Source organism: Micrasema longulum, unplaced genomic scaffold, assembly GCF_059751315.1.
Source record: "Micrasema longulum isolate JH-2025_06_02 unplaced genomic scaffold, ASM5975131v1 h1tg000800l, whole genome shotgun sequence".
In the NCBI taxonomy this organism is placed as follows: Eukaryota; Metazoa; Arthropoda; class Insecta; order Trichoptera; family Brachycentridae; genus Micrasema; species Micrasema longulum.
In genome coordinates this window covers 1-121,339 of record NW_028277992.1, presented here as the reverse complement: position 1 = coordinate 121,339, position 121,339 = coordinate 1, and the positions used below count along the sequence as shown (strand labels likewise).

The 121,339-nt window shown below is 33.7% G+C and overlaps 3 protein-coding genes across 4 annotated transcripts; 1 reads left to right on the top strand and 2 right to left on the bottom strand.

The window, feature by feature from the left end:
- Positions 1–3,336: 3,336 nt before the first annotated feature.
- LOC148278984 (uncharacterized) lies at positions 3,337–51,420 on the top strand. Its single transcript, XM_088230621.1, has 11 exons — positions 3,337–4,263; positions 4,996–5,164; positions 20,276–23,477; positions 25,032–25,285; positions 27,925–28,001; positions 39,509–39,669; positions 41,989–42,218; positions 42,882–43,012; positions 44,059–44,205; positions 45,349–45,509; positions 46,336–51,420. The coding sequence occupies exons 1-11, from the start codon at positions 3,337–3,339 to the stop codon at positions 46,451–46,453; spliced, it is 5,577 nt and encodes a 1,858-aa protein (XP_088086747.1). The 3' UTR covers positions 46,454–51,420.
- A 15,929-nt stretch (positions 51,421–67,349) lies between these two features.
- LOC148278983 (E3 ubiquitin-protein ligase LRSAM1-like) lies at positions 67,350–70,753 on the bottom strand. Its single transcript, XM_088230620.1, has one exon. The coding sequence runs from the start codon at positions 70,481–70,483 to the stop codon at positions 68,342–68,344; it is 2,142 nt and encodes a 713-aa protein (XP_088086746.1). The 5' UTR covers positions 70,484–70,753; the 3' UTR covers positions 67,350–68,341.
- A 7,703-nt stretch (positions 70,754–78,456) lies between these two features.
- GAPcenA (GTPase activating protein and centrosome-associated) lies at positions 78,457–119,677 on the bottom strand. Of its 2 annotated transcripts, XM_088230619.1 has the most exons (24): positions 119,545–119,677; positions 118,636–118,747; positions 117,777–117,963; positions 115,537–115,701; positions 113,004–113,038; positions 109,793–109,953; positions 108,797–108,919; positions 107,179–107,298; positions 104,506–104,772; positions 101,052–101,211; positions 100,032–100,122; positions 99,452–99,596; positions 98,993–99,181; positions 96,744–96,869; positions 95,128–95,238; positions 92,881–93,011; positions 90,628–90,749; positions 89,999–90,102; positions 89,671–89,793; positions 89,185–89,245; positions 87,186–87,295; positions 84,635–84,731; positions 84,022–84,081; positions 80,786–80,924 (listed from the first exon to the last, which is right to left on the bottom strand). In XM_088230619.1, exons 1-23 carry the CDS (start codon positions 119,614–119,616, stop codon positions 84,065–84,067), a joined length of 2,829 nt encoding a protein of 942 aa, XP_088086745.1. In that variant the 5' UTR covers positions 119,617–119,677; the 3' UTR covers positions 80,786–80,924; positions 84,022–84,064. The 2 variants fall into 2 exon arrangements, with proteins under 2 accessions (XP_088086744.1, XP_088086745.1); XM_088230618.1 differs by lacking the exon at positions 84,022–84,081 and having other exon boundaries at positions 78,457–80,924.
- Positions 119,678–121,339: the final 1,662 nt, after the last annotated feature.

Genomic DNA, 121,339 nt, shown 5'->3' with positions numbered 1-121,339 from the left:
TGCCCCAATGTCCAGAATGTGTAGATTAGTCAATTCGTCACACAACTTGTAATTCTTTAGAATAGAATCTTCCGGCTTTTCGTAAATCTCTTTGCCACTAAAACAGTGTGGAATGAAGATGGATTTGCATGGTTTAACTCGAAATATGTTTATCGTGTTTATTAATATATTGTATAGCGTTATTTTACTGCCCTTGTTCGTCTTTGCTACATAGTTTTATATTATTTTTGTTCAGTTTCTTGTACATATGTATATTTCTTCAGATAATTGTTGTAATTAGCTTAGTATCAGCAATATATTTTTTTCTTTATTCCCTTTCCGCACCCAATGGTGCATAGGGCACTGCATTGGCACACCAATCGTAGCGTATCTTGATCACTTTTGTTACATTAAGGTAAATAATCCAAAAAAAAAAAAAGTAAATGATCAGTCTTACGCTTCAGGTACCAGTCCAAGGACTATGAAATTTTCTTGAAAACACCCTTTTAAATAAATGTTTCATGACAACAGTGTCGGGAATCGAATCTGAGACCTCTTGCATGGTAGGCAAACGCGCCGGCCATTACGCCACGAGGCCGACGAGGCGCTGATAATACGATACCAAAAAATATATAGTTTCGATGTAACCTTTATTGATATAATTCTTCTGAACGTGTGATGTCACTGAACGGCTCTATACGGCTCGACCGATCTACGTGCGGTTTTCAGCAAAATGTAGATCTTTGCGCTGTGCGTGTTCGTAAATATTTGAATTTTCGATCGAATCTGTAAAAACAGCTAGAAGCATAAATCTTTTTTTCATTGACTTACCAGTTTGCTATTATTATTATTGTTGCATATACAAAAAATGGAAGGATTTGTTTTTTTGTGTTTGAAAAAAGTTTGTTTTTGAATGTTTACGATCATTCACTTTTCATGGATCCCAATCAGATTATTTCCTGAAATTCCTTACAATTTCTTCTTATTTATTTCTTTTTACTGGATTTTTGGGAATACTAAAATAATATTTACTGACATTCAATACATTTTTGAAAATTGCATTTGTGAATAAAGTGCACCCCTGTTTGTGAGAAGAGCCGATTTTGACATTTGCAAAAAGAATTCTATTTTTGAAAATGATTCTTTTAGTTTTGAAATTCAATCATGAACAAGTACCTAGGTACCGGCTTATCAATGAAAAGTATTTTTCCAAGGTAATAGCAGGCAATCCAACGTTCTAGCAGGACAACGCTGACGCTAGTAACTTATATTTACATTTAAGTTACTAATTTAAAATACTAGGTAAGCTTCCATTTATTTTTCGACGCGCTTTTACCCTCTAATGGGCATCACCAGTCTGAAGATAAGTTATTTCATCATTACAATGGGATTGACAGTAAATAATCTGAATCAAATATATATATTTTTTATTTTTGGCTTGGAGTGTTGTCAAGTTGATGAAAGTGTTGACCTCGCTCTTTCATGACATTGGTCGTAGGGAGTCAGAAAGGTTGATGCATGCCGCGGATTGGAGATTCTTACTGGATGTTGAAAATAAAATACGAAAATGAAAAATAATGAAAAAATCCAAAAGGCGATCATAAATTTTCGCGTATATAAATTAAATTTTGTAAATTTAATGTATGTGTATGCGCATTAGTGTGTGTATGTGCGTATGTATATATATATATGTGTCTATGTATGTATGTATATGTATATATATATATATATATATTTATATATTTTTTTTGTTATTTTTCCATACATATATTATTTACATAGAAATATAATTACAAAAATACACTTTAAAAAAATACATCTTAAAATTAAGCCTTATTGGAAAAAATGACTACAAAAACTACAGCGTCTAAGCGTGGGCCATTCCTTTTTTAATTATTAAAAAGTTAATAGCACATATATATGGTATGACTATGACTATGAAAAGAAAAGAAAAAAAATATAAAGAAAAAACCGAATTAACATATGCTGATATTACGAAAATATGATTTATTTGCAGTATGCATTTATTTATTTTATTTATTTATTTAAAGAAAACAACAGCCATTACAACAAAAAATACAGTATATACAAATAAACCAAAATTTTAGGCCAATTATAGTTTTCTATATAAAAACTAAATAGAATGTAAAAAAATTTAAAAAAAAAAAATAATAGAATAAAAATATTTTTCATTTCATTTTTTTTAAAGAATGTGTCTATCTGCTCCTTCAATGCTAATTCAAGTCCTCAAACCTACTTTAAACTGTACTAATATCAATATATGTATCCTAGTAAGTTTATATTTTATTAGTATGTTCTTTCTTTTACTTTGTAAATAATTATTATGTATTAAAATGTAATTGCCTAGCTTGGAACGGGGTATGTACCCTTGTTAGCTGGGCAAAGTGTACAAAAAAGTTTATGTAATAGTGTTGCCGACGTAAAAGTACATGCACCAACTTGGCGGCCCTTCCTGGGGTTTTAATGTAGCATAGGAGGCTTCAGTATGTGTAAGCGATCTACCACCTCCTCAATAAAGACTAGTATTTGTCACTTTCGGGGGTGGTGATCGCCATACTGAAGCCCACATATAGATTAGAATTCATGAAAATATTTGTATGCCCATAATGTGTTTTTATGTTGTTCTGTATAAGTGTTGATCGCCGCGCGGTCGGCGGGGAACTGCGGCCGGTAGCGGGAGGGTGGGGACCTTATACGTGGCGCGAGAGAGACCGATAGAGCCGGCAAATGTGCTCGCTATCTCTCTCGCCGCGTGATTGGTCAACCTAGCACCGCCCGCTATTGGCCTAGCCCACCGCCGCACGGCAAAATGTTGTATATATAGCCCCGCCGGGGAAAAATAAAGTCAGTCATCTCACCACACTACTAAGGCTTTCTACTCTCCACTTCACCTCCCTACCTCGCTTCAAACCGGACCTCATCGCCACCTGGATTCGAACACCGCTACCCCCCTGGACTTGGAACTCGGATACTCTTTGGATTGGATTTTGGACCCCGGATAATTTGGACCCTTGGATACTTCCCCGGAACACACCCCGCCGTTCCCACCGACGGAGAGATACCGGCCTTACAACCCGGTTGCCTGACTCAGGATTGCGGCCGCCAGCGCTACTCGCTAGCGACCCCGCAAGGGATCTCTAGGCGACGATACCTCCCCCGGAGCTTATCGTTCGTCGGCCGAGGCCCGCCTACGCCCGGCCACTCTGCGTTTGACACCAGCACCTATAGAAATACAGTTCTTGTGACGGGCGCGATTGCTACGGACGAAGCAGTGATCCGCCGCGTCTGTTACAAGTTGGTCCTTCGAGCCGGATATTCATCGCAGAGCGCCTAGAGATGACTTCGAGAACCCCTTCACTCCGCTCGGGTCGAGGAGGCACGGAACCGAGAGAAGACCCTGCTACAGATCAGGACTCAGCCGAGTCGGACACATCCGAAGATACAGTCCAGCGGCTGAGGACGCAGGTTCGAACGCTCCGTGCTTCACTACACGATCAAGACCGACGCGTGCCCTTGGAGACGAATCCCGAGCCCGCGCCGCGTACTACGGATATGGACGGCATCATGACGGTGCTGTCAAAAATGGCGATTCTACTAGAGGCTTCGCAAGGAAGAAGCCCGACTTCAGCCCCAGAGGACGTTAGCAGAGTCGGCGCCATGATAGCGCGCCAATCTACTGCCAAGGACCTACCCGCCTTCGCCGGAGAGCCGCAGGAATGGGCTACTTTCAAATCGCAGTACACTCAGTCGACGGAGATGTGCTGCCTTTCGGATCCAGAAAACCTCCTGCGTCTACAGCGTGCGTTAAAAGGACGGGCAAGAGAATCTGTGTCGTCATTACTAGTGGATCCAAGCCAAGTGAGGGTGATAATGAAGACGTTGGAGCTACACTACGGCCAGCCGGACATTGTAGCGTCTTCCTTGTTGGAAAAAGTGAGAAGGCTCCGCTGCATACAGAACGACGGATCTACGCAAGCATTAGTAGATCTGTCTAGCGCAGTTCGGAACGCGATAGCGACCTTAGAAGGCTTCGGTGGCGATTACATGTCTACGCCACAACTACTAAGTGAACTAGTGAGCAAGTTACCGCTGTGCATGAAGTCTCTCTGGTGGTACAGCAGAAGAGGAAACCGGGTGAGGCCCTCCGCGAAGGATTTCGCGCTCTTCTTGGAAGATTTAACGGAATCTTCGATGATAGGCGGCGGAATAGAGCCGCAAGTGTACAGCGGAAAACAACGCGAGAAGCCACAGAAGCGAGAACAAGTGCATACAGTGATTTCAACAGAGGGAAACGGGAAAAGTGTAGCGTCATGTGTTTTGTGCGGACGAGGACATTTACTACAAACGTGCCAGGAATACATAGAGTGTAGTATTCCGGAAAGATGGGACATAGTGAAGCGAAAGAATTTGTGTTTTTCGTGTTTATCGAACACTCATCGGGCGATAAAGTGTAGAAATGTAAAAAAGTGCGGCCTCGATGGATGTCGCCGAACACATCACAAGACATTACACGACAGAAATAGTGCCGATATCAGTGAAGCTCGGTCTAGCGCCGATATACGAGCGCCAGATAATAATGCCCGCCGCAACACGCCTGCAGCGGCGGGCGCCGGGGGAAACAGACCGACCGCGAACGAAACCCGCGCCGCGAGTTCAAATGAAAGAAACTACGATTACGGCCACAGTTCGCGGACGAATAATATAGTGACGAGCACCTACGCTCGGGAGGAACCGGTCCTCCTAAAAGTGATTCCCGTCATGTTAAGTGGTCCGCGAGGACGAGTGAACGCGTACGCGTTACTAGATGAGGGATCAACCGTGACATTGATTGACGCAAAAATAGCAAACGACATCGGCGCGCCGGGAGAGACTCGAGGATTAAAAATCCACGGTGCCGGCGGAATGTGCGTAACAGATAGTGCATCAAGAAAAGTCACAATTAAAGTACGCGGAGTTACGGAAGATTTATTCACTCTCCGCGCAAACACAATACAGAAGCTGAGTCTGCCGCTACAGCCCGTGATTGAAGGGGAAGGCAGGATGCGACAAGTGTGCCCGCAGTTACTCATCGGCCAAGATAACGCCTCTCTCATAGTGACGAGAGAGGCACGGAGATGCGGGGAATACATCGCCTCAGTGACAGCCTTAGGAAAGGTGATACACGGTGGGCGGACACGCCAGACTAACGCCAGCATACTAATGGCGCTTAGTACAGAACAGAGACTAGAAAATCTAGTTAAACAAAATTACGCCGTCGACGCGTTAGGTATAAGTTCGACAGCCAAGATATCGCGTCAGGAGGCGCGAGCCACAGAAACCATGAGAGCCACGACACGTTTCCTACCGCAAGGACAGTACGAGACAGGGCTACTGTGGAAAGACAATCGAATATGTTTACCGGATAATCGCCGTACAGCGCTGAATCGATTTTTAAGCATAGAGAAAAAGTTCAGTAAAAACAGTGAATTCGCCGCGGCTTACAAGTTAAAGATTAAAGAATATCTAGACAAGGGGTATGCCCGGGAACTGACGCTGGCTGAAAGACAAGACACTGCGAGTGGGCTTTGGTTTTTGCCGCATTTCGCAGTGACGAACGTGAATAAACCGGATAAAATACGGATAGTATTTGACGCCGCCAGCCGCTGCAACGGGAAGTCATTGAACGACATGTTGGCCAACGGCCCGGACCTTCTCTCATCGCTTATGGGAAATATAATGCGATTTCGCGAGGGAAAGATCGCGCTGGCAGCAGATATAAGGGAGATGTTTCTCCAAATTAAAATAAGAAAAGAAGACCAGAGGGCGCAGCTGTTCCTCTGGCGCGATAGTCCCGAAGAAGAAATTCGGGAAATGATTATGACGTCGATGACGTTCGGCGCGGCGTGTTCACCGAGCAGCGCACAGTACGTGAGAAATCAAGTCGCAGAAGATCACGGGCAAGAGATGGCCGCCGCCAGGGATGCTGTGCGAAATAAATTCTACATGGACAAATATAAGGAAAATTATATACGAGTGCCGCTACTGTCGAATACAGAAGGCCCGCCCGCAGCCTCCGCTCATGGGACAGCTGCCTGCCGGCCGACTCGATCATCACGTAAGGCCTTTTACCCACTGTGGGGTGGACATGTTCGGGCCCGTATACGTAACTATCGGAAGACGCCGGGAGAAACGATACGGGGCCCTGTTTACGTGCATGGTTACGAGGGCCGTGCATATTGAAATTACACCGTCGTTGAGTACTGACTCGACGGTGCAGGCCCTCAGAAGGATGGCGGCCCGCAGAGGACATCCGACAACGCTCTACTCGGACAACGGGACGAACTTCAGAGGCGCAGACAAAGAGATGGCGGCCGCCATGAAGGAACTAGCCCACGATCCCGAACTACAGAACGAGGCGACAAGGAGAGGGATCAAATGGGTGTTCAACCCGCCATCGGCGCCACACATGGGGGGAGCCTGGGAACGGCTCGTCCGGTCGATAAAGGGGGCGCTTATGGTGATTCTAAAGGAACAAGCCCCCCGAGAGGAAACGCTAATGACAGCGATAGCGGAGGCCGAGTACACAGTAAACACTCGGCCCCTAACCCACGTCTCGCTTGATAGCCGAGACGACGCTCCGCTGACTCCGATGCACTTTCTCATCGGGTCGAGCGGGGCCCAGCCGCATCTGGCCGATTACAGAGACGCGCCGCCCGAACTGTGCCTCAGAAAACAATGGCGGGTGGCGCAGAAACTAGCCGACGCATTTTGGAAAAGATGGATGAGGGAATATCTCCCGACGTTGGCACAGCGACGGAAGTGGCAACAGGCCGCCACACCGATCATGGTCGATGACCTGGTCATAATAACGGACGCCGCCCTCCCGCGGAATGAATGGCCGCGGGGACGCGTCATAGCAGTCACACCAGGGAAGGATGGACAAGTCAGGAGCGCCCGGGTCCAGACAGCCACCGGAACCTACACACGACCCGCCGTCAAGCTCGCCGTGTTGCAAATCAAGGACGACGTCGGCGCAGAGATGCCTCCTCGGCAGGGGGGAGTGTTGCCGACGTAAAAGTACATGCACCAACTTGGCGGCCCTTCCTGGGGTTTTAATGTAGCATAGGAGGCTTCAGTATGTGTAAGCGATCTACCACCTCCTCAATAAAGACTAGTATTTGTCACTTTCGGGGGTGGTGATCGCCATACTGAAGCCCACATATAGATTAGAATTCATGAAAATATTTGTATGCCCATAATGTGTTTTTATGTTGTTCTGTATAAGTGTTGATCGCCGCGCGGTCGGCGGGGAACTGCGGCCGGTAGCGGGAGGGTGGGGACCTTATACGTGGCGCGAGAGAGACCGATAGAGCCGGCAAATGTGCTCGCTATCTCTCTCGCCGCGTGATTGGTCAACCTAGCACCGCCCGCTATTGGCCTAGCCCACCGCCGCACGGCAAAATGTTGTATATATAGCCCCGCCGGGGAAAAATAAAGTCAGTCATCTCACCACACTACTAAGGCTTTCTACTCTCCACTTCACCTCCCTACCTCGCTTCAAACCGGACCTCATCGCCACCTGGATTCGAACACCGCTACCCCCCTGGACTTGGAACTCGGATACTCTTTGGATTGGATTTTGGACCCCGGATAATTTGGACCCTTGGATACTTCCCCGGAACACACCCCGCCGTTCCCACCGACGGAGAGATACCGGCCTTACAACCCGGTTGCCTGACTCAGGATTGCGGCCGCCAGCGCTACTCGCTAGCGACCCCGCAAGGGATCTCTAGGCGACGATACCTCCCCCGGAGCTTATCGTTCGTCGGCCGAGGCCCGCCTACGCCCGGCCACTCTGCGTTTGACACCAGCACCTATAGAAATACAGTTCTTGTGACGGGCGCGATTGCTACGGACGAAGCAGTGATCCGCCGCGTCTGTTACAAATAGTATAATATGTATAAATAAATAAATATTAACAAGTAAAAAGATAAAACCAGATAACTTCCTTATTCGTAGCATTACAAAATTATGTGTATTATTTGTTTTTGCAAATTAGATACACCGTGTAATTAAGGGTTTATAACATCAATTTATTTGGAATCAGAAATAATATATTGTGTGTACCAAATTAAACAATGCTAAAAATCCGGCTTAGAATATTATATTGCTTCTTTAAATGATTAACACGAACGCCTCGCCGCGCCGCGCCGTGTTGAAGTTCTATATAAACTTTTTTCTAAAGCTTTCGGCTGGAGTTTCCGAAGATTAAAATCTTAACTCCCGAAGTTTTGCACCCTGGCATTAAAGTTTCTTGTTATTTCGAGCTTTTTCTACAAGCGCTAAACTTATTTGAACTTCGTACCTATCGGAAAATGTTGCCTTAAAATGTCACTTATTCAAAACTTCACTTCACTTTACACAACTTGAAATGTTTATTTTTAATAACGTCTTAATTATTTTGTTACTTATGAGAAACTTTTGTTTTCTGTTATACAAGCAACTTTAGTACGAAATAAAAATAATAAAAACATATTTGAAGCACTAATCTATATACCTATCTATCCATCTTTATATATAATTCTTCTGAACGTGTGATGTCACTGAACTCCTCCTAAACGGCTTAACCGATTTACGTGCGGTTTTCAGCGAAATGTAGATCTTTGCGCTGCGCGTGTTCGTAGATATTAAAATTTTCAATCGAATCTTTAAAAAAAAAGTTAGAAGCATAAATCTTTTTTTCATCGACCTACCAGGGTTGCATTCGACGAGAATGCATGTAAACAAAATGGAGGGATGTTTTTTTGTGTTTAAAAAAGTTTGTTTTTGAATGTTTACAAACAAAATTAGCTTTTTATGGATCCCAATAATTGGGATTAGATTAGATTCTTTCCTTACATTCCTAATAATTTCTTCTCATTTATTTCTTTTTATGGATTTTTGGTAATACTAAAATATTATCAACTGAAATTCAATACATTTTTGAAAATAGCATTCATGAATAAAGTGCATCGCTGTTGGTGAGAAGAGCTCAGTTTGACATTTGCAAAAAGAATTCTATATTTGAAAATGAATTTCTTTACGTTTTGGAATTCAACAATAAACAAGTATCTAGATACCTACTTTAATTAAATATTTGAATTTTAATAATGTTTTTTTTTGGAATTCAACCATTAAAAGTACCTAGGTACCTACTTATCAACGAAAGGTCTTATTCCAAGGTAATAGCAGGCAAACCAACGTTCGGGCAGGACAACGTTTGTCAGGTCCGCTAATATACATATATATATACATATATTTTATATATTTATACATATATATATAATGGCTATTCTGAAAACGAAATTTTCTAATTTACGTCCTCAGGGTTTATAAGTAATAACATCATCAATATTAAATGAAAAAAAAATAGAAGCATAATATATGGGTTTTTCATCAATTTCGCAGGATTTCATTCGACTAAAATACATGTATTGAAAATGTGGAGGGTGTTGTTTTTTTGAATATTTTTTTTTTGTATTTTAACGTTTACAAAGAACAATTTTTTTTTAAGAATTCTAATACAACTAATTTCCTTACAATTTCTACATATTAACTTATTTTTAATAGATTTTTAGTAATGCTTAAATAATTTCAACTAACCTTTGATACAATTTTGAAAAACAAATCCCAACACAAAATGCACCACTGTCGGTAAGTAGAGTAGGGTTTTACGATTTTTAAAAAAAATTCTTTATTTGAAAATTAAGTTTTTACAGTTTTGAAATTCAATTATAAACAAGTACCTAGGTATGTACTTAAATTCAATATTTTAAAATGAATGATTTTGACTTTTGGAATTCAATCATAAACAAGGACCTAGGTACCTGAAAAGTTACACCATCTTTTTAACGTTTATCCGAACGGTTTTGAGACCCTTTTAGTTTTTAGTTTCGAATTAAATGTCAAGCTCACGTCGAAACCTGACTGGCGGTTAAAGAACGACTAAATACACGCAAGGCAGGAGTGAATGTTTGGGTATGAGTCTTAACTAATTCATAACTCATAGAAATAGGTTCGGTGTTCTTAATTAAAACCATTCACCTATTAATACACAAAAACGCACCCGGAACCCATTAAAATTATGACATAAGTGTTTGTTGTTCTAAATTAAAACCATCCATCTATTAATACACAAAGACGCACCTGGAACCCTCTAAAATTATGTCACTTAAATTATTATGAAAATAAAACTTTGTTATCAGTGTTACACAATTTTATTCTTTTACAAGAACACAACTATAGATTTAATTCTAAGTCAAAAACAGAGCTGCTAAACAAGAGTGGTATTTACCAGATATCATGCGAATGCAAAAAAGTCTATATTGGACAAACAGCGCGAAATCTTAAAACTAGGCTAAACGAACACCGCCGTTGCCTGACCAATAATAATTTCTCGGAATTCGCGAATCATATAATAGACAGTAACCACTCATTTCATAATCACACCTTAAAACTCCTGCACCAAGTAAATAACAAAGGCAGTAATATGAATAATTTAGAAATTATAGAAATTCACAAAAATTTAAATTCTGAAAACAATCTAATTAATAATCACACATTCAACCACCCCTCGCCTTTATTGACTATGTTCCCTTTGCGACCACCCTCACCGCACTCACCCTCTTAGACCCGCGTCTGTTAACACTCTCTTAGCCGAGCGATGTCTTCCCACACATTAAATCTTAGACTTACTTATTGCAACTTCCACTTATGTGCTAAATTTTAAGAAATAAATTCGACTTAATGTTTTGTCCATGTTTTCATATCTGTACTTAAGATAACCATCCATTCATTTGCCAACACCTTAGATAAGAATAAAAACCCCCTGCTCTAAGTTTCACTGATTAATCTGTTTACTTTTTTGTTTAGATTCGATGACATTGTGAACAATATTCTGTGTTTATTATATTAGTTTTATATCACCCGTCGATGGGAGGAGTGCTCTCCCGAAACTATAGTTGTGTTCTTGTAAAATAATAAAATTGTGTAACACTGATAACAAAGTTTTATTTTCATAATAATTTATAATGAAGTGTTACAAAGTGAATGCCGATTCAATTAAAAATATTATGTCACTTATGTCATAATTTTAAAGGGTTCCGGGTGGAAATGTGGGTGTTCAAACATAGGCGGAATGGTGAATGTTACACAGTGTGTAAAGTGGCCACTTAAACCAGCCAATGACAGATCAAAAGCCCTGTAAATGCCTAGACTCCCATATTCCCTTCTCAAAAATGTTTTCCCTCTCTGTTGCAACAAATTTAAATATCAACAACTCCTTAGAGAGAAAATTCAGCCAGTCTGCAAGCATTTGGACTTACTCAAAACATTGTTGAATTTACTACCTGGTAAAAGAAGAAGCATAAAAAAATGGAAATTGTTTTTGGGCGTTGCCTAGCAGGTGAATTGGTTCAGCCGGATGAATCTCACCCACATGATAAAGGTTTCAGCTCTTTTACATCACAAAAGTCAACAGGTGCTAGAATTGAAGAAATGTGGGTGTTCAAACATAGGCAGAATGGTGAATGTTACACAGTGTGTAAAGTGGCCACTGACAATGACAGGTCATAAGCCCTGTATTATTATCACATTCCCTTCTTAAATTGTTTTCCCTCTCTGTTGCAACAAATTTAAATATGAACAACTCCTTTGGGAGAAAATCCAGCCAGTCTGCAAGCATTTGGACGCACTCAAAACATTGTTGAATAGCAAAACATTGTCGGGTTCAGCTCGTAGTATGTATTACTTATTTTATATTATGTACTTACTATGTAGATACAAATATATTATATTTTTTACAGCTTACCTGCAAATAAAATAACCGTTCGCTACTGGTGTGCATATATTCTTTTTCAGGGTCGTACCGCGAAGCTTCGGGGAAAATGTTTTATGATGTATTAATATTAATTATAGATAACTTATAAAGCGCCATGTTCGTAGTATAATACCTCAAGGGCGCTTTACAAAGTGGTTATATAAAGATATAAATTTAATTTTAACTTTTGAATATAAGAAAAATAATGTACTTTTTCATATTACTTTTTCACCACATGCTAACTATTTATTTAAATGATTTAGAGAACAAGTGGGTTTCACTTCACTCTCACAGTTTCGGACTTCTGCTGGGAGAGCATTCCATGCCGTAGGGCCTGCGACCGCAAATGCACGTTCGCCGAATTTAGTGCGCTGTTTGCGTAGAGGTATAATAACTGTTCCTTTCGACGTAGATTTAGCTGATCTAAGCGTAAGACGTCTGTCAGCTAGTTCATCTGAAATGCAGAGTTCCCTTAGATATTCTGGAGCAGAGTTGGGTGTTAACGTGCCGTATTTTGCGAACGATATATATTTATTTTATTTATTTATTTTATTTATTTCATTTTATTTGGGATTTTTACAGCTATTACATAAACAAAATAATTAGAAAAATCTTAACAATACTAAAGCCAATTAAAAAAATCCACTGTAAATATAATGACACATAATATATAAGAAAAGAAGTTTAGTAATTGTATTTGTGTGACGTTTGTATTCATGTGTTTGTGAATGTGTGTATGCGTGAATGAATGAGGGAGAGGATACATGTGCGTGTGGGAATGAAAGAGGAAGAGGGTGCGTTTGTATGGGTGCTTAAGTATGAAAATAATATATTTGCTTAAAACTTGTAAATTGTATTAAAAATGGTACAATAAAGAGCTTAGTAAAAAGTTAGAAACCTTTTTGTTAAAATTCAAATGACGAAATGATATAAATTGTTTTTTTTTTTTTTTTTAATATGTTAAATTTCAAAACCGTATTCTGAAGAAAAAAAAAAAGCATTCTATTTTTTAAATTTAACTGATACACATGGAATGAATAATGTGGGACGAGTCCTATACAATACAGTAGGTAATCACAAAATGCAGTAAATACGAAATAATGACAACAATAAAATAAGGATTGACAATACGCGAACGTTGATTCAAAACGAACACACAAATGCATATTATATGCACCTACATAATATATAAATAAGAATAACATATAGAATCGTTCAGACTATGAGGCCCTGCTGTAATTGTTTTTTTATTTGATTTTTTAGGAATGTTTCTCTTAAATTTTCAGTCTGGCCCTGAAACAGCCACCGGTATATTTGACAATAACCAGATCTTTCTTATCTTATTACAAGGTGGAATTAATGTTGCGAATAAATTTGTAGGGAAAATAAAATAAACTCTTCCCTTTACCAGTGATAATAAACGTAACAATAATAGCGGGATTCAGAATAGACTCTCGCAGTATTTTCAAAAACGCGATACAAAAATCGGATACAAAAAAATCTTACGCGCAGTAGAAATTACAGCATTTAATTATACGTCATTAAATAGCACAAAAATGGATCATAAAGATCATTCTTAACTCGGCTTTGATGTCACACTAGTCGACATAGGACAGAAGACTTGATATATTTCTCTTATTTTTTAATACGGTGAATTGGTATTTTTTGTAATCTTCGAATAGATATTTTCATACCCGATTTGGAAAATAAAATTTGTGTAGCTTGTAAATACAAAAAATATTTATCCTTGCTACGCGAAGAATGCATGTCCGCTAATTCAGCAACACATCTATACAGATACCTTATACAAGAGAAAGCACGAAGATAGACGTCATAACAAGGAAGACAGAGGCGCTGTTCTTTGGATGTTGTCTAAAACAGATTCAGTCTTCATTCGGTTGAAGAAAGTTATGGGGGACGCACGCGCGGAACATAAGCGGCGTATTTGCGATTTTTGCGAGCTAAAAAATATGTTTATTTGCATAAATTATGGAAAATGAATTATTAAACCTGTTTCCATGTTTTTTTTTTCAAATGTCTGAACGTTAGAATATTCCGTCTTTTACTAGTGGGAACACGATGCTACATCACCGCGCGCAAAGGGATTATTTACCACAGTCTTTTAAGAGTTAAAAAATCCCTCGAGGTATCCAACAGAAGATCTGGGAGAGGCGATAAGACGCACCCTAAAATTGATCCATTCATTTAAAAAAAAAAAATGTTTTTGATGATAAGACGCATCGGTCCTTAAGACGCACCTAAATTTCCGGTTGAATTTTCCGAGTAAAAAAGTGCGTCTTATGGTTCGAAAAGTACGGTGGGTAAATATGATAAATAATTTTGAAAAACAAATATAGTTTGAAGCGATATAATTATTGTCTCTATTTGCCGCCATTATGTATGAATTGAACCAATTAGACGCTCTTTAGACTTCAGGTGGTGTATTTCCTTCACCCTCTCTTTATCAGATGATCTGGAAGTAATTCCTCAAACGCTCTGTCTCAAAAGATATGTGCTTTATAATACACAATACACAATACACAGCGTATTTTTGTCTCGAATGGGCATAAGTATATATAGGCATAGCTTTCAAGTGTACATTTATTGTTTAGAAATGTTAATAATAATAATAATAATAGTAATCATTGTTTATTAACCAAAATTATAATTATTACAAACACACTTAGGTAATAGATTTCTCTGGATCATGTCTAGTCTGCTTAACTAGGTACAACATGTTTTAAGGCAGACATTTATATGCAAACATAAACAATAACATGACTACCTACTCGTTAATCCTTACATATATAATTCCTCTGTACGTGTGATGTCACCGTACTCTTTCTAAACGGCTTAACCCGATTTACGTTCGGTTTTCAGAGAAATATAGATCTTTGCTTTGTGCGTGTTCGTAGATATTAAAATCTTCAATCGAATATGTAAAAAAAAAATTAGGAGCACAAATGTTTTATTCATCGATCTACTTGGGTTGCATTCGAGGAGAATGCATTTGCAAAAAATGGAAAGATGTTGTTTTTTATGTATAAAAAAAGTTTGTTTTGAATGTTTGCAAACAGCGTTTGTTTTTTGTGAATCTCAATCAGATTCTTTCCTTAAATTCCTTATAATTTATTTCCATTTATTTATTTTTATTGAATTTTTAGTAATAATAAATAATATTAAATTCAATACATTTTAAAAAATCGTATTCCTACATAAGTACACCACTTTGTTGGTGAGACGACCGGAGTTTGACGTTTACAAAAAGCGTGCCATATTTGAAAAATATTTTTTTTATGTTTTGGAATTCAACCATAAACAAGTACCTACTTAAATTCAATATTGTTTTAATATCAACAATATTTAGTTTTGGTTTGGTTTAATTTAAACACAAACAAGTACCTAGATGAAAAGTATTTTTCCAAGATGATAGCAGGCAAGCCAACGTTCGGGCAGGACAATGTTTGTCGGGTCCGCTAGTTTATTATAAAGTTATACAATATTTAAATATACAATTTATTATTTTAGAATGTTTTTTAGTAACTTTTCCGATTTTTCTCTACCTAAACCCAGTAACTGTTTAATTAGTTTATATTTTAACGATTATTAGATATTAGTTAATATTAGGACATTCATATATTATGTTTGTACTATTTTAAGACTAAAAAAAATTAAAAATTATGCGTTTTACCTTTATTATTTTAAAACAGTTACACAAGACAAATGTTTTCAACTCGATAGCTGCTCTCGGGTGAAAATCTTGAATGAGAAAATCGAGTGGGGATAAATCTGTTTCATTGTGGCGTTCGCCTACCATTCTTGTAGACCGGAGTTCGATTGTTGACAGGGTGAACGTGAAATATTGATTTTCAACTTTGTTTAAATGCAAAATTACAAAGTCCCTGGACTAGGACCTAAAGCGTAGGACTGATCACTACACCGTTATCTTTTTTTTATTTTTAAGTTAAATAACCCGCTAAGCCTCCGTTTTGAGGCTTGTCTGCAGGTGGGATAGAAGAGATATGAAAGGAGGTAATGAAAAATACACCACAACACCCAGACCAATTGAGAGAAAAATCTTTCTTGGATTTATTTTCTTGCAACTGGCGGGAAAACCCGCAACGCCAGTTTCATAATCAAAATACGCTGCATTTGTATCACAAATACAGTGCCCTATGCAATCGGGTATCTCCATCTGACACTTCCGCTTTTACGAAGCCACTTCGGGTGGAGTCCGGAATATCCCGAACGGATAGTGCGTATTTACGAATAGTGTACTATGGCACTGATGTTAATTCCAGTAGCCATATTGCCTAGGACTCGTGGGGACTAAGACTCCCCGCCCACTAGGCAGCCCGGCTGTGGCAGCCAGGCTGCGGCAGCCAAAATTTTGCTCAGCCAGTTATAACAGCCAGCCCGACGGTCAGTCCAAGTAAAATGGATGTGGAAGATGTTTTTGTTTACGTTTTATCTCGTAAGAAACGCAAACCAAAAAAAAGACATTGAATTCATCCTTTACTTGAAAGGGTTCATTTCGAAATTATTTTATGGATCTTCTGTATCAAAAGTCATTGGGAATTCGATTCACAAAATACGTCTGGCTGCTACGACCTACGACAAGTGCGCGGAGACTGAGGCAGTAACTGTAATTACAGTGGAACATCGTATAATATAATTTATATTCAACTCATTCTGTCTTATAAATGTTAAACATCTCTCAGATCTCTCGGACATTAATTAACTTCTGCGGATATGAAAAATATCAATTTTTTTCAAACCTTTATACTTCAGAAATTATTCAACTTTTTTTTCTGGTTTTCAAACTGATAATAAATTAATTGTCAAAATTCATAAAACGTGTGTTATTATTTTACAATACATTTTATTAAATCTAATAACAGCAAAATTTATTTCAAACTTGGCTTAAACATAATAAAGGACGACCGGATTTATTTATATATTTGCTCCAAAACCAACAAACCAGCCGGAAGCCAGCTGTGAAACTGCCGATACCGGTAATTAAAAAATACACACACCGCTTTCGAATATCTGTAGGTACGGGAATAAATCAATTTTAAATTTTGTGTATATTTGAACGAACATCCAGGGGTCGTATTACAGTTAACATTTATCTTCAATTTAAACAAAGTAAAATTAAGTTGTCTGTATAAAAAATAAAATTTGTATGCTTTTTTTCTAAGTATGTTCAATTACATCGGTGAAGATACTTTAAATTTAATAATATGGTTTGCATGTTGGTTTGATTGGTGTCCTGACGAAGAGACGGGTACGTCTCGAAACCGGTAGACATAGAAAAGTAGGAAAGTGGTTAAATACAAATATTCAATTACATTTAACAAAATGTTTATTATTGATGTTCAACCTGAAAAATATTAGGCAGTTTAAACTGAGGAAATACTCGTATTATGCAGTTTTCAGAGCTGGAACAGCAGAGGTAAAGGAATGCCTTTGAATAGTATGCAAATACAAATAATATCCTATGTTGTCGAGACAGGATCTATCTAGCAAGTCGGATAGTGCCCGGGAGTGTGGAATATTGTACCGTGAATGGTTCATTAGAGTTCCACTGAATACATTATCCCTACTATGTGTGTGTAGGAAGGCGGGCACAAGCGCAAGGCACAAATTCAAACAACAGGGTTAAATTAGGATGGATTGATTTTTATTTTATTATTGTGGGGACCAGGGAGTAAATAACGAGGACTTTACGTTGTCTATGCGCGGTGCTCAATGGACATATCGTGGTTATACAAGTAAAAGTGACCAAATTAAAGTATCACTCGTGTTTTATTTATATAATAAATTACAATGAACTTCCATCAAGAATTTTCACTTACAAACTTAAATGTTTTAAAAGTGACCATTTGCAAAAATGACGAAAGTGAGATTATAGACTTTTTGACATCGTATTAGCATAATGCTTAGTCGATTTAACACTCCAAAAAAAAATAATTTGTAAAATATGTGACCATTTGATAGAAGCTCACAGATTTTTGACAAGTAAAACTGACCAACACACATAGTCACTTTTATTAGTAAATTTAAGATCCGAAGAATCGACCAATGACAGTAACAGTTAGTCAATTTTACGTGTAGGTGATGTCACCAGTAAAGAGTTAGTTAGAGTTAGTAGTTAGTAAGTTAGTATACGTTTTGTATTTGACAGAAACGGTTTTTTTTATAAAAAGTTAATTAATAAAATTTATTCTTTAGATTATTACGTTACACTTCCTAATTATTTGTTCTTTTTCATTTATGTTGTATTTCTGTGTTTATTTAACCTTCACATTTATATAAAAATAGATTATTGAAATAAAAAATCTCAAAAACATTATTTAAAGTTACAAAATAAAATACTACCTCCCTCAATGAACGAAACAAAAAATATTATCTGCAAAATTTCTTGTCAAATTTTACAAGGAAAATTAACTAAGTTTTTCAATTGTTTTTATATATAAAAGTAATAATGTTTTTAAATACGTTATACTTTACATTAAAGTTAAAAATACTGTACATATAATTTAAAATTACCAACCACCTACTTGAAAAATCTGATCTTTGAGAAGCAATTGAACTGAACTAAACTGGCTCCCCTGAACATTATTGATTTTGTCACTTGGTCAATTTCTCTTGTATGCCCACGATATAACAGTTAAAGTAATAAAACTTTGTTATATATAATCAAATAGAAGCCAATTACAACTCTACTTTATGGCACTTTTTTAACAAAATTCATATAAAAAATATTGAAAGAGTTCAAGAAAATTTTATGAGATTCATTAATTTCAAATTACATGTTCCTATAAAACTAATTGACCATATGTCTTTGTTAAACTCTTTGAATTGACTTACTTTGGAGACAATTACAGATTTAACATTTTTATGTGAAATCATTAATTCTAAATTCGATTATTGCAAACTTCTGGATTTAATAAATATCAACATACCGGTACGTAGAACTAAGCAAAATACTCTTTATTATTGTCACCTTTTCAAATGTATATTTGTCACTCACCTTTACCGCGTATACACAGACTAGGAAATGAATGTATCTCTCATATCGACATTTTATCGACAATTTGAGTCTCTGTGAATTCAAATCATCTCTGTATAAATATTTTATGATGTAGATTGAGAATTGGCCATACGGTGTTGGCATCACACCTCAAAAGAACTTAAGTAGCGACCTCTGCTTTATGTTAATGTGAAGAGGAAGAGGAGACCGCAGATCACGTTCTATTTAACTGCAAATTGTTACCTAATGACGAATTTTTGATACACATTTTCTTACGGGGTCTATCTTTTCCACTTAATATTCAACTTCTTCTTTTCTTGAACTGTCCTATGGTCAATAGTGTGATAGTCAAACATTTAAGGGGGAGTGACCTGAAAAATGCTAAAATGTGATATTTCGATGGGATATTTAAAGTACTTGTAGTAGTCCTAGCCAAATTTTAAAAATACCTTGTCAAAATTCAAATTTTCTTCTAGAGCTTTTGCTTCTTTATTTTTATCTTATAAATTAGTGAAAAAAATTCTCAAAGATTATGAAATCACTGAAAACAGTCATTTTTCGAATAGATATTTAATGTATTTGTAAATATAGTACGACCTTATTTTTTAGTTTATCGTAATGCCTATATTCTCTTCTAAGGCTCAATATCTCGTTTTTTTTTTAAATAAATTTTGTTGGGTCATTATATCGTATAAACTGTCGTCATTTTAAGGGTGTAAAAATCCTATATAAATCCTCATACAAAAAAGCCAGATTACAAATATCGATTTATTCACGTTCCACTCGCCGAGGACGGTGAACGTCTCTGATATTGAGTCCACGCAACTTTTTTCAAACAAAAAAATATGGTATTTTTATATACATATACAACAAATCGCACAATGGGGAATCTTAGAAACATAATTCAGAAATATATATACATAAAAATACAAAAAAATATCTAAGACACGAAGTACCGCGAAACCGTCCAATTTTGCCCTGGATGGATATTTTGCCCAAACAGTCTAATCTATGATCAACCTTTAAAAAAACATATTTCCATTTGATTTCGGTTAATTTGGTACAAATTTCGCGGTACATATTCTTACACACTAAATAATTTACGAAATTAAATTTTTTTGAATTTAAATTAAATAAATTACTTATTATTATTTTATTGTTCAGCCCTGTTTTATAAGTTGTTTACGCGTGATTCGCTCGTTAAATATTGTCAAATCTTTCGTTAATTTGCAACAATTTTGCAATAAAAACATTGGTAAATTCGGGGATCGTCTCTAGATCGTACTACTGTTACGAAAATTTTCATTACTCACAATATGTAATCCTCAAACTGTGTTTTTGTAATAATTTCAATTGAAAAACATGAAACATTTATTCTTATATGCAATTCTCTTTTGTTTTAGGTCAACCCGGTTTCTACTTTGGTCAGCCAGACAACAGGTTTGTCCCCAGTTTCCAGAGCCAAACGGGAGGACCTTATTTTGGCCAAAATAACTTCGGCAGCCAGTTCAGACCCTCAGACTTCTCCCAGCAGCAAGTCTTCAATACTCAGGGAAATCAAGGATTTCAGAATACAGGGTTTGAAGCCAGCAGACCTTTGCCTCAATACCAAGAAACGGCTGGAAGATCGAGACAAAATGGGCAATATTATATACAGTCGGAGTTCGCTCCGTTGAATGAACAAAGCGGATTCCAAAATAGACCAGCCCCAACCAGCTATCAGGTCAATCATCCGGCATCAACGAACAGGCCAGAATTTTCGCCTTTCTCTCAAACATCGCATAACCACGATCCTTCGAAACCAGAGATGTTCTTGGGTCAGATCACAATCAACAATCCAGATCCCTTCCCCGATAATCCCGGAGATGTTCACAACTTTAACAGTCCAAGAATAAGGCAGCCAGGACAAGGGACTTATAATACCAACATTCTTCGAACTCCTCCATTAGACTTTGATTCAGATTTTCCCAGCGCTGCTGAGCCGGTAAACCAAGATATTTACGAGTACACTGAAAAACCTAAAATTTCAACTTACAATCCTAATAAGTCAGAGTTTTCAAGAAACAAACCACAAAATAGAATCCTCAACAACAAGCCGAGTTATTTCAACTCACCGAAGGAAGATTTTGGTATACCAAAAAAAGCCCAAGCGTCTAATGAAAACTACTTTAGCAGTAATGAAAACAGTTTCTCTAATACCAGAAACCGTTTCAAGCCAAAAGGTACAAGTACGATGCGACCGAGTCCTCAGACAGCCCGGCAAAATAGATTCTCCCCGTCTACTAAGTCACCGGGCAAAGCTTTGGCATTTAATATAAGGTCAAACAAACCATCGTTTAGTCCCAACAAACCACATTACAGTTCTACAACCGAACACAAACCCTTGTTTGACCTAGAGCCATTATTAGAAGATGAAATTCTTGAGGATGGCGATAGTTTACGAAAACCCACCAATGGTTCTGAAGATGTTGAAGTGATCAAATCAGTAGACATTACAACAAAAGAACCTTCTACTACTGAAAACGCTGAAGTCACCACAATCATTGAAAATATTTCGAAAGTCAATTCCTCTCAAAATACAACAATTCTTGATAGTGAACACAGTGCAAATGTTCAAAACGAAACAATTACGGAGTACGCAACCGAAACTTATATTTACGAAGATCAAACAGAAAGCGATGATGAAAACAGTCCTGAACACATCGTAGAAAGCAATAAAAATATTCAGACCTCTGAAGTTCCAGAGTATTATGATGAAGAAGTCGAGTACATTGATGAGTCTGAAAATCCCGACGACGATAGCCCATCTGTTTTGGACTCGACTACTCATGATCACTCGGAAATTCAAAACGAAGAAAATGAAGATTACGAAGAAGAAGAGGATGAACACAAAAAAGATTCGGGTGAAGATAAGTCTACTGTCAAAAGTGAGACCTTTGAAATTCTTACAATGAAACCTAAACAGACCATGGTCAAAGATGATAACTTTAAGGAATTTGTTGACAGCGCTCTCATTGATAATACTGAGCCTCCAACGTACGTCACCGAAGAATATGCGGAACCTGAAGTTACTTCAGTTTTTCCTGAAGAAATAACAACCGAACCACCATCAATATTAATTGGACAAGAAGTTGTTTCAGTCGTTACAACGAAAAGTGTAGTCAACGGAACAGTCTCGGTTCCAGAACAAACGCAAACCCCACCAAAAAGCACTGTGGAGATTAATTTACCATCAAATCATTCTGAGTCAGCTACTTTGTCAATTGAAGATGATAAAATTACCACCGTATCACCCAACTCCACGGAGAGCTGGGTTGTTGTAGCATCAGTTCAAACTAGCCGAAGTGTATCAGGAGCGAGGTTCTTACCTTTCCCGGGAGTTGCTCAAGATGAAAAGAAACAAGTCTTGTCAGATTTGGAGGAAGAAAATGAAAATTCAGAACCCACAAAACCTGAAGACGCCACAGTAGATAGTGTTACCACAACTGAACAAACGACTGATACGAATACGAAATCGACAGAGAGTATAATTGATAAACTAGATCGTGTCCAATCCGAACTCTCAAGTGGATTTTTATCTGGTTTCAAAGGTGACGCACAAGATTTTGCAGTTCTTACTGAAATGCCCCATGACAAGCCTGCCAAAGAAGAACCCACTACTCCTGCTCCGCCGTTACAAATATTCACAGTCAAGAGTACAACAACGACCACTTCCACTGAAAGAGCTACGCCAGAACCTCCCCCAGTGACCATCAAGAAGTTTTCTCCTTATTCCCGTCCTGCTACTACCACAGCAAAACCGAAATCCAAAATTCCAGTTCTAGAAACAATCAAACTAGACGAATTAACTGGGCTTCTCCCACCTGGATTCAAAGTACGTCAAAGTTTCAAAGATAGAAAGATCACAACAACAACTGAAAAGGCTGACGAAATCAAAGAAATACCTAGCTCTTTGAAAAACAAATTAGTGATTCAAAGTGACATATCTTCACTTTTACCAAAGGGGTATAAACCACCTAAAGAAGAACCACCACCTTCTATAGAAGATCTTTTTAAGACAGTCAAACCTGATTCTGTGGTTCACCTTTTACCCCCTGGATACAAACTAACTCCAGATGCTAGCACAACAGCAAAACCTAAAAAGGTTGATCTGTTAGCACAATCAATTCCAGTAGACGTTTCATCATTCTTGCCTAAAGGCTTCAAACTCCTGTCAACAACAACTGAAAAACCAACGACTATAAACAAACTTCTTGAAAAGGCGAAATCCGTTGATATTTCAGCCTTTCTTCCTCCAGGGTTTAAACCTGAATCAAAATCTGAATCTAATGATACAGTACCAATCAAGATTGCTGATATTTCTTCACTTCTTCCCCCTGGTTTTAAGCTTAACAAAGGGGAAAGCAAACCAGAAGTCAGTACTGAAGACGGTCCATCTACAGCGCAAGAACCTGCTAAGCCTGCGGTAAAGGATTTCAAAGTAGTATTCCCTTCAAGACCTGGTGCAGGAAAACCGGGCAAACGATTGACCACTCCGAAACCATCGAACGAAGGAGGCATGCCCGGAGGATCTACTCCATCAATGCTCAAGAAATGGCCAACCAGGTAGTTGAACAATAATTTTAAAATATATTTTTTTAAGGTGTGTGTTTAGGTACAAAGCACAATCGGAATGTAATTAAATTAGCAAATCTAATATAATACAACATTTATAAATATGTCTAATCGGGTTGTGGTCCCGTGGCTAGTGTCTCGGACTCACAGACCAAAGGTCCGTGGTTCGAATCCCACTCTACCCCAACTTGATTCCATTTTCTAATAGTGAGTTATTTACAACTCGTTGAGAATGGCCCTCAAAATTAAATATTTGGGTAAATTATAAGAACGCAAATATTTCTTTTAAAAAAAAAATAAAAAAAAAAAAAATGTATATATGCATATAACATGGTGATAAGACCGATAAATTGAACTAAAGAAAGTTGTTAGTCGCTGAATAAAAGAATATTAATTCACTTATAATATTGTAATAAAACAATACAAAAAAACAAAAAATTACAACTGGGATGGAGAACATTTTAGAGAAGGGAAAATGTAAGTCTAGGTATTTACAGGGTTTAAGGCCTGTCATTGGCTGGTTTATGTGTCCACTTTAGACACAGTGTAACATTTACAATTTTTCTTCTATTCTTCCATCTGTTGATTTAAGTGAAATTAAAGAGCTGAAACATTTATTGTGGTGAAGAGATTGATCTGATCGAATTATCTCACATACTAGACAACGCTTAAAAATAATTTTCCAATTTTTAAACTTTTTCTTGGACCAGTTGATTTTATTACAATATTTTAAGTTTGCCATAAGCCCTGCCCTGTAAATGCTTATATTTTCATATTCCCTTCCCTGTTGTAATCTATTAATCTTAACACTTTGTATTCCGGAGCCGTGTAAACACGTGATTATATAACCATGCGTTGTGTTCCGGTCCCGTGTTTTCACGTGGTTTACCAGCTGTCTAAAAAGTGCATTTTATGAGACCTGGTGACTTTTATTAGTACTTTTTTGCTGCTGGTAAAACACGTGAAAACACGGGACCGGGACACAACGCATGGTTATTATAATCACATGTTTACACGGATCCGGGATACAAAGCACAAAAAAAGGAGTGAGTCCCTGTATATGTGCGAATATTGCAATGCGCAATGTAGCTCTCCTTAAAGGCCAATGTTGGCAAAACAACCATACAAAAATGACTTATTTAATAATTTCAAATAAATCTGAGAAGTTTCAATTGATTTAACTTAGTATTTTCATAATTATGACACTTTTAAGAAACCCTTCACAAAGCATGAAATTTCACAAAAATGGGCCGGGCACAGGGTAAATTCTATGTGTATTCGGCCGGTGCTCAAAGTGTTAATGACTCCCTAGGGGGTGAAGTCCAGTTTTATGTCTACAAACATTTTGGCAAACTAAAAATACTATAACAAAATAAATTTAACTTTAAAAATAATTCTAAAAAAAATAAGTTAAATCCTTGCTATACGAGTATAACTTTTTTTTAAATGTTAGGTGTTAAATTTTGGCATTTTGGTTTAATGCATTTTTTTTATTATCTTTGTAAATTTATGGATATATATTGGATTTTAAACAATTATTTGAAGGGCAACGACTGAGTTCACTGGCTGGCCGACCCCTTCTACGACTCCGTTCTCCATCGAGAAGCTGCTGGAGGCCCAGAGAGCCGCTGCAGCTAAGAGCGCGGAAGAAGGCTCCGCCAACCCGGAGACTCCGGAGAAGACCAGCACGACTACAACCTCCACCACCCCCAGTACCACCACGACCACCGTGCAGCCTACAACTCCTGGGATCTGCAGCGGGGAGTGCGATCTGGCCGCCACTATCAAGATTGTCGGAGGTAAAACCAACCACTTTCCATCAACATCGTTGCACAAAAAGCTTTAATAAATATTATCATGAAGCCCCTGTCAGAGCGAGTTTCCTCGACAGATACAAAAAACTTAATGTTACGACTGTAAAACAAATTTATTAAAAAGTTTTACTAAGATATGAATACAAAAAATATTAATACCTCCCACAAAAATAATATGGATAGTGTATTTATTGATTTGGAGTTTATTTTGTAGAACTCTATAATTTAAAATTATTATGTAAGAAATCAAACATCTACTGAACACTTGATTTTATTTTTACAACTCTAAAAACAAAAATTTCGTCACAATTGTTTGGCCTTGTTAGGGCATTTTCGAACGAGTGTAAATATTAGATAGATTGAATGTCTTTATATAGTTATATAATTCAAGGCACTTAAGTAAAAAAAATAAAAGAATATTATGAACATGTACATTAATCATATTTGTGGGGAATTTATTAGTTAGGTACTCGTATTTATATTTTAATTTCGGAAAAAAAAGTACAACAAAGTAAGTATTTATTGACACACATGTATTTATTGTAAGATAATTAATAAAGCTTTATAGTTTTATATCTTTAGATAATAGTTGTGGAAAATATATAAATATATATTAAGAAATTTATAAAAACGTTAATTTATTTTTACCCAATATTTATATTTTAATAATTTCTAAAAATATACATGCAATTGTAAAATGATTCACCTATTAATATCTCATCGCGCAAGCGTGTACATAAAGGGGCATAGTGTAAAATAACAGTCTATATAAATATGTTTAATAGTGGTCCGAAATTCAAATATAAATATTTATCTAAACTCCCAATTACCTATTAAACACTTGACCTTAATTATTGGTTTTTCCCTCAATTGTGATTAATTTACATGCTATTGTTCATAAGATTATTTTTATTTTCTACTTAAGTATTATTTATAATTATATAACTGTGTAAGGACATTCAATCCATCTAATCTTCACATTCGTTTAAAAATGCCCTAACAAGGCGAAACAATTGTCACAAGTTTTTGTTTTTATATTTGTAAAAATAAAATAAAGTGTTCAGTAGACTCAAATCAGTGTTTGATTTATTTTATTATAAGTTTATATGGATAATATAGGTGGGATGCGCACGGATTGATGAGTGTATCAGGCCAAATAGGTAGATAGATGTTTTTATTTGTAGTGTTTTTATTTGTGAATTTTATGTGTTTTTATTATTCTTATTTTTTAAATTATTTATTAAGGGAAAACAATAGTTGTTATATAAGAATACAAAATATAAAAAATAGTACATACATCCAGTTAAAGTTTTTCACAAATATAATGAGAGAACATGTTACACAGTAAAGAGAAAAATAATATATTATACAAGACGAGAAAAAAAAAGAGCTCGTAAGAAGGTTAAGGGATGAGGAAATAGAGTGGAGGAGTGAAGGAGAGGGATTTTCATAATATAGTTGACCAATTCAACATTTTGATTTAATAAAATAAACATATTGAAAAGAACATAAACTTATTACACACTGACAAAATGTTTCAAAAAGTATTTTTTTGAAGGCACAAAATTTTGTATTAAAAATATCTAAATGGGGACAAAGTAAATTTAATTTGGAGCAGCTGTTTTATAAGTATTTTAGATTCTGATTGTATTATATTTAATTGGGCATGTTTCAAAATTTAATTTAAAGTCTCCTTCGGTATGGGAAACCCAACACCAAACCTTCAGAATTCTCAAAACGATGTTTTTTGAGTTAGTGGCTTTTGCCTTAACGACGACGAAATGTTTAAAAAACAAAAATAATAACAAGTTAAATAATAGGGAAATATCACATGGTACGGTTACCGTAAAATATATTTGAAATAGGTTTAGAATTATTAATTGTATTTTCAAAATCAATGTGGATATTAACATTATTTTGAGTTTGTCCAAATTTTTGAAGACAAGGACTAGATTCAACTCCCTGGGGAGCTGTTTATATTAACATATTACAACAGAGATGAAGAACATTTAAAAGGTGGTAATATAGAAGTCTAGGCATCTACAGGGCTTATGACCTGTCAATGGCTGGTTTAAGTGGACACTTTACACACTGTGTAACGTTCACCATTCTGCCCATATTCGAACATTTATATTCCTTCAATTCTTTCATCTGTTGATGTTTGTGAAGTTAAAGAGAAATGAAGAGAAATGTTTTCATACATAAATGTAAAAAAGAAATTCGATAAAAATATGTTAGTAGAAAAACGCGACGTGTTTGGCCTTGGTTGTCGTGACGTCAAGATTCATGAAATCGTTCTACACAAATTTCAATGACAGAAACAAATAAACATGAATCGTGACGTTTTAAGAGCGTGGCCAATGGAATGGCCGTTTTTGCGGGAATCCAAAATAACACATTTAAAAGTATTTTTTACGCTACTAATAATTAGCAAAAAAATATTTTTTTACAGGACATTGTTTCATAGACTGTTATTACTTTTAAAACGGTGATTTTTTTCCTTTTGTGCTTCTCCCACTATTTTCGGGACTTGTCACTTGAATTTGTGTTTCTTGACATTAAAATATCTACATAATTATATTGTGTTTACGATAAACTATTTTATAAAAATGTGACCTTTCTAGGTGTCAACTGGGTCCCAGAGCTTTTGGATCACAATACGAAGGAATGGCAGCTACTCGCACAAGATGTCTCCAATGAGGTAAATTAATATTTACATTTTTATAATAGAGACTTGAATAACTTCTCGTTTTTTCCTGACAGATGGTGTTAATCTTAGCATTTTTACATCGGACAATACTACAGCAAATATATCGTGAAGCTCCACCATTAGGCTTGAACATTGATATATTAATTCATAGACATGATAGAGTAAATATTAAAAAAATAAGTGACACGGAAACGAACACATACTTACTAAGTCTTATTGGTTAGAGTGGACCGATTATGTATGAAGTTTTTTTTATTTTTTTAGACATCAAAGTGAAAGAAATCTAAAAAGTTGCATTTTGGATCACATTGAACGTAAAAATTAAACAAACAAACAAACAAACCATCACGCCGTTTCCCCGTAAGGCTAGGAAAAAAGGATAAAACGTCACATCAATCTATATTTGCATACAGATCTCGCTTCCTCTACATTCATACATCTTCTCATACACGCGCGCCGATTATTCCGACTTTTGACATGTCCATCTTTAAGTATTTGTTGGATTTGGTCATGCCATGTCTTTCTCGGTCTTCCTCTATTTCTGCATCCATCAACATTCGCATTGTAAATATTCTTAGCCGTTTTTTTGCTGTCCATTCGTTCTACATGTCCAAACCAGCGCAGAGCTCCTTTCTTGATTTTGTCGATAATGCTTGTCTCAGCCTTACATAATGTACGGATCTCAACATTTGTGCATCTATCGTACATAGTTTTACCACATATTCGCCTGAGAGATCGCATTTCGACAGCATTCAGCCTACTTTCATCCCTGTTTTTCCAAGTCCATACTTCGCTCCCATACATCATGGATGGGACCAGGACTCCGTTGTGAACTGACAATTTTGCCTCTTGTGACAAGCATTTATTTGCCAAGTAAATATTATTTAAAAAAATATTCCATACTACTTTTGGCCTTTAACTGAGGTTTAAAGTTTATCACTGTCTGAACATTTTGTTAATTATCTATTGATTTAAAAAAAAATTGTCAGTAAAGTTATAACTTCACATTAAAAGTTCGAACACGTTTAAAAACTACCGAAATGTAAAAAGTGTACACTCCGCGGAACTGATTCCGTTGGGCGCCTGACCAATATTGATGAAAACAATGGCTCAATAAACCAATGCTACTCATTTATTACAAAACAAAGTGCAACTCACACCCTAAGATGCTTATTTAATAAGGTTTAATGCACATTATGAAATTTTGTTGGACTGATTTTCTTACTTAAATACGAAATGACTGCCGGCTTAGCGCAAAAATCGACTTTTTCGATCGAGGGCCAAAAGATCGAATATATTTTTTACATTCCGAGTAATGGTTTTTGGAAAAGGCAACTTTTTAGACCCCTTTCATTTCAAAATTCGTAAAAAAAAATTGGATCAGCCCACCCTAATGAATATGCTACCAAAAATTGGAGGATACTCATTTTTAGTACATAAAATAATTTGTATTTTAACGTTAACAATCAACATTAGTTTTTAGTGGATCTTAATACAGATTCTTCCCATAAAATCCTTATATTTCCGACCCATTTATTTCTTTTCACTGTATTTTGGGGAACGCAAAAATAATATTGACTCACGTTCATTATATTTTAAAAACATATATCTATCAGTACACCCCTGTAACTAAGAAGAGCTTCGCAATAGGGAAATATCACAAACTACGAATACCCATAAAAATATATGAAATGGATTTAAAATAATTAATTGTATTTTCGAAATCAATATGGGTTTTGTGGGGAAATGTTTTCATACACAAATTTAAAAAAGAACTTTAAAAAATACGTCGCTAGATAAACGTGACATGTTTGGCCTTGACAGTTGTGACGTCAAGATTCGTGACAATGTTCTAAACATTTTTTATGGTCGGAACAAATCAATATGAATCGTGACGTATTAGGGGCGTGGCCAATGGAATGACCGGTTTTGCGGGAATTCAAAATTACAAATATAAATTATTTTTTTATGCTACTAATGCTTGGCGAAATTTTTTTTTTACTGGACAGTTTTTCATGGACCTTTATCAATATTTGAATATTAATTGTTTTAAGCTTTGTTAATCAGTTATTTGAGGGTACTATTTGCAAACCCAGCAAAATCCATCTTTGTTTATTTTGAGCAAATCACAAAAAACCGATACAATACTTAACTTCACCTTTTTTTAATTTCCATTTTTTTATCATAATCAGTAAATATTTTATACGTAAGCAGTGGTGACATAAGCATGATTATGTCAAGAAACAGTCGTGAAATAATAAATTTAATTTTGTACATTTCAACTTTACAATACTCAAGTAGAGGTTGCCATGTTTGCAACAAACCCGATAATTTAAAAATTGAGTTCTTACAAATAAAGCCGTATTTTCAACTGACAATGTTGTAATTATTGTAAAAATTGTATTATGTATAAGTTTAAATTAATATCTCACATTTTTTAGATTTTGGATTTTGCCGGGTTTGCAAGTAGTACCCTCATTCAGCAATAAATGTTTACATAATTCTTTTTACAATGTTTATCCGAAATGTTTTTACCACGACACAAGCAGGCATTTAGGTTTTGATTGCAAACATCACGCCTGGCTTGATCGAAGAACGACTACATACTAGTTAAGTGTCATTTTTGAGGGCTCAGGGCATGCGGCATGCCTATGTGTAATAATATGTTAATTGGCTTGAAACACCGAACAACACGATCTTATGTAATCTGTGACTTGAAATGACGGTTATGTTATTTCGCTGAAATGTTGATAGTATAATTACGTTGTTCCGCCGACAAACTCAAAATATTGTAATTAATTAGGACGTTTGTCATTTTACCAGCTCGAATGCTACCAAACCTCAACACCCAGGAGTATTCCACCAGTCGGTCGGCTGGTTATAAATTACATAATTTGGATGTATATAATGCCAACCTAATACTGAATACTGCATGTAGATGTAGGCACATAATACATGTACACTGTATGGTCTTTGTATGGTATTTGTATGGTCTGTATGGTATTTATTACAATGTTCAGCTGTATGACCAATATTCAAAAGTAGTTTTATTTTTAATAATATGTATTACATTTCCATTTACAGTAATCTTGTGCGAATTAATGAAATAAAATTCCTTGTAATCTTTCATTACTCACATATTGCAACAGAGATAAAGAACATTTAAGAGAAGGTAATATAGAAGTCTAGGAATCTACAGGGCCTTTGACCTGTCAATGGCTGGCAATAGCAATAGTTATGATATGTATTAATAATAGAATTGTATATTTTTGCATGTCTTTTAGCGTTCCGATGACATGAAACAAAATAATTATTATTGAATGAAAAATTGTAATAATTTACCCAATGAACTGAAAACTATTAAAACTAATAGATAAAACACAAAATAAATTCAAAGTATTTTTTTTTTTAAACCCGAGTAAGAACAGCACACTATTTTAATTAGTGCTACGGTATTATCATTTCCCACTTTTTTCTTTATTTCGTTTTTTTTCTCATGTGTATTCGAAATTTAATAAATTCAAATGAGGAACTTCAGCCCTACGGGAAATTAGATACAATAAATATTTTCTTGCGCGCGATAATTGGAGCATTCTATTGTACGGCAAAGTTTCCTGAAGATGGATGAAAAAATAATCAAAAACATTTTGACAAAAACGAACTACTTTAAAAGACGCGTCTGGTTCATATAAATCAACCAATGATGAGAGAGTTATAGAAAATTTCCGGTTTGAATGGACCGATGGGCAGAACTGCCCGAGAATAAGCGGAAGAGAACCTCTGACGTCACGTGACAGAGTTATTTCAGAAATACAAACCTTTAAAAAATCGTAGCGCTAATAATGCGATATTAATTTTTTTTTACTAAGTGTTAAAAAGTTTTTGACTTAGTTTAACAAATGAAAAAAATAAAAAATACCACTGAACTTCCTCATTACTAAACAGTGTAATTCGCTCTCCAAGAACAAGAGCTGGTCTATTTTTTGAAAAGTTATAGTTATAACATTGACTAAATATATAAAAGTAGATACCGTTAGAAAAAAAAGTATCGTTTTATGGAACTATATTAAATTAATATTAAAAAAATCACGATTGCATAAAAACGAACGACTACGCGGACGACAACAAAATTCTCAAAATAATTCAAAATTTACAAGACTGCTTTCTTCTTCAATCAGACACTAACTCTTTTAACCGATGGTGTAGAGTCAATAAATTAGAACTAAATATTAAAAAATGCAAAATAATGTCATTTCATAGAACAAAACAACCGATTTCCTTCGAGCACCTATAAGAAAACTCCAAAATTGATGTAGTTAAGTCCATCAGAGATTTAGGAGTTGTTTTGGACTATAAACTGACATACAACGAGCATATAGATAATACAGTAAATAAATCACTGAAATTACTTGGCTTCATTAACAGAATATCCTCTGATTTTACTAATGTCCGTACAATCAAAACTCTTTATTGCTCAACTGTTCGCCCTCTTCTAGAATATGCCTCCGTGGTCTGGTCTCCATTCTATGTCAATCGCATAAATCACATTGAATCAGTCCAACATTGCTCGCTTCGAAAAATAGCGTGGATGCTCGGACTAGAGAGAGATAATTATTCTCATGCTGAAATAGAGTCAATGTTAAATATTTCTAGTCTACAAAAACGTAGAACTAATATTGACTCCATATATATGTTCGGCATACTAAATGGTATAATCGATGTTCCATCATTACTGGGACAAGTAAAATTCAATATTCCGACTCGTAGATTGAGAAACAATGAAGTACTGTTCATCGATCAGCATTAGAACAAACTACGGCCTAAATTCTCCAATGACCCGCCTTTGTCGTATTGTTAACTCAAGACAAGATCTGGACTTTTTTGGTTTAAGTTTACAACGATTTAAACGAGCACTAAATAAATAGTCCAGATCTTGTCTCGATGTCCCTTATGTTTGTCAATGCTTCTTTTCTTTTTTTAAAATGTTTTAAACTATTCTTTTCTTGTAATATTTAAACCTTATAAATTGTATACATGGACAATGTCCGTTAATAAATAAATAAAATAAATAAAACAGTTACGTAATGAAACATGCATGTATTGGCAAATACGCATTTCATAAATTTTTCTTATAGAAATCTTTTTTCGGGATAATATGCTCGCTTGATTATTAATTTTACTCACATTTTTCATTCTTGCTTACCGTTTACACTTAGTGTAAAAACAAAGTAAAAAAGTCTTCATAACAAAAAACTACGATGTATGCAAGAAGATTTGCTTATGAATGTTGATAAATTGAATGTGATGAAAATATAACTAAATGTGAGATCAGTAAAAACGGAGCTATTCTGAATCAGGTAGAAGAAATTGTGTGTCTGAGAAGTATTGTTACTAGAGATGGAAAGACTGAGAAAGATAATGAAAGAGGGTGAATGCCGGGAGTAGGGTGAACGGTGCACTGAAATCTACTTTGGTAAACAAATGTTTTTTTTTTATTTTTTTTATTAAATTGAAAAATATACCATACATAATTTTATATAATATTCTCAATGAGTATTTTTTAAAAAACACATTTAGGGACATGCAGATAACAATATATATTTAAAGACGTTTTTATATTTTAAACTATAACATTATTTACAAAAGCAGAATAAAAATTATGATACACTACAAATTAAAAGGGTATGAAAAAATATTTTAAAATAACAAAATAAACATAATACTAGGTATGGAAATAAATTCAAAATGATATATACATTATACAATCTGGGAAAGAAAAATTAAAAAATATAAAAAGTTAAAAAAGTTAAAAAAATTACATGTATGTATATATACAAACTGAACTAGTACGAGAGTGCAAATGTTAAAAATTACAAGAATAAAAAAGTTTTTTTAAATTAACAAAATATGCGCACCCAATACAGGTTAAAAAAATATCAAAAACGTATTAAAATTACGTATACATAATACAAGCTAAAAAAGTATTAAAAAAAACACAAATAACATTTTAATAGTATACTATTTTAATAACATTATATAGTTTATCTCAGGAGGCAAAATTAGGATTCAAATTAGGCAAAGTTAATTAATTCAATTACTGTTATTAAATGACCCAATACTTATCTTTCGATCAATATTTCCACGTGCACAAATTTTTTTTAAAGAAATTCAACATCCCATAGATTTTAAATGCGTTAGTGTGAGTTTTCTGAACGCGCCAGCTTAAGTTAAACCACCAGTAAGTAAAGTGGAAGAAACAGTTACCCCTACGTGAAACATCATACGGTTATGGGGTACATTCACGCCTCGAGTAGCATGTCTTACACGATATTATGTTTCGAGTTTCAAGTTTCTGATAACTTTCAGAACTTTCGCGTCTTTTTCAGCCTGAGACGAGCATAGAACATTCTGGAACACGGAACCTACTGTAAATACGGAGCATTGCAAGAGCTTTGTTATTTTGTGCCAGATGAGCTTCTGTGCCACAGGGTGACTTTTGCAGTATGTACATTAAACCCCCTCGCATAGAATTAAGAATAGTCCAGAAACCGCATACGAGCATCAAACAGAAGGCGACTTAACTACTCGTAAATGAGTAGGATTACGTTTTGACCCATTAGTTTCTTTGTAGACGTCGCTCAGTACGCAACTCCTGATTTGAATTCAACTATACCATGTTGTGTCCTTTTTAAGTTTAGAAATACTACTAGGATCTTAAAGAAACAGGATGGGATCACATTTCATGTGTAATTATCAAATGAATGTGTAAGAAGCAAATGCATCATTTAAAAATTGAAATATTTTTCGATCTGTCAGATTGTCGCAGAAACAATATAGATATTTCGTTAGTGTTGCTAGGGTAGTAATTTTTTTTACCCTACTTTGCTCATCTAATGAGAGAACTAATAAAAATTGGACCTCGGATTAAACAACTCTGTGGTAGACATTTGACCCTTTACTTATCTACTCTGTTGTGTCAATCAATGTTTCCGCGTATTCAATAAAATTTTTAAGAAATTAACAGATTGCTTTTTTTTTACCTTACATTTGTGTTATGATTATATTTTTTCCCAACTGGCAATATTACGCGGTGACTTCACGAATGCGCGCGGTGAAAGTGGGGCATAGTGGGGGATGATTAGACATAGTCCGATGTATTCAAATATGATTCCACGCTCCTTCTAGACTATTCTTAATTCTATGACCGCGAAGTTTCTTAAAAATGTGTGAAAAAAAACTGATTTTAATCAAACTGCTTTGAACAGCGTTACTAGTTTTATTAATGTTTTTTTGTAGATATTTCATGATTAAACTCTACAGTTAATGATTCAGATCCAATTATAAGTAAAATTATCAATAAAACTTGTCGGTTTAGTTTCACTTTTATTTCATTTTGACCAACGAGCGCTTTCGCCTAAGAAGGTATCTTTAAGACTGTTAAATTGTTTACAACATTTAGATCTTTTATAATATTTGTTAAAAAAACTGGGTATAAAAAAATCACAAAAGTATTTTTAAGGGACAGACAATATAAATATTATTAAAACTTGTTTGCCGGTAGATAATGTTTTTATCTTAATCGATACTTGTTTCAAATAGATATTTGAATGTTTAAAAACGTTTTATTTATTTGTCACCAGTACTTATTAGTCGTGAGCTATCTCTTGTCTTTGTCCTTCTCAGCTAGCTCGGGCGTGAATGAGAGATTCAAGAAAAGGAGTGACATACTGAATAGAAAAAAATAGATTAAAAGTGTTTTCTACGGGCGCGAGAGCGGTTAAGGATAGCACCGCTGGGGTGCAATTATGAATCTTATCTGTCCCCTAGAGAGTGGATAATGTTTGCTTCATATATGGCCACACTGATGATTAAACGTCAAAAAATATGAACACGTGAAATCAAACATGATGATTTTCATTTAGAACATTATTGCGACCATTACTTAAAACACTCGATTAGGTTTAATTGATCAAACCGTATTAGTTTTATTGCCGTTTTTGAAGCAGTTTTATACACCATTTGACGTTTAATCAGTGTGGCCATTATATGAAGCAAAGTTTCGTCACATTAAAAAAAAAAAATCTTCAAATTAATCTCTGTAGGGGGTAAAGACGATCCAGAATACCACCACTGGTATTGTCTAATACGTGTCACCGTAGTGGAAAATACCATGGCCTTCAATGATAAGAATAACAATTTATTTATTTTTTACAATTTACATAAGAGGTAAAACTGAGTATTCAAAAAATAAAGCATATTTACATAGCAAGGAAATACATATTAATAGTAAAAATACCAAACAAAAAAATCCCACAAAGGCATGGCCTGTTCGTGGGTACATAAGAAAATGTTAATTAAATTTTGCTCCTATAATAAATAATGAACAGTTATAATATTTTTGTGTAACATAAGAAAGAGAAAATAAAATATTCTGTGAAAGATTATATGATATTGTATTGTAATATTATGTACTGTATTTCTTTAATATGTTTGTATTTTATTTGTTTGTATTTTTTTTTAATACTTTTAATATCAAGCTTCTATAGCTTCTTTTTTATTAAAAAAAAAACAAGTGTACTTCTAAACACTATTCTATATTGTATTTTTTTACGTTTATGTTGTTTATTTTTATACCAACCATACTTCTAAACAATGTTCCTATATTTTTTATGTCTTTATTTATTTATTTACATACATAAGTTTATTGTACATTATTCGAGACAATAAGTCCCAACTCCATGGGACTAAAAGTCCTGTGTTGAGATGGGACGAGCAATTATATGACACAGACAGAGTATATCACCACAAATATAGGATTAGAAACATAAAAATAATTATAAAAAATATTTTTGAAAACATATTTGTGGCACACCAATATGGTTAACAGTAAACTCAAGCATTTAGAAAATCATCAAGGAGAATCATCATTTATACTGTAATTGAAAAATCATAATTTATATTGTATTTTTTTTAAATTTATGCTGTTTATATACTCATCAATTTTTTATACCAAAAGTTGGTAAACGTAAAGTACGTCTAAACACTTTTCAATCTTTTATTGCTTTATATTGTATTTTTTAAATTTTATGTTATACTCATGTTTTATATAACTTCCATGTAGGTATGTAAAAGCCTTATGGGCGTGAAAAAATAATAAAATAAAAAAATAAAAAAATTGTACCACTTTTTGTGTACACCTTGTACATTTATGTACACCTTGTACATTTATGTACTTTTAATAAGTTTTAGCTTTCTACTTATCTCTCGTAGTTTGTGTGTGATTATCATATGCTGAAAGCTGCTGTAGAATTGCTCAAGTTTCCACTCTCAAACTCTTCACAACAACTTATTTATGTTCTCAAGTTTAAAGTTCCAAGGTTTGTTCTATTAGGCTCTCCTTATTATTGAGAAGACAATGCTAACTTTTTACGTTTTGTTGCTGAAAATCAATATGAACCTACGATAAAATATAATATATCAATACAACGACATTGGCGCGCCACCGTAAACATTTTTGAGTAGAATTAGTTTTTATTGTTTTCAAAAAACATTTAATGAATGGATTGGCTCAGATTATGTCAAAAAGATTCTCGTATCCTAGTGAATGGAAAATACAGTTCTGTTTGTAAAAATTGACCAAATCCCTTGGCCCCGTTTACAATTATTATTTTCAATATCTATAAAGTAATATTGATTTTTTGTACGAAAATGTGTAACTGTGTCTGTAGTCTCATAAAAAGGTGTGATTTAGCCATTTTTAAACGCCAGTTTTTTTCAAAATCACGTTATTCAAAAAATTATGTAAACATGTATTAGATAAAAACAACAAATTTGAAGGTATTTCTGTTTAAAAATAAATTTAAAAGTTTTATATACCAACGAAGGCTTCATTACTTTTCGACTGGTAGATTCACTTTTTAAAATTTAGACCAAACTTTGGTATATTGATTCTTATATAAAGACTTGGTATTAAGAAATGATTTGAATATAATAAATTGAACGAAAGAATTGCCCTAGCATCTTAATTTTTTGTTTTTGAAAAGAAATACAATCATTTTAAATTATATTGTCGGCCTCGTGGTATAGTGGTCAGCGCATTTGCCTACCATGGTAGACTTACATGTAAGACCGATCATTTTACCTCAAGAAGAAAATGATCAAGATACGCTGCGATTTGTATACCAATGCAGTGCCCTATGCACCATTAGGTGCGGAAATGGCATGATGAAAATGATGAAGAATTACATCAATGTTATGATATTCTACGTGAAATTATGTCTTCAATTATCGTTTTAAAAAAATTAAACAACCTTTTTTATGGGGTAACGTATTTTATTTTTTTTCAAAGAAGAATGTGGAATGTAATTGTTTTTCTTTTTCGTTCTACGAAAACGCAGTTTCTGTTTTTTTATATTTTTATATTCAGTTGTAATTCCAACAAAGTTCGTGACCTTGCACCAATAGTTACTGAATCTATGCCTTTGATTGAAGAAGATTAATGCTTACATAATTACTTTCCAAAAATGCTTAAGCTTTACAATAAAGTAGGTACCTACCTAAAGATAGCTCGGTTGATGTATTCTCACAGCAAAGACAGTTATACAAAAAATAAATAATGAGTTCACTTATCGATAGGTGAAACTTACCGACAAGCGTTGACATATTAATACGTCAATGCCGACACGGCAATATCTTGTCTCTCTGGGAAAATGATGATTTATTTTTGTGTCTTTTTGTTGTTTATGGTTTGATGTTCTTTTAAACATATTTTGTAAATCTCATCAATTGATTATCATAAGAGTTTATTTATTTACGAACTTATTAAGTCCATTTAACAATGGCTAATACATTTTTTATAATAAATGAGGGTATTAGAAGCAACCTAAGAAATCTCGGCCAAAAACGGAAAATTAGTTAATGATGCCAAAATAAACTATCCATAAAAACTTCTCCATCTAAATAATAGCGTAATTCAAAACCGTCTCTAAATCTTTCAGAAACAGATTCCAATTATACTACTTTACACGGCAAACTAAGCATTCTCCATTGAGTTAGTGAAGCATAATTTATTAGAAATTGCCCCAATGTCCAGAATGTGTAGATTAGTCAATTCGTTACATAACTTGAAATTCTTTAAGATAGATCTTCCGGCTTTTCGTAGATCTCTTTGCCACTAAAACTGTGGAATGAAGATGGATTGGCGTGGTTTGGCTTGAAGTCTTATATATTTATCGTGTTTATGAATATATATTGTATACCATTATTGTATTGCCCTTGTTTATCTTTGCTACATAGTTTTATGTTCTTTTTGTTCAGTTTCTTGTATATATATTTCGTCATGTAACAGTTGTAAATGGCTTAGGCCGTATGTATAATAAATCAATTTCTCCATAAGTTAATTCAATAAATTAAACTAATTTAATAAATTATTAAGTTAATTTAATACACCTGTCGATCGGTTTAAGATAAATAAATAATATGTTGTCTCTCGTTTCCAGCTAAACTCGGTGTATTCGAGCTCTGCCGCCTTGAAGAAATGGTATAAAGGAATCAGGATTGACGGATTCAGCAAGGGATCAGTTCTGGTGGACTTCTTCGTGGAACTGAATGATGTCGGGGAGAAGGTAGACACGATGGAACTTAAGAAACTCTTCCACAAGTAAGACAACTATTACAATAAACTTTGCCTACCACATTCCAGTTTAAATGAAAAAGAAATAAAACATGTTTTAGTGGAACAATGAATACTTTGAATCAACCGGTTACTGCATGGATTAGAGAAAAAAATCATCGTAATTCTCCATCTGCGCCTAGTAGTACCTTCATAGCAGGGGCGAATCGTCTAAGTAAGCGATTATACACCATTATATTCGACTTTCGGTAATAATGTTTTATAGTTACCATGTTTATGAGAAAATAAATTAAAATAAGTTTTCTTTATTTAAAATCACCACCACCGTTTATATTTTACTACTAAAAAATATATATATAAAGTGGTGATTTGGTGATTTGCTTGTTTAATTGTTGATCGCGCCACTTGCCCGTTAGCAGATGCACGCTCGAAGTTGCTGGTTCGCGGGATGTATTATCCTTTATTTACTTTGCCACTGAACCCTAAATACAATTAATGCAATTCCTAGCTTGCACTGGAGTTCTGGTACCTTATTGTTTGTTACTTGTCTCGCGACAGTCAGGATCAAATCAGATCGTGGAGTCATGAAGGAGGGGCACTTGAGGTGGTTTCTTGATTATAATTATTTCACAACACAGTGGATAAAGTAAAGCTAGGGTTTCCTAGGACAGCGGTGCCCGTATTTTAACGGCCGTAGTGAACAGTGGTGTGGTGGATAACCGTCGTAACGGTGACTAGAGTGTGGTTTCCTAGGAAAACGGTGTTATCAACACCATTTAACACCGTTTCCCTAGGAATCCACTCTCTAGTCGACGTTACGACGGCTGTCTACCGCATCACCGTTCACTCCGGCCGTTAAAATACGGGCACCGCTGTCCTAGGAAACCCTAGCTTAACTGGTTCACGATCGCAGTGAGAAGAGAAAAAAAATATCTTAGCACATAAATCCCGACAGTTTGATTATATTAACAATTGTTATTTTGTTAAATGCATTTATGTAATTTTGAATTTGAATTTGAACACGTTGGGCCGGAGACAAAAATGTGGTACCTACCCACAGTAAGAAACGCAACATTTTAATCAGGGCCCAGTATGCAGCAAATAAATCCAATAAAGTAAATGAGGCGTAACCGATTGATTAAGTTTAAAAACTTATTATAAACTAAAAAAATGTACTACTTTTGTAAGTAAATATTAGTTACTTTGTATTTAAATATTGAATTATAACATGGATACTTTATGGGTTAATATTCATATTAAGTCGATCAGCACAGCACAAACTATGTCACGATTTCATTATATTGTAAACTCGAGAGAAGATCTGAACTTTTTCGATGTAAGCCTTTTTAGATTTAAACAGTCACTAAAATAGACCGAATCTTGTCTCGAGGCCGTTATTTTCGTATTTTGTACTGGCTTTAATGATTTTTTTTAATCATGCGTTTTATTGTTATTAACCCTTACGCTGCTACGCAGTTTTTCAAGAGTCTAATCAGAAATCTTATTATTAATACATTTTAAAAATATTTTATCGAATACGTTGTTTTCCAAACACACTACTGTTTTAAAAATTAATAGCAATTCCAAGAAAAATCTTCCATTTCATAAATATCTAATTCAAGCCCAGTGGAGTGAGCAAGATAGACAACTCGTGCCGCCCGCAACACATTCTCGTACAGCGGTTGTAAACCCTTTCTTAATCGAAAATAAAAACAAACAAAAATGATCTCGCACAGCAATCTCAAGGCGCATTGTTTTAATAGTTATTATTGAAACGACAGTATTATGATGGTTTTTTTGTTGATTGCGGGGCAAAGTGCCCTTATTATCAAACCTACCACTTCCATCAATGCATACTAAACAAAATTTTAGTAAAATATATCTTGGATGATTCATATGAACAAGTGACGTCGTTCAAAGTAGTTCGTTTTTATTAAAATATTTTGTATTATTTTTTATTAATTTTCAAGAAACTTTGCTGTACAATTTTATGTTCTAATTTTTACCGCGCGTAAGAAAACATTTTTGTATTAAATTTTCCGTAGGGCTGAAATAGGTACGAAACTGAATAATAACCCGTCGAATAAGTAATTTTTATGTTTTGAAAATGTTTTATACCACTGACGGTTAAGTGCAACAAGCAGTTCCCGAATTCATTTACCCTTTTGGGGATTATGACGTCAGCATCAGTCTAGTTAGAACTTTATGATAGGGATTAACAACAACGATATATCGTTGTTTAGCAGTGTAAGGGTTAAATAAGTCTACAACAATTATATAAATTTTGTTAATATTTCGAATGCGCTGTTTGTAAACCTAATAAAATAATTGATTTAATTTTTCTAGGTCTCTTACTGATGCTCGTCCAGGCAGTGTTGTGGAAGAGATTCCTATCGAGCTGGAGAGCCAACCGGACCGCCTTACAGGGAGGAAGATCGACGCCTTCGACCCGGACATGATGGTTGGAGATCAGCCTCCCGAAGAACGCAACGACTCGTTCAAGAAAGTGGACAAGTCCAAGGGGAAACTCGAGATTGGGAAGTTCATTGTGGATCCCATATTTACTGAATTCATAGGTAATTAATTTAATACATATTTTTTTTTTGTAAAAGATAATTTAGAGTCAATCAAAACTCCTAGATATTTTATGCTTTCAACATTGTCAAGAACCTTTCCATCTAATTCAACGCTGTATGAACCTCAGAGTAGCAATTCTCGAGAAGCTTTTAAGCTCTATTGCATAGAACAAAAGCGTTCCAAATGGTTTAAGTTTGGTTTTTAGTTTAACAACAAGCGTGTAATAATTGGTTTGCAATATTAATTTTTAAACCCATGCATGCAAATGACATGGTATAATAAATATGTTATTTTTCTACTGCCAACTACGGTTGTAGACTCTATTTTATAGGCTAGTTGCGCCGTAAAAAACTTATTTTTATTTTTTTAAAAGAGTAATCATTGTTACCTTTCGAAAAACGTAAGCTAAATGCTGACAAAATGCGATCTCTCCGGCGTGTAGTAAAATGATGTATGGTAATTACGCAAATGTTGAGATCCACACATTAATACTCGTATAAGGCTGAGATTACCATTATCAACTCAAGAAAGGAGTTGCGTTAGTTTGTTGGTTTGGGTACAAATTTTTAAATTTCTTCATAGATTTTTCATAGTACAATGTGTATTTTCTAGTTTTTATATCATTGCACTTTCATATTTTCACGGTTTATTTTCATTTATAGTATTACCAAAGAGGCTGGACCCAACGGTTGGATTTGCCGAAGACAACATGCTTCTTCCTCAATGGGGAATCGCTGTGATTGTCATCGCTCTTGCTTCGCTGCTCTTCGTAGTCATATTTGGAGTGACTGTGGTAAGAGTGCACTTTCGAATTTAGAAATATCTAAGGCTAGAATTTAGAAATATCTGTAATAACATGTAAATTAATGACATCAATGGAGTCACTTGATTTTTTACATGAGGCGGTAGCTTCTTTCTAGAGTCTGATCTTGGTTATTATTATTCAGAATCATTACTTAAACTCTACTGACATCCTTTATAACAGCAAAAAAATTATTAACACGGTTATTTATTTATTAACGCTCAAAGGCCTTTTACATATTAGAGGTTATAAACAATTTACAAGTATAAAAATTCATTTAAAAATAAAGAAAACAAACAAAAATACTCGGTACCATAAATTATTGTTTTAAAAAATTTGGTTTTTAAAATTTGTCAAAGTTGCAAAGTTGCAATGTTATTCCTTTGGTCATCTGTGTGTTTGAACCCAAGAGTGTAAATTACCAGGAACAGAGAATTAATGTGCGAATTTGACTTAGAAATACTAATATATCTAAAATAGAATCTACAATGTGAATCTAAATATTTGAGTTGTTCCTTTCTCCTTCTTCTTTCCTTCCCTATCTCCTCTCCTCTCTTCATCTTTCTTGCGGTGCCGTATCAGGTCCCCCCGACGTTGGTGATCACTACAGTGAAATCATCGTCCTGCGCTTCTCCGCAGCCAAGACAACTGCTTAATGGATATACTCGCCATAGTGATTCCTGGGAAAAGACGACCAGAGTGGTTTCCCGTTGCCTTCTCTGGGGGATTTTTTTGTCGGGGTTACCTTCCCTTAGCTGGTTGATCAGAACCAGAGGTTTGGAGGCGCCAGAAAATCAAAAAAAAAACATTTTTTTAGATTATATTTTTTAGATTATTAATTTCAGAAATACAAAACTTTAAAAAAATCTTAGCGCTGATAATACAATATTTGAAAAAAAAAATATTTTACTTGGTTTAATAGTCTATAAGAAAAAAGTTATGATGGGTCCATATGAGTGGATCCTATTAAAAAGAAGTGTCCGCGAACTCCTCAAATCTCTGCTTGGTTTAATGTTCTTACATCTCGTGTGTTTCAGCTGGTCAACCGCCAGAAGAACTCCAAGGTAAAGCAGCCGATCCCGCTGAGTGAAGATATGCTGAGAGAGCTGGACAAGTCCCACATGGGAGGAGACTTGTACCTTCAGGAGCATGAGCCCCCGTACCACAAGGTTCGCAGTAATAAGGTACGTAGTCACTAAGGAAGTATTCGTTAGTTTTAACTCTTACCCTGTTAACCAAACATGTCAAAATATTCCATCATTCGAAAAGTCATCTGTAGCGGGTATGATGAAACATCACATTGAGATCTTAAACAAATTACCCTCTCATGGGTGTGACAAGCTATGGCGTATTTTTTTCCGTATCATACGTGCGATTATTACACATAATGTTATTATTAATTACGCATAATATGATACATGATGCGATTATTACACTACTTTACACGCCTATAGAAATAATTACTAGCTGTACCTACATCCACACTCTTTATACAAAATTCCTCAGTTTAAAACACTGCTAAAAATTATCTCTCGAGACGATGCTGTAACATAGTGATACGTTAATCAAAAGCCATGTTTTTAAATAGAGGTATTTAAAAACAAAAATTTAATACATATGCTTTACTGTTTAACAATCTATTTTCCATAATTTATAAAAATAAGTAATCATATAATTTAGGACTGTTGTGGTAAAATATGACTTACTGGAAATTACAATGTAACCTGTTATTTTTAATGAAAATGTTTTACTGCAATAAATTTATTATAGGAACTAAGAGCCGTGCTTTTAAACTATTGCTATTTTTAACCTGAAAAATGATAGTTCTTCTAATACTCCAGTGGTATTTTTCGTTGATAAAAATCAACATATGTATTAACATTTAATTAACAATTAATGTTCCCCTGCCAAAAACATAAATTGATAGATACACAGTATTGCACTATCACAGATGATATATATTATCAAGTTTTGAATACACAGAATACCATGTACACTCATTTGATACTTTTTGTATTTTTAGCATTTTTTTGCCGGGAATCGAACCCGGAACCTTCAGAGCACGAGTCAAGTATCTTTGTATCTTAGGCATCACTCCACTAAAGTCATGATAAAAAATTTAAATAATTGTTTCCAATAATAATTCAATTTCATTTAAAACAATATTATTTGTTTTAAATTAAATTTGTTGCCTTTTTAAAAAATAGCAAATAAGATTATTTGATTAACAGAATTCGTATTTAAAATGTCAAATGGTTGGTCATATTAATTACCATACCTTTACCTGATTAGAATTTACAGTAACATTGATTGTCGATTGTTTTCAGCGCAATTCGGCCGCCATGTTGGATCCCCTGGCGTATCCCGGCAACCCGGGAGACTCGTGGCGCTCCGAATGGGGTCCTTACTACAGCCAGTACAGCACGTCCATGCAGCAGCAGCAGCACTATGCCCCCGACTCCGGGCGAGGCTCTGCCAACGGGAACGGGTAATTCATAATTAATATTACTGAATAATTTATAGAGCAGGCTAAGGGTCGAGACAAAATATGATTTTTCGTTACTTAATTCCTGACCTAGTACCTACATTTTATTCATTTCCATTTTGATCCATCACAAAGTTTTATGGATAATTATTTATTTAATCGTTCCGTGTTTAGGCAATTATTGGATGAGTGGTTTTGACTCAATAGCTACTCTCAGATAAAAATCCTGAAAACATCAATGGAGTGGAAAAAAATTTGCCTTGTGATAACTTACCTTTTCATTGTCAGAAGAGACCAAATTAAATGTTTGTCGAGTAGGTGGTTTTACACTAAATGTTTCACTGATGTGTAAAACTGGTCTCTTTATTCTTATTCTTTGAAGTGGAGGTCAGTGCTATATATAAGCTTCCGATGTCACTGAAGATCCATTGTGACTGGTTCCTGTGAATTAGTTCTTGCCTTCCGAACCCAGGTCTTTAAAGAACCTGGCCACTATGTGGAAAGCGAGATTTGCTAAAACTCCCCCTCCAAGCCCAGATCTGTAAAGAATCGGGCTATTAAGTAAAGGGAAAGCTCTTCAACATTCTCAGGTTGTCAAAACAGGTGATCCCCGAGGATGCGGCTTCTTTTATGGTATCAAACCTTACTTTTATGACTGATGATCAAGATATGCCACTTTTGGTGTTATGGTGCAGTGATTTTACAGTTCAAAGTTGACAGCATACAAACATAATAAAACTCTACGGCGAAATACTAAGATCGGAACCAATTGAATCATTGTGGATTTTTTAATCAACAGTATTTTCTGAAGGCTAATCTTTATTTTCAGTTATGGTTCCCAAATATATGGCTACGGAGGTGGGGGCTCCCAGAACTACGGCTACACGGGGGAAGGAGTCCGAACTTTGTACCCCAGAAGAAGATCTGACTTCGACAGCACCTTCTAAACACCCGAGTCAACATAATCTACTTTAAGTTTACATCCCATGTTAAATAAAGTGTATCGTATTTATTTATATCTCTGATCAATATGACTTTCCAAGACTTGACATTTCAAACATGCAATAAAAAATCAATAGTTGCAGTCAGTTAAAATCTGCATGAAATATGCTGAATTATAGAAATAAAGGCATATCAAAATTCCTCATCCTGGTTGCCTACAAGCAGCCTCTAGACCTTTGTATCGACTGCCAAATTTGTGTCCCATAGTTCTGACATGAACTGTCGTCGAGCAGTCAGCAGTGTACATCCAGGATGCTGGGAACCTGATGACTTGTAAAGTACGGTTAAGACTCTCAAAAGGCATCCAAAGTACATGGCTCAGCCAGCTGCATTGCCTCCGTTTGATAACGGTTGTCACTAGAAGCTGCTGTGTCTTTTCTATTTTTTTCTTCATTCCTCACAAAGCAAAACCACAGCACATCCAAAACTCTTCTTAGACAAAGTTGTTTTAATTTATTCAATCCCTCTGTGTCCAGGCGGATGAAGAAACAATTCTGTTGATCCTGGGCGGGCGTTCTTGAGTCGATGGCTGCTCTCAGAACATCGAGTGGAGATAAGTCCGCCATTTGGGTTCGATTCCTGGCTTTAGAGGTATTTTGAACTACAATATTTCATTGTTCCCTGGACTGGCACCTGAAACGTAAGACTGATCACCTTACTTCAAGTAACAGACGATCAAACTACACTGCATTTAATTTACGAGTCCAGTGCCCTTTGTACTACTTTGGTGCGGAAAGGGGTATGGTAATTTATTAAATAAATACTGAGTTACCTTGAATTAGCCATTTTAATATTTTGTTGAAATCAATCTTTTCAGTGATAAAAGTGACAATTGCAATGTATTTTCTTACATACAATCAGTAGTAAAACTTCTCTCGGTATGGTATTAACTACCGCATTTGATAAGGCAAATTACCTATTTTTTGGGTTTGTAAAGTTGACATGAAACTAACAATTTGTTAAAAATGTTGACACCTACACGTACAGCTGACTAGTTAGGGTCGCGGTGAAAGGGTTGAGCATTCACAGATTATTACGTATAGCTTTCATTTGAGAGTTAATAATTTCAAATTCATCTACCGAAAAGTCACATTTTCAGAAAGCGTCTTTTGTGCAGCTGTTTGTCAGAATACCAATTAACTTTAGAGGATTGTGGATTTTAAATGTCTCGAGTTTCAAATGTTAAATCTTGAATATTATCAGAGAAATCAAATAAATATGATTTAGGTGTTAATGTTATACATATACATTCAGTGTTAACCATAGTTATAAGGTGTTTCCTATATCCCCTGTAAGTACAGATCCTATGCATTGAAATATTTCAAATACTTGATTTAATTTTTAAAATATCTTACAAATAGTATTTTATTGCAGCTAGACTAGAGATAGAACATTAAATTAAATGTGTTCAGATCTGAACTGCTTGAATATATCAATTATTATTCAGTATGAAAATAAATTAATTATAAAAAATCCGATAATTGACAAATCTCAATTACAAAATTTGCATATTTGTAAACCGAATTTCACTTCATTTTAAATTTTCATTCGGATATGATTTTTTTCCCTTGATTAAGGTATAAATATTTTTAATTCATGGGATCTGGAATTCTGTGGTAGTACAGTCATTTCTACAAAGTGTTTTATAATATTAATTCATTTTACAGTTTAAACTAACCTAACCAAGTTCTGGAATATTTTTTTCTTGCGGTAAAAAAAATCATAAAGATTTGTCTGAATATCAAAAAAAGTTATTTTCTGTTTAAAACATTAAATAATAGCATAAATAATTTTATTTTGAATTGATTTTTGAAATTATTATATTAATTAGCAGCCATAATCAGGAATGCCAGTTTTTTAAAAATAATTTGTTATACCCACTATTTTGATACAACATAACAATTTGACAATTTTTTTTTTTTTTATGATCACTCATTTATGTATATATTATACATCAGTTCAGCTCTCAAATATATTTTGATTGCATTGAAAATTGATGTAATGGTCCAATCAGACTAAATACTACTTTTAAATAATAGGCCCTATGTAATATGGCATGGACTTCAAAAATTTTCCACTCTATATTATTTTCTTTACACAATCTCTTCAATAAGAACTGCATACACAATTGATTTAGTATTATTTCACTGTAAAGGGGGCTATGGAAGAATGAGCACTTTGTAAATCGACTGTTCTACCACCAACTTGTGTATCCTGCCATTGATATTAACTAAAGTAATTTCGCCCATAAAATGGGTAATTAATATAGGTGTATTTTTGTAACATAATATTATTCAATACTCATCACCGTGAGATTTCTTTATTTATAAAACTTTAGTTGTGTAATATTTTTATGTTTTTATTTTTTACCTAAATTTTCAGCATGTCGCTTAATTTCTATCGCCAACTCAGAAGGTATTTTAAGATATTTTCAAGGGGATAGTAAATATATATTTAATGGATTCATTTATGTTTATTTGACAGAAGAAAAGACATTCACTTAACTTCACAAAGATTTATTTATCTAATGAATCTCTAATATGTATAAAAACCATGAAATCTACTGAAATGTTTTTTTTATAAGTTTACACACAGTTTAAAATTAATCTGATTGTGGAGGTATATTTTTAAACTTTAAAACAAGATTTTTTAAAACTTTATCTGACCTGTGGACAATCAACATTGTTACATTACATGACATGTGCAACTTGAGATTAAATGTACCTCTAAATGCTTGCTACCCGTGAAAAACTTGGCAAGTGTCCGCAAGTCAGAAACCACACACTACTTGTGAATGTGTCAATTAATGCGTTTATTGGTTCAAGCCCACATTTAATCTATGACGAATCAAAGGTGATTTGTGCACAAAATACTGACACTGTCTTGGGACTTGACGCAGTTTAGACTGCATCAAGCTCTCGCAAGCGTCAGCGAGGCAAGCCAAAAGCCCAATCCACACGCTTACGCTTGTCAATACTCGGCAAGCACATGGAGCCAGAGCTGGACCTACCATAGGTTGGCACAAAAACCAGACACTCGCTTGAAATGGGAAAAAGAATAATATGCTAGTATTAATTTACAAACAAGTAAATTCTGGAACAGAACCAGAATAACGGATATCATGGATCGCGTAGCAAGACTGAAGTGGCAATGGGCTGGACATGTTGCGGTACAAGACCCCACAAGATGGACCCCTAGAATTTTAAGATGGAGACCTTGGGAATTCTCCTATTCAAGAGAGCCGTCGGAAGACCTCAAAAAATATGGTCCGACGACCCGTGTCTATTGCCTAGCGGCTATCCGCTGTGGGGGGTAAAAATTGGCTGCAAGCAGCAACCGGCCAAAAGAAATAGAAGGATATGGAAGAGGCAATCCAGCAGCAGAACAGAAGGCTGAAGAAGAAGAAGATATTCTGATTCCTTTTCAGAAAGTGACTGAGCGCCAGCGCCCTTTAGATCGGGCGTTGTGCGGAGCCACCTTCATATTTGGGCAAGAGTATAGAGAAAGAGTAGCATACTTTACGTGAAGCTCCCCAAGTGATATATATACTTTTTTATACCTATTTAGCCAAGGTGTATGTTTTAAACATAAATAATAAAATACATTTTTAAAACACATTTTAATTCAAATCCTCCTGTGTTATGTATTTATTGACTACAGTGTACAATTAACCCTTTTTTTGAAATGTATCCTATAAAATACATATTATATATTTTTTATCATGAACATAAAAAACACAGCATTCAGCTAAAACTGCAATACCATATTTTTCATTCTTAACTACATTATCACAGTTCATAATAAACTTTGATCAAAACAAAAAATCTTTTTGTTCTGCCAAGATAAGGATTAAATAATGTTTTAAAACTGTGTTCTTATAAACCTTGCTTTTGCAATTTGTCTATTTTTTTTGCAAAAAAACTTTGTCTTAGAAATTATGTGACAATAAGTTGTTATTATTCCCTGTCTCAAAATTCCAGTATTAATAATTGTATTTACTATGAATTTTGCTTTCAAATACTTAATAGTATTTTAGAAACCAATTATAAATGTGCTTATGAGATTTTTATTACAGAATTTACATAGATAATTCAATATTAAAAGTATGGTATTTAAATTATTAGCAAAGGAAATGATAATTCATTCATTAATATGAATATAATGTAATTTTCTCATGTGTCAAATGTAGAATTTTATCAATAAATTATACCCAATTCTTCCATCAATAATTTCTTCCAAATCAGAAATTCTCTTTGCCAAATTTTCGTGTAGTGTTATTCATAAAAAGCTCAATTTTCTCATCTTTTGATATGTATTTTTTTATATTAAATAATCTATATACTTATTTAACGCCTAATTCGGGCCTAATTCTGTAAATAATATTGTAACGAAGTATTTTCTTGTTGAACGTACTAATTTTATAATATGGATGCTATGATTTATACACTAATTTTATTTAACGAATATTATGTGAATTATTGTTTACAGGTGCATGTTAAAAAATCATTACATTATAATACTGATTTTAATAATTTTGTAAATAAAACATAATCTCTGTTTTTAATACAGCAATCTAAGGATTATTATTCTCTTTCAGTTTAATGTTATTTTTTTATTCGTAACAAACGCTATATAGCTCAATACTAGATCATAAGTCATAGACGTAAAACGGAGATAGAAAAATATTGTCTTGAAAGAGAACCATAGAAGTCTGATGAAGATTTTACTATTATAAATAATGATAATTTTTGTCTATGGTTTTAATATTTTTAAATGCGTAATGACGAAGCACTTAAAAATGTCAATAAAACTAAAGTCAACTATGAATATAATATACATTATGTGTAAGATGAATGTACGTATATTAAATGTTATCAATTTTAAATGATAATAAAGTTGATTATACACAAAACAATGTTTTTATTCTGATGCGAATTTTTTTTTCAAGAGTAATATGAATTATGTAATACCCAAAACCAGCACAACTTTTCCTTTATCATACCGAGAGTGTTTAATATTTTGGAAGAGTTTTAAGCTCCCAAGGACAAAATCTATTTTCAAGAGGAGTTCAGGACAGAATTTTCAAAGGGAGGGATTGAGTTGGAAGGTCCTTGATGATTATTTCAATTATTCATGAAATCAAACTATCATTGAGAATACACAAATTATTTATATCTGCAAAATTCAATAAACTATTACCAATGCGATCCGAGAAAACACTACCCCCAGCTAGGAGAATGTACATTAAAATCACCGAGAATAAAGATCAGAATGTCTAAGGGGTCATGTCGAATACAGCTGCAGCCAGTTATTCTAAAGTTGAAATCTGGTTTGAACTTTGTTTCGGACAGCGCTGCTATATCTATATCTTCATCTTTGAAAAGGGAAATCAGATCAATTTTATTGGGTATAGCACTGCGGGTATTCCATTGTAAAATATTTAGAGTTTTGTGCTGCATAATGGAAGATTTACTGGGTGATCGGCCTACCCCGAAGATTTGAGTGTTGGTTGATATCGTTCAAGTCGGTGTGAAGTTGTTTTGTAAGTTGATAAGTTGTTTTCACGGCATTGTTCAGTATTAGAGATGGATTCACTATAATTATAATAGATGTAATATGGGCAATTAGACTTGCCAGACTTTGTGAGACATCTTTAGTATCTAATAGGGAGAGAGGATTACTATAGAGAGATTAAAGACCAAGAATTAAGTTTTTCTAGAGTGGATTTGGTAATATTTGGAGACACAGTTAGCTGAGAGAAATTTTCTTTTTAAATTTTTCTAAATGAAACAGTTTTTTGTGGGGATTGGAAGTAACTAGTTTACTTTTGGATATTTTCTGCAAGTTTTCCAGTTTAGAGAGATTCAGCATAAGATTTACCTTTATTATAAGTCATTTTCGACGCTTCAAAAGAAGAAATGTTTAGTTTTGACATATTTTTAAAAATTATATCTTGACTTAAATTCCGGACAAACTTTATTAGTAGCCGTGTGACTACCGGAGCAATTTACACAGAAACTATTTTCAATCCGAGTCATGCAAGATTCCCCAAGATGTCCATCTCCGCATTTGTAGCAGCGAGGGTCGGATCGAAGAATAGAGTGGTTAAAATGGAGGCACTTAAAACATTGTATCGATGAAAAATATAATTTTTGACAACTACCAAGGATAAAAAAGAAAATACCTTTTCAGGAAGAGACTGTCCTTGAAATGTGAGGACTACCGTTTGGGTCAGAACCCATGCAATAGTCGAAGAATCTGGAGAAAATACCTTTCTCGAAGGCTGTCTACTTTTTATTACAACTGTCTGGTAGCTCAATGCTATTTACAATCTCTTCATAAGTCCATTCACTGGGAATTCCCCTGACGAGACCCATACGAGAAACCCTGAAAAACGGAATAAATGATTTATGGTTCAGTTGACTGGATTATTAACAAAATTATTTTCTGACCAAAAGTTTTGAATTAAATGGATATTCTACTGCGGCCTATCTTTTTTATACCCCTCTGGTAACATCATCTGTAATACCATTTGCATGAAGCTGTTTTCCAACCTCTATGCAGTTTATGGTTTCCGAAAAATTCCTTTGAACATGAACCAGAAATGGTGCACAATCTCTATCAGTATAATATGTTTGTTGTGTGTAAGATTCTTCCGATGGAACTAAATTTACAATTGGGATGATATATTTCTTCAAATTGATCAAGTCTAAGAAGGAATCGTGTGGTAGAAATACCACATTGTAAAATGAGGCTAGCACAGAGACATGCATATTTTATAGACCCAAATTTTTAAAATTATTTTTAACTGATAATATTTCATTAATCCCGAACTTTAAAAATGTTCTTTCTTTTTAAAACACGCACTAACAAACTATTCAAACTAAAGATTTTAACTCTTTTTTTCCCATGACATATTTTGTTGCCCTTTAATAAGGAATATTTTTATGTTTTTTTATATTTTTTTTTCCTTTTTTAATTACTAACAAATAAAAAAAAAACCTCTTAATCTTTTACATAACATTTTCTTTTCTCTTTCTTATATTATACAACAAATTTATACCTGTCTATTTACTATAGGAGCAAAAAATCATAAACATTTCTTGAATACCCACGAACAGGCCATGCTTTTTTGGGATTTTTCATTTACTATTCTTACTATTAATATGTATTTCTTCTTTTATTTAAAACTCTGTTTGATCTCTTATGTATATTGTAAAAAAAAACATAAAATTATAACTATACATAGAATGAAAAGAAAAAAAATAGTTTAAATTAATGTGTGAATAAAGTTCTTTGTGAATTTATTTTTAAAAAAAACAAACATGTAAAAAAATATATGTAAAGGATACTGATGCACCAAAAGAAGATTATAACAGTTTTTAAAACATAAAGAACACTTAAAACATAAAAAAATCACCAAAAATGGAGGAGCACTTCTGTCAATCACTATTCACAAAAATAATTATTGTTACAATTTGCAATCCCAGAAGTACCTACACACAGTAGGTTCACACTTGTCCAAATTTATTGTTTTAAATTATATACATTTATATACACACATCATCACTGTAAGGGTGGGTTGCCTAAATTAAAAAAAATACATATTACATTTATTAATTAATTTGAATGCCACTATTTTCACATAACCATTTTCTGCCTCGCGGTGAAGGGATTACATGTGACATCCCGGATTTGATTCCAGGGCCACGATTATAAAGGCTATCTTAATCGGTACCTACATATCGAAACAATATAAAGTGAAATCGATATTTATGTACGAAAATGAGTATATTTTTATGAAAATTTAAAGTATCTTCCTTGGTAACCTCTAATTGAACATGTTTAGAATTATTATACATAATTAGAATGCGGGCCCTGACAGGGTTGTCAAAAAGTGTAGGTCCCTGTTTGCTTCATGCATGGAGTGGAGGTCTTAGGTTCAAATCCTTGGTGAGATCAAAATTATGAAAATGTGATTTTCATAATACTCCAACACTATAGTCATAAGTCATACGCCATACCTCTCAGCTTTTTATTATTATTTCTTTATTTACATTTATCAAGGATAAATAAATTTCTTTATAATATATGCGGGAATGAGGATAATGATGCGTTCAATTGAAAAACAACTTTTTTCACCGAGTTTAAATATTTCCAGTCCATTCTTGATTATTAATTGGTGTCAATGTGATTTTTTGCTAAAATTCAATTAAAAAACTACTATTTTCATCATTATGTTTAATTTCAAATGATGCTGTATGTTACAAGTAAAAGTTGTTTAGATGCATAAAATATTACAGTCAATAGAAATTTTTAGTACCAGCAATATCAGTATAAAACTCTAAATTCAAACAAACCGCAAGAACATCTCAGTTTCAAAGTGGCATTAGTGTGAAGACAATAAATATTTAATTTTTAATTTCTAAAGTAATGACACATTTTCAGTCTTTTACAACTTTTCTGCCACTTTATGCAACCCTGCACAAAAATGCATATCACATGAAGGCACTCCACATAATAATGGTTGGATATTCTAAAGGCTTTTTTATGCAGGTTCATCAAAAATGGCCGACCTCAAAAATGTGAAACTGTCAAAATTTTATAATTACAATTTAACCAATGTTGATATAAGATACTGTTCTTATATATTTATACATTTTATTCGTACTTGATTTGTTGAGTTACAAAACCTGCTCTGAACGAATATTGGGAAAAAAAGAGATAAAGAATTATAATTGATTTTAAAAATCGACAAAACATGATGTTAAAATGATAATGTTTTTTTGACAATTTAGTAAATACAAACAAAAGATATTATTTATGTTTAAAGCATTACTATTCAGCATAAATATTAGTATATAACCACTTACCGACTTTCATTAACCAATCAGATAAATTTTCACCTTCTGCCCCTTTTCCTTCCCAACTTCCTACCAATTCCCCAACATACCACTAAATATTATCAACATAATTTCATGTGCTTGTTCGAATGCGGTAATTTTTGCAACCCCTTTAACTCTGCGTGTAATTTATGAACTCTTTTGTAAATACTATGTATACTACAGTGATGGTAAAGTTGAAAGTGTATTTTAGTCTAAATTTATTGCAATAGAGAGGGAAAACATTTTTGAGAAGGGAATATGGAAGTCTAGGCATTTACAGGGCTTATGACCTTTCATTGGCTGGTTTATAACTCCCTAGGGAGGAAACCCAGCCAGTCTGCAAGCATTTGGACATACTCAAACATTGTTGAATTAACTACCTGGTAAAAGAAGAATACTCCGCTCGCCGACCCCTTCCTCTTACTTCATACACGAGGCGGCAAAAAATCAGACTCAGCGTCTGAATTTTTATGGTCAAAACATTCTCCCAAGATCAAAACTGACTCACAATGTGACGTATACTTTCCACCCTAACTGATATTAATGTACTCCAAATTCAATATTCTGTGCATTGGGTTATTTCCTAGTAATAAATTATACGTAGAGTGGACTCCTTAGTTTCAGAAATTTATATTTATTTCAGTGCCTGAAATATGTTTACTTGAATAGGGAATTGTTTAGTAATAATTTTAATCGTATTAGCAATAGATCCGATGGTGTACTGTCAGTTCCAGGATGCAGAACTAAGTTCGCACAGAGACACTTCTTACATGTTGGTCCAAGATTCTTCAATCTTCTAACTAAGGAACTACAAAACATTAAATAACTGGTACAGTTTAAAGTAGGTTTGAGGTCTTGGATTAGCATGGAAGGAACAGATTCTTTTAAAAAAATAAAAAATAAATGCATACTGCAAATAAATCATGTCTTCGTAATATCAGCATATGTTAATTTGGTTATTCTTTTATTTTTCTATTCTCTTCTTTTCATGTCATACCATATTTATATGCTATAAACTTTCTGATAATTAAAAAAGGAATGGCCCACGCTCAGACGCTGAAGTTTTTGTGGGCATTTTTTCCAATTTATGTTATAGCTTAATTTTAAGATGTATTTTTCTAAAGTGTGTTTTTGTAATTATATTTCTATGTAAATGATATATGTATGAGAAAATAAACTAAAAAAATAATAATAAAGGGTTGTAGTCTAGTAAATACTAAAATATACCGTTTCAAGACGAAGCAATTCAAAAAAATATCCTTTAACATTTTATATTTGTCAATTTCTTACGTACTCTTCATACTCGTACTTTGCCAAAATGAGAAAGACAGAATTTTTGCGTGATTATTTAATAGGTAAAATCTGTTAATAGCACACATTATTGGATACCTACTTGCTTTACCGTACTATTGACTTCTGTCTTTGTATATAAAGACATTTTTTGCTGGCAGCACGTGTTGTCTGACGGAGTGCGACTCGACTGAAGATGTCATGTGCATTGCAAAAAAACGTATTTTGGACAAGGAAATAGTGTTGTTTATACATTGATATATTTTTATATTAAATCTTTTTATTCAACACGCCGTATCGTGAACGTGTGGAGTGTAGAGTACATTTTAGTGAGACGGAGCCTCACTTGCCTCATTTGCAAAATCACCACTGGCTTACACAAGCAAAATTTGTATGTTAACTTGGTTCACCGACAGGCACTAACACATTAACACAGGGTTATTAAACATTTGAACGCACTGTCAAACAATTGAGAGTACTATTTTCAAACCCGACAAAATCCATCATTCTTTACTTGGAGCAAATCACAAAAAACTGACACAATAATAGCTTCAATATTTTAATATATTTCATTTTTTTATTCATCATTTCCTTTTCGCACCTAATGGTGCATAGGGCACTGCACTGATACACCAATCGCAGAATATCTTGATCATTTTTTTGTTACATGAAGATGATCAGTCTTACGCTTCAGGTACCATTAAATATTCTAGTGTGAAAACACCCTTCTAAATAGATATTTCATATCAACCATGTCGGGAATCGAACCCGAGACCTCTTGCACAGTAGGCAAATGTGCTGACCATTGCGCCACGAGGCCGACTTCCTCTAAGATTAAACATTGTTAAGTATGCTTACAAAACTTTACTTTATAATGATAAACAGATAAACGTAAAAAATGTGGTATAACTTTTCATTGATAAGTAGGTACCTATGTACTTGTCTATGATTGAATTCTAAAACTTGAAATAATTTATTTTCAAATATATAATTATTTTTGCAAGTGTCAAACTCTGATCATCTTACCAACAGGGTTGCACTTTATGTAGGAATACGATTTTCAAAAATGTATTAAATGTTATTTTAGTATTACCAAAAATCCAGTAAAAAGAAATAAATAGGTAGATATTATAAGGAATTTAAGGAAAGCATCTGATTGGGATCTATAAAAAACAAATGTTTATTGTAAACATTCGAAAACAATCTTTTTATGTACAAAAAATAAAATCCTTCAAATATTTTAGTACATGCATTCTCGTCGAATGCAACCCCGGTGAACAATAAATAAAACATTTAGGATCCTAACTTTTTTTCATCTTAATAAATTGAAAATTTTTAGAGCTATAAATATGCTCATGGCAAAGATATACATTTCGCTGAAAACCGCACGTAAATCGGTTCAGTGGTTATTCAGTCTATTGAGGACACACATACGAACATTGCCTTTTATATATATTTAGATTTAGACTAGTGATGAAATAATCATGATGTGTCAAGAAACAATGGTGAAATAATTAATTTAATTTTGAAGATTGCCAACTTTGCAATACCCGAGTAGAGGTACCCATGTTTGCAACAAACCCGATAATTTGAAAGTCAGATCCTCGCAAATAATGTCGCATTTTTAACTGACAATGTTATAATTATTGAAAACAATTGTATTCCAAAAAAGTTTTAATTCATAACTCACATTTTTAAGATTTTGGATTTTGCCGGGTTTGCAAGACCGCATTGAATTTATCAACATTCTTAAATACTTTGATGAATTATATATTACAATAGTTCCGTGAGGCTCAAACATAACTTATTGATTACATGATAACGATTATAATTAATTATACAATATAATAATTTATTCATACGCTTTTGTTGACCTGCATATCGGAGCAGTTAATCATAATTCCCTTGCGGATACACCTAATGGTGCATAGGGCACTGCATTGGCACACTAAATAAATTTAACATATTTACATAAATTTAGAATAAAATGTACATGAATGTATATATTTATTACATCTATATATTTAGAATTCAGGGTTTTTGTTTTATCTATATACATTTTTTTTTTTAGTTTATTGCTGTCAAAGGTATTTTTATGCTGTGTGATGAACAAAAGTAAGCCAAAAGTGAATATTTGGTATTTGAAAAGGAAAATAAGGTTACAAGAGTGCATAACAAATATGAACGACAAATGTTTTGAGCAAGTAGAATAATTTGTGTCTGGGAAGTACATATTCGTGAGATGGAAAAATATAAAAATATGTTAAAAGGAGAGAATGCGAGCAACAAAATAAATGGCACACTAACTACCAGTGGCGAGCGGTGATTTTTTTTATAGGTAATCTACAAAAAAATGCTCATAAATTTTTACCTATATATAAGTACAGGTAAACGTTATTTTGCGTCGGTTCGATTTACGCCGATTTAAAATTACGCCGGTTGGTGCCAGCGCGAGATTCTCCGGTTCGGCCGACACCAGACGACAGTAGGCGCCGCGATTCAAATAGCAGACACACTTTTACGCATTGTTTTATTCTATTACCGTGTACGCGAGCAGCCTATTGTGTGTGAAATTGTTTCCGAGTTAGTTCTCATTTTGTTTTTAAGAAAAATAAAAAGGTATGATTATATTTTTTATTTTATTATTATTTAAATAAAAAGAATATTCACATCTTGGTAGTTTATGCTATGATTCTACAAGAAAGGAAGCAACAATCGAAGGGAATTTGATGCTTTTTTCAAAAAAGTGTGAGAATTTAATTTAGCACTGAGTGAGTAAGTATTTATTATTAAAAAAAAACATTATTTATATCAAGAGATTATTATTTATTTTGTTAACTAATTTAAACTGTATTTATTAAATGGATTTAAAATTTATTTCAAATATATATAGGATATGTATTATATAAACATGTTAGATTGTTCTTAGAATTTTGACACGGAACCTAACCTTATATCTTCCATTGTATTTGTGTTCATTTTACGCCCATTTTATCACGCCGGTGTCTCTCGGAACGGAGCCCTGGCATAAAACGACGTTTACCTGTAATATATAAATGGCTATTTTTTCGGTGGTTCTGCAAACATCATCCTGTTTCCGCTGTTGTCAACAGAAGAATATTACCAATAATCTATCAAACCAACTTTGCGATATATGTAGCTATATTCTACACTATTTCAATACTAGTTTATTACTAATGGTTAATGGTTTGTTTAAAAAGACCACAATGACACTCAGTAGATATTATATTTTAATTGTGATTGAAATGTTAACACGAAGCTCTGCGCTCTGTGCCGACTCCTACTAGAAATAAATAATGCCAAAAAGGGACCATGTTGAGCGCCACATGTCCTATGTATGTCGTATGTCAACTGAATAATATATAAGAAAAATAGGCCTTAGGAAATCATGATCGAAACACTATTTTTCAAATAACATCTGTAATCTGCAAGCTTACTTAAGGAAGAAATAACAGCAACTTGGTTTTACAAATTTTAATACAGTATACTCATACGTATTTCTATGAAGAAATAAGCTGAAGTAATCTGCTAGTTTCTTCTTTCACTGGGAACAGGGTGGGCGCTGAGCGCGCTTGATTGATATTTATAATAATATATTTCTGGAGGAATATGTAAACGGTGTAGGTAATTTATATTAAATGACAAATTATTTTATTTACTTTCCCATAAATATAACGACTATAAAACGTAATAAACGATAGTCAAATATAATGATAATCGCTTATATGGACGATTCGCCCCTGCTAAGTACAGTAATTGAAGACACTTATGTATGCAGAGTGACATTGGACAAAATGGAAATCAATATATGACAGGGTTACGAATAATTAAATCAGACGTGAGTGCAAATCTGAGGAAGGTGTAATTGATAAAATTAAGAGGGAGTCACTTTAGATCAAATGGATTTACAAAGAATGGTAAAATAGATATACATGGCGAATTAATAGTAATGCGGGACATAGAGAATGCTTTGCTTGCACATAATTTACATACTAATTATTCGCTAACAAAGTGCTCTCTATACCCGCGAGAGCGTTCAAAATTGGACCCCAGAGGTGCTGTTTTGAATCTTCTCACTAGGGTAGAGAAAATTTCTACTGTATATAACGTGTTTTAAGAAAATTAAGAAAATTTCTACTGTGTATAAATTATTCTAATGTTTTCCATATGTATTTGGGTTTCGTGTCGTTTGATTGATTTGTTTGTATTACTACGTTCTTCTTCCTTTCCGATGCGGGATCTGGAGCGTGCGGCCGCGGTCTCAATTTGGAACTAACACTGTATTCCTCCACTGTAATACTGGGAAATTAGAAAAAGGTGATTGTGCTGACCATGTGTATTTGATTGATCACAAACTGACAATACTGCAGTGAGGGGTACAATGAAAGTTTTTAAACTTTATTTGTTTTGTTATTTTCGCGGTTTGATTATAAAGAAATATTAAATTTTCGCTTAGTTAGTTTAAAAAAAAAAAAAATTGTTATTGATATGCGAAACTGAAGAAAGACTCAAGTCTTAATGAACAGTTTCAGGAAAGGGGTGGATGCTTTCATTGTATATAACGTGGGGAAAGACAGATGCTTGGTGTACGTCTAAGAAAAAGAGTAAAAAACGAAGAAATAAGGCGCCAAACCGGAGTCGTAGATATCATGGAATTGCAATAGGCAGGACACTTCGCGAGGCAAAATGATGGCAGGTGGACACCCAGAATAATAAAGTGGAGACCATGGGCAAACAAAAGAAGTGTTGGAAGGCCACAGAAAAGATGGGTCGACGACATTGCCTCTATTGCCGGTAAAACATGGAGGATGATGAAAGCGGGTGATAGGAAGGAATGGAGACGTTTGGAAGACGCCTTTATCCAGCAGTGGAGAGAATGGGACTGAAGAAGAAGATAACATGGGGATTTTTATTTTATGCATGCAATACACTTTACTTCATTTAAAGCCACACTGATGATTAAACGTCAAATTTCAGATTTGCAATCCCTCATTTTTGTATGTGTATTGACTACACAGCACCGGAACGCGCGGATTTTTTTACCACAGTAAGGGAAGGGTTGAGGTAAGATGATCAGTCTAGCACTTCTACAGCTTTGCTGCCAGTGTAAAAATACCTTTTTAAATGAACATTTTGTTATATGGACAATTATTTTTTTTGAAATTTGTAAATTTTCAATCTATTCTAAAATTTGTACATTTTCATTCTCACTATTAGATGTTTAGATGTAGGACCAACGCAGGCCAACAGTTTTTCAAGATCATTAAAAATACAAAAAAACTTACTTAAGATATTGTGAGCATAATAGTACATACAATGATATAATATATAATTTGAGAATTCATTCAATACTAAACATTAATTAATAAATACAGGCAATAAAATCAATAAATCATCCAGCTCATTATGCAGGTTCATAAGTATAGAGCACTCGCCCCTTACCTAATAGCCAGATACTTTGAAGACCAGAAGCTCATTTAAAAGTAACTATCGACATGCTAATAAGCGACGTGATAACAATTTATCACAATGGTTGTTTATCGTATTCGCGATCACAATGCAACATCCGTGAACACCTAATATTAAATGTCGAAATATTTACGTTTTGCAACGTATAATCCTGCTGCGCAATCACATATTTGAATATCACTAGTGTAAATATGGAAAATATTCCAAAACTGCTATTTTTATTTATTCATTTATTATTTATCATGCTATTTATTGCATTTAGCCAGCGGCAGCGGTTGGCAAGCCAAATGTCAAGAAAAGCATTTATTCATTTATTGTATTAGATACTCCTTACTATTTTGCAAATGCAATAAATTGTGTTATTTTTATAAACGCTGATTTTTCGCCAATTAACTGTATTTATTTACAAGGAAAACAAAAAACAAACCGACATGAGCGTTGACTGAGAGATTACACACCCTTTGACTTATGACTGCGATAACTTGAGCATGTTCATTATTGTTCATTGTGATCACTCAAATGCTTAGCATGTTTTTAAGCACGTCGATAATTATTTGTGATTGAGCTACTGGGCATGGAGAGAGTATTTAGCAATACGAGAACACTCGCCCTAAACTCAGCAGCCAGGCTCTTTAAAGACCTGGGTTTGGAGGGAGAGAACTAATCAACACAGACCCGTCACAATATCAAAGATCTACACAGGTTGCAGCGACGTCAGGAACTTCGAGTCATAGATAATAGTTAAATAATAAACAAGCATACCCAATCCGGGGTTTACTTCTAAACTATAATCATCAAAGTACCCTACCCGCAGCAGTAATAAACTGGATGATCCATTATACAAAACAACTCTATTTACGCATTTGTTTCATACAGGTTCTAACATTTGTTTTCTTTACTGAAACCATACAACAAATTTAGTTTTACTGTGGTAACAAACATACACAAAAAATATCAATATCTTAGTTCCAAAGAGTGCCAAATAATGGCATTTAAATAAAATGGCCGAAAAGCATTCTTGAAATAAAAGGCGCTTTGTTTTTCAGAAAATTTAACAAAAAAATGAAAATATATTTATTTCCATATATTAAAAGCTATAAAAAATAGAATAATTAGGCTTTGTAGATTGTTGTGACGCAAAAAAAAAACTTGACATCCCAAATATTGACAGGTTATTACAACTCATGTATATTGATAGTTCTTAATATAACTATTATTTTAGAAAATGTACAATTGCAAAATGCTTTAAAAGCTGTCTTTTTAAAATATTAATTGAATAAAAATCAGACAAAATTGTACTGAACATAAAAATGGCACAGATTTTAAAATGGCACTTTGTAATTTTCGTTACATTTTAAAATGAAAAAATCACATCGCAGACTTATTTACATTACAAATAGACATATGAGGTACAAACGTTAAAAACAATTTTTTTATTTAAATTTAACTCTACAATGCCAAGTGTAGACGATCTGCTAAATATCGATTATCGGAGTATAAAAGTGATTTCAAACATTTTTATCACTCGGCTACAATATTGTTTACATACTACTAGCCTTTGTAATTTATTTCAAAAATCGCAACCAGGGTAAAACTGTTCGATAAAATTAGAAACAAAAAGTCTGTAGCACGAGTTCTGTAAGTAAAATTTAGCTAGTGTTCAAATGGTTATTTCGAAGATTTGAAGTTATAATTGTTTCCGCAACTTTCATTATTAGATAAAAAGATGTTCATAAAAAACATTATTTCTTGTTTTCCTGTATATTCGAACCTTCTATGCCTGATGTAGTATATTGTCTACACACCTGAAATATGAAATTAAAATTTTTCATTATTTTTCCAGTATTTACGTCAAAAACATAGGCATTTATATATTTTTAGTTAGAATTAGAAAATTTGGAGAGTAAAGAGTTATTAATAATTGTATGTAGCATAAAACCCAGATTCGGCACCGTCAGAACTAAAAGAGCCCTCTTCGAAACAGCGAATTAAGATACTCAGAATCATAACTGGCAAAACTCTTCGCCACAGAATATGAAACAGAGAAATTCAAAGAATATGCGAAGTCGAGGATATCGTAAGATGGAGAAGGCAGAGATGAAGGTTTCGGGGTGAGAATCAGACCAGAATGGCACAATAAAGAGCCATAATAACAGCTCAAGGAAGCAGACCTCAAGGATAAGCTCCAAAAAGATGGAAGGGCAGCTGGCAGTCCACCTCTCAAGAGGGAAATTGATGCAGAGAGTAACAGGCAACAGGCCTTAGAAGAAAAAGAATTATAATCTAAATATTGCTGTGAATACTTCTACAATAGCTACGTGAATCTGATCAAATAAAAGCAATAGAAAAGTTTACCTATACTAATTTACATTGTATAAAACTAAACAAAATATAAGGCAGCACATGTGGTGTAATAGGTAAGACGCTTGCCTCACACTTCTCTGTTGTGGATTCAATTCCCAGTGAAATCACAATAATTCAACGTGACTTTTCTCAAGTTGTAGTGTTCTAAGCTGTGGCAAAAAAGAATTAAATATTTAAACCGGAACCTCTTTTTACATAGTGGATACGTTTCATGCAGTACCCATGTAAAAAACAAAAAATATTGGATAGGTTTCCTCGTATAAAAACCAATCCCGGATTTCAAAAAAATTAAATTATTTACTTTTATCGTACCTTAATTTTATCGAAAACATATAACATGACAGCAAAATACTTTAAAAAATCGTAACAAAGCTGGGTAATAATCCGCTCTTGCTTAAGAAAAGCCCTTTGGCTCTTTTGCAAAAACAAAACTTTCCAAATTTTTGGTTTGGTTTTTAGTTTAACAACAAACGTTTAACCGACGGTCTCGGTTTGCGTTTGTAATTCTCGACCTGAGTACCTACGATCCTTGTACTGCTGTAGATTGTAGCAAACTTTGTTGGTTATCATAGAATGGTTTTTGTCAGTGTGGGTGACTCTGGCGAAAGACTTTTCACCATATATATTATACACCTATAGTCCTTAAAATATAGCTTGATTGAAATGACAGCTGCCAAACTAATGTCAATAGTGATGGGAAATTACTGATCACTGATCACGTACCGATCAAATAGATTTTATCAGTTTTTTCATCCAAACATGAAACTCTGTTTCAGAAAATTGATATAAAAACGCAAAAACAAGCCTATTATAGTGTGTTTAAGACAATTATTCACCAAAAAATAAGACATTTATACTTTTTTGGTGAACAAAATCAAATGAATTATTTTTTTATTAGATCGATTTACATTATTTAATTTATCCCATCTCTAATATTTTTTGCAAAATGACGTAACCTTGTAAAAACTTCGTTAATAATTAGGTTTATTTTAATATTGTTAATTAAATCGGAATTTACTTCGTAACACTTCATTATAAATTATTATGAAAATAAAACTTTGTTATTAGAGATACACAATTTTTATTCTTTTACAAGAACACTACTACAGTTTCGGGAGAGCACTCCAACCATCGACGGGTGATAGTTTTTTATATCATTCGTCGATGGGAGGAGTGCTCTCCCGAAACTGTAGTAGTGTTCTTGTAAAAGAATAAAAATTGTGTAACACTAATAACAAAGTTTTATTTTCATAATAATTGAGGTTTATTTTAGTTTTAAAACTGATTTTATATATTTATGTTGATTTATGTCAAGCATTGTATTAAAAAAATACATTGACATGCCAAATACGAATGATTTTTCGTGTGTCAATAAAAATCACTACTTAAGCTAGGGTTCCCTAGGACAGCGGTGCCCGTATTTTAACGGCCGTAGTGAAAAGTGATGCGGTTGACAGCCGTCGTAACGGTGATTAGAAAGTGGTTTCCTATAAAAATGGTGTTGATAACACCGTTAAAAAATAAAACCACTCTCTATTCACCACTACGACGGCTGCTTACCGCATCACCGTCCACTACGGCCGTTAAGATACGGGCACCGCTGTCCTAGGAAACCCTAGCTTTAGACATTACGACAAAGTTATGTTGTCACTTTTCCTGACAAATGTCATTTTAATCAAGCTATATTTTAAGGACTATAGTAAGTCATAGAACGATGTAAGGTATTCCAAAAATGCATTATAAAACCAATGTTCAAAAAATGTTTCATTAAATTTTTGTACTGTGTTATTTCAAAACTGTGTAAAAAGTAGAGAAGAAATGCATATCATGTAACTATCCGGTTTGCGGCCAGATACCGGATGGCAGCTCAGTATCTGGAGGATACTAATATCGACAGTGGAAAGGCAAAATTTACTGAGCGACATGTAGCCAACTTTACAAACGAGCCAAGTTTTTTTTTTTTAATAATAAAAATCTCACATTTTAAATTTACATTTAAATTATGTAGGAATCACGCCAATGATTTTTATTTTATTTAGAAAAATAATTTATTATTGTATGATATCCTGCCAAACTACTATCAGTTTCATCACTAGTAAAAAGAGGTTCCTGAATATTATTTTTTTCATATTCTGTAGCCCATTTTTAGGGAAACACGATTTGAATGTAAATTCCTCATATTTGTAATTATCAAATAAATACAATATTTGAGTTTGTCCAAATTTTTGTGGACAAAAGACTAGATTTCAACCCCCTCGGGAGTCATTAAGATTAAAAAATTACAACAGGGATGGAGAATACCTTAAACAAGGGAATTCAAATATTGTAATAAAACCAACTGGTCCAAAAAGAAGTTTGAAAATTGAAAAATTGTTTCCAGGCGTTGCCTAGTATGTGAAATAATTCAGTCAGATGAATCTCTTCACAACAATAAAGGTTTCAGCTCTTTAACTTCACTCAAATCAATAAATGGAAGAATTGAATAAATATGGATGTTCAAACATAGGCAAAATGGTGAATGTTACAGTGTGTAAAGTGGCCACTTAAACCGGCCAATGACCGGTCACAAGCCCTGTAAATGCCTAGACTTCCATATTCCCTTATTTAAGGTACTCTCCATCCCTGTTGTAATTTGTTAATATCAAATAATTATTCATGCATATCGACGGTGGTACCGCAATACCGCGTAACTGTTTTTTTTACGAAAACATTTAACAGAAATAAATTCACTATAGGGACTGAGAGATGCAGGTTTTAAATTATTGCTATTTTTACTCTAAATAATGATAGTTCTTCTGATACTCGAGCGGTATTTTTGGTTCGTTAAAATCGCAAGTAATAAATTAACGGAATGCTTTTTCAGATCCCCTGCCAAAAAATTCAATCAATAGTAACGCGGAATTGCAATATCACCGACGATATATTTTTTATTGCCATATTTTAGATTGTATTTGACCTCATTTGGTACTGAAAATAAAAATAAACTTAATTACATCCTATATACTGCGTCATTATTTCATAAAGAGATTATTAATTAAATATTTTTTAATATTTTTCCCATAATTACCAAACAAATGTGGTAATTTAATATATGTAAAGAGTTCTGTGTTTTTATTGCAAGTTAAATTTACATTTAAAGCTTTTTTATACTATCTTGTGATAAGCAAGTAGCATAGAATTTGATAAAATGTTTTATAATAAAAAATATACAGATTAAAAGGAACAATGTAAAAGTTTAATTAATGTATTTAGAAATATTCGCATTAGATCAGACATGTTGGAATTTAAATGACTATTATATTTTTTGTTATAATTTACTTGTGTGATTAAATTTTTTAAGAAATGTGTACAAAATTGATTAAGAAAAACAATGTAAAATTTGTTTTCAATATAAAATATTGCAATAGTAGAGAAAGCGTTCACAAAATATCAAACGTGTCAACCGTCCATTTCGGAAGTCAAACATTTCCGAAGAAAATGGCAATTTCAGTTAAGAAAAACAGAATTAAACGTTAATATTATCTGGATCATTATTTCTAAAAATCCTACTAACAAAACAGACATTTGGCTCTCATATTCAATCACCGTTAGTAAAATAAGCGCAAATCAAGAGTGAATTAGAATTTAGATGACCATTTGAATAATAGGATTTTTTTAACAACTTAAAATTTGCGATTCGGAGAGGTCTGGCTTACGAATCGGATGATTGATGTATTTTTTACATTGTGCATATCGGCGTACAATGCATATAATTGATAAAAATTATTATTTTATTTGATTCAAAAATTGAATATACATTCTGTGCTAGGCTTGTATGACTCTTATCTTGCGTTCGATTTCCCCGCGGCACATGGGACAGAGCAACTCCACAGCGTCGGAGCATTTGACGCAACAGCAGAGGTGGCCGCATGGAATGAAGACGACAGCGCAAGAAGTTTCCATGCACACGACGCACTCCGAAACATTGGGATCGGAAGACACCTCTTGTCTCGCATTTGGTGTTTCAATGTTGTCATCCGCTTGCAAGCGGCTTTCCGGAGGCGCACTCGGTAATCGGGAAGTACCGGGACCTAACTTGGATTCCTCAGCCTCCGTATCTTCTAAGTAGAATTTAATAGCTTTTAGAATATTGTCACGGTCCGACTTCAACCTTATCCCTTGGTCTTGTAAGACAACGGAATCGAGCGAAGCTAATTCTTGTTTCGAAGATACATATTTGACCAGGAACGGGAGGCAGTGAATGACGCCCTCTTGCAGAAGATAGTTTGCGAATGCCGGATCTAGCTGCTGCTGCGACGAAACGATTACTTCCGGAACATATTCCAACAACTGCTGGTAGCGAATAAGCCAAAAGTGTGTGGATGTTTTCTTCTCCAATTCCATCGCTCGAAGAGTGTCAATCAACTGATTTCTCCTGAGTTCTTTCTGTTCTAAAAGGCTGATCAAAAGCGAAGACAGCTTGATTCTTTGGTCGGCCAAGCCGTCCATGTTGTCGTGCAGCTGTAGTTTTCTGCGTCCCAGTTCGATCGTGGAAAGCTTCGCGAGGTGGGATTCCACGAGCGTGATTTCCTGAACGAGGCCCCAAGTTCTGGCGTCGCATTTCTCCAGCAACGTTCCGACCGCGGCCTTTTGGACAGCCTCGTCTTCCAGAAGTTTAGAGATGAGACTGTTCTGTAATTCGTCGCGAACTTTGAGGACGTTACCAAGTTTTTCGTTGCACTTTGATTCGGTCATCAAGAAGGATTGTTTGACTTCGCTCTGTGATTCTCCGTACAATTTGAGAGATTTCTCATACTGGCATTCTTCTTTCAGTAAACTCTTCATGGCGTTCAGAGTGTCGGCAGTTTTAAGGTTGGTGTAGTTTGTTCGACACATTTCCAGCAGGCGGTCGTATTCCTTCTGGTCGTGTTCAACAAACTGTTGGATTTGTTGCGGATTGGTGGCATTCATTTTGAGCAATCGTGTAACGACTTTTTCGACAAAGTCTTCTTCCTCTCTTATCTGACTGACGAGTTTTTCCCTTTCGCGATCTCGTTCTAGCTGTATTCGACTCAAATCACAATCCATTTTCAACTGCTCCCGAGTGTAATCTACGATAAACTTTTCTTTTTGTTTCCTAGCGGTCTCGTGAATTTCGATCTGCAGGCGGTGCAGCTCCTCGTCTTCCTGCTCCCAGTTGGAGAACTGTCCGCGTGGACGGTCGTTCCCGAGCGGGCTCAGCAGCGGCGGGCTGTTGTCGGTCATGGAATCGTTATCCGCCGAGTTAGGAGGAATGTATCGAATGCCGCAAGCGTCGCAGAGGTATTTCATTATTTCGACCGTGCCTCGGGCGGTCACTTCGCTCGGAGGAAAGGTAAAGTTAGGAGCGTCCACCTCGATGAGCAGTAATTCCGTGGCGTTGCATATCTCGATGCACAGGACATTCAGGTCCTTGTTCCCCGTCAGCAGTAATTTCCTTAAGCGTTTCAGCTTCCCGATGGAAGGCGTCACTCCGGTAAGGCAGTTGTTGGAGACGTCGATCAATCTCAGAAACACCAAATCCCCCAAGCAGTCGGGTAATTGCTTCAGCCGGTTGTCGCTCAAATGAAGCTCCCTGAGGTTGATTAGAAAACGAATATCGTTACTTAACTTATGAAACTTATTCCTGTTAATATTGAGCACTTTAAGGAGGTAAAGGTCACTTAGATTTCCGCCCTCGTCTAGAGCAACGAGGAAATTGCCTTCCACGCTGAGCGTCTCCTTTCGGAACACTTTGCAGAGGGAGAATATTCCCGCGGGAAGCGCCTTGAGGCGGCAGTCGCAGAGGTCGAATGTCGCGTCGGGACTCTCCCGCGCTAGATACAGTTTCCTCTCTAACTTCGTTTTGTAGTCCTCGGCGCTTCGCCCGTTCGCTCGCCCCAGAGAAGTCATAATAGAATGAAATCCGCTCGTTATGGAGCAACCCATCTATGGAGACGCACGTCGGTAATTAGTAAATTGGTCGCGAGATAACGAACGACGATCCACACATTCCTTGTCAAGATGACCGGAAATCGCGCATTTAAAACCATTAAAATACGTATATTACCGACCAAATATTATCGCTAATGAATCACATTATATTTAAAGACTATATCGACTGTTAATTTGTCAGAGAAAATTATCCATCGTTATAACAAGAACATCTTTCAATTTTCCGCAAAAGAATCCGTCCAATCTGTCAAAATACAAATTCCATAGATTATATATTTTGTCAACAGTCAATCCAATATTCCATGGAATGTGTTGCTTGAGCTTGCCCTGCCTCGTTTTTTTAAACGGGGTCTAAAATTGTTATGTTATCTTTTGGGAAAAATTTTGTAAAAAAAAAAAACATTTTCTTTTGATACACGGAAATGTATTTATACTTGCCATTGGTAAGGAGGACGACTTAATCTCCAAAAAGGACGACAATTAGAAACTGAGAAAAACGTTAAAGATTTTTTTTTGAGAAGTGTTTTTATTTCTTCATATTTTTGTGAAATTAAAAAAAAAGCGGTTATTTGTTATTATTCCTAAATTCAAATGCACTTGTATATCCTAGTATATTATACACAATTTTGTTTTCGCTCAACTGTGACAGATGTAAAAAAAAAACATCCTAAAAGGGGGCAAAGGGTGATATTAGAAATGTGAAACTAAAAGTTACAGTGTAGAATGACTAAAATCAGCCAGAGACAGGTCATAATCCCTGCAAATGCATAAATTTTCAGATTCCCCAATAATTCCTTCATCTTGAATGAGATATTATCATCAAATCCTCGACCGAACCAGATGGTGGGAAGAGTACTGCATTGTTGAACCAAATGCAGTGTGTGTTCATTTGTTACAAGAAGGTAAAGTGATCAGTCTTATCCATCCAAGGACATAGAAATATTTGTTTGAATGTAAAACCACCTATAAATATACTATGGGTACTATTGTGTACCATATTTATGTATAAACTTTTTTTTTTTAATTACTTTAATTGTTGATCTTAAAGAAACAGGATGGTATCACATTTCATAATTAGCAAACGAATGTTTAAGTAGCAAATGCATTACTTAAAAATTGAATTATTTTTCCATCTGTCAAGATTGTCGAAGAAACAAAATGGAAATTTCGTTACTGTTGCCAGGGTAGTATTTTTTTTTTTACCCTACTTTGCTCATCTAATTAAAATTAGACCTCGGACTATTATTATATAATTAGACCCAACGCCTGGGGGACATTTGCACGACATTATCTTTTAAGCATCAAATATTATTTAACATAATATAAAAATATCTATTTTATGTAAAATAAAATTTGTTTTATATTTTAAGTTCAAAGTTCATCAATTAAATTACTCTTATTAAATGACCCTTTACTTATCTACTCTGTTGTGTCAATCAATGTTTCCACATGCACAATAAAGTTTTAGAGAAATTAACAGATGGCTTTTTTTTTACCTAACATTTGTGTTATGATTATTTTTTTTCCCATCAAGCAACATTACGCGGCGACATCACGAATGCGCGCGGCGAAAGTAGGACATAGTGGGGGGATTATTGGACACAGTCCGATGTATTCAAATATGATTCTACGCTCCTTCTGGACTATTCTTCATTCTATGGATCCTAGCAGTATTTCTACACTTTAAAAGGACACAACACGGCATAGTTGAATTCAAATCAAGAGTTCCGTACTGAGCGACGTTTACAAAGAAACTAGTGGGTCAAAATGTAAACCTACTCATTTATGAGTAGTTTAGTCGCCTTCTGTTTGATGTGCGTATGCGGTTTCTGGACTATTCATAATTCTATGTTTGTACCTCTTGAAGAAAAAAATGTTAAAATATTTTTTCTTTTAAAATTTTATCTGCACACATTGTTTAAATATTTTTTTTTATATCTAAATATGTTTTTTATATGAAACTGCTGTTATGGTATTTATGTAACATAATACTTTTCAATTTGATTTTTATGTTTTACACATTATATTGAAGTGTTCATATTTTTTTTAATATGTATCTTTGTAAGGTAAAAGGCACTGCGTGTCGTGTATATTAATAAATAAATAAATAAAAACAAAAAAATATTTAATGACAAATCTTCCCAGAAAACCGGACAATCCAAGCACGTTAGGCGAACACAACAACCACTACACTACGAGGCAGACTTATCTCCACTCATTTATTTATATATTTATTTATTATATATGCGGCCTAAGCCAATTACAACAGTTACATGAAGAAACATAAATGCAAGAAACTGAACAAAAAGAACATAAAACTATGTAGCAAAGACAAACAAGGGCAAAACAATAATGGTATACAATATATTCATAAAAACGAAAGACATAAGACTTCAAGCTAAACCATGCCAATCCAACTTCATCCCACACTGTTTAGTCGCGAAGAGATCTACGAAAAGCCGGAAGATTTATCCCAAAAAATTCCAAGTCATATTCTTTTTCAGGAGTTTTACCTGAGAGGGTTATTAAGGGTTATTAATTAATGTATAACCATTGGGTATTAAAAAGGATTAAAAAAAGTGTTGCCTTTATAGAGAGTATTTATTATAACCAAATCATTTATTACATTAAAATGAGTAAAAAATAATCACAATGTAGTAATAAATATTATACATTAAATAGATATATTAAATAGTACAATTTTTGGATAAATTGCACAGTTAAATATGGCGGAATATTTACTCTATAGTAAATATTGACATTTCTATGTTGATACCCACTGACGCATAATAAATAGACACGATATTGCCTCACTGGCCGCATATCATATTTAGCAAATACACTGGAACCCTCCTTTACATGGGGGATACGTTTCACACTATACCGTGTAAAAAAAGTATGCTAAAAAAGACCAATGCCGGAATACGTTTCTTCCTGTAAAAATACATTTGGGATTTTAATTTTTTTTTATCGATTTACATGACATCAAAATACTTAATAGTAGAGAACAAAGATTATCCACTATAACTATCAGGGGCATGAGGTAAGATTTTCGCTCAGGGACGCGGTCACTCGGTACTTGGTACACTAATTCGATTCCTACTACCAACACAGTAATTAGAGTGCTTTGAAATAAACTGAAAAGCAATTTTATGCCATAATTTCAACATAATTTCATAGCTTAATATTATAATACCATTTTGTCAACCAATTTAAGTGCTAAATTTGTTATAAAACAGTCACAATATATGGAAAATAAACATGGACTGGTTTATTAGAACTGCTTCCACAGACTTACAAGATTTTAATTTGCAAGTGCATGGACTTCAGTACTGAACGACCGCCTCATAGGAACCCACAGATTTACACATTTTTTAGAAGTTATTAATGAATGAACATCGAGCCCGTCTCAGATTGCTATGATTAACAACAAATTAATTAAAAAATATTTGTTGTATTTACTAAAAAGATTAGTTGACTTATGGCTGATATTATTACACAAAAAAAATCGGTACTGATTGTTAAGACGCCACTAAAACTCTTGGGTTTTGTTAGCAGGACATATAGTGACTTTACTAATATGTTCACAGTTAAAACACTACATTGCTCACTTGTTCGTCCTCTTTTAGAATATGCCTCCGTGATCTGGTCTCCTTTCTATGTAGGCCGGATAAATCATGTCGAATCGGTGCAACATCGTTTGCAAAGGAAAGTAGCATGGATGATTGGCCTCGAGAGGGGAGACTACACTTATGGAGAAATGGAGTCGATGTTAAAAATCTCTAGTCTACAAAACCCTAGCTATCAGTGTTATTTTTTATGCATGTAATTTTAAATTAAGGACAACAAAGAAGGAATCGATTTATCTGTACCATTTTTCATAATAATCGCCAAGTTATTAAAGCATTTTCCCATCACATATGACTGCATTTTTCTGCGTGACATCATGTCTGATCACGACAAAGTCCATTAGGGAATGAAAGCAAGGAAGAAAATCACGCTTGAATGGAATTTGCTCTTATAACGTGTCTATTTAAGATAGCGTCATTGTTTATAACATTCACATTGTATACACGGTTTTTCTGGGCCAGACTGCAAAACTTCAGAGGAACATTACTCATGGTGAGCTTTAAAAAAATCCTAATAATTTTTTTCCAAAATCATTTTTAAAAAAAAAGTATGATCTCAAAATGGAGTAAATCTTTGATTTTTCAGACTAGCATCCCACCCCTACCCCTCCCCGACAAAAAAAGGGCAGTAAAAACATATTTGACCAATGAAGCAATACGCACCAGACGCGGACAAGGGAAGCGGCTGGGTAGGAGAGGGGTGGGGGTTTGTGGAGGAACTGGTTGTCCGAGAAATTAAGGATTTACTACATTTTGAGAATACAATTTTTTTTTTTAAATGACTTTTGGAAAAATTTATTAAGATTTTTTTTAAGGCTTACCATGAGGAATGTTCCTCTGAAGTTTTGCAGTCTGGCCCTGAAAAACCGTGTATGTAAAAATGACACATAATGACATTTGTTGGTTGAGAATGAATGTCCAAAAAATCATTTGCTACATTTCTAATTTCTAATCTCTATTTATTTTTCCAGCAGCGTGATTTTTTAATTAAATAATGGAGCATGGCCAAAATATATGGCCAACATACATAGATATACTTGAAAAATAATCAAACCCGATTGACTTGTATGCATTTTCAATGTAATATTGAGAATATTTACAGTAAGAATATTTCTAAGTCTAATCCTCGAGTAAAAATTAACATTTTAATTATTTACATGCATTAAATTATAATAGTGTTGCCAGCATAAAATATAAATGCGAAAAATCATCAAATGGCAAAGGAAAAAACCCTTCTTATAAAGAGTTTTACGGAACAGAAATTATTTTCAAATTACATACAATAATGACATTAGTATACCAAAACAAAAGAAAACTATCTAGAGTTTGTTGGAACATAGATAATTACTATAAAATAATTCCATAGATGGCATTAATTATACATCTATAACAAAACAAAAGAAAACTCATCTAGCCGAGTATTTAAATTTTCAAGAATTATAAAAGATATTCATATCGAGCAAAAAGGTAATAATTTTTGTTATTTAAATTATTCTATGTGGGTAAATATAAAAAATCACATAAATAAACTTACGTTACATTTTGCATTAGAAATATATTAAATTTACGCTTATATCGGAAAATACTTGTGTAACATTTTTCTTAAATTTTTTACATTCTTTACGTAACGTTGGACATTTTGTTTATTCAATACGTAAAAAAAATATTCATACTTATTTTGCTAGACGATGAAAATATTACTAAAGCGGTCTAGTTCATTACAATGTTAAATTTAATCCTGATGTAGAAAAATATCAAACGGCACTTTTTAAATTATCCGAAGAACATATTATTAATAAGATTTTACAGTTTTTAGAAGTTTCAAAAAGATATTTAAATCTAAAGTTAAAAATGTTTTAAACGATTTATCAGTCCTGGAGATGCCTGCTCAGACAAAAGCGTCCGTTGGTCAAATAAAACAAAATAATAAAACTTAAGTTTTATTGATATTAATACTAATGAAACATAACTGAAAACAAGCGAGGGTTATCACTAGAGCCCGCCCAGGGCGCTGCAGATTGAATAAACACCCTGCTAGAATGAACCTTTCTGAAACTTCTAGACGTAGCGGACGACGAAACACCAATACACATTCTATGTGGCGCTTTATATCATAAAAGAAGCCGCATCCTCGGGGAGCCACTGGTTAAATCTGACGATGACAGAGTGCTCGTCCCCTACCTAATAGCCTGATACTTTAAAGACCTAGGAGGAGATTTAGCAATATGAGAACACTCGCCCTCCGCTCAATAACCAGGCTCTTCTAAGACCTGGGCTTTGAAGGGCGAGAACTTATTTACGGGGACCCGTCACAATAGATCTACACAGATCACAGTGACGTCAGGAGCTCATATAACACAGACCCCCATAAGAATAAGTATAGAGTTTTATCAAGAAATATTTACAAAAAACATCAACATTATGTTAGTGTTTGTAATGTTATTTTTAATGAGGAAGTTCAGTGTTTTATTTTTGTATATCGCATAATCACCACTATGATTTTTTAAAGTTCTGAATTTCTGAAATAACTCCGCGTGTGACGTCAGAGGTTCTCTTCCGCTTATTCTCGATCAGTTATGCCTATTCGTCCATTGACGGCAAGCAAACCGGAAATCTTCCATAACTCTCTAATCATTGGTTGATACACATGAACCAGTGACGTCGTTCAAAGTAGTTCGTTTTTATTATTAAAATATTTATGACAATTTTTTTCATACATTTTCAGGAAACTTTACAGTACAATTTAATGCTCCAATTTTTACAGCACGCAAGAAAACATTTATTGAAATTCCTCATTGTACAATGGTAGATTTAGAAGACATTTTACAAAATCACAACATAATGGTCAGTTAGTTGATTGGGTTACTTTAAATTCATATCATTTGCATTCTAAAATTAAAAAGAACATAATATATAATTTTGAAATAATGCACAAAACAAAGAAACATATATTAATTAGCTACACAAGAACGGTTTCCTTTCAACATCTAGATATATAATCAACTTTTCCTACATTCACATATAATAATATAGACTCTTCATTAACACACCATGCTATAATTTGCATCATATTGAAACAGTAATTCCTTCATCTAGGCTTTTCTAATCACAGATATAATTTTCCACTTCTTAAAACAATTTTAAAATAACGATACATTGTTCCCCAAACATTCGCCAACTTTGAATATTGAAGGAACAGAAAAGTTTTAGCAATAATTAACACAAATCATTTATAAATATTGACTAAAAAATATAATATTCGCGATCAAATGAAGAAGTTTAGTATTTTAATTAGTTAGTAGTCGAATTAATCTATTTTTTTTTCAGTTTGTCCTAATTTTTATAGATATGGACTGGATTTCACTTATGCCAGCCAACGACAGGTCATAAGCCCGACAGTTCTCCAGCGCTGTTATAATATGTTACGAAAAAATAGCATTTATTTTTCAATCTGACAAAATGAAAGGGAACGCAAGATATAAGTAAAATATATATCATTGAGTAATGACTACAACTAGGTAACTCAAAATCAGCATTTTTGAGTTACCCACTAAAAATACATTTTCGTATCTTCCTCCGTGAATACTACAAATAGCAGGTCGTAATTGATTAAAACCATATTATGATGATTTGAATGTATAACTTTAAGCCCCTCATTATGTAGTATTCTCACTAGGCTAAACAATTACGATGTAAAATTAATATTTGAAGCACTAACTTCGCGATTTTCCATGTTAAATAATATAACTACGTAATTAGTTTATTTAGTAAAATTACTAAAATATATTTAATATGCCGATCAGTTTCAGAACATGACTGGTCCTTTGCAAAGGCTTAAAAAAACTAACGCTAAATATTCTACACCCTGCCAAATAACAAGTACACACTGTACATAAAATACATCCGCTAACATGTGTTCAGTGTTTTGCTTCCAGGGTACAGATTCTCTCGCTTCAATCCGTGCCTAATGTCTGGGGATGGTGATTACGCCTGATTTCGGGCATGGCTCGTCTGTGGACAGTCTCCCTCCATCTGGAACGGTCTTGTGCTCTTCTATAGGCATTCGTCAGTAATGATTCTGATAATTCAGTGACTATGCCGCTCCATCTTTTCGGTTTTAATCGACACTTCCCGAGAGAACAGTTTTCTCCAAACTATCAGAGGAAATATGTCCAAAGAACTGCAGGATTCTTTTCTCGCACATGGATGTTAGTCTTTCTCTTATGTCCAGTTCCTGGAGTATAGATGCATTCGTACGTCTGGCCGTCCACGGAATCCGCAGCATTCGCCCCCACCACATTTCGAAAGCTTGGATTTTTTCTTTTCAGATTTCTTCAGTTTCCAACACTCCACACCGTACATGAACACTGAGAAAACCGAGGCCTTCACCAGTCTCTTTTTGGTGTTAATGGTTGTACTGCGATTCTTCCAAATCTTCAAAAGCCGACTCATCGCACTTTTGGCAATACCAACACATCACCGTATTTCACCTTCACACCCACCGCCATCGCTGATGAGAGAACTTAGATAAATGAAATTGTTGACTCTTTCTAAGTTGCGCAGTAAGGATAATGGGGCTACTTTATTAGCTCGATCAATGGTCGTAAGCTTAGTTTTGCTCATATTCATATTTCGAATTCTTCGAACAGATTCTCAAAAAAGGAATAAAGGGTAGGCAGTAGGTACCGGATTGGATGATATTTTTAATGAATTCAATTTCAATATGGTAATTAATTATGGGAAGATTTATTGACAACTTTTTAAAATTTTTCATAATAAATGACCGACCGAAGTTCCTGTTTTGGCCAATAAAAAAACTAAATATGTAGTTATATTACTTAATTACGATACATGCAAAGCTTAATAAACTTCAGATACAGAAAAAACTAACTTAAATTACATAATATATGTACATACATACACCTTAAATTAACTGTTTTAATATCATAAATGGCATTTTTAAAAGGATTTTCGCAATCTAATTTTCAATTGTAAAAAATATACAAAAGCATTTTCCGACTCAAAACCTGTCTTCGATAATACGCAATAGCTAAGCGTGTGCGAGCGCAGATTTGGAATAAAACATTTTTAAAAATCTTGAATCAGAAAATGGATGGATTTTACTCACTTAACAAATCGACACATTATTACCTTACTAATCGCATCTCTGTGTCCAAACAGATGAAAAATACAGTTGCATTATGAAAACACGTCTATTTGTTATATGACTTAAAGGGACTTATTTATACAATTTTATTCATAAAAAAATCTCTATCGAATTTTATCTTGTACCTTTTTAAAAAAATAAAAAAATTAGCATTTTTACCATTTATCCAAATATTTCAATTTTGGGGCCATGTTCAACGAGTCATAAATAACTCATTATTAGAAAATGGTAATCGAGTCAATGGGAATAGTTCGAACTTATAATTTCTGATCCGAGAACCTGCAACACTACCACGGGACCACAACCCGACAGTGGCGAGCCGTGATTATGTAAGTAATATAATTATAAATGACATTTTTTTCTGTGATTCTATAAAAATCAACTCAAACAACGACAATTTTTATTCACCACGCGATATACGTAGCTTTATTCTACTCCGTGGCAGGCAAAACCAACAGCTGTGAGGTTGACAGGTCCAAACTCCGCTTTGGCCAGCAACGCGTAGTCCGCTGCAACGTCAGCTTGAACAAGATAATAAAGACCGTGCATCGGAAGAACTCGTTACATTTCATCTTGGCATTTTGTGTCGCCCGGCCACCAGCTCTCCACCACTGTTTGCTATTGTAAATTCCTTCTGTACAAAATAATAGGATGTAGCTCGTGCGTAACTATTTAATAAATAACTTCAATTGTAATCCATTTTTCTCATTTAACCTCAAATCACCCATCCTATAAATGGTGACCCCGATGTGATTCATTTTTCTTGCTCAATTATCTTAATTAAACAGAAATTTAAATCATGTGAACTGTCGTCAGATATTATTAATAGTTTAAAACACATAAAAAATTATATCCATCCTTTATATCTTGTACCCTTCTGATGCATGAAATATTTTTTGATAAATTTCCCATGGGGAATAAATGAATTTTTGAGACTAATTTCTGTTGTCTTGATTTGACCAAAATCTGACAAACTAGGATCAATCATTGACCCCCAGATATACATAGTCGATAGTGTATCTTCCTAAATTTATCTTTAACCATATCATCATTGTGAAGATATGGCTTCTGCATCTTCTGATTGAAATCACCTTCCTGATTTACATCATTTTTAATGACTAAAGACTGTTCGCACCGCTGTGACGGACGTCCCGCATATGGTGGCATCGATGTTTCGACGTTCTGCTCACAGTCAACGCTCTCCAGGAAAGCAGCGCCATTGATTTATGCAGACGACATTTTAATGACATCATCCGCCGCCCTGTGACGGCCGCTTTTCTAGGAAACCATAGCTTTACTCTAGCTCTACCAATGTCCTTTATAACCGAATGATTTAGACAAGATTCAATTAACGCTGCTTATTTGCCTACTTTAGTCACAGCGAAATGATCGGTAATGTATGTGGAGGTTAGTAAGTGGTTTTTGGTGTGGTCTGGTACGGCCCCCTAGCCGAGATAAGGGCTGGCGGAGTGCCGCTGGCCGGGCGGGGGCAGCACGGGGGCGGACTCTCTCCGGGCCAGCGCCGGGGGGCGCAGCGCCTCCTGACGCCGCAGTACCGGCCCTGACTCGGCGCTGAACCCGGAGGAGAGGTATGTCTGAAAGGTGGGGCGGGAGTTCTGGGCAGCTTCTTTTATTGAACCTGAAATTAAATTGCAACTCAATCTTATATTCAAATATTTAATATAATTTTTTTTTTGATAATTTATCCTTATTGGGAACAGAAAAAGCATTTTATCAAAAATTGGAGATAAATCACCGATACAGTAGAAAGTTTACCAATGTGTAGCATGTTGCGTACATAGTAAAAGAGTAATCCTAATATATAATTGTTTCACACACTCTTTACATCTGTCTCGATAATACAGGTATATTCGGGAGCGAGAGAGACAATTTCACGCGTCACACGCGCACAGCAAAGTTTCTAGTACATCTCCCAGACGCCCGTAAGTAGCTACCCGAATTTCGTCACGGGTGGTTGCTTCGCCCGCGCTGTGAGCATGAGCTAATGATTTTTTCATGTTTTTAACAATTAGATTAAAAACATTATCACTTTTGACGTCGACTATATAAATAAATGAAGCAATTGTTAATATGAATATTGCATTTTCCAATTTAAAATCTCTCATTTTTTGCATGTGTAATGACAGTAAGGAAAAGGTAGTTAAATAGTTGATTTGGGATAAGCTTTTTTTTTTTTAAATAAATATTTGCGTTCTTATGACTAATGACCCAAATATTTAATTTTGAGGGCCATTTTCAACGAGTTCTAAATAACTCACTATTAGAAAATGGGAATCAAGTTGTGGTAGAGTGAGATTCGAACCACGGACTTTTGATCCGTGAGTTCGAGGCACTAGCCAAAGGACCATACACAATTTTTTTTTTTTTTTTTTCCCAAATTTTTACTTTAAATGTGCAATATCTCACAACTAGTACAATGTAGTTACCATTTTGTGCCAGAAACCCGACAATATACTCTAAGGGTGAGAGATGCAAGATTGACATGTTTATATTTTTCGGATTGTATATTTTATTCGATATTTTATAGTTTTCTTATCTTAAGCGAATAATTTATTATTATAAAGGTTCATAACTTAAGTATTCATTAGGTGTAGCGGTAATAAATTCCTACACTAACATAAAAAGAAATTGTAAATATTTATGTACAGCCGGCATTAAATAAAGTACATCGGGCTTCAGAAAGAGACTGCCGGCGTAATGGATATTCGTCAACAATATTGAGGTCAGTAGCGGTCACACATCTCAACAGGGAAAAATACGCAAGGGTTTGTCATGTTCATAATACTAGACACTCCAATGAGGATCTGATTCTACAGAGAGGAGTTAATACTTTTTTGGCTCAAAGGCAGCAATATTATTTAGGCCCGAGGGTATATAACCTTATCCCAGATTCGTGAAAATGTGGTGGGATTGCCAGGCTGAGGAAGGTGTTGACTGTATTTTTAATCCATATTGGTCGGAGGGAGTCAGAGAAATTGTTGTACGATGTGGAAGGACGTAAGCTGGTTTCTTGTTTTATTAGTAATGACTTAGGATATAGAGATTTTGGTATTATTTGTGTTTTCTCTGGATATTCATTGTTTACTTTTAAGACTGAAAAAGCATACATTATGATAAAACTGTAATTACTTTTTAATATTATTATAAAATAAATCATTTACTGCCTTAGAACGGGGAAGCTATCCCTGGTTAGGCAGTTTAGATGACCAACAGCAAAAATAAAAAATATATATGTTTACTTTTACTACCTTATTAATATGTTGTATAAATATTTACTTGTAAATTGCTGTAATAAATATGTAAAAAATAAAAAAATCCGCAAACTGCGGCTTTGTAGAGCGTCGTCTTTGTCATACATACATGCATACAGATACCGAACTCCTGTGACAGAGACGACGCTCTACAAAGTCGGCAGTCTCATTCTTAAGCCCGATGTATTTTTATTTACTGCCGGGTACGGGACATACTGTTTGTTTACCCAGTAAAATAAATAAATATTTGTTTCATGCAACGTCCGATAAATTTTCTAGAGAGGTTTAACATATGCATATTTTGAATTACCCGTAAATGAGACGTTTCGTGCCACAAACACGTGGGACAAACGGCATTATGATGTTTTGGCGCCAAGCTTGTATGAAATGTTTATAAGAAGCGCAGTCGACGGTCATAACGCGTGACGTCAAATCGACGTAATGCAAACGGTGAGCAGTTTTGTATGAGCTCATTTTTAAACCAGAAAATTAAAAATTAAAACTTGTTTTAAATATGTCATCATTTTCACGCCCTTTCCGCACCCAATGGTGCTTAAGGAACTGCATCGGTACACCAATCGCAGCGCACCTTGATCAGTTTTGTTACATGAAGGTAAGATGATCAGTTTTACGCTTCAGTTACCAGTCCAGGCTATGAAATATTCTAGTGTGAAAGTACCTTTTTAAATAGATATTTCATATCAACCCTCTCGCGTGGTAGGCAAACGCGCTGACCATTAAACCACGAGGTCGATATTGAATACATTGATAGTTATATCATTAGAATTGTAAAAACCCGATTTAAATACATATTACATTTTTTATTTAATTCCAGTCTTGTGAAAATACCCTATTCCCACTGAACATTCCATCGACTCCTTGCCTCTAGACAGAGAATCGACAAAAATTAGTTTCACAGTTTTGTATGCAAAAAGCTTTAGTACTATGGGCACTTTCAACACCGGCAACACTAGGTGCCAGGCCTGTCAACGCAGCAATGTAACACGCCACCAGCGGCTACAAAACTATATTCAGACGACCCCCGTCCAGCGTTGTTTTCGGTTCTTACGACACGACATAGCAACGACTTTCAACAATAACGTAAATTAAATTCATATATCAAGGTTAGTTTCAGCCAGCATTGTCGACCTTCATTTTATTGTATATTTCCTTTGTTATAGTCAATTAAGTCAATAATAAACTCCAAATAAATATATTAGTGAAATCTTTCATTTAAAAACAGTTTGCTATATAATTGGTCACGTCAGTTGCAAGTGTTTAAAGTGCCCATAGCACCATATCCCATTGCCCTGAAACCCTCGAATACATGATTTTGTTAGGCGACTGTGTAGTACATACGAACACAAAAGACAATGTGTGCAAAATATGAGTGAAGTTATGTTCCTTCGCCCTGCCTATGGAATGAAAGAAGCAAAACACATTAACAGCCAATCGGTGACTTACTAAAAAATGATTACGGTTCATCTTCTTGCGATTGTTATTAATTTTAGGGCAGACCTCGACCTAAAATACGAACGTAATACATATACATAATTACACTTAGACTTTCTCGTCAATTGTAATAAATGGATAAGGCAAATAACAAATTGGATACTTAGTTTTAATATTCTAAGATAAATTGTTAGTTTTTATTATATAAATAAAACACGAGTGATACTTTAATCCACAAATTTGGAATATCCAGTGACCGGTTTCATCGCTTTCGCGACATCTTCGAGACTGGTATCTTTATTAAAAAGTTAAATGTATTTATACAGAACAGAGGTAAGGATACATAATTCAAAGTTATATGTAAGTAAATTAAATAAAGTTATTTTTATCTTAAGGATCATTATCAACAAATTTTCTATAGGTTAACTAATGAATTGATATAATGCTATTTTAATGAGTTTAAGTATTTTATTTTATTTTTGGTGTCTCATCCTTCGTGAGTGTGGTTTTGTAAATAATGATTTCTGACTCGTGTTTTATTTATATAATAAATTACAATGAACTTCCATCAAGAATTTTCACTTACAAACTTAAATGTTTTATAAATTGTTAGGACGAGACTTACCAAGAGTTCTGGAGAGCCAAGGAGGCCACGACTGCTTCTGATTTGCCATTGCGGACTGGCAGTCGGATACAGCTGTGTTTAGTTGGTGCAGTAATTCCTAAAAATTCATGATGAAACCTTAGAGTATATACATCTGTAGAGGGATAACAACACATTTTACCAATCCAATGCATGTTGCCTATTATAGCTGATTTATTTTTTACAATATGTTCTAAATGAGAGAAAGGGAGACAAAAAAAAACTGTGGGTACGGTCCTCATTTTTTGTTTTGTAGTCGATTTCAGAATTTGTACGATGCTCATTTTTTACATATGCGGGCAGTATTGCTTCGAACTGTCAAACGCTCTGTCGTTATTTTGATATTTGTTACAGTTTTTGATATTTAGTGCTAATTACATCAAAATTAATTATGCCGACTTGCGCCATGAAAGGATGTTCAAATAGAACTGGAAAAGGGAGAAAACGCTTCAGTTATCACAGGTATTAATCAAATATTATAAATTTTCACATTAATACGTTTTTTTGGTAGTTTTCAACATAAATGCACCACAAACATTTAATATCATTTGAGCAATTATTATAGCATTTGTTTCTGTGTAATACAAATATCTTATACATTGGATAATTGTAATTTAAATAAAAATTTCAATCGTTTAAATCCAAATATTTCTTTAAATGTTCAAGAAATGCAAACTCTACCTTTTACCGAGTCAACCGACATCTGGAAATAATTCTATCTCTTTTTATCTCACTGAAAGAATGTGAAATTTTCATTTATTGAATGTAACTAAAAGAGATGACAATACATCTGCGCTGTTTTTGAATGGTATTTTTATGACCACATGTTGAGGCAGCTCTTACAATTAAGACTGCCAGGGCTGTGCATTACCTTAAAATATTAAGTATTAACTTAAATATAATTTATAAGTGTAATCATTTTATCATTAAATTTATAAGCATAATATAGTAAATTAAGGGTTTTTTTTTGGATTCCCGATAGATGAAATAAGGTGAAATAAATGGATCCATGCGACAGGGCAGAACCATTGTCCCCTTGAAATAAAAATTGGGTGTGTTCCAACCACTTTCTATCCATTAATTTGGACAAAAAAAAATATTTTGTACGCGTAATAAATGTTTTCAAAAACCTAACTCACTATGGGTAAATATACATTTATTTCATATTTATATACCACAAAGTCAGAAAAATCTGTGTACGTGCATGAGAAGATGTATGAATGTAGAGAAAGCGAGGTCTACATGCAAAGACAGAGTGATATGGCGTTATATCCTCTCTGCCTACCTCTTCAGAGAAATGGTGTGATTTCCCCAATTCACCAAATCGGAAGTGGCATCTTCACTCTATCCAAAGATATAAGTTTTGATATAAAATTTAATAGAGATTGTTTTCAGTTCTCAAATCAAACAATAAATTTGGAAAATATTTTGGAATTGAAGACCCCGTTTAACCAGTTTTTAATTAAAGATGTAAGTTATAACTTACCGTCAGAGTGAGACAACATTTCAACAAATTTGTTAATTTTCAAATCAATAAATTTACTTTATTTCATTTTTACTTTTTTTATTATAACTGCACATTTGTTCATTAAAGTAATTTATGTACCCAACAATGTCATTTATAATGTTTATTATTGCTTACTTTTATTTATTAAAAATGTTTTTAGTTAACTTGTTACTAAATTAAAATAAACGTTTTTATTGTACTCCCTACTCCTTACCAATCTTTGTAAAAATTCGCCTAAAGTCGTGCGTTTGTGACAACCTTGTTTTATAAACATCTGGAAACGAAAGACGTCTTCACTAAACATACGACCACGCCCCCTTTTCAAAAATTCTTACAAACTTTGGAATAGTACGGACTCAAAGATGTATATACTCTCAGGATGAAACAAAGTGAAAATATCACATACTACGAATACTGGTAAAAATACATGAAATGTATTTAGAAAAATTGATTAACAATCGTAGTAACCTAACCTAATCTAACCTAGCCGTGCAGTTGTGCCAGCCAATGGCTGTCCACGAATGAATCCAATTACTCAGCTCGAATTGATAGTATAACATTCCGTTTAGTATTTTGAAAATGTTTAAAACACTGACCTCTGTAGATATACACCGGAAACTCTTTTTACATGGTGGAAAAAATTTGTATAAAAATCTCTTCAGGATTTAAAAGAAATGAAAATGTACTTTATTTGATTAAAAAATACAACTTGAAAAAATCATAACTAAGATTATTTACTCTATCAAGCATTGTACGTCTAATAAGTAAACAAGTAATTTAGGGAATTCCAAAACGAATATAATTATATTTGATTTCTTCTTTGCTAGCCACATTCATTTCACTGCAGGACATAGACCTTTCTAAACTTTTCCAATACTTCCTATCCCGGGCTATCTGCTGCCATCTACGACCCACATGATCGCTTGCTTGCTTGATTGTATTTTCAAAATCGTGAAAGTTTGTTATTGTACCTAAATAAGATAAAAATTTAACAACTAAGCGTAGATGAGTAAAAAAAAAACAAACCTGGTTAGTGCACTGTGCCTCCACGTGGGCCAGTTTCACTTGGGCCAACTCCAGCTCTAATTCTCTCACTCTTTGCTGGGGTCCAATATCCACCTCCGATATTGATTCAACTAAAAGATACACAGATTTTTAATTAGCAATCAAAACACCTAATTGTTTTCAAATTGTCTGTACTGAAAAGTAGGGTTTTTGGAGATACAGTAGTTTACCTCTCGCATACAGAGTTGTTGTTTCGGACAAAAATAAATATAAATAAAAGAAATATTAATTACAGAATACACACTTTTAAAGAAAACATAGATAAACTAACTGTATTACAAAATAAAGCCTTTAGAATCATTTTGAAAAAAAACAGATACACAAGGGTAAAGTCGATGGTAAATGAAATGAAATTATTAACATTTAAACAAAGAATATTTTACAATACAATGATATTTGTTCATAAAATTATAAACTCTAATACAAAAACAGAATTTTGGAAAAAAATTGATTGGAACCAGCATGAACACGATCACAATACTAGAGAAAAGAACAAAATTAGACATCCATTTAGGATAAAGGCAAAGTCACAAAATTCAATTTTATTTCAAGCAATTAAAAAGTATTACGAAATGGAAAAAGATATTTATGAAGAAAAAAACATATCAAAATTTAAAATAATGGTCAAGACATATGTGATAAACAACTTATAAATTAAATATATTTGCAATGTTATTATTAGAACACACATAACAATATGTATGATATGTGTGCCCTACTTTAAGATTTAAATAAATAAGATTTAAATAAATAAATATACAGTAAAACCTCGTTTTTACATCCCTCAATTTTACGTTTTCCCGCTTTTTACACCGATATGTTCAGGACCCGTTTTTCTTCATACATTCTCATGCAAATATTCCCCCCAATTAATGTTTTTTACATTTTTCATCACCCCGATTTTACACTTAAAAATTTTTGGAATTCATTTGATGCGTCAAAAAAGCCAAAGTTATCTCGTAATAACGATGCCGCGGCCACGCGAATGAAGAATAAAAACAGGTAAACAACTAATAAATCAAAGGATAAATTACTTTCAACCTAAATTCAAAGCAGGTGCAGTGTAATTGACCTTTTTGTTTAAGTGTCTTGCTTTATTAGGGTTAGTCTTAGTTTTCATTCGAACAAAAACGTCATATTGACTTGTACAAATCATGATACGCAGTTGACAAACGTTTAGAAACAATGAAGTTTTAATATCATTAAATTGCGATGTTTAAAATATAACAATAGAAATATTTAAAGTTAAAAAAAAGATGGTCTAAAACGTTGTCATAAAAGTCGAAACAATTTTGCCGCGAATACGACAGTGATGCCATAGAAAAAAAGTGATACCATGTAAATAAACTTTCCCAACATTTAGGGGAAAAAAATTGTATGTCTGGCGGCCTCCGTGGTGTAGTGGTCAAGGCGCTTGATTCACGCACGGAAGGTTCCGGGTTCGATTCCCGGTGAGAACACAAAAATTAAAATGTGATTTTTCTCAAGCCTGGGTGCTCTGTGATGTAATTCACCACTGTAATTAGACATCCTGGCCTGTTGCGGTGCAAAAAAAAAATGTAAAAAAAAAAAAAAAATGTTGTTTTATGCAAGTTCAAAATTTTATTTTTGTCATTTTTTATTTCACATAAAATAATTTTATCATACTGTTTTTAAACCAAATAAAAAAAAGATATAATATTGTTTGAAAAAATATAAAATTATTTTTAGTGAAATCATTGAAAATGGGTAAAAAAAATATTGACGATTCCCACACTAAATTGTACACTATAGTGTAGCAAATCAATTTTATTTTTATGGAATTCCCATTTTTTCCATACATTTTTCATTTCCTCAGTTTTACACTTTTTTTCTTGCTCTCTTGAAAAACGTAAAAAGGGGGTTTTACTGTAGTAGTTTTTTCAGTTAAATCTTCTAGCCACCAAGCAACGATGTAAATATAATTGCTTTGAATGCATACCTTTTTTATTGTCAGTAGAATCAAGTTTAGCATTGCACGCTATGCAACCTCTGATAGCTTCCTGAAAAAATATTAATTTTAAGTAAAAACAGGTATTAATTAATTAATTATATAGAAGGCAAAAAGGCTGTGACTGATGCGCCCTTTACTGGTAACCCTCTTGGAACCTGTCTACCGCCTTGTTACCCTACAAGGCGGTAGACAGGTTCCTATAAAATGTTGTTATGTGAAACCATGTTATATGAAACTCGTACAGAGTACAAAAAGAAGGTTAAAGAAGAAGGTAAAAAGAAGGTAGGTTTCAAAAAGTTTCCAAACAGTTTTCTTGTAATTAAAAATTTAATTTAAGGCAAAATTAACAGTTCACTATGGAGTCCCGGTCCCGGCTCTGATGTATGAGAGCGAAGTATGGACTTGGAAAAACAGAGATGACAGTAGGCTTAATACTGTCGAAATGTGATCTCTCAGATGAATGTGTGAACAAACCTTAGTTGTAGTAAGCTGTTGATCCAACCGGCTACATATATCTTTGTACTCCTTTAGTATGGTGGCACTTCTCGTTACTTCTCCCAAGGATCTTTCCGTCTCTTTCCGTAGTGCTTCTCGCAACTGAAAACATGTACAAATATTATTCATTGGGACTTAAGTCCCATGTCCTGATGAAGAGACGGGTACGTCTCGAAACCGGTAGATATAAAAAGTCGGTAAGTGGTTTTATAATAATATTTACCAACATTAATTAAAATGTTTGACCACAAAGTTGATGCTAAGTACATAAAGAATATTCCAGAGCACAAGCTTAGTAAATGCTTACCTCCAAAATTTGTCCATTCATAAGATTCTTGTCTTGTACTAACTGTTCATTGGTTATGCGAAGCCGTTCCAGTTCATCGTTTAAATGCTCACTCTCGGTCACTTCTAGAATTTTAAAAAAATGAGGAAGTTCAGTGGTTTTTATTATTTGTTTTTATTTGTTAAAAGACTATTAAACTAAGCAAAAAGAAAAAATGTATCATATTATCAGCGCTATGGTTTTTCTGAAATTCCTCCACGTGTGACGTCTGTAGTTCTCTTCCGCTTCTTCTCAGTCAGTTCTGCTGATTGGTCTCATGTACCGTAAACTGAAAATCTTTCACGACTCTCCTCGGTCATTGGTTGATTCATATTAACTAGAAACGTCGTTCAAAGTACCGTATTTTGCAGACGGCAAGATGCACCCCAAAATTTATCCATCAATTTTTAGAAGAAGAAAAATGTTTGATTTGATTTGAATATTTTTTATTATTTTTTTCATTCATTTCGGAGAAACTTGGACGTAGAATGAAATGCTCTAACTTTTACGGCGTGTAAAAAAACATTTTTACATCTAATTTCCCATAGCGGCAAACCTCCTCATTCAGACACAGCAGACCTAATTGTGAAACAACGTTTAAAAAAATGTACCTTTGGTGAGATTTTCAAACTCCTGCTGGTATTTGGCGAGACGTTTAACTTTAAAAGCGCACGCTTGCTTCAGAATCTGTCTTGATGCTTCTTCCGCTCGGCACTTCTTGGGTAAAGTCACTCTGAAATTAAATAAAAAAATAAATCATTCAGATCATCGATCACCAATCAATCAGAAGTGAGTCAAAGTTTTTTTTTAGATAAAATATCTAACATCGATGGTAACAGTATTATTTTTCCGTGCAACGTGGAAAAATTTTCTATGGTGGTTTAAAGTACACAAACATATTGTTGGTGACACTGCAATACCACGTAACCTGTTTTTTTCTAAAAAATGCTTTGCTGCAGTAAATTAGCTATAGCAACAAAGACCCGTTAGTTTAAAATTATTGCTATTTTTACTCTAAATAAAGATTGTTTTCAGACTCCCCAGTGATATTTTTGGTTGAAAAAATTCATAAGTAATATCTGTACCTTAAAGCTGAAAGGCTGGAAGTCACATTTTTTGCAAAATTGAATTAGGAATGTCATTTTGTTAATATATTCAGATTCTATTAAGGCTAAAAAAACATTGGAGTCCTCCGGTATACCACTATTGAAATAGCTTGTTCTAAAACACCAGTAGTGCAGTAATAATACTCATGCTTTCAAAAAAATTCAACGATCTGCTGGTATTAAAGCAGTGGATACCGAATAAATTCCACATTTTTTATAACAAACTACCTCTGACATGGCGAGGGATTTTGCACAAGATTAATACCCGTATGCATAGACAAACCTTAAGGTGAGGAGAGTACATTCTATTGTCTTCACCTTCGGGTTATTCTCTGCATTTGAAATTAGAATGTGCTTTCCTCACCTTAAGTTTTGTCTCTGCATACGGGTATAAGCCTTACTGTCATAATCAACCGTACTTAACCATTTTATCATTTCTTTTGCCGTTAATTTCATTATTTTACTTTGCTTTTTTTCACATAATGTTAACTTTCAATTACTTTTTTATTGCTATTAATATTATGTCATTCATTTTATATTTACCTGTTATTTTCATAAATAATTCATTTTTGAATTGATGGCACGTAATTTAATGTTTTTGCCTAAAGAAAGTTTTATAAATACATTGTTTTTCATTCAATATTCTACATTACTTTTTATACTAAAGGAGGAGGAATTAGGGCGCAGGCCCGGGCGGTTGGAACAAAAAACATTGAAGTCCCATAGTGATTTGATAGTCCATACTTTAAATGTTTTTTTTCTTAAATATTCTTATCAAAAGCATATAAATCCAAAAAAAAACAGCAATAAATTGTGTTTTTACTTGGAGAGATACTTTTGAAACAGTTTTACAACTTCAAACTGCTCTGCTGAACAATTGACCAAATGTGAGTTCCAGCATTTCAGCTTAAGGTACAGATATTTAAGAGAATGCTTTTTAGGTTCCCATGGCAAAAAATTTAATTGATAAATTGCAATATCACTAATGACATTTTGAACTTCTTGAAAACGGTACCTGTTTCGGGGCCTATCGGACAAATGCCACTTATTACAATACTGCGCCATACTTGTACGCAATCTTTGTTAGAAGTGCACTCGACATGAGCCATGAGACCAACTATGAGCCATTGTGTATTTGTTTGTTTTTAAATGCAAAAATTATGAATGAAAACCCGATTTTTTTATAAATTGATAGTTGTATAATTATAATTGCAAAAAATAGCTTTAAATATTTAATATATTTTTAACATTATCATGTGATGACTGAGATACAGTATTTATCTACTGAACGCTAAGAGGAATTATCTAAAGTTACAGTTCTTACTACTTAGCAAATTCGTAGTTATAAAAGATCTGTTACATATTTCAATTTTGCAATAGTAAAATAGGATAAGATTCATTAGTTAAGTGAACCTTGATAAAGAAGCATGTGTAGCTTTTAAACCGATCAGTAGAAAAAAAAAGTGGTTAAAAACAAAGTTGTTTTATATTTATTTTACTCTATTGAATTACCACAAAATTAGTGCGTCAAATATAAATTTTATATCAAAATTTATTTAATACTTATTGAACAAGTATAGCTCTACTTACACGATTTTAGACTGACGCAAATTATTTTAGAACAAATTAACTGCGTAAGTCGAGAACCCACTGTATATTATTTTTAAGATGCTGATTAAGTCTGAATTGCATCTTCGTTTCGCAAGGCTTAAGATATTCACAAGCATATCCAGTGGGAATAAGAATAGTCAAATTTACCTGAAGTACTTGAGAATGCCTTCGAAGTCCAGCTGCATGAGGTCTTTCTTGGATCTGGCCAGCAAGGCGAGGGCTACTTGGAACAGCGTGTCCATGCCTTGCAGTAGAAACACGTCTACTATGTGGAATACCTAACACGTAATCAGAATTCGGTTAAGTCCCGTAATATTTGTATTTTAAAGAACAGAGTGAATATTTTTATTTAATTCAATGAGGAACTTCAGCCCTACGGGTAATTGGATACAAAAAATGTTTCCTTGCGCGGGGTAAAAATTAGAGCATTAAATTGTACTGCAAAGTTTCTTGAAAATGTACAGAAAAAATAATAAAAAATATTTTGATAAAAACGCACTACTTTGAATGACGTCACTGGTTCACATCAACCTATGATCTGAGAGCTATGGAAGATTTCTGGTCTGCTTGTCGCTTCTGGACCAATGGGAAGAACTGAATGAGACTAAGCGGAAATGAACCTCTGATGTTACATGCGGAGTTATTTCAGAAATACACAACTTTAAAAAATCGTAGCGCTGATAATACGATATACGTTGCGTTGGGAGGATCATTACCGCGCTTCTTCTACAGGTAAAATCACTAAAATGTTTTTCCCAACGCTGGCTGATGCAGCAAACTTCCGTCATCATCACCAAAGTACTTTCGAAACGACTCAAATTTTTAACGTACACGGAGCTATGAGAAGTTATCTATATAGGTTTAAATTAAGGAATGATGACTATTGTCCATGCGATGATATTTCTTCGCAGAGTATCGAACATCGGTTATTTCAGTGCCCAATTTTCAGTTTGCAACGCCATAATCTTGAAGCAGAATGCAGGAAAGATGGAATATCCTTAACAGATATCCACACTGTAGTTAAAAGTAGTTATCACGCGCCATTGTTCTTGAACTTTGCAACAATGGTGATTGGACTCATAAAGGTAATAAATCAAAATCAGTGATCGAACATCCCATTTCCAAGATAAACAAAAACGTTTTTTTTTCCGAGTACCTTAGCCTTGTACATGACACGTAAGGCTACTAAATACAGGGGTCCAAATATATAAAAATAAAAAAAACGATATATAAAAATTGAAAAAAAAACTTTTGACTTAGTTTAATAGTCTATTAACAAATAAAACAATAAAAAAAACCACAGAACTTCCTCATTAAGCTAACAATTGATAACAAAACAAATAGCTTACATAGACAAGATTGAAAACATCTTGATTATAAAAATAATACAGTAAAACCCCCTTAATTACGTTTTTCAAGGGACCGACAAAAAAAATGTATATGGAAGGAAAATGTAAATGGAGGGTGTGAAAAAAAATCATTTAGAATTATTTGTTATTGAAAAAATTATGGAGCAATGTTTAAACCATTTTTTTATTGGAAAAACATAATTCTGATTTTTTTTTCCCAATAAATAAATGATTTAAACATCGCTCCATCATATTTAAATTAAAAATAAATCTGCATTATTTTTTTTCCAGCAAAAAATGGTTTAAACATTGTTCCATAATTCTTTTAATAAAAAAAATTCAAAATATTTTTTTATCGAACTTTTTTTAAATATTGTATTAGATTAAGTTTTTCTACTGACATGTCATGGTGGAACTGCATTTTAATTATAATAATAAAAATACGTATATAGCTTTATTCCACTTTTATTTTATTTATTTATTTTTGAAACCAACACATTCATAGTAATAAACAATGCCTAAAGAATAACAACAAATAACAAAACAAATCATGGGTTTCATATAGGAACAAAAATATTCAAAAAATATATACAGGGTGTTCTTTAAACCCTGTCACATCCGAAACCACGATGATCAGTATGAGTAAGAAGACATAATGGCACATTAAAATATTTTTTTAGAACAAATAAAATTTTTAAAAATAAAGTATCAAAAAAAGCAAATGGTTAGTTACTTCTGCAGGGGAGAAGCGATGGTGGCACGGCCGTGCGGTTGACGGTGTGTCAGACTCCCTCCTCCCCCTCCTTGTTTCACCCCTGCAGAAGTAAGCAACCATTTGCTTTTTTTTATATATTTTTAAAAAAAATATGTGCCATTATGTCTTCTTACTCATACTGATCATCGTAGTTTCGGATGTGACAGGGTTTAATGAACACCCTGTATATATAAATATTTCTATGGTATCAAAAAGCGGAAAAACATAAAATTGAGGAACGTAAAAACGAGGTTTTACTGTATTTATAATTTCCTAAAAAAATGTACTCACTAGTGGAAGGGGGAACCTGGCAGTGAAGAGAGTGAGGAACCACTGGGAAGCAAACATATGTGGTTCTACTCCCATAGCTGCGAAGTGCGCGCGGAGGTCTCCCATTTGCTCCTGAAAAACACACAAATATTCTGTTTATTTTCATTTAAGCCTGTAATTTTTTTCAATTTCGACCTCTCCAGAATCACCTGGCGAGAGTAGAAGTAGAAGTATAAGTTTTGGAAGAGGCTCAACTGTGGGCGCTAATGTCAAAATGGGAGGTATTGCTACTGTTGGAATTTGTCAGGATTTGATTAGATTTAATCGGTTGTTATTTTGAAGGTACAAACAGTTATTATTAGTTGCGGGGTTTGATTAATAAAAATAAAACATAAAATTTAATAGAATACCCTTTAATACATCCGTAAACCAGAAATCTTTCACAACTCTCAATATTAGTTGATTCATATGAACTATAGTCCTTAAAATTTAGCTTGATTAAAATGACAGCTGCCAAACTAATGTCAATAGTGATGGAAATTACTGATCACTGATCATGTATCGATCAAATCGATTTTATCAGTTTTTTCATGCAAACATGAAACTCTGTTTCCGAAAATTGATATTAAAATACAAAAACAAGCCTGTTATAGTGTGTTTAAGACAATTATTCACCAAAAAAAAAAAAGACATTTATACATTTTTCATGACATCAAATGAATAATTTTTTTATTAGATCAATTTACATTTATTTATTTATTTATTTATTTACTTAAGTTAGTTAATATTACATTGTATATTAACTAATATATTTACAATTATAACAAATACTTATTAAATATTTCTTACATAACTACATTATTACAATAAACATAACATTTTTTTTTTAAATCCGTAAGTTTTCTTTCATTCTTCATACTTTCAGGCATCTCATCATACAGTTTTAACCCTTTATACATTAAGCTATTTTGTGATTTTGTTTTTTTCTTAAGTTAACCCTTTATACATTAAGCTATTTTGAGATTTTGTTTTTTTCTTAAGTGGTAGTCTTATCCTATTTCTATTTCTTGTCCTATATTTATGTACATTTCTATTTAATATAATTTCACTTATAAAATACTTTGGCATGAGATTATTAAACACTTTATTTATTAAACACATTGATCAATTTGTTCCATCTCTAACATTTTTGCAAAATGGTGTAACCTTGTAAGAGCGTCGTTAATAATTAGATTTATTTTAGTTTTTTTTTAGTTTCAAAGCTGATTTTATATATTTATGTTGATTTATATGTCAAGCATTGTATCAACAAAATAAATGAACATGCCAGATACAAATGATTTTAGTGTGTCAATATTAGACGTCACTACAAAGTTATGTAGTCACTTTTGCTGACAACTGTCATTCTAATCAAGCTATATTTTAAGGACTATAGTGACATCGTTCAAAGTAGTTTATTTTTATTAAAATATTTTTTATAATTTTTTTACTTTGCTGTACAATTTAATGCTCTAATTTTTACCACGCATAAGAAAACATTTTTATATTAAATTTCCAATTTTACACCTCATTCTTAATAACTGTAATTAATTCACATCGAATTAGGATCATCAAACGGATCATATCCTGACAGTTACCTCCATTAGTCGATGTAGCTGGTACAGCCTCAAGGTGAGCACCTCGAAGCCATCCTTGTAGAGTTCCCGAAGACCATACCCGTACATGAGCCTCACCAGCACACAGAAGGCTTGTTCCTCTGGCATCTAAACAACATTTATGGGTATAATTAAACCTTTTTTATCTCAGACTGAAAAATCCTTAGAAAACTTTGTTGATGTGATAATTGATATAAACTTAATTAATGAGTGTCGAGTTGAGTCTCAAAAGAAACATATTCTCAACAGCTTTCGTTGAGCAGACATTTGTCTATAAAGATTCGGACATACTTAAATACTTGTTAATCAAAGTTGATGTGGTTAACAATAGTAAAATTTTTATTTTTTTTTTGAATCGGCATTCACTTCGTAACACTTCATTATAAATTATTATGAAAATAAAACTTTGTTATCAGTGTTACACAATTTTTTTATTTTACAAGAACACAACTATAGTTTCGGGAGAGCACTCCTCCCATGAAACTAGTTTTATATCACCCGTCGATGGGAGGAGTGCTCTCCCGAAACTATAGTTGTGTTCTTGTAAAATAATAAAATTGTGTAACACTGATAACAAAGTTTTATTTTCATAATAATTTACAGTAAGAATTAATGATGTAAGTGGATGAAGGCATTCTGTCACAATTTTATTATAAATACAGTAAAACCCCTGTTTTATTTTTTTCAAGGGAGCAACAAAAAAAGTGTAAAACTGAGGAAAACTTTAAAGTGAGGAAATGAAAAATGTATGGGAAAAAGTAAATTTCATTAAAATATAATTATTGTACAAGACTATACTAAATATACTGCAGAAAAATTGTAAGAACTGTCATGATTGGGGATTATTCATATTTACCAATGATTTAATAAAAAATATCTTGTATTTTTTCAAGCACTACTACGATATGTTATTTTTTATTGAATTTAAAAAAAACATGTTTAAATAATTTTATCTGGGTACTTAACCTTTAAAACACAAAAATAAAAATTTGGATTTGCATAAAATGCATACAAATTTTTTTTCCCTAAATATTGGGAAAATTTATTTATATGGTATCACTTTTTTTAGCATGACACCACAAAATTACAATGGTCATTTACATCGCGGCAATTTCACACTTTTATGATAACTGTTTAAACTATCTCCTTTTCACATTATGTATATAACATCAAATAATATTTATATTGCCAATTTTTTAAACATTCTGCATCGTAATTTATTGATGTAAAGACTAATCTTCCTAAACATGCGTCAACTGCATGTCACTGTTTAGTAAAACTGTCAAAATTAGAAACTTAAACAAAATGGTCAATTACACTGCACCTACTTTGAATTTAGTCTGAGAGAATAATTTACACATTTTTTTATTTACCTCGATTTTATTTTCCATTCACGCGGCGGCGCGCGGCTCGTCTTTTGACAGATCGAATGAGTTATGGAAAAATTTCGACGTAAAACCGGGGTTACGAAAAACGAAAAAAACGTTGATTGGGGGGAATATTGAATGAGAATGTATGGAAAAAAAATGGGACCTAAATATTTCGGTGTAAAAAACGGGAAAATGTAAAATCAAGGAACATAAAAATTAGGTTTTACTGTACTTTTTTACGTACATGAAGATTTTATGTACATTCCTTTCACACAAAGCCAACTAAACCACCATGTACAATACAAAATTTTAAAATATAGATTACACAAACATCACTATGTCAGATTTAAAATTTACACTAAAAATGTATTATGTAACTTAGTAGACATTATAATAATAAATATGTACATCTCCCCTCCCCTCCTTATCTTCTCTTCAAGCATGTTTGTCCTTATCCCGCCCAATTTACAGTAACTTAATGTTCTTAAAATAAATATTTAAAAAATCTTTGATTATTGAGTACGTGAAAATAACATTTTTATATGTATAAATTGTATGTATTTATTTGATATGTAATATATTTTCTTTACTAACTTTGTATGCTATGTGGAAATCTGTTATTATTTCTGAGTTTATACACTATATCTGTTTGTTTACTAAAAATATGTATGTAGAACTGTTGATTTCCCAAATAAAATAAATAAATAAATAAAATAAAAAGTAGCAGCGAATTGATTTTAACAGTGAGTGAAGGGGTTATGTTATCAATAATAATACTGGTATTCAAAACTTCAATCCAATATATTTGCTTTTTTTTGTCACATAAAACCCTCAACCCGCTCGTCTTAAATTATCTCTCACGTGCAGGAGTAGAGTGGCCGCCACGAAGCTCAGCCCCTGGCAGTAGCCGACCTCGGCGTCGTGCACGGCGTAGGCCCGAGCCACGCGCAGCAGCGAGTCCTGGCCCAGGCCGCCCGCCTCGCGGAAGTGGTCGTGCGCGGGGAACGTGCGAGCGATGTCGCGCTGGATCACGCCCTCGCACGGACAATCCTGTCGGGAGTGAGGAAAGATTACAATTGACAATATTAAAAACATTTTTTTTTACTAGCTCTTTATACGCGAATGCAGCCATAGAACCGGCATGCCTGCTAATCTATTACTTGAGTACCGCCGCTATGAAATAAAGTCATATTTCTCAATATTTATATAAATAGAATTAGATTGAGAAATTAGAAATAAGTCATTCAAATTTCTGTTAGTAGTCATGTTTACAATTCAAGGGTAAGGTGCATGCAAATCCAACAAAAGGCAGTCAGATACCTTGGTGATGAGCAGCCTGTAAGTGTCCATAAGGTACTGGTACCGGTCAGTGTCGGCTAGCCGCTGCCAAACTTCTCCGCGCAACGCTTCCGGAACCCCGAGCCGGACAAGGGAACTGAGAGCCTTCGGTCTGTCTCCATTCCAACTGAAAACAAACATTATTATTTTATGGTCTATTTTAGTGACTATTTCAATCTAGACAGACAAAAAACACCCAGATCCTGATGCGAGTTTACAATATGACACAATTGGGACATCGTTGCATGCAAGCCATGGTTTCTGCTGTGCTGATCGAGGAGCATCACATTGTTATTTTGCAACCAGCGGATAGGAACATTAAATGCTGCTTCTTCCAGTAACGATGGTAAACAAATCGTGAATATGGGGTCCATATTATTTAAACATTGATTTTTAACACTGACTCCATATCTCTCTAAGTATAGTCTCCCCTCTCGAGGTCAATCATCCATGCCTCTTTTCTTAGCAGACAATGTTGCACCAATTCAATTATTTATCCGGCCTACGTAGAAGGGAGACCAGAATATGGAGGCGTTTTCAAGAAGAGGACAATCATATTTACCATCTTAAGACCTGCGCCCAATTTTCGAGAACTCCCTCGCAGCAATCTTTGGACACCAAACCAGTTCCACTGAGTAATGGTTCATCTCCATCTGAAAAGAAAACTGTAGGTTTTGGAAAAATATATATGACCCAATACTCACTTAAAAATGCGAGCCCTTGCTGCTACAAGGATCCATGCGTTTGACATTGTAGGGTCGGTTATTGAACTATGTTTAAATTATTTTTCTTCATTGCAACACTGTTTGTCCTACAGCCAATGAGAATTTCACATCTGCCATAACACAGAGCTAATTTAATAACAGTTTTCATGATTTTTGACGTGATTACAAAATGTTTTTGGTAATGTAGTAGTGATTTAAAAAATAAGTATTTTTATTGCGATTCTGAAATAGTTAAGCATTGGTGAGTAAATGCATTCCCTATTTAATATATCGTTTGTAAGCCGTTTAATAAATCTTGAAAACCTGCCGGTTATCATATAATATTGAAAGCTAATCATTTCAATACCCTCTAGGCCTTAAAATGTATTTTTTCTATCGTCACTTTTTAGTAAAGTCAAGCTAAAGCATGAACTATTAAACTACTGCAAGAAAAGTGTTGGCTTCATGGTGTAATGGTCAGTGCGTTTGCCCACCATGCAAGAGGTCTCGGGTTCGATTCCCGACATGGCTGATATGAAATATATATTTAAAAGGATGTTTTACACTAGAATATTTCATAGTCCCTGAAACGTAAGACTGATCATCTTTATGTAACAAAAATGATCAAGATGAGCTGCGATTGGTGTACTAATCCAGTGGCCTATGCACCATTAGATGCGGAAAGGAATGATGATGATGATGTAAGAAAAGTGTTCATTAAAACAAATATGGATTTTTCTGAAGTGAAATAAAACTTTACCAAAAATTCATTGCATTTTTTTTACCTGGCGATATTTTATCAAATTCTCATGGACACACAAAAAGTACTTAGTATAATTACTAATCTCTAACATGATTAATGATTATTATGTATTTACCTGAGACGTCATCATCCGGACTAGGCGGGGCGGGTTGTGACGAGAGGGGTGAAGGCAGGAGGCTCGACAGACTAAGGGTCAGATTCAGCCTACTGCGGTCCAGCTCACCAGAGGTTTCTAGACTCAGCACTTCATACGATGTGCCATACATGTCTGTGGTCTGCAACAATCCCAGGGGGGCAATTACAATCGGCAGGTACGAAAGCCATACCTTCACTATGACAGTATGTTTGAAGATAAATTCTCCCGAGCGATTACGAAGATACACAACCGACCATGCATTTTCAAGTTTTGAGTCAAGTACAAACATTGACATGTACCGAGGGTATTAGAATCTACATATTTTTTCACAAAAATTTTGTTCAACCAAGCCTTAATTGCGATATAGGTGGCCATCTGACCATAATGGCGGCCTCCGTGGTGTAGTGGTCAAGACGCTTGTCTCACACACGGAAAGTTCCGAGTTTGATTCCAGGTGAGAACACAAAAATTTTAATGTGATTATTCTCAAGCCCGGGTGTTCTGTGACACATTTAACCACCGTAATTGGGCCTCCTGGCCTGTTCTGGTGCAAAAATAAATAAATCTAGTGAGTAAAGTTTGAAATGTCAGGCTACGAGCGATTACGAAGATACACAACCGACCATGCATTTTCAAGTTTTGAGTCAAGTACAAACATTGACATGTACCGAGGGTATTAGAATCTACATATTTTTTCACAAAAATTTTGTTCAACCAAGCCTTAATTGCGATATAGGTGGCCATCTGACCATAATGGCGGCCTCCGTGGTGTAGTGGTCAAGACGCTTGTCTCACACACGGAAAGTTCCGAGTTTGATTCCAGGTGAGAACACAAAAATTTTAATGTGATTATTCTCAAGCCCGGGTGTTCTATGACACATTTAACCACCGTAATTGGGCCTCCTGGCCTGTTCTGGTGCAAAAATAAATAAATCTAGTGAGTAAAGTTTGAAATGTCAGGCTAGTTACAGCACATGCATGAGATCAATCATCACCCTAAATTGTAAATCGTAAACTCGGAAAAAATATTGCCACTGTGAAAATTACATATTTTTTTTATCTTCCTGAGAACACGCATCGACATGTCAATAGAGCGGCCTTCGTAATACCGAGGTGGATAGAGGTAGAAGAAAAATTATGCAAATCATCTCGGAAATTATCAAATGTCATATCAAATTCAAATTCATTCAAAATCATGTTTAACCGAGCCCATTTTGCTTTAATTGTGATTTATTTTAATTGTTTTGAGGTGGCTACTTTGTGATGTTGGGCGACCAAGGCACTTGATCTTGATTAAGTGAAAAGCGCAACAACACAGCGGATTTAATAAGCTGGAATAACAAACGATTGTTGCGCAGTACAAGGATCAAAAATTACTTATTGCTAAAACTTTAAAAAAAAATAAAAAAAACAAAACAAACCATCACGCCGTTTCCACGTAAGGGTGGGCAGAGAGGATAGAACGCCACAACACTCTATCTTTGCATACAGATCTCGCTTCCTCTACATTCATACATCTTCTCATGCACGCGCGCCGATTATTCCGACTTTTGACATGTCCATCTTTAAGTATGTGTTGGATTTGGTCATGCCATGTCTTTCTCGGTCTTCCTCTATTTCTGCATCCATCAACATTCGCATTGTAAATATTCTTAGCCGTTCTCTCGCTGTCCATTCGTTCTACACGTCCAAACCAGCGCAGAGCTCCTTTCTTGATTTTGTCGATAATGCTTGTCTCAGCCTTACATAATGTACGGATCTCAACATTTGTGCATCTATCGTACATATCTTAAATGGTTGTGCGAATACTCAATGACATGCACTCGCCTTGACAGCTCGTATCTTACTGCCGGAGAAACAAAGAATGGCTACCCACAGTGAGAATTGTAACATTCTTAATTGAGTTTGGGTAATTTTTATTTAATATAGCAACCTACATAGTAATTGTGACGTAACTATTCAAGGAACAATTAGATGCTCTAATTTTTACCACATGCAAAAAAAAATAATTTTATATCCAATTCTCCATAGCACTGTACTTTTTTCATCGGAGCACCAACCACCAACCTCCCATGTTGATTATCAAAGATGCTGCTGAATTTTAATACAAAATGAATACATTTTTTTAATTTTATTTAATGCACAAAATACACAATTTTACATAGACACAATTATATGTTTTTTATTTTATTTATTTTTTATTTATTTACTTAAGTTAGTTAATATTACATTGTATATTAACTAATATATTTACAATTATAACAAATACTTATTAAATATTTCTTACATAACTACATTATTACAATAAACATAACATTTTTTTTTTAAATCCGTAAGTTTTCTTTCATTCTTCATACTTTCAGGCATCTCATCATACCGTTTTAACCCTTTATACATTAAGCTATTTTGTGATTTTGTTTTTTTCTTAAGTGGTAGTCTTATCCTATTTCTATTTCTTGTCCTATATTTATGTACATTTCTATTTAATATAATTTCACTTATAAAATACTTTGGCATGAGATATGTCTATGTATATGATATGTCTTTATGTCTCGACTTGTTAGAAAATTCCGTGTTAAGTCGAGACGCTTTGATATATAAATCAAAAATATTTATTTACATATCAAAACATTATACAAGTAATCAAAACAATATGCAAAATAATCACTACAACGACCTACCTTACTACTTGAAAACTTTTAATGGAGACAAATTTAAAATCAATCTGAAAAAGCACATGATGACTGAACTAACTAGACTAGACGAAACATAAAATGACTAGACAATATTAAATTTCTAATGTAACCCTAACGGGTTTTTTTAAATTGTAAATAAATTTTAAAAAAGCAATATACAAAATAATAATAGAAAAATATAATTAATAAAAATTTATACATGTCAAAAAATGGAATGTAGAAAAGTTATATAATAATACGTATGACAGTGATGATATACAAATATACGTATATGGATAATAATGAAGACAGCGACGATGTTATGTATTTATTCCCGAAGCAATCTCATACAGTGGTCTCAACCCCTCGATACAATCCAATTATGGATCTTCATCTTAAAGATAGACGTTGTTTTGGAGAACTTAATATGTTCATCCAAGACATTGAACACTCTTGGAGCTATATTTGAAAAGTGTCTCCGAGCAAACATCGTACGCGTTCTCGGTATTAAGAAGTTTAGGTTACGCGAAAACCTCGTTACTCACCTTATACTGGGGTTCTCTAACCTCATTGTTAAAGGTCTTAGCGGCGGACTCTGTGGGATGCACGACACGGTGGGGAAAATTAACAGTTATTGTGCGGCGCAACGATCCAAAATGACTTATTAGCAACACTAAAATGTCTTTTAAGTGGTTGCCAGTTGGTATCCACCTCATTGTCGGAAAAAAAAGGATGAATCGCAACATCAAGATACCAACCTCTCTCATGTTGACGAAGAACTGCTGCAGCAGCGGGCCGCGCGAGCAGACCCAGAAGCGCTGCGCGGGTGGGAACACGCGCGCGGGCGCCTGCACGGCCAGGCGCAGCGGCTCGCGCGCGCCGCGCAGCACCAGGTCCACGGCGGCCGTGAGCCACGAGGCGGGCGGGTCCGGCGCGCCGCCCGGGGGGCCCAGCGCCGGCGCGCCCGCCACCCACAGCGCGCGCACGCTGCAGCTCGCGCCACCGCCCGCCTGCACCGGCCCCACCTGGAAGGAAACATTACCTTTGATTCCCTCTACGTGCAGAAACTTAAGATTATTCACCTTTGACAGTTTGTTAAATCTAAGGTTGAGAAATGGGAAAATCTCAGGGGTGGCCCATAATATAGTTAAGTCAAACGGCCAAACATGTGTTTTGGCATTATCCCTTACTGAATCAGGAAAAGGAGGTTATGTTGGACAGTTTAATGGATGTTGTCAGACCAGTCTGCAATTCAGAGTAAAAACGGTAGAAATTTCAGATGGTCGAGAAATGGGAGAGTCTCAGTGGTGTCTCATAATGATCATCATCATTTCCCTACCTGCACCTAGTGTGTACTCCAATAGCAGCTATCTTGATCATTTTTGTTACATTGAAGGTAAAAATGATCAGTCTTACTTTTTAGGTGCCAATCGAAGAACTAAACATCTTTGCGGTATAGAACCACCTTGAATGAAAAATATTTCATGTCCACCTTAAGTCCAGAGCAGCCATCGAGTCTAAAACCCTCATCCAGGGTTCTGGTTCTATTTTTTTATTTTTTTTTATTTAAATCTTCAAGTAGGGCACACATATCATACATATTGTTATGTGTGTTCTAATAATAACATTGCAAATATATTTAATTTATAAATTGTTTATCACATATGTCTTGACCATTATTTTAAATTTTGATATGTTTTTTTCTTCATAAATATTTTTTTCCATTTCGTAATACTTTTTAATTGCTTTAAATAAAATTGAATTTTGTGACTTTGCCTTTTTCCTAAATGGAAGTCTAATTTTGTTCTTTTCTCTAGTATTGTGATCGTGTTCATGCTGGTTCCGATCAATTTATTTCACACACAGAACTATATTTTTCATCCACCTAGACAGAGAAAATGGCGTAATAGTAAATAACACCCATTTAATCAGTGGTCTCCCGAGGATGCAGTTTCTTTTGTCATATAAAACATTTACATAGAATGTGTACAGGCATTTTCTCATCTGCACTGCAGAAACTTCATGTAGAAGTTTCAAAAAGGTTCATTCTTGCAAGGTGTTTATTTAATCTGCAGTGACCTGTAAGGGCTCTGGTGATTTCGGCCGAGTTTCATTAGGTTATAACTAAACCTTTACGAATACCCCTTTAACCACCTCCGCGTGGTACTTTTTGCCAGAGCATTATGCTCTACTTCCAGGCCCTTGTCCTAAGTTCATTGCGAGAAGCACATTTGGGCTGTCTCAGCTCCCAGCCTTGCCAATTTATCAGCCATCTCCATACCGTCGATGTTAGTTGACTGGATTATTTATTTATTTAATTTTACAATACGCCCAAGGGGCGTTTACAAAAAATATACAGGTAAGTACAAACATAGTAAGTTATAATTTAAAAGATAAAAAACGCTTTTTTGTATACATGTAGAAACAATAAAAAGCATACTGCTATGCAAAATAAAAAGTGAAACTTTACATAAGAAAAAAAATATATTTGGATATAAGAAAAGTAATTGAATTAAAAAGCAAATTGTTAATAACTTGTTGAGAATTTAAACAAAAAAATATATGCATTTACATATACTTATACGTATAAAAAAAATGGAGTTAACAAATTATTTTTAAAAACAAATAATAAAAATTAGTTTACAGTAAGTATATATAAGATAATAACATCATATCTGGTTCACAAAAATGTTTGATACATTAATTTCAGAAAAAGATAATAATAAATAATAATACACATCAAAAACAGAGAAAAAATTGTATGAAAAAGAAAGTTTTATTACGACATTAATAATTCGTTTCAAACAGTGCATTTAAGAACGTTTTAAAATGGATAATTGTCGTATTAAAAGTGTCTATATCACAAGTAAATTTGTTGGCTAAGGAATGTAAACGCGGAATCGGAGAGTGTCGTGCAGAGTTAGTAGCTACGTATGTACTCGTAATTGCAAACAACTCCATACTTCTAGTGACTCGATTCGGTATTTTGAAGTTAATGAGATTCAGGAGTTCACAACAATCGAGGTCCGAATTTAAAATCTTGAATAAAAAAAGGTCATTTATTTTTTTACGATCTAATAAAACAAAATTTAAAGTGTCTAATAGACACGTGTAATTTATGTTATCTAAGAGAATATTTAATTTAAAATTTATGAATCTCAAATACTTTTTTTGAATTCTCTCTATGTTTCTAATGTGTAATTTATACTGAGGAGACCAAACAATGGAATTATATTCTAACTGACTACGAACTAGTGCTACATACAAAATATTTATTAGTTTAAGTGAATTAAAGTATTTAACAGTGCGAAGCAGGAAACGTAATGTTTTCATGCTTTTGTTGTTATATTGTTAATATGATTAACGAAATCTAATTTTACATCAAACACTATCCCCTATATATGAACTAATAAAGAGATCACGCAACATACCATCTCGAGTAGCTGCATATCTGAGTGCTTGACATTCCTCCCCGGGGCCAGGAGCACACCGAAACATTTCTCGATGATCAGTCCACCGCCAGACGGGGATGGTTGCGATGTACTCATACTCTGAAACAGTAAATAAATATTATTCCGTGTGATTCTAAAGGCATTGTATTCAAATATAATCACCATATAATTTTTTACAGAATATTTTATTTTCTCTTTCTTATGTTACACAAAAATATTATAACTGTCTATTTAGTATAGGAGCAAAAATTCATTAACATTTTATTTATTTGACACTTTATATACATATACAATATAAATACATATAAGGGCGGGCATATTGCCTTAAGGCAATTTCTTCCTACCTACCCAAACCATTCAGTTTGAGAAAATTATAAATACATGGACATATTGAATCTTACAATTTTATACAAAAAAACAAAAATTAAAAGCAAAGATTAACAAAATAAAAATAAAATAACACTACACTATGAAGAGAGGAGAGGGGATGGGAAAGAAGGAAGAAGGATAAAGGAACAATTTAAATATTTAGATAGTGACATTTCAATCTTGACTTAAATGTAAATAAAGAAGGGGGCGTCTCTAACATTAGTGGGTAGATTATTCCACAATCGAGCGGCTACTACTGTGAAGAGAAGAACATTTTCTTGTATACCCACGAACAGGCCATGCCTTTGTGGAATTTTTTGTTTACTTTTTTTACTATTAATATGTATTTCATTGCTATGTAATTATCTTTTATTTTAATATTCTGTTTTACCTCTTATATTGTAAAAAAAAATAACAAAAAAAAAAATTAAAAAATAAATATCAAAAGGGGACAGTTGAAAAGATTATTCAATAATATAACTTCCTTCACAATCTCTTATACTCCTGAGTATCTTGCTAAGAACTTTATAGTGTCTATACGAGGGTTGTCTGAAATGTTTCCGGCCTCAACACGATGATGGCAGTACTTGTCAACAAAAATTAGGGAATGTGTTTGCGCATGCGTTGAAAGGTACCCATAAAAATTTCGGCCGTTTTGGACGCGCAGTTATTTTTTGACAGTTGTTTGAGTGAGTTTCTATAAGTGTTTGTGTAAAAATTGAAAAATCGAGTATCGAGCTGATATTAAACATTTATTTTTGAAAGGCAATACTCCTACGCAAATTGAAGATGAATTGGACACTGTGTACGGGGACTCTACTCTATTGTATACCACAGTAAAAATCTGGGCAGCTGAATTTAAACGTGGACGTACCAGCTTGGAAGACAATGAACGTTTGGGACAACCAAAATCGGCAACCATTGAAAATAACATCGACCAAGTTCACCAAATGGTGCTTGACAACCGTTGGATTGAGGTTAGAGAGATAGCAGAGTCTATGAACATGTCCAAAGACCGTATTTGTTGGATATTAAAACAAGATTTAGGCACGAGAAAACTGACCGCGCGCTGGGTGCCACGTTTGCTCACTCCGGACCTTAGTCTACAAACATTTGGACATACTAAATCCCTAGTACGGTGCTGCTACTAGCGACACTATACTTTTCCAAAGATAACCCAAGTCTAATTTTTCAGTCTTGTAAATAAAACAAATAATGATTTGCTTACCTGCGTATCGCCGGCCATTTGTGTGTTGGGTGAAACATGCTGGACAGTTATAACTATCTGCTTGTCGATCCCAGCACGGAGCTTAAAGCCAACTCTTTCCTTAGGGACGGGGCTGAATGAACCCTGAAAGTGGAAGTTTATTATCATTAATATTGAAAGCATTACCTTTGTGGTCAAACATTTTACTAAATGTTATTAAATATTTGTATGTAACCACCACTTACCGACTTTTCTATGTCTACCGGTTTTGAGACGTACCCGTCTCTTCGTCAGAACAATTAAAACAAATGCAAAACCCCCTAATTCGTGTTCTGGGAAAATCTCGTACAAACAGATTTATTTATTTATTTAATCGCTGAGATTTATTTTTTTTTATTTTTATTTATTTGGATAACCAACAGCTATAATTATATCATATTTATATAACAAAACAAATAACAAATAAGCCAATTACAGGTTTTCACAAGTAGCATCACAGTAAGTTAAAAAAGATTCTCGAACATAAAATGAATAGTAGTTAAATGTAAATTTAAAAGAAAAGAAGAAAATACTACGAGTTATTTCGAAAGCAAACGCCGCACGTTATTAAGATTATTTTCAAATAAATCTATGTTAAATGATTTATTTATTACATTAAAATTATTAAAAGTTCGCCATAAATATGAATTTTGCCTATAATTAGATGAAACAAGAGGTATGTGAAGAAGAGGGTTATTTCTTAAAACTTTGGAAGGAACATTGATAGAAAGTTTGCAAAGTAGTTCAGGACAGTCAATTATGACTGTTTTACAATTTTTGTGCAGTTTTCATTTCCTCACTTTAGCGTTTTCCTTAGTTTAACACTTATTTGCCTGCTCCCTTGAAAAACGTAAAACAGAGGTTTTACTATATATTTCATAATAAACCACAAAGTTAGCGCTACAAATATCCTCAAACAGAAAAATTACTATTTCCTTAATTTGTACAAGTGCGTAGTGCGTACTGAGCCATCTTTACCTTAGTATCCGCCTCGAGTATTTCCATACTGCACTCCAGCACGTGCATGAACTGCCGAGTGGTGGGGGCGGCCGACAGCGTGGACCCACTCATGGTACACGCGCTGCTCACCGACGACACCATAGAGCGTGGCACGCGCTCAAACGCCTTGGCGAAACAACCTAGGCAAATAAAATCCGTGAGGCGAAACACATGGGTGAAGGTGTATATTTTCAATTCTGAGATATCCTGCCGGTAAAATAACTGGTCTCCTGTTTATAAATTAAATATTAATAGAATCGAGAGTGTTCAAAAAAAATTCATGAAAAAACTAGAATACAAATTTCATTTGCATTTTCCAAATTATTTAGCTTCATTAAAATTTTATAACCTTGTTTCATTAGCACACAGAAGAGATATGTTTGATCAGATCCTGCTTTATAAAATTGTCAATAATAAATTCGATTCCCCGGAACTCATTAATCTACTTGCTTACCGTGTCCCCTCCAGGCCAACTAGACTCTCTGATATTTTCTATATTCGTAAATTTAAAACTAATCATCGGAAACATTCTACAATCCCTCGTATATGTGAAACATTTAACAAAAAATTTAATAGTCTTGATATATTTAACACTCCATACAATATGTACAGAAGAGAATTAATAGGCTTGATTCATGCTCTTCATTCATAATTCGTTTAATCATTAAATCAAATCCAATTTTCCACTCTCACTTTCCTTCAATCATCCTTTACCACTCCTTATCAATGTCCTTCTTTTCCTTTCCACTATCTCCTTGTTTTGTCCATATTTATCTTATTTTAATAAATAGTATATTTATTATTTATATAGTTTAAACTTCAAGCCGTCGTCGCTTTATTCCAGTAGTATTTAGTGAATACATATAATTGGATGGCAGGCCCTACTATGTATACATTTTATATAAAAAAAAAAATTTTTAATATTCATTTAACCTGTACATCTGTTTGTATTCGAAATAAATAAAAAAAAAAAATTAAAAAAAACTCACAATACTATAGTCCTTAAAATATAGCTTGATTAGAATGACAGTGGTCACCAAAAGTGACGACATAACATTGTAGTAACGTCTAAGGAGTAATTTATATTGACACGAAAAATCATTAGTATCTGGCGTGTTAATTTATTTTTTTAATACAATGCTTGACATATAAATCAACATAATTATATGAAATCATATTTAAAACAAAAAAGAAACTAAAATAAACCTACAATATTTGAGTTTGTCCAAATGTTCGTAGACAAAAGACTGGATTTCACCATCTCAGGAGTCATTAAGAAGTTTAAAAATTGAAAAATTGTTTTCAGGCGTTGCCTAGTATGTGAAATAATTCAGTCAGATGAATCTCTTCACAACAATAAAGGTTTCAGCTCTTAACTTCACTAAAATCAACAAATGGAGGAATCGAAGAAATATAAATGTTCAAAATGGTGAATGTTACACAGTGTGTAAAGTGGCCACTCAAACCAGCCAATGACAAGTCATAAGCCCTGTAAATGCCTAGACTTCCATATTCCCTTATTTAAGATATTCTCCATCCCTGTTGTAATTTGTTAAAATAAACCTAATTATTAATGACGTTCTTACAAGGTTACATCATTTTGAGAAATGTTTGAGATGGGACAAATTGATCAATGTAAATTGATCGAATAAAAAATAATTCAGTCAATGTTGTTTATGAAAAAAAGTATAAATGTCTTTTTTTTGTGAATAATTGTCTAAATCACACTATAATAGGCTTTTTTTTGCGTTTTTATATCAATTTTCGGAAACAAAGTTTCATGTTTGCATGAAAAAAACTGATAAAATCGATTTGATCAGTGATCATTAATTTCCGCTGTTCTGCAGCTTTCAATGGAAAGGAAAACATAATTATGTGCAGTGGCCCTCATTAAAAGATAGAAAACAGCAATATGTCCCATCATAAATAGGATCATTGGATGGGGTGTGGGGTTAATATTTTTAAAAAAAAGAACAATTATGTATGTCACCGCCGAATAGTTAAATCAAGCCACTGAACTGAGCGGCTAGGCTATTCATTAAATGGCATTCAACTGAATGGCTGGGCCGTTTGTTGAATGAATTAAGATAATGTTCAGCATGTTGGCTAGTTTAAAGGCTAGCCCTTTGTAAATGTCTGAACCAAAAGCTGACGGGTTAGATTAAGTTAAAAAAAAAATTAAATATTTTTTTTACCTAACCTAATCCTTAATTTTACTTAATAATTAACTCCTTAATAAGTTAAGTCGAAAAACTAATTTGTTTTCATTATTAAAATTAACTTAACCTATCCTAATCTGGTGGCGTTTTTTAGGTATTTAAAAAAAAAAAATAAACATAAGAGGTAAAACAGAGTATTCAAAATAATAATAGTTACATAGCAATGAAATACATATTAATAGTAAAAATAGTAAACAAAAAAATACCACAAAGGCATGGTTTGTTCGTGGGTATACAAGAAATGTTTATGACTATTTTGCTCCTATAATTTGTTTTTATTTTTATTTTTGCACCACAACAGGCCAGGAGGCTCAATTACAGTGGTGAATTACATCACAGAACACCCAGGCTTGAGAAAAATCACATTTTAATTTTTGTGTTCTCACCGGGAATCTAACCCGGAACCTTCCGTCCGTGAGTCAAGCGTCTTGACCACTTACACCACGGAGGCCGCCATAATAATAAGACAGGTATAATACTTTTGTATAATATAAGAAAGAGAAAATAAAATATTCTGCAAAAGATTAGGACGTACTTTTTTATTTTTTGATTATTAAAAAAAAAATAATAATAATAATATTCCTTATTATTAAAGGGCCGCAAAATATATCATGGAAAAAAAGAGTTAATATCTTTAGTTTGAATCCAGGATAGTGCGTGTTTTTCAAAAGAAGGAAAATTTTGAAAGTTTGGGATTGACAAAATATTTGGTTCGGCTGTTCCAAGGGGCTAGCTTACAACCGGCCAACACATTAAACGTCGAGTTATCTTAATTCATTCAACGGCCTAGCCATTCGGGTGAGTGCCGACATTTTAAGAACAGCCTAGCCGCTCGGCCGAGTGGCTGATTTAACTATTTGGCGGCGACCTATATACAATTAGTGAGATCTATATAATATAAAACAATTGTCAAATTTGTTTTATAAATAACGGCCACATGGTACTTAGAATTTTATTATCAAGTTACTTACTGGAAACTTGGGTCACGGCCTCTGCTATATGGCACCTGAAATAAGAAAAATAATATTTTATTCATAAAAGATTCAACTCTAAATATCAACAATATCGTAATAAAACTTTCTTTTTCATACAATTCTTTCTCTGTTTTTGATGTGTATTATTATTATTATTATCTTATCTCTTTCTGATATTAATTTATCAAATATTTTTGTGTACCATATATTATATTATTTTCACATATATACTTACTGTTAACTAATTTTCATTATTTGTTTTTAACAATAATTTGTTGATACCATTTTTTTTTTTATACTTATAAGTATATGAAAATGTATTTATTTTTTGTTTGAATTCTTTACAAGTTATTTACAATTTGCTTTTTAATTCAATTACTTTTATTATATCCATATAAAATTATTTTTTTCTTTTTTACTATGTAAAGTTTCACTTTTTATTTTGCATGGCAGTATGCTTCTTATTGTTTCTAAATGTATACAAAAAATCATTGTTAATCTTTTAAATTTTTACGCACTATGTTTGTACTTAACTGTATATTTTTTGTAAATGACCCTTGGGCGTATTGTAAAATTAAATAAATAAATAAAAAAAATAAGAATAAATATTTTGAGTTTAAATGATTGAATTTGTATACTGACATTTTTAGGTGAACTGTATTTTAATTACAACAAATATCATCATCATCATTTCCTTTTCGCAGCGAATGGTGCATAGGGCACTGTATTGGTACACCAATCGCAGCATATCTTTTTTTTTTAAAGGTAAGATAATCAGTCTTTTGCTGCAGTTACCAGTCCGGGGACTATGAAATATTCCAGTGTAAAAACACCCTTCTAAATAAATGTTTCATATCGTACTTCTGCTCCCAAAGAAAAAACAAATTACAGACAAAGGCATTATACTTTTCTGGCCCCTAAGCTATACAACTTTTTAAGCAAGGACATATTGGCAAACAAAATGAAAAACAATATTTTCAAAGCTAGAGTACATAAATGGATTGCTAAAAAGACTAGACAGGAAGCTGAGGAATATATTTCATATATAAGAATGTAATTTTAGTTTCTTGAAAATCCTTTTTCGTTTTATTGATGTGGGTATGTTTTAATTTTTTAAAATTTTTTATTTCTTTTGAATTTTTACACAATTGATGAGAAATTATGTACAATTATGCATAAATAAATAATACACTGACACTCCGGAACGTGCCTGTGAGCCAGTAAAAAAAAAATATATATATTGAATGTACCTACCTATTGTATAAACATTTTTGTTAACTATGTATTTGTATTTTATATTGGATTAAATAAATAAATAAATAAAATAAAAATATCAACCATGCCGGGAATCGAACCGAGACCTCTCGCATGGTAGGCAACGCGCTGACCATTACACTACGAGGCCGATTACAAATATAAACTTGTTTATTTATTATTAAAAATACCTAAATGATACACAGCTAAAATGGACTCATACCAATTTTTCCATTTTTTTAAATATTTTTTTTATTATTTATTAATTAATTAATAATGGAAGAGAGGGGACGTGATAGAAATTTACAAAATACTCAATAATTACTACAACCGCCCCCTGCACGAGACGTATCAAATAAATCTCAAAACAAATTTAGGGGGTCATAACTGGAAGCTCTATCGTCCCCAATTCCACCTCAATACCAAGAAAATATCCTTTCCAGCAGGGTAGTTTTAGAGTGGAACAAATTGCCAAGCCTAGCTGTCCATTCCATTTCAGTCAACCAGTTCAAAAACCATTTGAATGCGTTTTTGAAGGAAGAAGAACATGGACAAAAAGCAGTACACGAGATATAGGCTGCCTGCCTATAATGAATATGTTGTTCGTCTTTTTTTATTTTTTTATTTATTAATTTATAAAAATTTATAAAACATATGTTCGTCCACTCCTGGAGTATGCCTACCAAATCTGGAGTCCTTATTTTAAAAAAGAGATAGATTTGTTGGAGAACGTCCAGAAAAGAGCAACTAAAATAGTAGTTTCTCTAAAAAATAAATCATACGAGGACCGCTTAAGGGAGCTCGAGTTAAGTTCACTGCAAGAGCGGAGGCAGCGTGGTGACTCGATTGAAACATTTAAGATCTTAACTGAGCAATATAATGTACCCAAGTTGAAATCAATGTTCACTATGAATGAAAATCGCCATCTCAGGGGTCATTAATTGAAACTAAACACTACCTCCTTCTCATCCAGCCCCGGGAAGAACTTCCTGACAAACCGAGTTGTGGAGAAATGGAATGGCCTTCCCGAGAAAGTGATCGGTGCTAGTTCAGTGAATCTAAACTAGATGCACCCAGCAATGTATAATGTTTAATAAGCATGTACACTTGATATACACGCATCAGCTTGATAGCTGCTAGTGTATTATTAATAATAATAATAATAGTAATAATCAATATTTGCTTTCATTTATTTATAATTTAAAAAACCCCGAACTCTCACCAAGAATTTTTACTAACAAACTTGAATGTTTTGAATGTATAATATCGGACTTACTTAAATACATGGCATTGAAACACGGCAGACTCTTTGGTGTCTCCGTGTGACCAGGTGAAGGCGAAGCAGGCGGCCTGCGGAGTGCCCGCAGCACCGCGAGCGTAGAACAGGATGCGGTGGACGGCATAGCGCGCCATCACGCTGTTCGTCGCTCCATCGTACAGACTGAAATGCAGAATAATGAGTCAAGAATAATCAAATGGGTGTGAAATTAGAGCAGTTCTACTATTGGTATGTAAATTAATTACTTGGGAATTAATTTATTCGGTATGAAGTTGGAGCAATTCAATGATAATTCATTCGTCCACAAGGTTGTAGCAATTTTACAATCTTCATTGTTTTCAGCGGTTTTTTAAAAATAGTTTTATTTGTTAATAGACTATTGAATTCATAGCGCTGATAAAACTATTGTATTATCAGCGCTATGATTTTTTCAAAGTTTTGTATTTCTGAAATTACTCTGTGTGTGATATCTCAAGTTCTCTTCTTGGTCAGTTTTTCCGTTAGTTAATTAGTCCGTTGACGGTAAGTAATCCGAAAATCTTCCACAACTCTCTTATCATTGGTGGATTCATAGAACTTTGTTTTTTGAAGTAAACAAATAAATAACTATCCCTTTGAAGTAACTATAAACCTTGTACATGATATACAAGGTAAAAAATAAAGCAACTCTTGTATGAATTTTTTTTTTGGATAATTGGTGTTTTACTGTACTGATAAAAATGATCATATAAAAAATAAATTGTTAACATATTTCATACAAAAAACTTAATTTTACTTTGTAGATAAAATTTTAAATAAATTTTAACTTCTCGTTGGAATACAGACCCTGCTTTTACACCCTGCACGAAGCCAGCAATTTAAAAAATTGACTGGTATCTTTATAAAAAAATTCAATGTACAAAACTGAGGTAAGGATAGAGAATTAAAAATTATATGAAAGTAAATTTGTTTTTTTTTGTCTTAGGGATCATTAATAAAGTGTTTCGGGTTAACTAATGAGTTGATATAATGATATTTTAATGAGTTTAAATATTGTATATATATTTATAAAAATAAAAATGATATTTATAAAAATAATTTATATACAATATTTAAACTCATTAAAATATCATTATGTCAACTCATTAGTTAACCCGAAACACTTTGTTAATGATCCTTAAGACAAAAATAATCTAATTTACTTTTATATAATTTTGAATTCTCTAGACCTTACCTCTGTTTTGTATAAATACATTGAATTCCTTAATAAAGATACCAGTCTCGAAGATGTCGTGAAAGCGATGGAACTGGTCACTGGGTATTACGAATTTGTGGATTAAAGTATCACTCGTCTTTTATTTATATAATAAATTACAATGAAATCAAGAATTTTCACTTACAAACTTAAATGTTTCAAATTTACTAATCGAATTCTTCACGTTGGCTTGAGATGGTGCATAATGATGACTGAAAAATGTGCAACATTTTCAGACCGTCTCTGTAAAGATCTCACCATTTCGGTAGTTAATTTTCACAATTTCTATGTGTTGTTCAACTAAAAAACGCTGCATGACTTAACCTCAAACTTTGCTGATGACAATGAGGAAGTTCAGTGTTTTTTTTTGAATTTTTTATTTGTTAATAGACTGTTAAACTAAGTCAAAAAATTTTTTTTTAATTTTTTATATATCGTATTATCGGCGCTACGATTTTTCAAAGTTTTGTATTTCTGAAATAACTCCGCGTGTAACGTCAGAGGTTCATTTCCGCTTATTCTCATTCAGTTCTTCCTATTGGTCCAGAAGCGACAAGCAGACCGGAAATCTTCCATAGCTCTCAGATCATAGGTTGATTCACATGAACCAGTGACGTCATTTAAAGTAGTGCGTTTTTATCACAGTATTTTTTATTATTTTTTCTGTACATTTTCAAGAAACTTTGTAGTACAATTTAATGCTCTAATTTTTACCCCGCGTAAGAAAACATTTTTTGTATCCAATTTCCCGTAGTGCTGAAGTTCCTCATTGCATAATATCTGCATTCCATGTTTGACACAACAAAAATTATTCAAAATTATAAATTCAAGTAGGTTTTGAGACACCCGGTATCACTGACATTGATTCGTATATTTTTTTTTCTTGGTTAAACTACTAATTCATTTGAATAAATTCCTGCATTCAAACAATAATTTAAATGTAACAAATTCAATTAAATGCACTCAATTATTTTCATTCGCCTTGTTTATCTCTGACACTCACACCACAAGTCCCTGCGAGCACGTCGGCACGGAGACGGCCACAGCGATGCCGGTCTGGCTTTCCCTCTGCTCGCAGAACACAGCCATGGTGCGCTGAACCTCGGGCTCCGACTTGGGCGCCCCGATGGTCGCCGCGCCCAGGTAGCTCACCCCGCTAAACACCGTACATTCCTGGTCGACGTCAGACACTAGAATGAAAAATGAATAGTAATTACACACCGTTTAAAGCTGTAGTCTGGTAAAACGAACGCAAAATTAGGAAATCATACGATTTTGCTATTTTAAAACTAATGTTTTTTTAATCTCGCAATAATAAAAACATAAATTAGATAAAAAACAATATTTTTTAAAGGTATTTCTGTAAAAAAATATCCTTAAAAGTTTTATGTAACTAAAATATAATTACTTTTAGACCGGCAGATTACGCCATTTTAAATTTAGATTAAACTTAGGTATCTGGATCTCAATAAAGACTAAGTATTAAACTAAAATTTGTTGTAATAATTTGAAGATAATAAATTGAACATGAAAGTGGCCGCGGCCAAATTTTAATTTTTTGTTTTTGAAAAAAAATACAAGCATTTTAAATCACACACATTTTTGTGACATTTTCCTTTATTTCTACTTAAAATTATGCCTTCAGTAATACTCCAAAAAAAAAAATTATGGAAATACTTTGGTTGAAATCTTTTTTTATAGAGTTGTATTCTTTTTTTTTAAAAGAAGATAATTCTTATTGTAATATTCAATTTAAAACAATATCTTATCGACTTTTTCGTGACTTTCAGACCAGCCCTAATCGCTTTCGGTAAAATACAAATTTAATTAAAAAATATTTTTAAACTATAACATTTACATGCCTTCATCATCACTCTCTGTAGGTTTCATATGGTCCTGCTTCTCCGTAGGAGAGTCCTTCCCTTCCTCCATGTCCTGGTAAAACTTTGATCCGCCCACAAGCCTGCAGGCATCCTGAAAGCAACGGAAAAATAATGTTGATTAAATCGGGTTTTGGTCCCGTGGCTAGTGTCTCGGACTCAAGGCTCAAAGGTCCGTGGTTCGAATCCTACTCTACCCCAACTTGATTCCCATTTTCTAATAGTGAGTTTTTTACAACTCGTTGAAAGTGGCACTCAAAATTAAATATTTGGGTAAATCATAAGATGCAAATATTTCTTTTTTTTTATAAAAAAAAATCATTTAAAACTACCTGACAAAGATATATTCTTTTTGCTCATAGTCCATCACTTCCCTCTTCTCAAAAAAGAACACTCAATTCAGTTAGCTACTTTAAGATAATATTGTTAAATAATGTGAGTGAATGTTTGTTGATTAACCTTAAATGTTATTATTATGATTATGTCCAAATGCTTGAAGACTGGCTGGATTTCCTCCCTAGGGAGTTGTTCAAATTTAAATTTATTTCAACAGAGAGGGAAAACATTTTTGAGAAGAGAATATGGAAGTCTAGGCATTTTTAAGCCTGTAAATGCCTAGACTTCCATATTCCCTTCTCAAAAATGTTTTCCCTCTCTGTTGAAATAAATTTAAATAAAAATATTGTAATTATTATCGCTGCTTTTCACACATTACACTGTGGTTTTCATTTTAAATAGATACATGCATCTAAAATATAAACATATATTATACACCTTTGTTAAATTGTTTAAAAATACGCATGACGGAATAATTATTATTATAGATTATTATGGCAAAATATGGCTGCATAATTAAAACTAATTAAATCATTCGATAAAACAATGGCATACCTGGCATCTCTCATAATTATTTCCATTCCAAAACACAGCGTGCAAAACATACTCGACAATAGCGTTCACCATCTTGGAACAACATTTGGCAACTGAACTCCAAACATGCAAAAATCCTCAAACTGACTTCACACCATACAGATTTCTCTCTCACTCGAGATTAAAACAGCGCGGGTGTGACAGAGACGGCGATGTTTAAAATATTGGTGGCAAAATGTAATCAATTTAAGTCGAGGAAGGAACAAAACACTGTAGATCAGAATGGTACATTTGTTCATTATCTATGGTTATGGCTTAATCATAGACACCCACGTTAAATAGATTGTTTGTACAAAGGGGTCAAAGAATGGTTCCAAAATATTTATTTAAAAAAAAATATATTATTTAGTGTCGAACAATATTTTTTAATTTGCGAGAATGAAGAAGCTCAAAGTTTATTTTTAAATTTATTAATAGACTATCAAACTAAGCCAATTTTTTTTTTATGTATCGTGTTTCATCGCTGTAATTTTTTTAATCTTGTAATTTTGATAGTAGTGTAGTGGTCAGCGCGTTTGCCTACCATGCAAATGCAAGAGGTCTCAACATGGTTGACATGAAATATTTATTTAAAAGGGTGTATTTACACTAGAATATTTCATAGTCCCTGGACTGGCAGTTGAAGTGTAGGACTGATCATCTTACCTTCATACAGCAAAAAATATATAAATGATCGAGATACGCTCAATTGGTGTACCAATGCAGTGCCTTATGCACCATTAGGTGCGGAAAGGGAATAAAAATGATGATTTTCAATCAAAAGCTGTTGGAGTAATTTTCAATAACCGTATTTTGCGGACGATAAGACACATCGGACTGTAAGACACACCTCAAAATTTACAAATATTTTTTTTTTTTAATTTAATGTTTTGGATGATAAGATGCACCTCAATTTTTGGTTGAATTTTCAGAGTAAAAAAGTGCATTTATGGTCTGAAAAATACGGTAGTTATCAATGTGTTAATGGTTGTACCACAAAGTGAAGAACGTTTTCCATATTAAAATAAATATTTTTTAGACCGTTTTAAAAAAGTATTTAAAACACATTTTTATATCTACCAAACATTATAAATATGAACTTATATTTTTTTTTAAATAACTCAAAAGGTTTAGAACCTCATGAATAGTGACTCCACTTTCATTATCAAAGATGATTCATTTTCAAACAAGTTTTATAAACAAATATGACCCTAGTGCGCGGACACAACACTGACGGTAAGCTATTAATAGGTCAACTGCCACTGTGCCTAGAGTGGAGAGTGGTGATTAGTATTAAACAGCATTTATCGATATTATTCCTGGCCGATTACCTTTCGTTTCCATCCTCTCCTCGACGCATCCTTATAGTACCTACCTTACATCAAGTTAGAAGAAATACAAAAATAGAACATTTGGATTTGGAACATTATAAACAAAAATTTTACATTACACCCTAAACCATAGAATTAAGAATAGTCAAGAAACCGCATAAGCGCATAAACTACTCTTAAATAAGTAATGTAAGTTTAAAAAAAAGCAACCTGGTAATTCCTCTAAAATTTTATTGTGCACGCGAAAATATTGATTGATACAACAGAGTGGATAAGTATAGGGTCATTTAATAAGAGTAATTGAATTAATGAACTTTAAACTTTTTTTTTTACATAAAACGGATATTTTTATATCATGTTAAATAATATTCGATGTTTTAAAGATAATGTCGGTCAAATGTCTACCACGGCATTGTTTAATTTGAGGTCCAATTTTTATTAGTTCA

Coding starts and splice junctions, on each gene's coding strand:
- GAPcenA (XM_088230618.1), bottom strand. CDS start 119,616: ATGGTGAACGCTATTGTCGAGTATGTTTTGCACGCTGTGTTTTGGAAT. Junction 100,123..101,051: donor TCCGGATGATGACGTCTCAG/GTAAATACATAA, acceptor TTTTCTTTTCAG/ATGGAGATGAACCATTACTC. Junction 89,794..89,998: donor TGAATGGACAAATTTTGGAG/GTAAGCATTTAC, acceptor ACATGTTTTCAG/TTGCGAGAAGCACTACGGAA.
- LOC148278984 (XM_088230621.1), top strand. CDS start 3,337: ATGACTTCGAGAACCCCTTCACTCCGCTCGGGTCGAGGAGGCACGGAA. Junction 25,286..27,924: donor CACTATCAAGATTGTCGGAG/GTAAAACCAACC, acceptor TGACCTTTCTAG/GTGTCAACTGGGTCCCAGAG. Junction 43,013..44,058: donor TCATATTTGGAGTGACTGTG/GTAAGAGTGCAC, acceptor CGTGTGTTTCAG/CTGGTCAACCGCCAGAAGAA.
- LOC148278983 (XM_088230620.1), bottom strand. CDS start 70,483: ATGGGTTGCTCCATAACGAGCGGATTTCATTCTATTATGACTTCTCTG.